The 144,179-nt window shown below is 36.5% G+C and overlaps 1 protein-coding gene across 1 annotated transcript; it reads right to left on the reverse strand.

The window, feature by feature from the left end:
- Positions 1 to 48,316: 48,316 nt before the first annotated feature.
- KCNK1 (potassium two pore domain channel subfamily K member 1) lies at positions 48,317 to 110,204 on the reverse strand. The gene is made up of 3 exons (XM_044673687.1): positions 109,850 to 110,204; positions 52,132 to 52,527; positions 48,317 to 48,586 (listed from the first exon to the last, which is right to left on the reverse strand). The coding sequence occupies exons 1-3, from the start codon at positions 110,202 to 110,204 to the stop codon at positions 48,327 to 48,329; spliced, it is 1,011 nt and encodes a 336-aa protein (XP_044529622.1). The 3' UTR covers positions 48,317 to 48,326.
- Positions 110,205 to 144,179: the final 33,975 nt, after the last annotated feature.

The following is a 144,179-nucleotide window of genomic DNA, read 5'->3' on the forward strand; positions in this document are numbered from 1 at the left end:
TGACCTCCTCAGAATACAATGCTCCTCCCAGGAATAGCTCATCTCTTCTGATATCATCAGTGTGTTGATAATTCAAGCCTAGATACCACTTCCCTCAGCCTCTTCTCATTCTGATTGAATGGCCAGAGGATAAAGTATCAAACTCTTTCCAAAGAATTTCTTTTTTTGTTGTTTAGTTGTTTTTGCTATTGAGTCCAGTTCTTTGGACCTCATCTGGGGTTTTCTTGACAAAGATACTGGAATATACTGGAGTATTGACTTTTCCTTCTCTAGCTCATTTTACAGAGGAGAAAACCAAGGCAAACAAAATTAAATGACTTGCCCAGGGTTGCGTTTTCTAAATGGAAAAAAAATTGACATATTGTGGACCACTCAGAGAAACACTTAAAATGTGATAAAAATCAATTTATCTTTGTCTAGAGATAAAATCCATTAAAAAGAAGAGGAAAGAAAGAAAACAAGTATTTACATAAAACTTACTATGTGCCAGACCCTATGCCAAGTGATTTTTTTGCTAATAGTAAATAACCCAGATTTAAAAGTAAGCAATGGGGGCTCCTAGGTAGCTCAGTGGATAGAGAGCCAGGTCTGGACTCAGGAGAACTTGGGTTCAAATCTGGCCTCAGACATTTCCTAGCTGTGATATCCTGGCAAATTACTTAACTTAACCCTAATTTCCCAGCCTCTACCTCTTTTCTGCCTTGGAACTAATTATTATTGATTTTTAGACAAAAGTTAGAAGTTTTAAAAAAATTAAACAGAAGATTTTATCTATAATCTTGAGACTTCAGAATTTACAGAATAGAAGACTGACTCCATGGCTCCTAGTTGGTGCCCTTTGGTGGTTAAACAGAGTAAGTGTTACTTCATGTGTCTGGCATTCTTGAAAATAGGTATCCTGTCTTTCAATACCAATTCTTCTTTTTCTCCAGGCTAAATCAGCTTTTTCAACCAATTCTTACATATTAAGACCTTGAAGGCTTTCTTAACAACATTCTTGAGCTCATCAATATCCTTCGTAAAATGTGGTATCCAGAGTAAGGACGACACTCAATATATAAATCTGGCCACAGAAATCTATAGTGGGACTATCACATCCCCAGAACTGGAAATTCTTTCTTAGTGAAGCATAAAATTCCATTAATTTGTTTGACTATCATAATGGACTTTTTTACTCATATTGAGTTTGTAACACATTAAAATGATTCTCTCTTCAACAAATGAACTATGGCCTGATTAAGCCATATCTTATCTTATCCCTGTGAGCCCCTTCCTTGGTTTCTGATTTGGGAAAAGTCCATCAAATGTAAGCTAGCCTAGACCCACATCACTGCTATTTCATCCCATTTCATGCTATAGTATGCTATCCAACAAATGGTTTCTTTTGCCCTGATTTTCATCTCTAGTTTTAAGTCTTTAATTCCATACTACCATTTCTAGATAGTACACATTAACTAATTGCCCTGTGATCTCACTTACCATCCCTTTGACATCCTTGGTTATAATGCCATTTCCTAGCTCCACCCCTGTTTGCATTATACTGTCCTATTAGAACGTAAGCCCATTGGGTACAGGTCCTGTCTTGGTTTTTGTTTGTATCTTCAGTCCTTATTATAATACCTAGCATCAAAACTAAAACACTGAGTTCATAGACTTTATTACCTTTTTCATTTAAAGAAAAAAATACTTACCTTTCTATTGTAGTCTCCTCCCCTTTTCCATGTTCTGTATCTTTCATTGATGGTGACTCTACAGTGATGTTTGTGGGTTCTTTCAGTAATCAAATGTAAAGCATCATTCAATCAAAACTCTGTTTTTGAGGATCTAACAGGATTATTCTACCTGCCTACTCTTGACTTTACTTTATTTGTTCTTACTGTCTTGAGAGATCATTGGCTTCTACTTGTCAAATTCTGGTCTTTAGAGACTGGTTTTCTGTTTAATCTTATGATTTTTCCTTTTAGTTTGGTCTATCCTATTTTCCAGCTGTTTAATTTTGTTTTCCAATTTGCTTACCATTTCATTAGATTTTGGGGCATCTTTCTCCAATTGGGAGTTTCTGTCTTTTAACCTGTTAATTTCCTTTTGAGCTATTTCCTATTTCTCTCACCAAATCTCTTCTATCTTTCTCATGATCTCAGATTTGAACTCTTCAAGAGCTTATGACCAATTTTCATTTTGGGGGGAAGGTTTGGATGTGATTACTTGTTTGTTCTCCTCTGCTGTTTGCTCTGTTGTCTGGATTTTTTCCGTGTAAAAGTTGTCAAGTGTTAAAGATTTCTTCTTGATCTTTCTCTTTTGAAGTTCTTGTGACTAGCTTGCCATTATTATTATTTCTTTCTCAGTCAGAAGTCTGGATGAGGCAGACAGGCTCTCTGCCTATCCTATCGAGCTAAGCTGTGGAGCAGCTTTCCTCTGAGTCACAGCGCTGTGCACCCTTTCAGCTTTATCCTCACACCCAGGGTTGGTCTGCACTCTTTAGGCTCCTGAGGTCTCAAGTCTAGTTGTTCTCAGGGTCAAGCCACCTGGTGGTCCCCCTTGCTTGCTCCTCTGTCTGAATCTCCTTTAACAGTCTCAGGGTGCTGCTTCCACAGTCATGCACCCCTCTGCACTGAGTCCCACCTAAGGTCTGCATCTGCACTCAGGGTCTGTGTCTGTGCCTGCATCCATGCCTGCACTCAAGGTCTGTGTTCAAAGTCCAGGTCTTTAGCCTCTTGGGGTCTTAAATCTTGCTGCTCTCAGGAGTAGGCCCTGGTGATCCCAGATAGCTGCCAAGAACTTAATGAATGTCCCAAATTTGCTCTAACTCTTGTGCACTGGCTTTGGCACTGTAGGTGGATTGGGGGGAGGGGGTTGCTCAGGTCGCATTTTAGTGAGAGTTATTTCACCCCCTTCTAGCATGGAAATACCCCAATCCCACATACCTTCAATGTTGTACCCTGTTGTGGGGTCCCTTTGTTCGTCTGGGTTTGTTTTTATGTCCTCTTGAGGGGTCCTATATGTGTGGATTAGAAGAGGTTAAGCAGCTGCTTTTACTCTGCTGCCATCTTAACCAGAAGTATTCTGCCTACTCTTGAGATTTTCTGAAGGTCAATAACTGACATTTTATTTCCTTTAGACTAAGAAGGCCATTTTAATACATGCTATAATTCTGTTCCAATTATTCGCCAAAAATGAACTGTGCTCTTTGCTATGTTTATGGAAAGTACCATTTCACAATCAAAAACAAGGAAATGATAACAGAATTTGACTTTTTTAAAGGAAAAGAAAGTCACACCCACACTGGTCCAACCATATGTAAAATTATTAAAAATTATTTAAAAGGGACAAACCTGGATACCACTATTCACCTAATAGAGGAAAACACATAAAAGGAAGTTTTAAAGGTGGGTTTGGGGGACACCAGGGATACTACACAGATATTAAAAAGGTACAAAATATCCCTATCCCCTCTTATCTAAAGATCAATCAATAATCAGCCATCTAATATTATTAGGTATTATGTGTCAAGCATTGTACACCCACTGCTAAGTAGATATCTCATGGACAATGATAAAAAGACTCTCCACATTCACTAAACTAACTATAGCAGTCATTTTTGTGTGCCCATTAATTAGGGAATTGCTAAATAAGCTGTTATACATCAGTGTAATAAAATATAGCAATATATAATGTAGTGCAGAGATTTTGCATGCAATATTACTCTATGACATTGACTATGCCTAGGTTAGTAATACACACATCCTTGTCCTTATTGCAGTTAGTCATTTCTGATCCTGAAGCCTTGATTCATAAGGACTTCAGAATTTCACCTTGCACTATGTATTTCTCCATTTGGTCTAGAGATGGAAACTGGCTGTACCTCTAACAAGCATGGTTCCAACATTGGCTGTCATGTTTCGTACCCTCAACTCTCCTTGTATTGCTGGACCATTTAGAGTTATAGAATGTCCTCTTGCTGTTCCTATCTCTCTAGTTGGGGTTGTTGTTAGTCCTTCCAAAGTCTATTTGTTGTTTAAACCTACATGACCGAACCATGTGACCTACACGACCACGAAGATAGCATTTTGGAGAAGAGATTTTGGGCTTGGTGACACTAGCAGGCTGCCTGGATTGACTATGTCCCCTTCTGGCCTAGAGGGCAAAGTTCTTTATTTCCTCGATTTCTTTTTCCTTCTTTACCTGCTTAAGTTGCCTTTTGAGGTCAGCTATAACAGAGTCCTTTTCTGAATCTGACTGTCTGGTTGTCCTGACTTCCTTTTGCTTGGAGTCATGGATATAGGACACATGCTGCCTTATGTCTTCAAGAGGCAAAGATTCCCACTGAGGACAGTTCTGCCAGAAATAGGTCTGAACTGGCAGTGAAGCACCCTTCATGAACTGCCTCCAGCATACAGAATTACTACAGAAATATGAGTGGAAGAAACAACAAAAACAAACCAATTAAAACTAAATCCTGTGAAATTATGACTGGAATCAAAGAAGATGTTCAAGAAGGCATCTCTCTCCCTTTGCAGAGGTATGGGATGTAGAACCCTTCATAATTTGTTAAATGTATTTGATGTATTGCTTAGTTTTTCTACATTAAAATTCCTCATTCCCCCATTTTTTACTCTTTATAATGAGGAATGGCTTTCTGAGAGGGAGGGAGAAGGATAAAGCTACCTCCCTGGTGCAGATTTAAAATAATACACTGTGTCTATGATAACCTGCTGGCCAATGCCCCTGCCTTGAGTCTCACTCTGCTCCAATCTGACCTTACTCTACTGCCAGAGTGACTTCATTAAAGTAAAGATCTGACCATGTCATACTGTATAATTAGAATCTGTTGCTCTAAAAAACTATAATCCCTAGCAAAACTATGATTCTCAGCATCCTACTCACTTCCTGTCATTATGTGCTGGTGTAGGCAGGATATAAATTGGGTGTAGCCCCATCTCTCAGTCTCCCTTTTCTTCCTGTCAAGGCTTTGGTGGAGCAGGAATTTTTGAGCAGTTAGAAAACTTAGTCATATGGTTCTATTTTGTCAGATAATAAACTTATAAAAATAATACTTGAAGTATTGGGCATTCATTTAAATCTTACAATACCTCTTTCCCAACTTGATCATCTTTAGCAAACCCTATTATCTCTAGGATCACTGCCTTTTTACTGAATGGTCCCCATGCCTGGAATATACCTGGTTTTCCCAGATTCCTTCAATTTCACATCAAATCCAACTTTCTTCAAGGGACCTCTCTCATGCCTCTCTTCTTCCTTCCTCTCTAACTGCTAGTATCTTTCCCCTGAGACTACCTTCTATTACTCTGCATATGTCACAAATGTTTAAAAGGACCATTTGTGTCTGACCTGTGGTAAAGCCTTCTGAGTTTTTATGGGGCAAATTAGCCAAAATCAAAGACCTTGATTTGCAACAACAATATGAATATATGTAGTTGTTTTCATGTATTCACCTCCCTTAGAATGTAAGCTCCTTGTGGGCAGAGAATATAATTGTATCCCTAGAATTTAGCACCACATTTTGACACAGAGTAAGTACTAAATAAGTCTTTTTCAATGGATTAGTTAAATATCTTGATTATATAAAAACAAAAGATATTAGCAAATATACATATATATTTAAATTCTTTTACATTATGTATGAATTTTTCCATTCCATTAACTACTATATTTTCCTTCTGATGGTAATTGTAAGGTCTGTGCTAAAATGTAGGAAAAAATAGGAGGGAGGAAATAATGAAATTATTTTGAGTCATAAAAAGATAAGGTGTTCTCTTTGAGAAAATCCCCATTAGATATGTCTCCCTTAGAATATACAAATATACCTTTTGTAAGATAATGTAAACCAAACTCCTGCCAGAGAGGAAATTTAGTAAAAAACTTTAATTTATAGCTTGAGTGCAGTTTGGTGTGTAGGTTGCCCAGTCAATTACTATGTACTCTGAAAGAGATCCTAGTGTATTCCTTCCTAAAGTATCTTTGCATTGAAGTAGGCTGATAATAGATTTTATAATAGCACTTGCTCCATTCAGCTCATACAATTCTCAGAAAAAAATCTATTCAGAAGCAATAGATTCATGGGTTAAATTTTCATTGGCTCCCTATTGCTAAGCAAATAAGCTACAATCCCTTTGACTTGCCCTTCCAGGTCCTCTACATTATAATTTCAACCTTCCTTTGCAACCCTATTTCACCTTTTTTTTCTCTTTAATGTAACATATTCAAGGCAAATTGGGATCTTCTTTATTCTTCTATCTTATCCAGACTTCTCCTATCTCCTGTGTCTTTGTGTTAATTATTCCTAATACCAGGAATGAATTTGACTACTAATGCCCTTCTCTTCTTTATAACCAAGTTCATTTGCTTCCCTCCCTCCCTTTCCCCCCCACCATGAAGTTTATGCCCCTTTGCTTGACTTCTCTTAAGCACTTAATCATTTAACTTAAATGACAGTTATTGGTGTGCAGACCATATTAGCCACTAAGACTATATTCTCCTTTTGGGCAGAATATATCCAGAACCCAGCATGATGCATCAAATATAGAACATAATTAATAAAAATTTGTTGTGTGAAACATAAGAATCTAGTTCAATATGAGGCTAATGTCTATTGTGCATGATGAAAGGAAAATAAGAGACACTCTATCAGTGATAGGTGGAAAAGTATGTCATTAAAAATAATTTATGTTTTCCTAGCACTTAACAATAATCAAGCATTTTAACACTTAATTTAACACTTAATTCTCCCTTATAATAAAATGAGAAGTCAAAGGAATGTGACAGATAGAGGAGTAAGGTCAGAATCAGAAAGATGGGGTCAAGAACCGTTTCTTACACATACTGGTTATGAGACCATACACATATCTGGGATGAAATCATAAATCTCAATAAATGAACAAAAACTACAACTCTATCAAATGTTTAGCGCATGTCATTGATCTTGGTTTTCAAATGAACAAACTAAAGTTTGTTAAATATATTGCCCAAGGAAGCATATGTTGGCTAAACTTGAACTCAGTATATTTTATGTCAAATCCAGTGTTTTTTTCTACTCTACAATACTAACTCACACACTGAAATACTTGAAGAAAAAAAAGCACAGTAATCTGCAAAACAAAACAAAACAAAACACAAGTTTATACTTTCAAATTCAGTTATTTATGCTAACATAGAGGAATAGGATGCTATTCAAGACAGAAGATTCTTAGAAGGGAAAACATGAAGAGGGGCATCTTTTTCTGTGGAATTTCAGCTAAGATGCAGAGGGAAAGTGGAGAGTAGCACTAGTAACTGGAGGGGACTCAAGATATATCTCACATATGACATGACACTTGAGCTCAGTCTTGAGAAAACTAGAGATTCTAAGAGGATAATAATGAGGGGAATATGGAATCCTCTATAAGGGGATTAACAAGTAAGTCTACAAGGGGATTATCAAGTAGGTCTTTTTGGTTAGAATGCAGAGTGTTTGGAGGCAAACATATTAATGTAGAATGTGCAATAAAATTGGAAATGTACCCTGGAGACAGAATGTAAAAAGTTTTCTATGCCAAACAGGAATTTGTTTTCTGTCCTAGGAGCAACTGGGAACCACCAGAGCTTCTTGAAGGAGGAAATAAGACAGTCAGACTTGTGCTTTAGGGATATTAATTTTGAAGCTGAAGTGAAGAATGTTTTAGAGAGGGAAGAGATGAGGCACAAGACTAACTAGTTCATTCTTGGTGAGAGATGATGATAGATAAGCAAGGTACTGAATTTGAGAACAAGTTACCTGAAAGGTCATTGACCTTGGACACCAAACTGGACTGAGATCATCCCAGAGTTGTTCTGGAAAGAGTCTCATTTCAAAATAGGGATGCAATATCTTTTGATCCAATAATATCACTACTTGCATGCTTTAGTAATGCCCATGTATCTTTCAAATTGGAACACAAAAGGCAGTGTGAAGATATTTAAGAACAAAGGCAAGGTGAGACTTGTAGACATTGATATAGAAGCCTGGCAATTGGAATATCCTGGGTTTTCTCTTCTTATTTCTTTGTTGTTTATATGCCTCTCTGATGCTCCTCACAGAGAAAAACACGCAAAAATGCACCCACATTAGGAAATGTCCTTCTCAACCCAAAGGAGTTCACCTTTATCAGTTTAACTTGGACCAAACCAAATTACCCAGAAAAGCAAACATGGACCAGCTGAAATCAATTTACAGGCTCTCATTTGGGTCCCAGTAACACTATCCCATAATTCAGTGAGTAAATACAATCCGGGGGCTCTACTAATATTATAACTCGCATTTATATAGCATTTAAGGCTTGCAGTGTTTTGCATACATTATATCATTTGATTCTAACATTTCTGAGATTTATAGGTGAAGTAACTGAGGCTTGGTTAGAGAGGTTATTTGGACACCTAGATAGTAAATGTTTCTGAGGCAGAATTCTCTCCAAGATCTTCCTCATGTTAGCTCAGAGCTCTATTCACTGCACCAGAGGTATCAAACATGCAGTCTGCCTCCATGCAATCCACAAAACTTTTAAGTAAGGCCCTAACCAGATTAAAATGTAGTTTTCATCTGATTTTGATGTGTTAATATAATAATACAAAATATGTGTATTTATGATTATAATTTAAAGTATTTTATATTATATTGTATATAGGAATATATACACGTATGGGGCTGCTAGATAGCACAATGGATAGAGTGCCAGACCTCAGTCAGGAAGACCATCTTCCTGAGTTCAAAGCCAGCCTCAGACACTTACTAGCTATGTGACCCTAGGCAGGTCACTTTATTCAGTTTGCCTCAGTTCCTCATCTGTAAAATGAACTGGAGAAGGAAATGGCAAATGACTATTATCTTTGCCAAGAAAATCCCAAGTAGGGTCACAAAGAGTTGGACATGACATAAATAACTGAACAACAAAATATATATACATATGCATATATATATATATATATTTGTGTGTGTGTTTCTAAGCATAAAGGATGTGGCTCATAGGGATCCTTATGCATAGTTTAGTCACCCCAATTTTTATCTGGGTTTGACATCACTACACTATATACATCACACTCCCTTTGACAAAGTTTGAATAACTATCTCTTGGAGATGATTAGATGGTGCATACCAGAAATGGAATTTAAGTGAGAATGAACTGTGCTTCTATTTCAGTCTATGAACTATGTGTCTGAATGTGCAAGATGAATTTACTCCCCCTGCACCTGATAAAGTATACCTGACTTCAGGCACCTCAGTCTAACAACAGTGATTTATAAATAATAAAGGTACTAAACTGTATCTACACTTTTATTTCTCCAAATCTTATTCTCTATGGTTATCATTTTAATACTAATTAGGTATTTTTTTAAAGAATGAATAGAAAAATGTATTGATCCCCCCGTCTCAATCTCTCCCCGTTCTTAAATTCATCTTTTTAAACTGTAAAAAGACACAACTATTCACTTATTGTCAGATTCCAGTAGTTGCAAGCAAACTACCAGAGAGAAACTAAGGAGACCACTGAATGCTAAAATCTATAAATTCAGGGACAAAAAAACATATCTAATACATGTTTAAGAATCCAGCCAATACATTTTAAAATGTCATCTTCACAAGTATATTGTTTCTATCTCACCTATCACATAAAGATAAAATTCAAGTCACAAGAACTGATGAAGTTCATTTCTTTTTTTATGGCCCCTTGGTGCAGATGATAAGTATTAAAGCAAGCCTCTACCAATCATTAATTTTTCATTACAAAAAAAATTCTATCTAAAAAAATAATTCCATAAGCAGAGAATGTATATTTAGGTTCAGCTATTAAGAATTAAGACCAGAGATTAGGGTGATTGTTCCCAATAAATAAGTCAGGGCCCAATAACAGACAATTCATGGTCAGCGACATGCCTTTCATGTGTCAGTGTTGCTTCCATAATGGTCCCCAGAAACTCCTATAAAAAAAAGTAGAAGTGATTAGTAGATACTTAACTCAATTGTTCCCTTTCTATTGGAAGATTTTTGCATTAGGGAGTCTAGAAGTGGGGACAGGAAATGTCTCTTGATCCCCTTTCTGACTTTGAATAAAAGACTTGGTCAGGGACAGCTATGTGTCTCAGTGGATAGAGAGCCAGGTTCCAAGGTTGGAGGTCCTGGGTTCAAATCCAGCTTCAGGCACTCCTATGTGACCCTGGGAAAGTCACTTAACTTTCATTGACTAGCCCTTACTTACTACTCTTCTCCCTTTGGACCAATACCCAGTATTGATTCTAAGACAGAAGGTAAGGGTTTAAAAAAAAAAAAAAAGACAAGACCTTTTTACCTGATATCTTAACCCACTATAGTTGCCAGCAATATTGCCTATGTCACCATAAAAATAGTGCAGGAAAATATTAGGATAGAAATTCAGTGGCAGCAGCAATTGCCTAGCCCAGAGAATATCTGGTTGTATGTACTGATTGCCTTGCCTCTGGACCAATTTGCTTTCAGCCATGATGGGAGCAGAGACAATTTTATTAATCTTAGACTTATAGACCTTCGTATCCATAGAATGTCACAGCTAGAAGAGATTTGATCCATTTTACCTCACTCATCGATCACTGTACTGTCCTGGTACGTGAAGTAAGGTACCCTGCATGGGGGAGAGGGGAGTGAACTCACTGGGAGGAATCAAACACAGTTCATAGGAAAAACTGACAACATAGCCATCTTGCCCTCCTTTCATATAAATCCTATGTCTGGACAGATTTCTACTTTCAGTCTCTTCCCCCCAAACAAGAGGCTGTTGAATTTTATCAGAGAACCTGAGTAACTTATTTTATGGTCATGGCAGATTGATGAAGCCTATGTGCCACTTCTCAGAATAATATTGGGAAATGTACAAAATAAAATGCATACGATTACAAAGGAAGCCAATTACATTGAAATGCATTTATTAAACTATTTTTAAAATTAAGTTCACAGAGGCCAAGCTGAGAACCTTTGCCCTGGAGGTTTGTCTAAAGTTATGCAGGAGAACCAAGCCTAGAACATAGGTGTCCCAATCTAGTGCCTTTTCCAGAACATCATACTGTTATGTATCTACCCCCTGCAAATTGAGAGCCAGATACAAAAGAAACATCTGCCTGCCTCAGAAGTCCAATCATCTCTTACATCTTGCACATTAGCTGCCCAGACAAAAGCAGTGAATAAAATGACGGTGTCTATTGAACCGTTGACTAACATGTGATGGAACAAAGAGAAGGAAAAGATGGGAGCAGATAGCATGGGAGACATTTGTCCAGGTGAATCTAAGGCTTTTTCAGAAAAGCCACTCTAATTTATGATAGGGTTAGTTTTGCTGACAGTGGAAGCTATCCTCAGAAGGTTTCGTGATTTGAATTCATCTGAACATAAAGGATGGTGACTCATACGGGTAGTCATTGATTACATTCCCTTTTATGCTATTATAAATTCTGAAAGGGATATTGAAATGGAAACCATTAAAGGCAATGGGAGAAAAAAAGATCTGTCATTCAGTTACATAGTCTTGAAAGGTTCACATTATCAAAAGTAGTTGAGGAGACCCTAAAGCAGAAAGACCGTTACAATGGATGGGATGATCTCTGTGGATAGGAGGTAGCCAAAAGATCTGAGAACCCTTATCTGTTTTCCACATGGATAGCAAGCCCATCTGCCTTTCCAGGTGTTCTATTCATGAAGCTAATCCATGTGGAGAGGACACATTACCTTTGCGGATAACAACAACCACAAAAAGACTGGTTTCTGCACATTCACTTGTCCTCTCTTGTTTATCAACCAAAGCTTCCAGTGGAAAATAAGGATGTGGGAGTTAGCCTAGGATCAAACATGCGACCTACATGAAGAAGTCTGGATGAATTTCCAGAATAGCAGGACACAAGAACTTTTTGCTCTGACTCATTCATCTACCACTCCAAGATAGTGGAATTATTTTCTAGGGGATTCCATCTTGTTCCTGACCAATCAGATTTGTTCTTAGGAAAGCAATTACTTTCAGACAGGACAGCATTTAGTTTTTAGGGCATATTATGTTTTAATCATGAGTGATTCCGTTGAGATAAAGACTTTGATATATTTTGTTGTTGTTATTGATCTTCTCGTTCCCCCCAGCATCCTCAATGAAAGTCAGTTCCTTCCCTTTGCACTCCATCCATTTTTACCCATTAAAGATCCTCCCTTCTTATGAATGTCTTTACTTTTAAAAAAGTTGGCTGGACAGCTAAGTAGCTCAATGGATAGAAAGCCAGACCTGGAGACAGAGGGTCCTGAGTTCAAATCAGATTGAATTGAAAAACTGATTCGAGCCTTGATTCAAATCTGACCTCTCCCCATACTTGAGTCAGTAGAACTTTACATGGGCCTCTCTCCATTACAAATATCACATTAATGATGATGAGTTTACTTATATTTACATAGTCCATTATATGAATTATTTCATTTTTATATATTATCTATTTATCTACATATATACAGGTATAATATGTATTTAATATATGTATAATACACTATTTAGAGAGTGTTTTATGGATCATGTGTGGGAAAGTTTTATAAGGACAGGTGTTCCTGGGGAAAGTTTTTGCATTAATTACCTCGGATAAGAATCTAGTATTACATGTTATACTTGACTGTATGTGAAAGAATATATGAGTAAACTCATATGTGGGATTTATGAAATGTTCTAGGAGGACTAGCACCTTTGTCTTACCACCTCTGGATTGATGGGTTGCTAAGCCCTTCTCAGGGCTTCTCATCTGCCTTTGGCATCCGTCTCTTACCTCTAACTCCAAGAAGCTGTAGCATGAACAACAACTGTAAAACCTTCATGGCAGATGCACTAAATCAGGTTTGAGGATAACCAACAGACCCTAAACCTCTCAGTGAGTTAAGGAGATGCCTACCCCAAGTATGTGAAGATTTCCTCCAGAGGAATGGGCAAATGAGAACAATTTGTTCCAACACGAAGGAAGGCAGCTGAAACACGGAGCTTGGTCAGACTTCAAAAACACCAAAGCCATCTATTACATTTGCCAATCATCCTGAATTTTGTTTTGCCACTGGACTTGGATGACTCTGGAAAGAGAGAGTGATGTTGATGACTTCAGACAACTCTGCTTAACTTAAATGGAATTTACTTGCAAGTCAAGACATCACCATGTGATGGTATTGGCCCTCTTCAAAAACCAAGAATGAACAATTATGCATATTGTTGTGAGGAAATTTACTGGTTTTCCCCATAAGAATATATAAAAAATGTATAATAATATACATATACATATGCATATACATACATATGATAATGTTTATATATTTCAAACTAACAAATATATAAGACCAAGAGTTATTCTCTAAAGGATAAGAGATCAGAGGCTACGAACAAAGAGTTCTCAAAAGAAGACTGTCAGTCTATTAACAATCATATGAAAAATTGCCCTCAATCACCTATAAATATAGAAATACAGATTTTTTTTAGATTATAAGATTTCACTTCACAGCCATAAAACTGGCAATGATGACAAAACTTGGCAATAGTTGGTGTTGAAAGAATGCTGGAAAGATAAGCACTTTAATACATAGCTAGTGAAATTTTAAGTTGCTGCAACCACTCTGGAAGCCAAAGTGAAATTACGCAAAGAAAATAATGAAAATGTTCACAACTCTTTGCCCAGAGACTCCACTGTTAGGCAAATAATGCAAGGAGGTTAAAGATACTAAGGATAATTTTTTGCTTTTCTTTTGTATTGCTGGTGCTTAGCCCGGTGCCTAGCACATAGCAGGTGTTTAATAATACTTGTTGACTTGATATGTACCCAAATATTTATGGTTACATTTTCTGAGGAGAAGGAAGAAAAAACAGGAAACTGAGTACATAAGTACATGACCACCGAATGGGGAATGATCTAACAAATTGTGGTTCATACTTGCAATGAAAAAATTATTGCCCTCTAAGAAACAATGAATATGAAGAACTCAGAGACACATAGGAAGGCATGAGTAACTGATGCAGAGTGGAATAGGAAACATAGATATAAATAGGAAAACAATGCCTAAACATTTTAAGTATTTTGACCAATCTTAGCACTGAGTAAAAGAGAAGACATATTTCTTGCCCAGCTTTGCAGAGGTAGTAGCCTAGCAGAGTGGAACATTGCATATATTGTCAGATTTAGTTTTGTTTTGGTTAGTTTGCTGAAATTTCTTTTCTGATTCGGCTATATTCTTTTATACAAGAAATAGTTCATTGGGGGGACAGGGAATAAATTGGTAAATAAAGGTGATATAAAAACAAACAAAATTTAAAGGACAGTTCTCCACTGGGAATATAGTTAAATGGTTATACCCACAGAATTCTGGTGTTGCCTTATTAAATTGCCAGGCTTTGCACTTGGCCATCTCTTATTCAATATTTTTAATAGTGACCCAGATAAAGATATTGACAGCAAGCTTCTCAGAATTGTAAAAGATACAAAGCTGGGAGGGCTAGCTAAATTGTGAGATGATGGAATGAGAACCCCCAAATATTGTCAAATTATAATATATGAGCTTGAGTTAAGAAGATGAAGTATAATATGGCTAATTGAATTTTACACTTATATAGGAAAATTAATTAAACAAATCTGGATTGGAGAGAAATCACTACAGGACTAAAAGTTTAGAATGAACTTAGAGAGTGATATAGTAGCCAAAAATCTGACAATTAGGCAGTATTAATAGAAAGCTGGCATCTGGAAAGAATGGCATTACAGTCCCACAATATTCTGCTTTGGTCTGACCACATTTGTAGCATGCCAGTAAAAGCCCCTACTATCTATCATCCATCCAAGAAATGGAATGACCTCAAAGGTCAGTAATTAGGTACAAGCTTGCATTGAGCCAGTGTACAAGGAATTGTTGATCAGAAGCCACTACCTATGGGCTTATTGTATTAGAGAATGCCTGCAAATGGGAACCAGCTGTTTGCAGAAGCTTTAGGGAACACAGCTGCTCACGATTGTCATTTATGCATCCTTGTGCCCTTCATGTTTCTGTTAATAATGATGCAGGAGAAATTCACTCCTGTGTGTGGAATTTGCATGATGAAAAAATGAGTCAAGATTCTATAGCAAGAGAAGTATTATTTAGAAAGGGAAATCCTACCAATCTGTCCTTGAGTTCATCACTTAACTTTCTTTAAAATATATCTTTTCTGAACAAGAAATTACTGAGTTGGGGGCAGCTGGGTGTCTCAGTGGATTGAGAGCCAGGCCTACAGACGGGAGGTCCTAGGTTCAAATCTGGCCTCAGACACTTCTTAGCTGTGTGACCCTGGGCAAGTCACTTGACCCCCATTGCCCAACCCTTAATTCTCTTCTGCCTTGGAGTCAATACACAGTATTGACTCCAAGACAAAAGGTAAGGGTTTAAAAAAAAAGAGAAAAGAAAAAGAAATCTCTGAGTTAAACTCACAAAAGAAGTCTCCTAAAGAAGATCCCCACTACTGACTAATTATGTTGGAGGTTCTATCATATCTATGTATCTATGGGATATCTTACAGATAACAGTAATTTAACCTTAAATCACTGATTATTCTCCAAGAGTTATCAAGGGAATGACCCACTACAGGACATTCTTCTAAATAAAAATATTCACCTCAACCTGGACTATTACAAAAGTATATGGTTTATTCTTAAATGTCAACTTTCACAAGTTCAGGAAGGCCACTATTTGTTCCTTCTTCATTTGAACCTGGCAAAGGAGGTGCTGGCAGATTATGATGACAGCAAAGCTGTTAAAGCTGGAGGCAGTGGTAGAATTGCCATTGTCATATGCACTGGACATTCTTGTCATGCCACAGATATTAGCATCCTCTGTAATCCTTGTAATTTCTATATTCAACCCAGCCTTGTATCAACTGGATCCATCTAGGGATTAGGAAGAGGGAAAGGGAAGAGGCAACATTCTGCTAGTGTTTCTGCAAATACTGAACTCTATCTGCATCCTGCAAAAAGTAGGAATTAACTCAGACTATCGATTGATTGGTTATATAGCTTAAATGCACAGATTCATCACAAGCATGTTTCAGGCAGAATAAATTAGGCTAAGAAAAGTCAGAGGGGTTAACCCTCCAGGCCTATGGAGTGACCTGTCTGACCTTGTCTAGGAAAGGATGTAACTGGCAGCTGAGACAGCGTGTCCTATAAGCAAGGGAGCAACTCATCCATTGATTATACTCTGCATAGCATAGGAGAGAAATTAGTGATGGGGATGTTGGTATCAATTTTGTTGAGTCCACTCTCCCAAGGGAATGAAGTGGTAAAGAGAAGACTGTATCCTGGCTCCAGAAGCAGATAATTGTATGTCAGACCTCGTTATGTCTTTTTGCTAGATATCTTTCCGTAAAAGGCAGTGGATATTATCAATGGATTAAACGATACTGGATAGTAATATTGGATAGTGATATTTGATAGTAAAGTAGATAATAACTGGTACTTACTATTAACATTAGGGGCAGAAATCACTTGTAATTGATATCAGAGAGAAAAGAGTAGAATGGGGACTCAAGCTGGTACCATTGGAGAGATCCCCTGAGGACAACTTCTAGATCCTGAGGAAGGAAGATAAATTCAGTTATGCTCTCCAAAGCTCTGCTAGTGCCTGTGTGCGTTAGGAGACTAATATAAGAGTTTTGATACCCATGGTATGTGTTTAGTAAATGCTAGTTGATTCATTGATTAGATTGGAAAAGGGGGCTTCCTAGCAGGGCACAGGAAAGAAGCAGTTTAATGCAGTGGAAAACCAATGGATTTGGAGTTTCATTTTGCTACCAATCATCTATGAGAACTTGGGAAATTAATTTAGTCTGTGTGGTCCTTAGTTTCTTCAACTTGTGACTCTAAAGTTACTTTGAGGGGGCAGCTGGGTAGCTCAGTGGATTGAGAGTCAGGCCTAGAGATGGGAGGTCCTAGGTTCAAATCTGGCCTCAGACATTTCCCAGCGGTGTGACCCTGGGCAAGTCACTTGACCCCCATTGCCCACCCTTACCACTCTTCCACCTAGGAGCCAATACACAGAAGTTAAGGGTTTAAAAAAATTTTTTTAAATTAAGTTACTTTGAGCTCTGTATCCCATGAGCCTATGAATGTAAATAGAAATCTATCTCATCAATGTGAATGTTCCCTCCCTCCAATGATGTGTTTCTCTACTATGCAATTCTTGATGTCTTAAAGATTTGAGTGAAGCACATGGACCCTTCAGCTGTTATCCTTGATTCTCACTGGTTGATCATCTCATTTTCTTTTTCTATCATATTTTGGGTTTATTTTATCCTTTACTCCTGTTATTCTTTGTGATTTTTATTTTTTAATTAATTAAATTTTTTATTATTTCAATTCTTTTCAACTTTTTTCCATGGTTGCATGATTCATGTTGTCTCCCTCCCCTTTTCCCTCCCCCCATCCCAGAGTTGACAAGCAATTCCATTGGGTTATTCATATATAATATCACTCAAAATCTAGTTCTATATTATTCAATTTTATAAGGGAATTATCTTTTAAAGCCAAAACCAACCCCAAATCATATGCCCATATAAATAAATCACATGTTTTCTTCTGGATTTTTACTCCCACAGTTCTTTCTCTTGATGTGGATAGCATTCTTTCTCATATGTCCCTCAGAATTGTCCTGGATCATTGCATTGCTATTAGGAGCAAAGTCAATGACATTTGATAATCCCACAATGTTTTTTGTAATTTTTTAGAAGTCATATGTTGTAGTCTGCTTATGCTTACCATCCATTACCCAAGAGACTTTTATTTTAATTCTTTAGCCATTGTAGGGATTCATTATTCATAGTCATACAAGACTAACAGAAGAATATTAGTATTAAAAGGATGGACCATTAGTAGCAATAGAAGATGTCCTCAGAAATCAGACAGCAGCATGAGAATCTGAGCCCCATGATCGACTGAACAGTGTGAGGGTTGGGTGGCTCTTCCCCTTAATTTCTTCCCCATAGGCTGTTATTTTGTTTGTGTGTGAGACCCACTTGCCAGAGGAGATGGCCCCTAACTGGCTCTTTGTGAATGTGTTAACAAATCACTTTTGAACACCATGTTAAAAAACACCTAAGCTTCATAGTTAAACCTTCCATGAAACATATGGTCCCTTCAAAAAAAAAAAAAAAAAAGAAGTTGACCATCCCTACATCCCTTCTCTTGTTGGCCATATTACTACCAAGGAGAACCTTCTCTCTTGGGGCCCTTATTGAACCCTTCCCTATAGACCAGGGGTCAGCAACCTTTTTGGCCATGAGAGCCATAAACGCCACATTTTTAAAAATGTAATTTCGTGAGAGCTGTACAGTGCTCACAGTGCCGCTCCTGTAACAGCGCCTGAAAAAAAATTGACTTTATGGCTCCTGCAGAAAGAGCCATATCTGGCCCTCAAAAGAGCCAGATATGGCTCGAGAGCCATACGTTGCCGACCCCTGCTCTAGACCATCATTTTATGAAGGTCCTTAGCTATGTTTCACCTAACTCAAGCCTGGACTCTTTCTCCTGACTTCTTTCTTGTTGCATTCTCTTCCTTCTTCCCCTCTTTTCTCCTTCCAGGCCCCCTTTATGAACAGAAGCTCCATGAACAAGGCACAAGAAATCATGCTTTGAGTCATCTGGGTAGCAAAGTCTATAAAGTGCTGGACTTGGAGAAAGGAAGACCTGAATTCAAATCCATCATCAGGAACTTATTAGATGTGTGACCATAAAGTCACAACCTCTGTCTGCTACAGTTTCAGGTGATATTATTATAATATTGCATCTATGAAATAAGAATCATATAATATTTTGTAAAGCACTTAGCACAGTGCTTAGCACATAGTTGGCATCTTAAAAAGTACTTGTTCGCTTCCTTTTCCTAATACTTGAGGAGATTTATTTCTGATATATTGAATTATTTCTATTTTGGGGTTTTGAATTGAGGCTGTTTTGTCCTTCAAACCTCTTTACTCATTCCTTTGTTCCTAGAATATTCAAGGAATGCTACTTACATTTCTCACCCTAGAAAATCTTCTATTATAGAGTAATTGAAAAATGAGATTATGGGCTCTATCCTATCTAGTAGATAAAAATGAGCTCTGGCCAGGTGTGTCTGCAAACAGTAGGAAAGAGTCAGTTTCACAATGGAGTGAATGGAAAGTGTTTCTCTTAACTGGATAGGACCTGATCATAGGATTGAGGCATGGGATTTTTCATCATCATTCAGGGAATTGGGAGGGACTGAGTGAATGATGGACTACCTCATTCCCAATTTACCAATTAGAGATTGGTGAGATAGGGGTGGGTTGAATAATGAGCTTTCAAAATTGTATTTAATGATACATAAGTCTGAATTTCTTGTCTTTGACCATTGAGAGAGATCACCAACTCATTAATTCATTGATTAGTGCCAGCTTGAAAAATAAATTGATTTTCTTACCTGGAACACAGTCTTTCGGAATTTTTAATCATCACACACCCCAATCCTGAAATCTACTCTCTAAATCTATGATTCTAGGATTCTGGAGGAGTATTGAGAATTCCTTTTCAAAAGTGCTTCTCTAATATCCCCTAACTTATGAGTTTAGAAATCTTGCCTTCTTTCAAATCAATGCGAGTTCCCTAATAGACCTAGCCTCTTGGAGAGATAAAAGAATTTAATGTCTGGCACCCAAAGCTGGTAAAAATAAACTCTATTCCAATTTTAATATGAATTACTCAGATGGTGTGGCCCTCAGGGAAGGGAGCCACCTTTTGAGCAGCACCAAGTACTTTCCCCTTCTTGGGGAGTCTAAATCTGCAGAATAATACCATAATACAAGATGCCTATATGGGATGAATTTGGGACTTGATAGATGCCAGGGTATTGTTTGTCTACTAATTCTGAGCTTATTTCTCTTCCAGTGGGAATCCAAGCCACAGGATGGTGCTATGAGTCTGGAGGACTTCATATATCTCAGTGGAAAATGGAACTTATTGGAATGTTGAAAAGTTGCCTTATGAGCAACCCCAACTTCATTTCTTGTTCTGAGAGGACTCAAAACTAGAATGTAGAGCTGTAAGTATGGAGGTCGTTAGAAACCTGTGCAAAGTGGGACTCAGTGGAGTGGGAGAACTATGCCTATTGTTTATGAACTACTATGAGTTCTTGTATATCTCTATATTGTTTATGGGCTATGTGAGTTTTGCTGTGTTTTGCATTTTCTATCTGGTGGAATAAAGGCTACATTGTACCTGATTCATGCATTTCTAAGTACTCCCCCACCCCCCCAAAAAAATCCTTACCTTCTGTCTTAGAATCAATACTGTGTTTTGGATTAAGGACAGAAGAATGGTAAGGACTAGGCAGTAGAGGTTAAATGACTTGCCCAGGGTCACACAGCTAGGAAGTATCTAAGGCTAGATTTGAACACAGGACTTCTTATCTCTAGGCCCAGCTCTCAATCCACTGAGCCACCTTGCTGCTCCCTATTTCTTGCATAATATATGGAAACTTTTACATACATATGTGGAGATCTAGACACAAGCTTTAGTATATTCTGAGATTTCTCAGAAAAAATAAAATTTTAGTTGGAGGCATAGGAACAAAAGAAAGAATGAACCCTTACTTTCCATCTTAGAATCAATACTGTGTATTGGTTCCAAGGCAGAAGAGTGGTAAGGGCTAGGCAATGGGGGTTAAGTGACTTGACCAGGGTCAAACAGCTAGGAAGTGTCTAAGGCCAGATTTGAAATCAGTACTTCCTGTCTCTGAGCCTAGCTCTCAATCCACTGAGCCACCCAGGTGCCCCATGCATATTTTTTATGGCTGAACAACTTTGGAGAATTCCAAGCCTTCGCCTATTCCCACCCTTACTGCCTCCAATTTGAGATTTACCAGAATTTTTAAAATGATATCCTTTAAAAAATATGGTATATTTTTATTAGTTTTCATTTCTCACTGACTCATTGGGGTCAGCATTAAAAATAGAACTAGTTACCCTTTGAGATCAACCTGAAGTTCTTACTAATGATGAAATTCAAAAAAGTTGAAACAAAATCTTCATAGTTCAGTTGTAAGGACTTGCTTCTTTATTAATATGCTCAGAGATTTAGGACTGTAAGAAACTTTAAAAAGTTTAACCCTTTATTTTACAGATTAAGAATCTGTGGACCAGAGAAGTTATTCTTTTTTTTTTTTTTTTTTTTGATGAAACATTCTTCTTGTTTATCCTTCTGCTTGTCTGACTATTCCTTCTCCGTTTCCTTTGCTCATTCATATCACGGGTTACCCAAAGCTACATTCTCTTTTTTTCCCAATCTTTTCTCACTTGGTAAACTCATCAGGTTCCAGAGTTTAATGATAATCTCTATGCAGACAATTTGCAGATGCGTATATCCAGCCCTAGTCTCCACCCTGAACTTCAGTCCTGCATTGCTGATTACTTGTTACACATTTCAAAGACAAAACCAGAAAACTTTCTGAAAAGAATGCTGTTCCAGATTTTATACTTATCTGACAAGGACGTAACTCTAGTGAAAATTATGAAGGACAAGCCAAGAAGCTGCTAGAATGATTGGAAGCAGGTAGCTGAATGCTACATTGGCATCTCAAATTCATCATGTCTAAAATAGAACTTGCCCCCTTTTCCATTAAACCTCAGCCTTTCTCAAACTTCTCTATTTCTTTCGATAATACACTGTTCTCCCAGTTTCTCGGATGTGTAACACTGGCACTATCCTTGACTCTTCGCTCTCTTTCATCTCCCAATATGTGAATATTCATAAAGAGGATATCTCACATACCTGATCAGTTGCCAAATTTTGCCATTTCTCTGTTTCATCAGCTCTCACATCTGCCCTTTCTCACTATTCACATAGTTTCAGGTCCCCGTCACTTCTCACCCAAACTAATCCCTGCCTCAAGTATTTCCTCATTCCAGCCCATCCTCTGCACAAAATGATTTTCCTTAAGCTCACATCTGACTATGTCACATCCTGTACTCGATAAGTTTCCCTGGCTCCCTGTTGCTTCTAGCATGACTTATAAATCCCTCTGGTTTTTAAAGGCATTCACAACTGGATCCCAATCTATGTTTCCAGCATAATATAATATATAAATGATACATGATATATAATAATAAATTATTTATCTCATCAATTCCCATGCTCTATGATCCAATTAAATGTCCTCTTTTCCTTGTACCTGGCCCTCCATATCCTTTCTCTATATTTTTGTTCTGGCTATCCCTCATTCCTGGAACAAACATCATCCTCAACTCAAAACTCAACACAACCTTCTATATGTATACTTTGCTGATTTGCCAAATGCCAGTACCATATTGTCCCGCTGGGGTTCTCTTGACAAAGATTTGTCATTTCCTTCTCCAGTAGATTAAGAAAAACAGATGCTAAGTGATTTACCCAGGGTCACACAGTCAGGACACATTTCAATTCAAGTTTTTCTGACTCCAGGCCCAGCACACCCACACACTGAGGCATCTCATTGCCTCTTGATGTATAATATGTACTTAATAAATATATAAATGTTTGTTTAATTGTATTATTCCACAGATAGTGTCTGAGGCAGGATTTGAACCTAGATCTTCTGGAATCTAAGAATAATGCTCTGCCTAATATTGCCTCTTATAGTTATTTGTCTAAAAGAGCAAAGCGGAGATAAGATCCTCAAAAAAAAAAAAAAAAAGCAATTCTCAGAGACTAAAGCCCAACCCATGTTGAAATTTTTGAGACATAATGGTGATTTCAGATTTCTACTCTGAACCTAATTTTTGCTGGGCAGGCCTAAATGTCACAAAATAGAGGTTGAAGTGAGGAGGGGAAACCACTAACAGGGTAGAAATATGATTCAGAATCAACTAAAAATCATTCCCACCCTTTTCTTAGAGTTCACAGGCTTGAGTTTACTTTTCTCCTTTACCTAGAGAGAATGATGTTGGCAATTTTTATTGGCATGTAGTTTTATTAGGAAAACTTCTTCAAGCAGAGAGCTCCTAAAGCTAGTACATCAAGAGAATGAATAGTCAAAACTCTCAGTGCCAGCATCTCTAGGATGGTGTATGGCTTGGCTCGTTAACAGAATCATAAGCAGAGGATGTGAAAGCTTCTTCTTGGACTGTCTAGGGTGGGGAGTCAATCACTTGTCTCACACATCTCTATTCCCCACTGCACTTTTCTTTTAAACATGAGATTTGTTCACATTTCACAGAATCCAAGGCTGAGTCAGAGGAAAATGTGTTTCTGAGGAAAAGAGAAAATACATGAATCCACCCACTTCTTCAAGGCATTCAGCATCTGAATTTGGAGATGACCAATTCTTGAAGTTCTGGGGTGCCACCAAGCTGTACTATCAAGTAAGTAGCATCAGAAATCCATACTAGGAAAAAAACAGAGTTCAAAAAGAAAAAAGAATGGTAGAAAGTTGGGATTTTAGCCCAAATTCAAGGGGAATCCCTTGCTGATTTTACTTTTGAGAAAGGAAGAGACTTGACTACACATCCTTGGTAACAAGAATAACCATGGTATCATCCTCTTCTTATCTTTGATTCAATTGGTCACACAAATTAGAAAACAAATAGATTGATTAATAAAGGATGTTTATTTCTAGTACTGAGATCCACTCTGCCTTGTATATGAGCATATGTGCTGCCTTCTTTTCTAATTCCCCATAATTAATTCTAGTTCTAGCCTTCATCTGGAGAATTTGCCTATTAATCCAGATTCCCCTCACACCACCCCTCCTTATTCAGCTTATTTGTTTCCCTAGAGGAAGCTCTTCATTAAAAACAAAACAAAACATTTCAACAGTCCTCCCTGGAGACCAGAGACTCAAAACTCTTTCAGACCTTTTGGTTTTCTCATCTAGAGATCCCACAAGGCAGCTCTCTCTCTAAAGGCTGAACCCCATCTCTCTATTATAGTTGCTTCTAAATTCTGCCCCTGCATCCATCAAACATTCCCCAAACAAAAGCTACCTGGATAAAACTGATGCTTTCCTCCTTTAAATAAGCCATCTCAGGAACCTGCAAATCACCACACACCAAAGATACCTAGAGAGATTCTAATGAATTAGATCTTCCAACTCGGGAACTGTGAGCTTTCTGACCCTCCACAGAAACTCTTTCCAAATGATGTCATTTGTTATATAATATTTTCCCCATGGAAATCTGACAGTCCCTAGAGCTCACTTTTGGTGCTCTTGCTTGGCAGCAGATAGAAACACACTCATCTGTATTAGAACCCTAGAAAGGGGATAGGAGAAAAGGAGGAAGGGCCTCTCCCAGAGCACTCTTTTAACACTGCACCAAGGAGAATAGACTTGTAGACAAGAGCTACCCTGGGTTTACTATCAGAGATTTCCTTAATCTTTCAGGATATGACTGACACATAGGAAGCAAATAATACATGTTTTTATCTATCTGGCTTAGATATTCTTAAGCTTTTTATGTCAAGGACTGCATTTATCAATTTGGTGAAGCCTGTAGACTCTTCACATAATAATATTTTATATGTATAAAGTAAAATTAGAATTACAAAGGAAACCACAGCCATTCATAACCCACCTCCCATCAACTTTTCAGGTTTCTTACACATAATATTCTACCATGTATTCTTTATTCCAATGGCACTAGCCCCTTGGCTGTTTTCTCAAGCAAGACACTTTCATTTCTTGACTCCAGGAATTTGCCTTTCCCTCCTAATTTTAGTGCCTTTCTTCTGTTATTTATTTCCCATTCATACTGAAAAAAAAAAGATTGTTTGAATCTAGTTATTTGCTTGTTGTCTACTCCATTAGATTATGAACAACTTGAGATCAGAAATTGCCCTTTATCTTTCTTTCATCTCTCATGCTTAGAAGAATGCCTGGCACATAGTAGACACTTAATAAATATTTAATGGTTGAAAATAGGTTAATGAAAATAAAGGTTTTTTCTGGACCCAAGTTCTCAGACCCTTTGAAATCTAATTGACCCTTTAAAGGGTCCACAAACCCAAGCTTAAAGTTCTCTAATTAGAAGAAGCAGAGCAAAAATATGTTGAAGGATGGTTTTGAACTTAAGCATCAGAGTAACTCTTTGCTCAGACTCTGGCAGAAAACCCAGAGCATTTAGTATAGAGACAGCCAAGGAAATTTGATTAAAAGGAGCTAAAATGACTTGTCACTTATAAAAACATTTCTATGTCCTTGCACACCTCGAGGCCAGATTCAGGGAGTTGATGAACTGCCAGCAGATGCTTCAGCAATATTTTTTGCCCAATAGGAAGCAGATGGCATTGACACTTCAACCAGAGAGCCAAGTTTTGGCAAGATCTACACTGATTTCATAGTCCTAAAGTACTCAAACTTTCCATGAATGCTGATGTTTGAGAAATGTAATCACATTTATAGGGAATTTTTATTTCAAGTTTTTATACTAAATCCCATTTATTGCCACAACATTCCTAAGGAAAAGAAAGGGGGAGATAATACTATTCCATTTGTATAGATCAGAAAACTACTGGTCACAACTGGTTTTGTTGGTAATATAGATTCTAATTATTTATGTGGGTTTATTGCCCATATTGATATTTTGCTAAAGTTAATCGTTTCAATTAGTTTTTTAGTTGGTTTTTTAGGATTCACTAAGTATACCATCATATCTGCAGAGTTTCATTTCCTTATTGCCTCTTTCTATCCCTTCAAATTATATTTCTTGTCTTATTGCTATAGCTAGCATTTTCTAGTACAATATTGAATAATTGTGGTGATAATGGACATCCTTTCTTCTTATGACCATTATAGATAATGCTTATTGATGTTTTTATGTATACATTATTTATCATTTTAAGTCAAGTACTATTTATTCCTAAATTTCCTTGTGTTTTTAATAGGAATTGGTGTTGCATTTTTTGAAAGCTTTTTCTGCATCTATTGATATGATCATATAATTTTTGTTATTGACATGATCAAATATGTTTATGGTTTTCCTAATATTGAACCAGACTACATTCCTGGCATAAATTTCCCCCAAACATAGCATATGACTTTGGTGCTATATCACCATAATCTACTGATAGTACTTTACTTAAGTTTTCGGCATCAATACTCATTAGGGAAATTGTCCCTGCTCTTGTCGATTTAGGAGTCAAAACCATATTTGTCATAAAAGGAATTTGGTAGGACTCATTTAATTATTTTTTCAAATACTTTATATAGTATTAGAATTAATTATTCCCTTGTGAACCCACTTGTGAACCCACAGGATTTCCTCTTTCCAAGTTCATTTATGGCTTGTTCAATTTCTTTGTCTAAAATAAGATGAAATATTCCACTTCCTATTCTTTTAATATAGGCAATTTATAGTTTTGTAAATATTCATTTGTTTTATTGGCATATAATTGGGCAGAATAGCTCCTAATACTTGCTTTCATTCCTTTTTCATTGGTGGTACATTCTCCTTTTTCATTTTTGATACTTGTAATTTGGTTTTCTTTTAAATTTTTTTGAAATCTAACTAACCAATGATTTCTATCTGTTTATTTGGGTTCCTGCTCCCCATAAAACCAGCTCTTCATTTTATTTATTAGCTCAATGCTTTTCTTATTTTCAACTTTATGAATTTCTCCTTTTATTTTCAGGATTTCTGTTTTGATATTTAATTGTTCTTGTTTAACTTGTATTTTTTCTATTTTTAGTTATATATTCAGTTTGTTGATCTGCTCTTTCTTTATTGATGAATGCATTTAGAGATATGAATTTCCCCCAAGTATTGCTTTGGTTGCATCCCACAAATTGTGGAATGCTATCTTATTATTGTAAATCTCTTCATTGAAATTATTAATTTTTAAATGATTTTCTTTGAGTCACTCATTCTTTGTTGTTGGTTTTTTCAGTTATTCTGTTGTGTCCAACTCTTTGGGCAATAGCATGCCAGGCCCTTCCAATTTCCACTATTTCCTAAAATCTTTCCAAGTTCATTTTCATTGCTTTTATGATATTATGGATGTTATCTTTTGCTGTCCTTTTCTCCTTTTGCCTTCAATCTTTCCCAGTAGTAGAGTCTTTTCTGAGTCTTGTTTTCTCAATATGTGGCCAAAATATTTAAGTTTCTGTATTTGTCCTTCCAATGAATAATCAAAGTTAATTTCAAATATTGATTCTTATTGTCCAAGACCTCTCAAAAGTTTTCTCTAGCATTACAATTCAAAAGTATCAGTTCTGAAGCCCTTTACTTTCCTTATTAATCCAAACCTCACAGTCATACATTATCACTGGAAAAAATCATCCTTTTGATCATATAAATCTTTGTTGACAAGATGATATTATCCTCTTTTTCAATATGCCATACAGATTTGCCATAGCTTTCCTTCCTAGAAACAAATGCCTCTTAATTTCATGCCTATAATCACTCTCTGCAGTGATTTTTGAGCCCAAATATATACAATCTCACACTGCTTCTATTCTTTTCTCTCTACTTGCCAGTAAATAATGGGACCAAATGCCATGATCTTAATTTTTTTTCTTTAATGTTAAGTTTCAAGCCAGCTTTTAGCCTCTCCTCTTTAACCTTCATCAAAATACTTAATACTTCCTCATTTTCACCCACCTAAATGGTATGATCTGCATATCTGAGAGAGTTGATATTTCTCCCAGTGACCTTAATTTTGGCTTTGGATTCATTTAGCCTATTATTTTGTGTGATGTATTCTATATGTAAGTTAAATAAGGTGAGAATATACAACCTTGTATGAATATGATTCTGAATATGACTCAAAGTCTAATGGATCTGTGTATGATCGTGTTTCCAATTACTCTGTGATATTCAGAATTGCCTTAATTTCTAGGTCTTGATAAGGAACAGTAGGCTTAACCTTATAAAATAATAATGCCTGCCCTGGAAGTAACCCTACAAATGTTTCTGCATAAGAACACTTCAGACCAACCCTGAAGAGTCCTTGAGTCCACATAGTTAACTCCAAGGCTGTCTTCTTTCATTGTTGTCAAAGTCATGTACTGGTCTACATTCCAAACTGCTGATGCATATCTCCTGTTGCTAGGCAGAAACTTCTAGCTTTCCAATCCTAGAGACCCTCTTCTCTTTTTCTTAGAATACTACCATGATGGAATATTATTGTGCTGAAAGGAATAATGAACTGGAGGAATTCGTGAACTGGAAAGACCTCCAAGAATTGATGCAGAGTGAAAGGATCAGAACCAGGAAAACATTGTACACAGAGACTGATACATTATGGCACAATCAAATGCAATAGGCTTTTCTATTAGCAGCAATGCAATGATCCAGGACAATCCAGAGGAATTTATGAGAAAGAGCGCTATCCATATCCAAAGAACTGTGGGAGTAGAAATGCAGAAGAAAAACATATGATTGATCACATAGTTCGATATGAATAGGATTAGGGTTTTGACGTTAAAAGATCATTCTACTGCAAATATGAATACTATGGAAATAGGTTTTGAACAATGATACATGTATAATCCAGTGGAACCACTTGTCAACTCTGGGAGGGGAGAAGAAACACCGGGGGGGGGGAGAGGGAGGGAATCATGAATTATGTAACCAAGGAAAAAATATTCTAAATTAAAAAAGGAAAAAAAAAGAATGCTACATACTCTTCCTTCCTGGACTTGGTTTTCTTCTACTCTTGGCAAATGTGTCTTTGTTTTCTGTCTCTTAAAGGAAGTAAAAAATTTTGCTGAGCATACTGTGGCTCTTTGGTTTGTAGGGGAACAGTTATTCTGTTTCTCTCTAGTTTTAAGGATTAACACTTATCATATTCCTTTCTCAAACTTGAACTCATCAGTTGATCCATGTTCAGCTGTAATTGTTACTTCTTTTTTTAAAAAGTACGTATTTATGTATATATACATGTATATACTCCTATAAAATATATATAAACTGTTGCTTCTTGAATCATATACCAAAAAAAATGAACCTTCTTGAGCAATGGCAATAACTAAATTTGGATCTGAGAAGACATGAGAAATCTCCTTTCCAGAGATTGGGAGATAAGGGTGTAGAATTGCAAATATTGTTGGACTTGGTTAGTTTTGCTGAACTCTTTCCTTTGCATTATTTGGTACAAGCAGTGGCCATCTGGATAGAAAATGAGGGATGAGGTATGTTGGCAAGTGGATATAATTTTTAAATCAATAAAAAGGTAAATAAAACCCTTAAAATAGGACTGATGGTTGGTAATGAGGGTCTGCTCTAAGGTGGTAGTAGTGAGTGTAAAGAGGAAGGATTTGATTAAGAAATATTATAGGAGTTGAATTAATAAGACTTTCTAACTGATTGGATATGAGGTGACAACATAGGAAGCTTAAATTTAACCTCAGAATTTATTTTTAATAAGGAAACAGTAAATAGTAGTGCTATAAAAAGAAACAAAGAAGGAGAAAGCTTAAAGAGTAAGAAAATCAGTTCTGTTTGAGATGTATTAAACTTCAAAATAGTAGTGATACAAAGATAAAGAGATGAGTCCTCAGGTCATTTAAATATATAGATTTGTTCTAGAGCTCTAAAGGGACGTCAAGACTATAGACTCTTATTGGTGAGTCATATTGTAAAGGTGGCAGTTGAAGTCATGGGAGTGATTGCAAAAGCCAAGCAAGGAAGGAAACAAGTATTTATTATCTACCATGCACCAGGCACTATGCTAAACACTTTACAAACATTACTTTACTGAAGCCTCACAAAACCCTGGGAGATGAGTGCTTTTATTATTCCCAGTTAAAATTGAGGAGACTAGGGCTAACAGAGGTTGTGATTTGCCTTGGGTACCACAAAGTTAGGAAGTTCCTGAGGCCAGATTAGTCAATCAATCAATCAGTCCAACATTTATTAAGAGTCTACTGCCAATGCCAGGCACTGTGCTAAGCTATCCATTGGGTCATCTAGAGGAAAGAGTGTAGAAAGAGAAGAGGGCCAAGTGGAGACCCAGGAAAGACAAAGAACCAGTGGAGATCAAGAAATTTCTGACCTAGCTGCACTACTCAGGGATTTCTCTGACTTCTCCACATGCTCCCAGGAAGTTCATTAAGGAAAATCTTATCATCTTGCAAGGTGCAGGTAGGTGGCATAGTGGACAGAACACCAGGCTAGGATTCAGGAAAAGCTGAGTTCAAATCCATCCATAGACACTTCTTAGTTTGTGACTCAGCCAAGTTACTTAACTCTATTTGCCTCAGTTTCCTCTTTGTAAAATCAGCTAGAAATGGAAATGGCAAACCACTTCAGAATCTTTGCCAAGAAAACATGAAATGAGGTCATGAAGAGTTGGATATAGCTGAAAAAATAACTAAAAAACAGCAAAAAAATAGAACCATTTCCACTTGTTTGAAATTCTTGGGCTCCTTGTAGTTTCAGATATATCCCTCAGGGTATAACTAAATTTCCTCAGAAAATCCAAACAGGATTCTTTACAACATCACTAGTTGATCAAAGACTTTTTCTAAACTTAGTGTAAAATCTTTGACTGATAAAAATTCTTACATCGTTAAAGTATTTCTTACTTGAAGTTAAATGGAATAATTTAGATCAATTGACTCAATGACTTCTTCCCCTTCCATGAGAAAGAATAGACACCCTGAAAAAAGTGTTTCTTTTTATGGATTTAGAGGTCATCTAGAGGAATACCTGCCTGAAGCAAGATGAATTAGATCAAATATGAGGTAAAAATTCATCTTTATATGTTTTATATGTTACAAAATAACTATTAAATATGTTCAAAATGTGGGTATTTCTTAAGCAGTGAAAGCATTTTGTACAGCCAGTTGCAGTTTCCAGTAGCTTGTTTTCTCATTTACAAAAAGAGGAAAACGTCTATTATCCATGGAATGATGTACCTACGATATTACTGGTGGCAAGATCCCCCGTCTAGGTATTCTACCTCTTCGTTAGGATGCATTTATTCCAGGGTTTGAATTCAGATTGCATTTTTAGGTTTTTAGAGCTGACAAAATTGTCGCTGAAGTCTCTTTCAACTTTGAAAATCTGTGATTCTCTGCTAGACAGGAGAACAAAGCTAGCCTTCTTCTACCTTATTCCCTTCCAAGCCTTGCCAATCCAGCTACAATGACCTATTTGCAGGTCCTGGTACATAACATTTCATATCCTATCTCTGAGTCTTTGCATTGATTGTCCCCCATGGCTGGTATGCTTTGTGCCCTTGGTCTCTGGTTCTTAGTCTCCTTCAACACAGCTGAATTCTCACCTTCCACAGAAAGCTCTATGGTGGGAGAAACTACTAAATTTCCCCCTTCCCTTCATGTGCTCTGTTGTTGCTGAATTGTTTCAGTCCCATTCAATTCTTCATGACTCCATTTGGGGCTTTATCTTGGAAAAGATACTAGAGTGATTTCCTGTTTCCTCATTTTACAGATGAGGAGCTGAAGCAAACAGGGTAAAGTGATTTACCTGAGGTCACAGAGCTAGTAAGTGTCTGAGGCCAGATTTGAACTCCCAAAGATGAGACTTCCTGATTCCATGCCCAGCACTCCATCCACTGCACCACCCAGCTGTCCCTTATTAAGTGCTCTCTATATGTCTCTTATATGTACTCAGATAGTTAATTCTCCCTTTCCTCCATGATATTTTCCTTGAGAATATGGTACTCACTTATGCATATCTCTAAGCCTTAGAACATTACCTGGGGGCAGCTGGGTGGCTCAGTGGATTGAGAGCCATGCCTAGAGACAGGAGGTCCTGGGTTCAAATCTGGCCTCAGACACTTCCCAGCTGTGTGACCCTGGGCAAGTCACTTGACCCCCATTGCCTAGCCTTACCATTTTTCTGCCTTGGAGCCAATACACAATATTGACTCCGAGACAGAAGGTAAGGATTTAAATTAAAAAAAAATGAACATTACCTAGCTGGCACATGGTAAATTTAATAAATATTTAGCAACTGACTGACTAAATAGGGAAGGTTCCTACCCAATGAACTTATAATATCAGTTTTAATAACAAAGTAGTAAAATAAATTTAGGGTCAGAAGAGAGAGTATGTGATGTGACAAAATTCTGAGGGAAAGGAAGGGGTACAAGAAAATATCTGATTGAAAAGCATTCATCAAGGGAACAGCATTGGAACAAAGGAAGAAATATCTAGAAATAAATGTTGTGCTAGTATGTAGCAGATGGCAGGGAGGTGGGGAGAGAGAAGAGAAAGAAAATTAGAAACAGAGGGGACAGAGCTCTCACTGGCACCCGAGCAGACACCAAAATGAAAACTGGCACTGGAACAAGATCAGGCTATTAGAATACCAGCTGATCACAAACAGGACAAAAAAAAACACCGAATGAGTGCCAATCTAGGCAGCAAATCTGAGAAGCAAAACAGGAAGCAAGTGAGTGTCACCTTGGCACCTTCAACAGTAGAAGGAATAAACATCTGATAGATGAAAATGTAGTCCAGAGTTGGACGTGTCATGGGGAAATAAATGCCCTAATATTCAGCCAAGCTCTATGGAGAATAAAGGACAAAGGGATCATGGGGCATAAGGAAGTAAAAAAATTCACCTTAATAAACATTTATTAGATATCTATTATGTAAAGATTACACCAAGCTAAGTATAGAATACCTGAAGACAAATGTGAAACAAACCCTCCCCACAAGAAGTTTACATTCTACTGGACACAAAAGATGGGGAATCTGTCTTTCTTCAAGATAGGTCCTCTGTTCATCTTTATTGCTGAGCTGTTATTTTTATTTTAATTTTATTCATTATATATTATTGTTTTATTTTATTGCTGAGGTTTTAATTTTTATCCAACTTCATGGCTGTTTTATTTTTATGAATTATCATTATTTTATTTTATTGCTGAGGTTTTATTTTATTCTGTCAATCTTTATTGCTGAGATTTATTCCTGTACAAAATAATTGTACTTTCTATTAAGATGAGCCTTTTTCTAGAAATCAGGCAGCAGTCTTTCAATGAGGGATTGGAATGATGGATTTCAGGTCATCTGGAATGTCTGGTGTCTGAAAAACATCTAAAGTGACACCAAATGCTAAATTAGGGTAACCTAAGGCTAATACCTAAGAATAAAGGCAACACAGAATAGTTGTTGTTTCAGTTGTGTCTGACTCTTTGTAATGCCATTTGGGTTTTCTTGACAGATACTGCCTTTCCTTCTCCAGTTTATTTTACAGATGAGGAAACTAAGACAGACAGAGTTAAATGATTTGCTCAGGATCTACACCTACTAGGTGTCTCAGGTCAAATTTGAACTCAGGTCTTCCTGACCCCAGTACCAAGTCTATCCACTATGCCATCTAGCTGCCTTACAGAGAATAGGGGGAAAAGCAATAGGTCTGGTTCTGATCTCAACTTTGATACTTACTCCCCGTATGACCTTGAGAAAATCACTCGATTTTCCTAGGCCTCAGTTTGCTTATTTGTAAAATGAAGAGTTTGGACTGTATGTTCTCTAATATATCTTCTAGTTCTAGATCTATGACCTCTGATCCTGCGATAATACCTTCCTTAGTAACATTATGAGCTAATCAGTTAATAAGCAGTTCCCTTCCCTTCCATCTTGGAGTCAGTACTTATCAGAACCTTAAAGTTGATAGGCATCTACAAATAGTGCTAACTTTAATAAATATTTCCTCCTCAAGAAGAATTAGCAGTATTGATTCCCTCCATTCCAACTCAATTTCAAGATATAGAAAATGTAGATGAAGATAGTCCATTTTTATTGCTGATGTTTTTGTTTCTTTTTCGCCCTTTTAATCTATCCCTTTTTTTAAGTTACATTTAGAAACAATTTTCCAACAATTGTTTTTTGACCTTTTGTTATATAAATTCTTTCCCTCCTCTCCCCTCCCCCCTACCTGAGACAGTAAATAATCTAAGTTATTCCAATACTGTCATGCAATACATATTTTCATATTCCTATTGTCATGGAAGAAGAAACATATTGCACATGAAAGAAAAAAATGGCAAAAATAAGGATGGCATTCAGACTCTGACAGTTCCTTCTGTGTCTGTGAATAGCATTTTTCATTCTAAGTCCTTTGAAGTTGTCTTGTATCCCTGCATTGCTGATAATAGTTTAGTCCTCCACCGCTGATAATGATACAATATTTCTGTCACTGTATAGAATGTTTTGCTCACTTCACTTTGTATCAGTTAATGAGTCTTTCCAAGTTTTTCTGAAATCATTCTATTTATTTTTTATTTTTGTACAATGTTTCTGTTTCTTTCTGAACAAAATAATACTGCTTTCAGTTAATATAAGATTTTTCTCTACAAGTCAGGCAGTTATCAAGACTTATTGCATGCACACTGTATACAGAGTCTGGTGGAACATTTTACAAGGTAGATGAGTCAACTATTCCTGCTCTTAAGGAACTTGAGACATACAAAGAAAAACTGAATAAAATGGGAAATATACATAAACACATGTATCAGAAATGATAAGAACAAAATGCCTATGTAATCAATCATAATTTTTATTTATTTTTATATTACTTAAATTTATTATAAATTTATTTTTACATACATTGGGTTATATACAACAAGAATATATGTAACAGAATATATGTTATATATTATAAATTACTATAAATGTATTATAAATTAATGTTTTGTTATTTATTGTTCTTATTTATCAATTATTAAGTACTGGTTTATCTGCTTACTAGGACTCTTAAGCTCTCAAAAATTTAATTCTTGCAAACCAAATAGTGACCATTTTTTTCAGATTTTTCACAAGCATTCTCCAAAGTCTGTGTCATTTCATCTGAAGCATCAAATTCGTAGAGACCAGTTGGAACAATTGAAAAAACAAAGCCATTTCTTCAATTTTAGCTAACTTGCTGTTCTCCCCAGCCAGGCTTTTTATAAAACACCCTAAATTACCAGCTAATCTAGCCTAAATAGAACAGGCTCATTTGCTTTCCAACCCCAAAGCTGGTCCAGTGGATGGTTTGAGCCAATTTCAACCTCCTCACAGAAATATAATAATAGTCTCCAGAGACATCAGGGCAACCATCTGTGTTGGACCAAAAAATTAATTGCATTGTTAATTTGCATGAGAGTCCATTCTTTTTCTGTTCTTGGCTAAATTGTATTGGGTCTCTACTGTTGGAAAGAGCTCTGGATTAAGTCCTGGATTTGGATTCCTGCTATGTCCCTGGCTACCTGCATGACCTTGGGCAAGTAATTTCACCTCTGTGAGCCTAAATTTCCTCCTTTTCTTTTTACACTTCTCTTTTTCCCCCTCCTCTTCCTCTTCTTCCTTATCTTCACTTCTTCCTCATCTTTAGAGATTTAGATTTCTTTTGTTGATTTTTTGACAATGATTAGAATGAAAATGGTAAATGCGTCCCCTGTTTTTTACCTTATAATTAAATCTGTAAATGAAATAGACTCAGTTCTTACTTTTAACTTGAGGTCCCACTCCTATTTGGGCTGTGATTTTGCTTTGGTTATGATCAAGATATCTTCATAATGCACTTCAAGTTACAGGATTATAGATTTAGAGCTAGAAAGGTCCTTGGAATCCATCTAGTCCAATCTCTTCATTTTAAAGTTAAGGAAATTGAGTTCCAGAGAGGTGTGACTTGCCCAAAGTCTATAGATGCATCTTTTGGAGATTCCCAAACTATGGCTTCTTTGCTATAAGAAACTTGGATAAGGAAACTCCCTTTAGTAAAGCAGATTGGCACTGGCTCTACAAATTATTGACTTAGATACTGTTGATGTAGAAAAGTGAAGTGACTTGTCCAGGATTACACAGCCCATATTGTCAGAATTAGGATTTGAACCCAAGTCTAACTAATCCACTATGTCCCACGGCCTCCCATATGCCGTTAGAAAAATATGATATTTTATTGCTTGCCTTCTCAATGGATGGGGCAGGACCTCAAGGGAATTTGGAAATCCAAATGTTTAAAAAAAGAATGATAAAAATAAATAAAAACAAAAAAAGAAATGTAATGTTTGCTGCCTACAACACAGCCATATCTAGATCAAGAAGCTGGGAACAATTTTCTCTATAATCAAATAAGATAATATATAATGAAAGTGCTTTGTAAATCTTAAAGCAATATAGTTATTGTTGATGATGATGATATATTTTGAAATTAAAAAAGATGATAAGAATGGGAATGATTAATGAGAATGAATTTCAGAAAAAGACTAGGGTAAACTGGACTGGAGAAAAATTTAGGTCTACCTATAGGCTTAGTCAAATTTGGGGTGACAGGTCATTCAAAGAAAGCCAGGGTATTTGAAAGATGGCACAGAGTGGTAATGAATTTAAAATTCTGATCTGAAGCCAGGAGACCAGTCTAGGTATGTGTGTTTGAGGGGTGGGGGAGTGGTGAAGGAAAAGAACAGATGAAACCAAGGAACTATTAGTGCAAGTCCAATGTAGTTTATTATCCGAAGTTAACTTTTTAAATATTTGTAGGGCAAGTGACTGACTGGTATCCTAATAAGGAGGTAATATTAGGGAAAAGAAGCAGTAGGCGTCAGGGACTGTCCAGCTGAAGACAATGTATTCTTATTTTTTAATGTTTTATTTTTGTTATTCAAAGCCTGACAAACACCAACAAGCTGAACATTTTCTTATACAGAGAACAGAAAGGGAACCTTACATATGAAACTATAAATCTCTTTAATACAGGTTTTTTGTTTTGATGAGGGAGTATACATACTAAATTCACTACATGTGTTCTAGAGCTGTCTCACTGAATCTTCTGTTCTGTGTATTTTCAAAAATGCTTCATTGAAATCCCTAACCTTTTTCAGTTGATTCTTATGTGGAAAAGGAATTAAACTTGCTCATTTTAGCCCCAAATGGCAGAACTCTGAATGATGGGTAAAACTTACTGGGAAAGAGATTAGGGCATAAATAGGTATCTTCTAATAATGGAGTTGTCCAAAAATGGAATGAGTTGCCTTTCCATCATTGGTCTTCAAGGAGACATTGGATGACTATTCATCAGGAATATTATACACAAGGATTCCTGCTTCAAGGTAGGGGTTTGATTATATGGTCTCTAAGGTCTCTTTCAATTTTAGGATTCTAAGATTCTATGATCCTAAATGCACTTTTGAAGTCAGTAAATGACAGGCTGCAGGCACTTTAACATTTGAGGAAATGAAACCCAGAATACTGTTAAAGAACTATAGATTGTTATAGCTGCAGGTTACCTTAGCCATCATTTAGTTCAATCAAATAATTTTTCAAGTGAGAAAACTGAAACTCACAAAGATGTCCAAAGCACCACTTGATCCCTGGAAGACTGTGTGCTTCATTTTCCATTCTAAATTAATATTTTATTGTTACTGTGCCTTCTCAATATATGGTAAGAGTCGTTCTAAACTCTAGAGAGCGGAAGGTCACATGAAGAAACTTTGAAGAAGTGAGGTACTAAATGGGATCCATCCATTTGTAAGAGAATTAATTTACAGAAGCATCATAAGAAATGATGAGTAGGTTAATTAAAAAAAAAAACCACAACAAAACAAAACATGGAAAGACCTCCATGAAGTTATAGTGAAACAAGCAGTACCAAGAGAACATTATATACATCAGAAATATTATTTGAAGAATGACTTGTGTATGTGCACTTCCAGAGAAAGAATTTATAAATAAAAAAATCAAGACATAGTTTTATGTCTACATATATCTTTTTGTCAAATGATGCCTTCTCTAATGCGGCAGGGGAAGGGAATTTCCTGGGTGTTTTAATGTAATAATAAACTAATTTAAATTAAAAAAAACAATATGTAACAGGAATGAATAGTAATAGAAGAAATTAGGACTAGTAAAATTACCAGAAGCTAGAAAAATTACTCAAATCTGTCTTTATTTTCTGCTCTGCACTTAATCCTTCAATTGCCATATTTCCTGAAGCCCACAAATTGAATAGTTTATACCTTCCTTATGACACAAGGATTTTCAGCACTCTAGTTATTTGACCTCTAGTCTTATCCTTTTACAATACAAACCCCTGAAGTTGAAGAATTATGCCTCAATGATCTTTTTGATGTCCCCTTGACCTGGCATGCAAGTCTTTGTCTTTAACATATAGATCTGCAGATTCACAGCTTTGTAGATCTGAAAGGGACCTCAGAGATCATATAGTCCAAACCCTTTCCTTTGAGAAGATTACTAATATTGAATTATTTCTATTTCTGAGTTTTGAATGGAGGTTCAGGTTTTTCCCTCAAACCTCTTTACTCATTCATTTGTTCCTAGCAAATTCAAGGCATACTTTCACCCTAGAACAGCTTGGCATACATATAGAACCTGCAGGGGCTAGGTTGTATGGGGTGAACAGGGAAGAAACTGCTCCATTCTCCCTCTTCCCAGCACTGGAGGACTTTTTTTGCATGCCCCACCCCTCTGTCGAGTGGCCCAAAGTGATCACTTCCTCCCTCTGCTCTCTGGGGTAATGCAGACTGGGAGTGGGGGGTGGGGGGTGGGGGAGGGTTAAAAGGCAGCTTGAAGTTGCAGTTTGGACATGTGAACTTGAAAATATTCACCAACACTGTCTTCCATTGTAGGGTGATTTAAAAAAAGTGAGATTATGGGTTCTATCTTGCACACTAAATAAAAACTAGCATAGACCAATTGTGTCTGCAAATAGCAGGAAAAAGTTCTTGAGTCTCACATTGGAATGATTGGAGAATGTCACTACTAACCAGATAGGACCTGATCATAGGACCAGGACATTTGATTCTCCATTATCAACCAAGGAATGGAGAATGGATTGAGAATGATGGATCATCTCCTTATTGACTCTTCCCCAATTAGAGATATCATTAGTAAAGAAAAAATAAATTAATTAGTAAATAAAGTGATAATTAGTAAAGATAAATAAATAAAATAAAGTAAAAATAAAATAAAGCTTTTTTCCTGTCCTCAGAGAATTTATAATCTAGTTGGGGGACTAGGAGTGGTTGGACTAGATAGCCTCTAAAGTCTATCTAAAGTTTAACTCTGATTTTGTAAGACATAAAAGAATGGTTATAATACAAATTAATACTTAATAAGTGTAAGATATAAGAAGGAAATGAGCATTTATTAAGTTGACCAATTATGTGCCAGACATTGATTTAACAAGTTTCTGATTAATATCCCAATTTGAGATCCATACAGCTGCTTGGGAATGTAGGTGCTTTTGTTTTCCCCATTTTACAGTTGAAGAAACTGAGACAGACAAATGTTAAGTGACTTATCAAGGGTCACCCAGCCAGTAAGTTGTCTGAGACTGGATTTGATCTCAAGTCTTCCTAACTGCAAGCTCTATGGTTGCCATCTACCTGCTAGTAATAAAGATGAATACCAAGCACTATTAAACGCCCGAGAGAAGGCAATTGCTGACTGAAGTTGGAAGATCATTCCTTAGGAGAAATCTAAAGTCTTCTACTTCTCTCAGATTTTACTGTGAGGTAATCACTGTAATACTTTGATGTGATTTATACTGAAGGCCCAAGTCTCCATCCAGAGCTGCAGAGATCTTTGGAAAAAAAGAAGGCATGACCAGAATAATCCTCCTTCCCCTCTTAAATGAATGAACAAATAGCCAGTAGAAAACCTCGATCAAAGAAAAAGGGCCTGAGGCCAGAGGGCCATTTTAGCTAATAATCATAATAGCTAACATTTATATCAGGCTTACAGTTTATAGATGACAAAAGATTGGCAACATTGAGTTGGCAGTGAGGAGTTGAGGTCACTGAGGTGGAGAAATAGCAAAATATGTAAGAGGAGTTTTGATGAAAATGTAATTTTTTTAATATAGTAGGTTTGAAATACTAATGGGGCATCTAATTAAAAATGTTCAAAAAGCAACTGGACTTTAATACTGCAAGGTCTATATCTCAAAGAAAAGAAAGATAGGGGAAAAGAACCTACCTGTACAAAAATATTTATAGTAGCTCTTTTTGTGGTGTTAAAGAACTCGAAGGGATGTCCATCAGTTCCAGGATGGTTGAACTATATGCTTATAATGGAATATTTTTTCATAAGAAATACAAAATGAGATGATCATCAAAAAATCCTGGAAAGACTTACATGAAGTGATGCAAAGTGAAGTGAGCAGAACAAGGTGACCATTATACACAGTAATAACAATAATGTATGATGATCAGCTGTGAATGACTTAAGGATCATCCATAAGGCAAGGATCCAAGACAACTCCGAAAGATTCATGGCAAAAAAGAAATATCCACTGCTATAGAAAGAACATGTGGAATCCAAATGCAAATTGAAACCTACCATTATTCCCTCAATGAACTTTTTTCAAGGGTAAGCAATATGTATCTTATTTCACAACATGAAAGACAAGGAAATATGTATGATATGATAATATATGCGCATGCTATGTCATATTACTTGGTGCTTCTTGGGGAGTTGGGAGAATTGAAAGGAAAAGAAAACATGAATTACAAAATTCAGAAAATGAATAATAAAAAATTATATTGACATGTAATCTGGAAAAAATAAAAATTTATTTTAATAAAACATAGGCAATTGGATTTGCAGATGGAGATCTTTGGAGAGTTGGTAAGCATATATAAATCCTGGAGTCAACTTCATAGAGTTGGTAACTGAGCCTAGAAGAACCAATGAAGTTATCAAGTAAAATAATTTGGAAAAGGCCCTTGAGGGAAAGGAGGTAGAGGGAAGGGGAATATAATATAGATGGTAAAAATCAAAGGAATCTGGGGAGTAATCAGACAGGTAAGAAGGGAACTCAGAGTACAAAGTTACGAAAGTATTCAGGAGAAGGTGGTCAATAGAGGAAAATGACGCAGAAAGGTCTAGATTGAGGGTTGAAGTCAAGAGAGAGGAGAAGTCATTACACTTGGCAATTATGAGATGACATTTAACTTCAGAGAAAGTAATTTTAGTTAAATTATGGGTCAAGAGCCAGATGTCAGGGGTTTAGAAGATACTGAGAAGAGAGGAAACAGTATAGATTTTGTTTGTCAAGGGAGAAGAGATAGAGAACAAGACTTAGCAGGACAGTAGAAGGTGATAAGGAATTTTTATGGATGAGGAAAAAAACATTGGCATGACTATAGGCAGCAAAAATGAACTAGACCACAGATTGCTCAAAAGTCAATCAATAAACATTTTAAACCCTGTACAAATCATTTGAGATTGAAGGGAGGAGAGTAAGGCCAGTGCAGGGGTGATGAGTTTGACAGGTACTGATGAGTGCCATATCTGGTCCTACCTGCTTACTTTCTTTGAGTAGAAGGTAAACTGAACCAGCATGACCTTGATTTCAATATAATATACCACACTTCCTAGCAGCCCTGCTAATTTTTAAGATGACTGAATCAGCTATTACCAAAGCCAGAAACATAGGTTTTTGAGAAGCAAGTAAATAATGGATAATGTGACTGGAGAGAGAAGGTGTTTATCTGTGTTTAAGAGGATAAAATCCTCTTCATCCAAAACTGGACTGTCTTTTCAACTAAAATCGCTGTTTATTAAATAAAACATATTGAAAAGAACATAGGGCAAATTCAGGCAGCCACTTCCTCTTTCTTCTAGGAAGCTAGCTATCTTTTATTTTTTAATTCAATTGGGAATATTTAGGAAAGCAAATGTTTTCTGGTGGCTACAGTCAGACTTGTAATCCTCTTGGGTACTGGCTTCAGTGATACCCATAGCTCTCTTCTCTTCCCCTCTCCCTTTGTCACACTCTTGATCCAGAATTTCTAGACCTGACATCTGGCATTGAGATTTTAGGGAGAGACAATTTAGTATAAGCCTTCAGTGTGAATGCATTTGTCTTATATCTTGAATGCCAAAAATTATATTTACCATCTATATGTAATTCTTTATAGAGTGCTAGTTTTGTTCCCCCTCTCTTTGCCCACTTCTGGGTGGGCTGGTGTGAATGAAGGGGGAAAAAACCCGTTCCTGTCTGAAGGAATGTATAATGTTGGATGTAGCTACTTACAGAGACTAAAGAAGAAAAAAATTAAAGAGAGAAGGGTAGGTTGGCAAAAGAGGAGGCAAAGAACAATGGAGGTTTTACCTTCAGCTTGCATAGAGGAATTGGTATTAAAAGATAATAGAACTTGAGACAGCCCATTTTTCCTGAGAAACTGATGTATCAGGTTGCCATGGTATAATAACAAGGGAGTACCACATGGAATGAGGGCTAGAGAAAAAAGAAATGCAATCTTGCTTCCCACTTCAACCAGCATGGCACAATGGGCCAAGACAAAGTTGGCTAAGGAAAGTGCTTCTATAAAGGCAGGAGTGGAGTCTGTTTATAATGTCTTAACATCTCAAATTGAGGTTGGCTAGGGTAATATTTAACAGGACAAATGTATATTTGGAGGGTCACAGAAACATCTGAGAGGATGTAGACGGACATACATTATAAATATAGAAAAATCTCTTTCTATATAGCTTTAACTATAAGTGTCCTTGCCATGGATAACTGATTTTATACATCCAGCAATGCCATCTATTTGCTCAGAGAGGTAACGATTGACAGTTGTATTTGTCATGTCAGAACACTTATTTTGAGTCATTGCTTCTTATAAATCTCCTTAAAATTTGTGTTTCCAAGCAAACTCAAGGTTTCATGTACATGAGATAGACCAAATTAGAATTATTAAACCTGCTCTCTAAAAACATTTTAGGTATATAACTTACTCAGTCTGCTCACTGATCCTTACCCCTAATGCTTTTTTTATCTCCCAACTTCCACACTGTTTTCCACAAATCATTTCCAAGAATGTAATTTTCACAATTAACTTTTATCAATAGAATTGGTTTTCGGTTATTGAAATTTGGGGCACTTACATCTATAATGTTATACTCAGGCACTGAGGCAAGGGATGTAAGAATAATTTTATTATATTGCACCTTATATAATAAAGTACTTTATAATCAGTTCAACACACAATTATTTCATACAACACCCTTTATAAAGTAGTTCTCACCTATTGCCTTCCTTATATGCTGGTGATGGGATTTAGGTAATTAGACTTTTATCTAGTCATATAGGTTATAAATTGGTGGGGCAGGGATGCCAACTAAGAGTTCCCTGACTCTCCCTTACTTTATGCTTATTGTCCTGGGTCATTTGATCTTTCTTGAGGTTGGGGGAGTCATTCTCCAATAATTCATCATTTTAAATATGCTTAATGGCATCATCAAGGCTATGACCTTGGTTTGTTCTACATGTATCAATAAATCTAAACTAAGCTAGACATCCTTCTTTTACTTATCCCACTGTCAAACTGAAGGAGACAACAAAGTAGGTTTTTTTGTCCTAATGACTTTGTAGTTACCTCAGTTTTCTGCTTTTGTTTAGTCATGGAAACGTGGTAGAAGGATATTTAAAATAGCCTGAGCAATCTTCTCAGCTTTCCAATTTCTGGAGGGAAAAGGTGCATAAATTTATTGCATAGCAGAATTAATTAAAGCATGCCATTCTGAAAGCCCACAATGAGTTGTTTTCTTCTTTATCAATATCCTGGTTTAGAATAACCAAGAGGACCAGGGATTTACGCAGTGCACTCAAGAGGCAACTGCAAAGACCTTTAAAGTTGACCATGGTTACTGCTGAATCTGTAATAATAATAGGCATGGTTCCAGTTTTAAGGTCACAGTGTTCTAAATTTTGATGCATAACACAATGTACCTGGTTATTGACAACAGCAAAAGGGAACTTTAGATTTCATGACACAGGTAGGCACATCAAAGACAGGTATCCCAAGCTAATTTAAGTACTTGAAACAAAGGTGTTTTGACATCTCTCTATGGAGAGGTGATTAATGAAACAATGTAAAAATTCTGGGCCAAATGTGCTGATGTCTTGGACCATGACGACTTCCCGGTTAAGGTCTAAATTTTTCTGTTGCCCAATAGATTTGCTATGTTATTAGTACTTAAGAGAAAAAATTTTAATTGTATTGATACCATGGTAAAAACACTTTCCATGTCATGCTTTTTTTTTAGAGAATCAGAGATAGAAGTGACCTCTGAAGAACATCTAATTCATTCAACTGCAATATAAATCATTCCAGTTTACTTATTAAAAAGTTATTAAGCATAGCATCATCTTCAAGGACAGCATGTTAAGGCTGAAATAACTTACTATCTGATATCATTGGGGAATAAGTGGTTCCATATAATTAGGTTCTCCAGATAATCTGTCCCTGTTAAATGCCCAAACTTCCCCTCAATTTGAAAAATTTTTGATGGAAATCATTACCTATTTGCTTTATTAAAAAGAATTTAAACTTTCCTTGATGACTAAGACTCATCACTATGAGCATTAATGCTGAATTATATTAAATAGTGATGGATGCCTTCAATAGTTAAAGAGTGATTTATACAAACAGTAAAAGGTCCTGGACCTAGACTATTGATTTCTATGTTCTTATGCCTGTTATTTTTATCTTTTAATTGGTTTTCCGTGTCTTTTCTTGCTCTCAGTAGGCACTTCTTCTTGCCTCTCCCTTTTTAAAATCTGCTCCAGGAAGGGTAATCAGATAATCAAACTTGTCAGTAATATGCCTAGGATAAGAATGAATAGCTATAACTGAATGACCAATGGACTTTTACATGAGTAAGGAATATAAAGTTCATGCATGGACTATGTAACATTTATTTTGGTTGTTCAGAATTTTGTTCTGTTTGCTTCCTCCTGGGGTCTTGGCTGAGTTTCTGAAAGCCGCAGTTGCCAGAAAAGAAGAAAAGTTCTCCTAGACTAGACATTTCAAAAATAAGTAATAAACACCAAAATAACATTTTTTACTAGCAAGTATACAATTTCATGTTTTTTTTCCTCAAATGAAAGAGGTGTGTGTGTCCAATTTTGATTAAAAAAAAAGCCCTTGTGAAATATGAACAAATCTCTGCAAGAGAAGACAAAATATATCACATGGCAGTTTAGTTTCACTAAATATACAGTAGGCATCTAAGGTCAATGACAATGCTTTTATTATCTCAGTTTTTAAAATATAACCAAATTTTTTTTACTAAATTATAAACACATTTCCTAATGTGAAGTCCAAAGTAATTATTTCACTTATTTCACTTAAAGGTAGAAATCAACATTTACCAAATCTCTTCTTAGCATGAATGCTCTACAGAAAAGAGTAAATTTATAGCACGCGCTGAATATACCACACAATCAGGAAAGAATGTTCACAGAATTCTAACTTATGAACAATTAACTGCTACTGGCTCCTTAATGTTCATTTCTACTAATATAAGTGTTTTGGGTGACCTGGATGACTAAAGGATAAAAAAAAAATGGTGATTGACATTTGCTGGTTTTTTTCCTTTACCTCAGGGTCTTGAAAGTCCAAAATATTTTTGGTGTGGTCTCAATCATTTTCACAAAAGGCACATGAGGGTGATATATGGAAAAATGGCCATGTTTGTTTTAGAGGGGAGAATGCACTGCTCTTCATCTTAGTTGTCCATCCAAAACATCTTTCTATTGAGCCATATCATCTCCAGGACAACTACCCAGTCTAGAACTATCTCCTTCCTCCTCTCCTTTCCTCAGAGAATGTCTTAATACAGCTATGGCATTATTCAGAGATGTCCATACTTACACTCAAAAAGACACTTTCTATTATCCTCAGAGCATTTTCTATAAGGTTCTGTCCTCTCTCTTTATAAGAGGTTCATCAGTTACAACACATTAGCCAACTTTCCAAATCATCTTTTTTCCCCATAGTTTCTCCCTTCTTTTCTAAGGATAGCCATCTCTGCTGTTCTGTTTAAGTGAAAATGTCTGGCATCTCAAAGAAATCTTTGAGCAGAATATCCATCTTTTCTTCTAGAATGCCTTTCTGTAGAGTCCACACCATCCTGAAGGTCATTAAACATTTTATACTTTTGTTTCCCATACGAAAGGGCTTCAAATGTCAATCAACGGGCACAATTCCATGTTTTTATCCTCCAGCACACTATCAAAACCTCTAATTCAGTTTCATTCCTACACAATGAGATAGGCAGCAGAATGGATGCATTTTCCAGCATCCCAACCCACTCCACTTATATAAAGACAATTAGAACTTTATTGATGACTGATAAAGTAGATGATTATAAAAGAAATCTTTCCCTTAAATTCCCATATATTAAAAAAAGAGTGACTTTCTTGCTTTTTTCCCTCACTTTCCACATGTGTAAAGAAAGAAATCAGACCATAATTGTTAGAGAATTATTGAATGTGTTGAAAAAAAAAAGGAACAAGAAATACTCTATTAATGCCATTTTGATTCACAGTAACCTTTGCAAGCTCTTTTCCTCCCTCTACTCCTCCTCCTCTTTCATCATATTTATAAACTCCTTTTTCTCTTGTATTAAAGCCAGACAGCTGTGGCTAATAAAAGCCATTTGCTGCATCTAATAAAATGTCAGTACACTACCCAAGTGTCACTTATCATTACTTTGATGTATACTCTCCATCACCACCAGCCTTCCTTTTGTGCCAGTCAATGATGGACTGTCAACTATCCCATCCCCTTCATATCCAAAACGTGTTTCTCCACTTTTTCCATTTTTCACTTAGCCAATAACTTCCCCTGCATGGGGTCATTTCTCCTCTGCAAAGGCAAGGTGACTATGTAATGGAACACCAGGAAATGTAATAAGCCTGTGAGGGCAATGGGATTCGGTTTCAAGGAGATCTGGCAAAAGTCTTTGGGTTTGAGCCTTGAACAAGAAATTCTGCTGATAAAACATAGTCCCCCAAGAAAGGAACTGGCTACTGGAATTCTACCAGACTCAGCAGAATACCTTTGAGTGGATTTTATATCTATTTGACAAAAATGTGTTTTTTTTTATGAGTAACAAAGGTGCTATGGGAACAAGAAGACCCCATTTTCAGAGACTGCCATACGTGATCAAACAAGAATTGGGTTGCCTTATTGTTGCAGGTAACATAATATTGATTTTTTAAAAAGTGTTAGCCCTTTCATAAAGAGGCCAAATTGTAACAATTAGCTTGAAGTGAATAACCTAAAGTGCTACCTTTTTCCAACAGTCAAACCCATGATCATTCTAATATCAGCATCCTAATATGACATAACATACAAAAAAGATAAGAATTGCTTACCCTGTTACTGAGCATTACTTAGCCCACACAGTTCTGCTCAGTTTTCCTACTTGAAACTTTTAATATTTTCCTGTAGGCATCATTGAAAAAGGCTAGTTTTATGGTTCCTACAAAGGAGTGAACAGAGTCCCTACAGATACTGTTAAAAGTTTCCCCTGACATAAAGAACACTAAGAGTAGCCAAAGGCCATACACTTTTGCTTATTCTGTCTTATGAATTTTAAATACTCTATTGAATTAGTTTAATTGGACCTTTTTTAAAAATATTTTCTTAATTAAAAGTTCTTTGCTTTAAAAAAAAATACATGGCTGCAAATCACGAAAACCTTACGAAACTATCTTTAGCTCTCTTGACTTCTGTACAAATGACATTCTTTACTCCTTGGTCAGAAAAAAAAGAAACTCTTACAAATGTTTCAAACATTTCACAAAATACCGCTGTGTGACAAACGTTTTTCTTGCTGCCCTACACTCTCTCTAGTCAGTCCTAAACATAATTCTATTATATTAACTTATCAAATGCAGCACTTTTGAGAGTTACTTCTTTTATAAAGAGAGAAAATAAAATCTATCTACAATTCTGGTCTAAGAAGTTCACTGAATTCCAGGGACCCACCAAACATATATATATACACACATATATGTATTTATATATAAACAGGATAGAAACATATTTATACTTCATATGTACACATGTTATTAGTTAAACATTCATTATAAATAGTAGGTCTTAACTTAGATTCTACAAAAATAATCACTTTGGATGGGTACATGCAAAAAAAAAAACAAACAAGCAAACAGGAACTTAATTATAAAACACTTTGCTAAGTTTCTCTCTTAAATATAAAGTTTTGCTATACAGCTGCTAAATGATTTAAAGACAAATCAAAAATTTCTCATTTAAAAGTAGAAAACCTGCTTCTTGCCAAACATTGCTAACCTGTCCACAGTAGCATTATTTCCAACATTTCTTGCCTATCTGCAAAGCCCACGCTCATTTGTTAGATATTGTCTTACAGATAAAAGTTCCCTCTACTCAGATACTACATTTTCCAACTGAGCCCATGTTTGCTGTTTTCTTTGTTTTTAATACCTCAAATAATGGATATTTGTTTGGGTGGCATCATCAACTTTGCTTTTATATTTCTGTAAAAATAAACAAAGGCTTTTTCTATTTCTGACTTGCAATAAGTGTGCTAGGACAACAGAACTGAGGGATCCTACTTTTTAATTGTTTGCTGAGCCATCAGTGTATGTTGATGACTGAGCTGTCACAAAAGGTTCATTTTGCTTCTGATCCTCTTTCAGGCCAGCAGCTTGATCTGTGATGGAAGAGAACGAGAGCTGGTCATGTTCCATGATGTGGACTTGGTCTTCATCCTTATCCTTCTTCACGTAGAACATTTTTCTAAACTTTTTGAGCTCATGGAGTTCACAGAAGGTTTCCAGAACTACTAGCATGGCAATGAGGCCCAACAACAGGTAACCTAGGAGAGAAAAAGAGATTCTCTAAGGCCATCCACTATGGTTTTAGAAAATACCCAGGCCATAACAATGCTCAAAAACTACATCTTGAGGAGTTAAACATACAGAGAGTATTTTCATTCTTATAAAAAAAAAAACCTTCATTACAGTTTTGGAAATCATAATGACTAAGCATATCACTGAAGAATAGAGAAAAGAATTCCCTTTCATGTCCTCTTTGCAGAGGTGGGGGATTCTTTGTGTAGAACACTGCATATACAGTCAGGACCAGCTGACATGTTGGCTGGTCTTGCTGAAATACTTTCTTTTTTATTTTCCGTTACAAGGGATGATTCTCTGTATAGGTGATTAGAGAAAGGACATTTATAGAAAAGAAGTTGATGTAAAAACAAAAGATAACAATAACTAAAATTTTCTTTAAAGTTTCAAGTTCTAAAGCTAAAAGAAGTACTCTTTTGAAAAGATTTTTTAAAAAATGGCTTGATGTATTGTTGCTCAGCCACAGTTTCTGGTTTTACTAGTATCAGCTTACTCCAGTATTTGTTGGACTATATGACATCTAATAGAATAAAAACTCCTTGAGGGGAAGGTTTATTTTTCCTTTTTCCTTGTAACCTCAACACTTAACAACATGCCTGGTATGTAGTAAATATTTAATAAATGCATTATTTATATAAGAATTACCCATCATAGGGCTCTTCATCTCTGATATAAAAAGAGAAACACTTTTTTTTCAAACCCTTACCTTCTGTCTTAGAATCAATACTGTGTATTTGCTCCAAGGCAGAAGAGTGGTAAGGGCTAGGGAATGGGGAGTTAAATAACTTGCCCAGGGTCACACAGCTGGGAAGTGTCTGAGGCCAGCTTTGAAAACAGGACCTCCTGTCTCTAGGCCTGGCTCTCAATCCACTCAACTGCCCCCCAAATGAGAAACATTTTAAAAGAAATTTAATGAAGCACATTAAACCTCTCTAATCCTTCACCTAGTTATTTTAAGACAATTAGATGTTCTATGGAATCCTTGATCCATATTTTCCCCATGGAATAGAGGTTCAATAATAGAAATTATAGTTTAAGCCAATGGAAAATTTCTTTAACAGTGATGCTAGAAATGAAGCTGGCTTCCTTGCAGCTGTTTATATTTCCACATAGTCCACCACCAGCAGGCCTAATTTTTTTCATTATTCTTCAGTAATACATTTGGCATGGCATTGTTCAATTTGGCAACAGAATGATTCATGCTACTCATTATACTTAAACTATAGGGCAAAGAAAATCTTTAAAGGGCACAAGCATTGCTCCAAAAAACTATTTTTTGGAAGGCTGAGGGAAGGACATTTATCTTCAAAGGCTAAAATAAAATTTCATTTTCAATAAAAAATTCATTACTAAAATTAGAAATGAGAAGGAAATAAAAATCTGCCCTCCCTCCTTTTGACTTCTCCCCTTAAAATTCTAAGACTTGAGAAAAATATTTTCAGACAGGCCCTGAAGTCGATGAGTTAGCCTTTGGACTAAATAGGCACTCAACACAAAGAGAGCAAGAATGTTGATTTTGCTTTTATCAAGTAGCTTTTCCCCTAAAGACTTCCAAGAGATGCAGAGAATTTCATGACTTCCTCTTCTGATGACATAGTTTGGCTCTCTCAACCAAAATCTTAGCTGCAAATTCTGTACATGAAGCACAAGAACTTTGTGGGGACTCTTCCAAAATAGCAGTGATGTGCACGTACAATCACAGAGCAAATGGCATCTGTTAGACTGTTCACAGAAAATGCTATGTAAAACACATCCACCTAACCACAGTATAGTCAAGTACCAACACAGACATCCTTCTCCTTTATTTTTCCCTTTCTACTTCATGCTCCACGTGCAAACAAGCTCTGACCCTGAGGACGATAAAAATATGCTTCAGTCTCTAATCTGTTCTCAACCTTCCCAGTACACATTTACTTCACATGAATGAAACTCAGAGCATAATGTTTCTTTTGAGTGCTGAAATGTATGCCCAAGTCTAAACACTAAATATCTAACTAACATTTATAGCACTTAATAGTGTCAGACATTGTGCTAAGCACTTGACAAATATTATTTCATTTGATCCTCACAACAACCCTAAGAATTAGTGCTATTATTATCCCCATTTTATAATTGAGGAAATCAAAGGTTCAGTGATTTGTCCAGGGTCACATAGCTAGCAAGTGTCTGAGACTGGATTTGAATTTAGGTCTTCCTGATTCTAGGCCTGGCAAACTATACACTGTACCTTTTAGCTGCCTTATTTCCTATTTCAGAATTAAATACAAAACTGAAGCTATTTGAATAAGACAAAAAATCCTACCCAATAATAAAAGAGAAAAATCTCCCAATTTAAATAAAAGGATTGACATCTATGACTAACTGAAGCTGTTTTAAATTATAAATTTCTGGTCATTGAAATTTCAGTTCCCAAGAGGCAATTCTTTGCCACGGACTTTTTGTGTAGTTTTTCAGTCTTTAGGAGTTTCTGCATCAGCAAAGCAAGCATTATGATATTTATTCATTTTCTTGTTCACAAAGAGTTGCGTCTAGATAAATCAGATATATATGTGAGTTAAGGTATCCTAGGTATATTAAAATACATGAACCAGCATTTACAGGTTCCAATATGAATTTTATGAATTTAAGATTATTTTATATAGTATTTCATATAAATAGTTCGGTTTTTGTTCTTGTGTTTAAATATACATTCTTTCACTAAATAAATAAATAATGTGTAGTACTGGTAAATTGTAAGTCTATTTGTAATGTCTAGAACACTTATCCATCAGCCTGGATGTATCCTATTGGGACAGAGGGAAGGCCTTGGAATCAGGAAAATTTGGATTCAAATCTTGACTCTGCTACTTATTATCTTTGTATGAGCTTACTACCTCCTCTGAGTCTCTGCTTCCCATTTGCACTAGATGGCTTTCCTTCCAGGTTCAAATCTATGATTCTGCCTCTGATAAATACTGACCATGATGACCTCTCAAACAAATACATAAAACAAACAAACAAACAAATAAATGTATGTTGATGACCTCTCAAATGGTCTAATGGGAACCTTAACTTTCAGTAAGAATGACAATTTCTTTTGGCTTAATGAGTTTGCCAGATATGGTGGTAAATTGAAAAAATAATGGAAAGAAATAGAATTGTAGGTATTGAACAACTCTGAAAGTGATCAAGGGCAGCTAGGGAGCAATGAATAGAGTACCAGACCTGGAGTCAGGAGGACCTGCATTCAAATCTAGCCTCACACTCCCTAGCTCTATGACCCTGGGAAATTCACTTAACTTCAATCACCTAGCCCTTACCACTCTTCTGTCTTACAACTGATGCTAAGACAGAAGGTAAGGGTTAAAATAAAAGTGACCAAATCTTTTAAAACTAGTCAATCATCAATAGATGGGGTAGAATTTGGGGTACAAGGATAAGGAAAGGGGGGGTAGAATCAGGTCAGTATTCAAGAAACATTTGAGTTATACACCCTTTGCTTGCTTTTATGAATTTTTGAGATACTTACATGTGATACCAATCTTATATAACTCCCTGAATTTCTGATTGTAGCCTTCTCCAGGAACATAATCCCCTAGGCCAATGGTGCTCAAGGAAATGAAACAAAAATAAAAGGATTCCAAAAAGTTCCAGTCGTCTTCCAAGATAGAAAACACTGCTGCCGGAATGAAGAAGAAACAGGACACAGTCACAAACCCAAGCAAAACTGCGTGGATGATGGCAACCACCTGTTTGGAGAATCCCCAGCGTATGTGGAAGTAGAGCACAGGCCTCCGAGTGACGTGAACGGTGATACGCTGGACCACTGCAGTCAGGAACAGGAGGGTGAAGGGGATGCCAATGACGGAATAGATGATGCAGAAGGCCTTACCTCCATCTGATAAAGGTACTGTGTGTCCATAACCTGAAAGAATAAAAATCAAACTAAGATAAGAAGAATAAGAAAGAACATAAACACATCTAGGACAGGGGTGAGATCACTCTGCAGGGTGGTGGGGGAGGATCATGTTGCTGAATACCTGAAGCTCCAAAGCAAAATTAAGGAAAGATGTCCCAGGTCTTGGAAAGTTCACTGCTTCCTCTGTAGACCTACTAATCACTTCAGCCTTTCCAGGTATAATTTGGTTTTGAAATCAAAGGTAGTTTGAGATGAAAGTTCTGTTTGTTTCAGCAAATATGCTCATTTATTAACATATAATGCTAATAGGTCTCCCGACTGGGTAAGAAAACCTACCTTGGGATAGTCTACCTGGGCTGTCTGCCCCACTGGAGACACTTGCTCCAAAAAAGGGAAGTCATATCAATTTGTATACAATACCACTATAGGAAGTTTTCTCCACTAGGGATGACCTGCACATCTACTTCACTTATAACACAGCTTTTACATAATGCACCTTAAGCACTTTGTGATCATTACTTTATTTCAACCTTATACAAATCCTGTGAGGTAGGTACAAATATTAGTCTTGTTATGTACACTAGGAAACTAAGGCACAAGATGACTAAAAGACTCTCCAGAAGTTAGGTAATAAATGTTGGAAGCAACATTACAATTTAATCTTCACCTAATTTCAAGACCAACATTTTTTTCCATCTATACCATGTCACCCAATTCCATATGATATCCAGTTCTCCAAAGCCAGGTCTTTCAATATTAAGGTAGAAAATACTTAGCAACTTATTGATATATTGTTCTTATACTTCAAAAGTTCCAGGACTTCATTAGCCAGGGTGGTTTTCCCTCCACTAACTGCCTCCCCCACCCAAAAAAATTACCTTATAACTAAACCAACATTCTTTCCACTGATAAGACATTCTAGACTTAGCAAGAGTGGTTCCTGGTTGTCAGCTCCATATTAACTGATCTTTTTAGCTCTAATTAGGATGACATTCCACTAGAAAAACCTTCAAGAACTCATAATATCATATTCACAATGTGTGAATGGAATTAGCTTGCCCTCATTCATTTGTGTAGACTCTAGCCACCAGAAATAATGTCACCCCACCAAACTTAGAATTAAGGAGGGGGGGGCAACTGTGTAGCTCAGTGGATTGAGAGTCAGGCCTAGATACAGGAGGTCCTAGGTTCAAATCCGGCCAGCTGTGTGACCCTGGGCAAGTCACTTGACCCCCATTGCCCACCCTTACCACTCTTCCACCTATAAGCCAATACATAGAAGTTAAGGGTTTAAAAAAAAAAAAGAAAAAAAGAATTAAGTGGGGAGGGGGAGGTCTATCCTACCTGGTTGTGGCCTCTGGTCTGGTCCAGAGTTTCTCTCTCTCAATTTCCCTACCTTCAACCTTCCTAATTGTAAATAAACCACCATAAAAGTCATCCTGACTTGGGTCTATTTTATTTTGAAATCGAGTTAATTGATTTCTGGCAACCATATCTTAAATATCTAGTCTCCCCTCTTACAACACAAGTGTAATATATAAGAAAAGGACTTTATTGAAGGAATGAAAAGTATCACCACCACCACCACCACCACCACCATCATTTTGATTTCAAATCCTACCTCAAACAATTATTAGCCATGTGACCCTGGGCAAAACCCTTAATCTCTTGTCTCAATTTCCTCATCTATAAAAAGGAGATAATAATAGTACCTACTTCCCAGGGTTATTGTGAGGGTCAAATGAGATACTGCTTGCCACTCTCCCCTCCTGGGAAATGTAATCCTCTCATATCTAGAATTCTTTCTCTGGGGACGGTGCCATCCTAATATGTAAGTATGTCCCATAGCTCATTCTATCTAGTCAGCCCCAGCAATGCTTCATATTTCACTCCTTTCAGGTTACCCACCATCTAGTTTGTATGTATCCTATGTTACTTAAGTCATCTATATGTTGTCTTCACAAATAGAGTGCAAGCTCTTTGAGGGCAGGGACTGTTTTTGCCTTTCTTGTATTTTCAGCACTTAACACATTGCCTGGCACCAAAGAAGCACTTAATAAATGCTTATTGATTGCCTGGCCCCAACTATTTATTTTCTTGCCTTCTACTATAAGGTAAATAGTACAAATATAATTATTTCCATATTGCACTGAAGGAAACTGAGGAGAATGAAAATAAAAGGATGTGACCAATATTGTCCTGGGACTTGAACCTAGACCTTCTGACTCCAAGTCCAGTGCAATTTCTACTTCTCCACACTGCCTCCATTCACTGAGCAAGTTTTTATGACCTCAAATGCTGGCAAATTATGATTACTATATTTTGTTTTGTTTGTTTTTTTACCACATTTTATTTGATCAATATTGGTTAATATTCAAGTAAATTGAAATCAAATTTCAAAAAATAAGTAGTCTATTAAGCATACATTTATGTTTTACAAGACTACAGAACTGTGACTTTTTTCTCAGCAATAATACATTTCTGAATGAAGGAAAGTATTAAGCCCTTACTATGTGCCATCACCATTAGTATATAAAATAGTGTTTTCCACCAACAGATTAAAAAAGCAATAATCTGCAGATCTTAAGAAAAGCCATTTGTTTCTCCTGGGGTCTCTATAAACAATTTTAGTTAATGGAAAACAAAATGCAAAATCTACATCTCATTTGAATTTGCTGCAAATTTAAAGCGCAGCATATTGGAAGAATTATCTTATGCAATGAATCTACAGCAATTTCTTCATATTAGACAACTTAATGCATCAGATGGAAACCTCCAGGCTTGCTTGAATTTTAATGAAGTAATGAATAATTTATCCAAGTTCAATCAATTGAACCCCTAGATAAATCATGCTACAGAGTTCTTTTCTCTCTTTTTTAAAATTTATAATCCTGTTGGAAGTAATTACCAAGCATGAAGACTTTTAAATAACACAATAAAATGTTATTTGGTGACCTTTACCTTTGGTCACACTGTTCACATAATTTTTGGCCCAACAAGTTGGCGAGGAAGAAATAAAAGCCTTGTAAATTGATTAAACAAATATCTATATAACCCAGCCCATGACTATACTAGATTCTCAGTTGAAAGGGACTTCAAAGATCACCTAATTCAGGAGTTCTTAAAATTTTGGAACGTGTCATAACTCCCTCTGATAGAATAGTGAAGTCTATGGATACTTCTCAAAATAATATTTTATTTATGACATCCATAATTGAGAGAAATATTACAATTTTAGAGATTAGAAAAAATAGAGGTTTAAAATAATTTTTAATCATTTAAGACCCTTTGAAATTCCTAAAATCTATGGACACCAGTGTAAGAATTCCTGATTTAATCTAATCTAAATAAACAGAAATTCATTCCCTTTGTAACATCCTGAAATAATTGGTCTCTTAGCCATTGTTTGAAGTTTTTAATGAAGAGGTGCTCACAGCTACCTTTGGCATTTCATTCTACTTTTCGACAATTCTAAGGAATAAGAAATTTTTCTTTGCATACAGTCAAAATCTTCCTTTTTACAACTTGAGTCTATTGTTCTTTCTGTCAGGAGGACTTCTTTTGTCCTCTTCTCCAAGATTTTGTTGTTCAGTGCTTTTTCAGTTGTGTCTGACTCTTTAGAGCCCCATTTGGGGTTCTCTTGGCAAGTGATTTGCCATTTTCTTCTCTAGTTCATTTTACAGATAAGGAAACTAAGTCAAAAAAGGTTAAGTGAATTTCCCAGGGTCACACAGCTAGTAAGTGTCTAGGGCCAAATTTGAACTTAGGAAATTTGAATCTTCCCAGTTTTAGGCCCTATATTTCTATATTCTGTATCACTTAGCTTCCCTCTCAGATTACCTTCCATTTATACTTTACTCTCTATGTTTGTAATTACTTTCATGTTGTCTCCTACATTCAAATACAACCTCTCTGTAAGCAGGGAACATATTTTTGTCCTTCTTTGTACTCTAGCACTTACTAGCATTTAGTTATGCTTGCTGACTTCCTCATCTTATTTCTGCCCTTTGGATCAAGCAAAATAAATCTAATCTTCTTCCACCTAGGAATTTGTAGGCTGCAGAAGAAAAGGCTTCAGGGAGAGTGGCTGAGGTGGAGGGGTTATAAGGCATAAGAGCAGTCTTCAAGTATTTTCAGGCCTGTCTTGTGGCAAAAGGGTAAAACTTCCTTTTGTCCCCTGAGGATAGAATCAGGATAAGCAGATAATAATTTCCAAGAAGCAATCTAGGTTTGATTTTAGGAAAAAACTTTCAATTATTAGAGCTGTTCAAGAAAGTAATAAGGTAAGCCAAGATGGGAGCTTAGTGGCAGTGAAAGATGAAATGTGAAAAGTAGGCAGAGATAGTTGATTTTCATAGGATAAGAAGGAACCAGAAGCAAAACTGCACACAGAGGAGTTCTGGCTGGCCATTCCCCACCCCTACCTATTGTGCCAGGGCCTGAGTCTGGACATAGGCCAGATTCAAGATCCCAGGACCCTAGCTATACCAACAACAGTATACAGTATACAACAACCCTACATTCCAGATCTACCCCCCTTAAATTCCTAGGCCCTGGCATCACCCCACAGTGAGGGCCAGAAGTCCATAGTGTTTAGCCCTTTCAAGCCTGTACTGTGATGAAGACCCATCCTAGGGCAAAATAGTTCACAGTGCTGAATCCTGTTAATCATCAGGAGAGGAGACAATCATCACCTTTCAGAATTCCCAGTCCACAGGCAAAAAAAAAAGGCTGGGAAAATGAGCAAACAGCAAAAGAAACACGTAACCTTTGAAAATTTTTATGGAGACAAAGAGCAAAGCATAGAGTCAATAAAGGATGGTGCAATCCAAGCAACCACATGCAAAACTTCAAAGAAAAAGGGAAACTGGTCTCAAGCCCTGGAAGAACTCAAACAGGAATTTAAAACTTAAATAATACAAGGCAAAGAAAAATGGGAAAAAGAAATTAAGGTAATGCAAAAAAATAACAGCTTACAAAGCAAAATTAGTCAACTTGAAAAAGAGGCACAAAAATGCAATGATGAAAGAAGAGTTTCATGAAAAGTAGAATGAACCAAATGGAAAAGGATGCTAAAAAAGTAATGGAAGAAATTCAGTTCTTATAAATTAGAACTGGGCAAACAAAAGCTAATGACTTGATGAGAAATCAAGAAACAATAAAACAAAATCAAAAGAATGAAAGAAAAACAAAAGAAAATATTAAATATCTTATTGAAAAAAAACAAGTGACCTGGAAAATAAATTGAGGAGAAACATTTTAAGAATTATTGTACTACATGAAAGCCATGATAAGAAAAGAGACCTAGACATCATATTACAAGAACTTATCTAAGAAAACTACCCTGATATTCTTGAACAAGAGGGTAAAACAGAAATTGAAAGAATTCACTGATCACTTCCTTCAATAAATTCCCAAATTACAATTCCCAGGAATGATATAGCCAAGTTCAAAAGCTCCCAAGCCAAGGAGAAAATACTACAAGCAGCTAGAAAAGAAACAATTTAAATGTTATGGAGCCCCAGTCAGGATTACACAGAATGTGATAGCTTCCATATTGAAAGAATGGAAGGCTTGAAATATGATATTCTGGAAGGGAAGTAAACTGGATTTACAACCAAAAATCACCTACCCACCAAAACTGACTATATTCTTTCAGAGGAAAGTATGGTTATTTAACAAAATAAGTTTTCCAAGCAATCCTGAAGATTAAACTTAAATAGAAAAGCTGATGTTCAAATACAAAATTCAAGAGAAGCACAAAAAGGTAAATAAGAAAGATAAAAAATTTAAGGGCTTCAATAAGGTCAAATTGTTTATATTCCTATATGGAAAGATGATATCTATAACTTAAAATTGTTATCATTAACATACTAGTTAAAAGATGTATACACAGACAGAGGATGTGGTAGTAAGCTGTTTAGGATGGTATGTAAAAAAAATTTAATAAGCTACCATAAGAGTTAGTGAGTTTCTCCTCTTTGAAGATGTTCAATGTCACATTGGTCAGATTGAGGACTACATGCTGAATAAATTATAGTAGGGAATCCTTTAAGTTTTAGATTGGTCTAAACAGTAGTTGGTCTATTCTAACTCATACTCTACGATTCTGAAGACAACTATGTTCAAAGGTCCTGTTTTCTCCTCTTCATTCTCCTTCCCTCCCCACCTACTTAAACAAAAAACAAACAAAAAAAACCTTCTTTTCTTTAGGATAAATATTACTTCAATCATTCTTCCTATGGTATCCTTTCACCATCCAAGGGATACAGCTTATCAGCTGCCTGTCAAATCTGCTAAAAGGCTGAAATGAAAAAATACTCCAGGGGCAGCTAGGTAGCCCAGTGAATATAGATGCAGATCTTAGATGGAAGGGTTTGGGTTCAAATCTTACATCAGATTCCTAGATGTGTGACCCTGGGCAAGTTACTTAACCTCTACTACCTAGCCTTTACCACTTTTCTGCCATAGAACCAGTATAAAGTATGGATTCTATGACAGAAGATAAAGGTTTAAAAAAAAAAAGAATAGTCTGTTGAGTACTGTTCAATCAATTAACAAGCATTTAATAAGTCTTTATTTTGTGCCAGGTACTAAGCAAAAAATTGAGTTGGCCCACTCAATAGAACTGAACAAAAAACATGCAACAGATAATCCTGAACAGTTGAAGGTGTGAGCTTGATTCAGAGGTGTAGTGTTTCCCTTAGTTATTAAGCTTTCTTCCCTCCTCAAAATATTTTGTATTTAATTATAAAATTACATGTTGTATTATCTAATCATAATGCAAATTACTTGATGGTAAAATTTATTTTGTTTTTGCCTTTATATCTCTAGCACCTACCACAGTGTTTTGCATGTAGCAAGTGATACAACTATTAAATCTTATGGTAAAATTCTGTACAAAGGTCAGGGAGACTTTCTTTGGACTATAAGGAATTCTCATACCATTGTGGCTTTTTTCTTCCCTATATAACTTGGGGGGGGGTTGGGAATGAGTTTTGTTACATATAGAAAAACTTTAGGCTCCTTATAAAATCCTTTCCTTTTTTCATTCTATATTAAATGCAACAATGTATATACACATATTCATTTTACTTATTTGATTTGTATACCAAACACATGTCTTTGGAATCTCATTCCAGCTAGAGGAAAAAAATGCTTTCTTTCTCTTCTGTAACCCAGACTGGAAAATCGTAGTCCAAAGTTTAATTAAAATTTCCTAATCCACCTCTTTATCTCAAAATCAAGGGCAACAGTAATTAACTAACGCTAGGCAAAGAGTCTGTATGAGGTAAGATTGGAATAGGCTTCATACTTGAGATCGCATTGTCTTACAGGCAAAAGGAATTCATTTCTCTTCTGTTCAATGTATGATTCCACTTTAAGCACAAACTGCCAGTTAATATATACTCTGTCCTATTCAAGTTTACTTGAAAGTATAAATACTCAAATCTAAATACTTTGCTAAATTCAATTTCTTGTTCCTGACATTCCCATCTCACTGGGAGGAAATATATAGCCTTGGCAACTTCTGCCAGTCAAAGGAGTTGTTTATTGAGAGAAGGCTCCAGCTACAATTAGAATAATTTGAGGAAGGCAGGAGTGAGCAAATTTACTCAAAAGGTGGCTTAAAAAGGGGAGAGGAGAAAATGAGAGCCATAATGTCAATTTTTCTCTTTGCATTTCACTGTTCTATTTATCTAATGATATCTCAAAGATAAATATTATATCCCTTTTGCTTTCACAGATTTTGCTAATATCTAGAACAGAAGGCAGACAAGATTTTTTCTTTTGTCAATTCACAATAAGATAATCTCTAAGAATTCTGCTTCTTAAAACAGGGGGAAAAAACTTAGGGCACAGAGTGATCTTTAAACAACTCTGAAGAGGTTAAAAGAATTAACTCTGATTTATGAACAGTTGGCTTTCAGAAATTTGAACACAAGAGTCACACTTAGGCAGTGTCACTGAGCATTAACTGTAGAGGGGGATGATACTGAAGGACATGTAAGAAGAAAGAAGTTACAGCATGTAAAGGAAAGAGGATTGAGACTTGGGCTAATAAAAAGGTTGTTGGGAGTTAAGATTAAGAAATGGCTTCTTAAGATGCAGTAAAAATAAAGGTAAAAGGATATGGCCATGGATAAGGTCCATCTGGAACACAAAGGACAATGAGATGAATTAAAATGCGCTCCAGGTCCCTAGTGTTTCTTATTTGGGAAATCCTAGTGAAAACATTGGTACTGCTCATTTTGATGTAAAAGTCAGGCAGAAGAAGATCATTGAAAGATGATTTATTCTCTTTGCCATGTTTAGACTAAACTAAAGACAAGGGTTTCATTTGAGATGGTATATCCCTGGACTGAACGGGAATGAATGGGTCCCCAGGATACACAGAAGGATATGTGTCATCTACACAAAAAAAGATATTAAGCCCTAAGAAAGGAACTAGGATTAAAGCCCAATAGGGAACTGTTTGAAAAAGGATTTTTGTAGCATTTATTGCATCAGTGAGGGGAATTGGACAAAGACCAGGTGACAGTTAAGAAAACAAGAATAGAGAAGGTGTTGAAAAATTACTAGTGAAACCGCCATCTCAATAGAAAGTGTAAATAGGATAAAAATACTTTTTATAATGAAGATGCAAATGACTCTGGGAAGTGAAGCTTCTAGGTCAATCACTGGTATAAGTAAAATGGTGTATTTGTAAGGCTCAGAAAAGAAAAAGGACTTTGCAGAATATCTGAAGTGTTAAATGGCTCCAATAGTAGAATATTTGTCATACTGCCATTCCTTTTCCTTTTCCACTTCCACAGAGATGTACTGGGACCTTCATGAAAGTTTGCTTAAATGCTTCATTTTGACATGAAGATGAAGCAACATTCTAAAGTAGTCAAAGTAATCAAGTTAAAGTAATCAAAATCTAGGAGAATGAATTAGGTAAATTATAAAGATACTTTTCAGTCACCAAATGGTGAAAAGAAAAAAATTTCAGTTCAATAGTATAAGTAACTAAGACTTTCAGCATTAAAGAGGATTGGTGATTTCACTGTTATCTAAAAATTGAAAAAGAACATCCAGACTTGCAAATTATATTAGCTCCTCCTGTAGCTGCTGGTGGGCACATGTAAAAGTCAGTGTTTGGTGCAAATCTGAATAGGCAAGTACCTTCCCCAGATCTAGATTGCTGACCTACAATTCTAGTTCCCATGACTTTAGCCAGCAATCCACTGTGGTACAAAGTCCAAATAGATGTGGTACCCACCATCATGGTTCCCTCTAGCAGCATAGATGATAATGTCTCTACCTTAGACAATTATTTTAAGAAGTTGTGGGGAAAAAATCTTGCAGCTAACCTAGTAATGAGTTGTAAAGAACTTTGCTGGGCTGATTTCTCAGTAACAGATCTTTTTTACTAGGTCCACAGTAGAAACCTTTTCATATCCCTAGGCTAGAGGCTAGTACTCTGTTGGCACTGTCTTCAGGATCCCAGGGTCACCTCCACAGTCACAAAGAAGTATCAGGGGACTTTAAATGATAAAAATAGAAACTATAAAACCAAACAACAGCTTCTATAAATGTAACAATCAATTTGGCTGGTCAGCAAGAGCCCTCCCCTAAAACCTTACATACACAGTACCTTATTCAGGAAGTTTTGAATTTTACTTTACTTATAATTGGCATGAAATTTTCTAACTGGCTTTTATTTACTTAATCACTAGCATTTTTCCATCATATATTTTCCTTTTTTTTTCCTTAGTAGGCACCTTTCTCCCTGATCCATAGAATGTTATTCACAAAAAATGTGAATGGTCTTTTGTCTTCTTGTTTTATTAAAAGACTAAGTTTTACAATTTCTTCTGTTTGGCTTATTTGGGGCAAAAGCAAAACCCATTTTCCTCTATTTCTGATTGAGGAAGAAGCATCATAGAGTGTGTGAAGGAGGTGGAGGGAGGGGGGTGAATGCTCTGGATAGCTAGTTGGCACAAAGAGTATATTGTTGGTCTTGGAGTCAGGAGGACCTGAATTTGAATCCTGCCCCAAATTCTTATTAGCTGGCTAGCTATGTGATCCTAGACTAGTTACTGAAACTTCTTTGATTCTCAGTTTTCTCATCTATGAATTAGGAATAGTAAGAGCAACTGCTCATAGGGTTTTTATAGCATATATGAAGCGCTTTGTAAACCTTAAAGTGCTATGTAAATGCTAGGTATATTATTATTATTACTAAAAAGGTGATCGGGATATTAAAAACTACTCATTTTTATGCCTACTTTCCTAGTTGAATAAAATATAGGAGGCTGGGTAGAATCAATGGATAGACTAAGCTGGAAGCCAGGATTATCTAGGTTAAAGTCCTACCCTTGAAATATATTAGCTGTATAAACCCAAGCAAGTAATTTTAACTCTTAATAATTTACATTCTAAGACTATATATTGCAAGGAAAATGTCAATTTATATTGTTAGAGGGAATTTCCTTAGGTGGGAATTCTCTATACTATAGAAACCTTAAGTATAGCTTTTATCCCTATAAAATATAAGAAGCATAGATTTTAAAGATATTATTGATGTGCCAGTACATGAAAAGGGAATATGGGGGCAGCTGGGTGGCTCAGTGGATTGAGAGCCAGGCTGGGAGATGGGTTCAAATCTGGCCTCAGACATTTCCTACCAGTGTGACCCTGGGCAAGTCACTTGGCGCCCATTGCCTAGCCCTTATCATTCTTCTGCCTTCTAACCAATACAGGGTATTGATTCTAAGATGGAAGGTAAGGGTAAAAAAAAAAGAAGAGAATAGGTAGGTTTTATCTCACCATAATATTTTTATATCCACAAACTGACTTAAAGAATACAGGAAATACAAGATGTTTACCATTCATTGACTTTAGATAACCTGATCCAGTACAGCAAAATATTACCTTAAAGGCTTCCCTCAAGGAAATATTTTCCCACACAGGTATATAAAAATGATTCAAGATTCCTTTAAGATTTAAAAACAATGATCTGATTTTGCTCTTGGTTAATATCCAACAAACTATAAGATAGGGAGTCATATGCTGAAAAGGTATTTGCTACTACCAAAGATGTATGGTGAAGAACCAAATTGAAAAATTAATTTCCTGTAGATGGTAAAATAATCCAGATTCCCCTACCTACAGATAGCACTGTAGTTTGATAATTTCAAGTCTTAGAATATCACATTGTTTCCTAAATAAGGTCCATAATTACTCAAGAATTTTGTCTAACTATCCAAATGAGAAAAACCAGATGAAGAATGTCTATGGTCTACATACAGTATGATGTATGATTAGAAGGACAACCTCTATAGCTAGTCCATGAGTATAGATATCATAGACAAACACGATGGTGGAAAATGGCCTGGAACCTAGCATTGGGTAGGTATTCTTTGGAGGATTTAATGGAGAACATGAGAATAACATGGGATGGATTATGATTTATATATCATTGGCGGGCATACTCATAAAGATGTGATCTTGTACCAAAGTAATGAAAAAAGTACAGGGAAAACAACATGGACCTGGAATAATATCATCTAGTCTAATCCTCACCATCCACAATTGAAGCATTTCAGGCCCAAAGTGAAGTGATTTGCCAAAGACGATGCTGAGGATAATCTGAAAAGCCAGGATTAGAATCCAATTATCTGGTTCATATGTTTAATATATATTTCTCACAGAGATATATAATTTCCCTGTCACTTTCCTTACTATTTCATATCTTTTTTTATTAGACATGATTTCATCAGTGTAGGGAGAACTTAGTAAGGAATTCCCTTTACTGATGTAGACTGGCACCTCCTATATTATTTATAGTCTAAGAGAGCTGTCTGAGATAATGAGAGTCAAAAGACTTGCCCATGTTTCACAGCCAGTGTCAAGGTGGGACTTCAACTGAGATCTTCCTGAAAGCTGTCCACTTCTCCACAAGCAAAACTCTTTTTTCTCATAAGTACACATATAGGGGGCAGCTGAGTGGCTCAGTGGATTGAGAGCCAGGCCCAGAGATGGGAAGTCCTGGATTCAAATCTGGCCTCAGATACTTTCTAGCTGTGTGACCCTGGGCAAGTCACTTGACCCCCATTGCCTAGCCCTTACCACTCTTCTGCCTTAGAACCAATTCACAGTATTAATTCCAAGATGGAAGGTAAGAGTTTAAAAAAAAACAGTAAGTACACATATATTAGAGGATTGTGCATATGTGAACACTGTATGTATATCTCTACATGTAGGTTTATAAATGTACATACATTTCTGGGTTGTATGCTATCTGTATGAACAGTGCATGTGTACATGCATAAACAGACATACCATATATGTACATGCATATCCACATGAATATACATACAGATGTTGCTCATATATACAATCAACTACTTATATCTTTGTATCTATGTGCACAAACATATACACACATGGGTATAAGGGGTATAAATGTATGTACTTATGTATAAAGTACAAATATATGTGTACATACAGAGAAATATAATAAACTTATATGCACACATATACATATATACATGTTTATCAAAATGAAATAAAATTTTAGTTTTTGATGAATTCTAGAGGCTATTAATATTTTCAAAGGATAATATTTAAATCTGGAAGGGACCATGCAGATAATCCACTGCAACCTCTTCATTTTACAGCTAAGAAAAGTGAAGCCAATAAAAGCTTCACTGACTTATCCAAAGTTATACAGGTCTTAAGTAATAGACTTGGGATTAGAACCTCTCTACCACACTATATTTTCTCCTTATAGCAAAGGGTTCCTACAATACAGTGTGATTTCCTAAATACACTGTATCATAAGATACTCTGACATTTAATTTGCCAAGTACTTTACCTTTTTGTGTCCTCCTGCCTTGGGGGCAAACAAAAGACAGATGCTACCTGTCTCTTTCATTTTGTTCCTTCTTCTCAGACCATTGAAGGCCAAGCTGGCATGCCAGCAAGAATTGTTGTTGCCAAGTGCTCTAGGCTACAAAAAATGAGGGGACCATTTATAGGAAAACAACATTAGCTACAACTTCATTAAATCTGAACACAGTATGAGGCAGTTCATGGTGGGCATCCTTTCCAAAGACATATCTTCTATCCATTCTCTATAACGACAATTACATTGATAGGACTTTTATCGTGAACAAAAAAAGGTTTTGTCCAGGTATAAAATCTACTGAACATGACCCCTTTCACTCCTGAAAGCTGTAAAAGTGATTAAAAGTCCTGGGAAACGGTCAATACCCAGGACAAATGGCTAAGCATTTTTATTGTTTTCTTAGAATTCTAAGTACTCGTATAATTATAAAAATATTAATATCTCTCTTGAAGCCCTGTAATTATGTCATAATCCCCTTATATATTGCTATTGCCAAAGGCAGAGTAAGGAGGGAAATTTTAAAAAAATAGCTAAAATGAGAAATGTTGACTTAATTTCTTTTCATCAGAGCTGAACTAAATTCATTAGTTGCAAAACCTGCCTATTCAGCTTCAGCAATCTAAATGCACACAAATAGGTGACTTAAACAATCACATTCTCAGTTAGAGTTCCAATTTTATAGACCTAATATTTTGCCGGATTTCTGTGGCATGTTATTTAATGGGGAAAAGAGGCTGGCAATCAATATATTAAAAAAAATCACAGAAAAAGGAAATAACAAAAGACCTAAAATGTTACATTTCCCAATGCTACTTGTATTGCTCTATTGTGAATTTGGTTATGTATCAGGAAAATGCTATTAACTCATCATCTGTAATTTCGTTCTTTTTTGTTATTGTTTCCAAAACTATAACTTTAAAACCTTCCCTATGGGCTTTAACTCACTAGAATGCTATGAATTATGACTTATTAGGCTGAAAGAATATAAATGTCTCCTGGGAAATAGTTTAGAGAAACAGGTCAGATATTATTATCAGGAAGAGTTGACGCAATAGGTCAGAGATTAGTATGATACCCAAAAACATGACAACATGCATAAATATCAACTCTGACTCAGACAAATGTTTGAATTTGGGGCATTTTTTCCTTCATACAACAATCAAAACTGAATATATAAACATATTTTTTGGGGGGGATAGATATTCACATTACAAAAGAAATGATGGAAGGATCTCTTTAAATAGTATGCTCATCAAAATGAACTCCCAACTTTTGGCCAGTAGATCTACTGTATAAAAGAAGATACAGGTCCATATATTCTATCAAAAGCCAAGAATTAAAAGGAATCATTTTCTCCACTAGTAAAATACTAAATAACTCAGTCCATTGTACTTAGAGCACAGAGGGAGGGAAACGAGCACATTTTAAATGATTTCTCTTCAAATTTAATCAGTAAAAATCCATTACATTTACTAATTAAGCTACCTTGGAGCCTTGAAAGAATAAGAGCCTCTTATTTTGGTAACAGGGAAAAATACATTACTGTATGTTGCAAACACAACAAAAAAGGAATCTATTTGAAAAGTTCAGCCGGTTTTTGTTTAAGTATTGAAAAAAGAAGGGATGCCTATATAAATAATGCCTTAACAATGAATGTAGTAAATAAGTAAATAGATGAACTCCACTGTAGGAAACAATGAGGGATCTCAGAATGTAATAACTAAAAAGAAATAAGAATTTTGATTTTTTTAGTTTTCTCTATAATGCAACTTGAAAAATCACATAAAGACAAAATCTGGGGCCAGAGAAAATAACATTCATTTGAATACTTGCATTAAAAAAATTTTTTTTAGAAGGCAAAAATCAAAGAGATCAGTATCTGTCCTTACCTTCTCTCTCATTCCCTACTTGAGTCATGTTATCTCCTTAAATATTTGTGTTATCTTGGTTATTTTTAAACATTATTATATCATTATATTATTATTTTAATCACCATATTACTATATCATTAATAATATAACATCAATAATAATGTCACATTTATATGCCATGTTAGGTTTATAAGTATTTTTCTCATAACATTGTGAGTGAAGTAGTACACACACACACACACACACACACACACACACACACATATATAGAGAGAGAGAGTCCATTTTACAGATGAATACATTAAGACTTAGAGAGAAAGCAATTTACCCATAGTCACACGGGTAGTGTCAAGAGTCAAGATCTGAACTCAGATTTCCTTGACTCAGATTTAAGATAGGATCTAGAATGCTATATATACAAGCTGCCTAACTAGTGCTGGGTACATAGCTATTGTTGTTAAGTAATTTTCGGTTATGTCCAGCTCTTTGTGGCTGCATTTGAGGTTTTGTTGGCAAAGATACTTGAGTGGTTCGCTCTTTCCTTCTCCAGTTCATTTTACAGATGAAAAAATGGAAGCAAACTGGGTTAAGTGACTTGCCCAGGTTAACACTGTTAGTAAGTGTCAGAGGCCAAATTTAACTCACAAAGATGTCTTCCTAACTCTAGGCATAGCACTCTGTCCACTGTGCCACCTAGTATCTTTAAATGCTTATTGATTATCCATTAAAAAATATTTAAAGTTGTAACAGGTTGTAGTCAAACTCATTCATTGGACTAATTATTTCACACTAGTTATTCTCTTTCAAGGCTTCTTCACATTTCTGCTCTGATCACTATGGGCTTGTGCCCTGACATCTGTTTGCCTACCATGCACTGCTGTAAAATATACTTGTTTATATTCTTCTATGGCCCTGACCGTTGGTCATTATATGGCTATGAATCTATGCCTAGACCACTGGTTTCCTTGCTATAGCATTCTAGATCCTATCTTAAATCTGATACTAAACTGAAAAGTGTCTAAAAATTTCCTCCTTCTCTAATTCTATGACTACCTGTTGCTGACATAGACAGGAATAATATTTTAAAACAAAGTTCATTCAATGAAGTTAACCAATAGAGGTAACTAGATGGTGCAATATATAGCACATACTTGGAGGCAGGAAGATGTGAGTCTGAATCCTTTCTTTGACATTTACTAGCTATATAACCCTGGAAAAGTCATTTAAGCTCTGCCTCAGTTTCTTCATCTGTAAAATGGAGATTAATAATAGCAACTATTGCCTAGGGTTGTTGTGAGGAACAAGTGGAAACCTTGTATAAAAAGAGTTTTACAAACCTAAAGTAGCATATAAATGCTAGCTATATTATATTGAATACCAATAATAACAATTTGTGTGGCTACTACTATAATAAATACAAAATACTCTATACATACAATCTCATTTGCCACATAATAACCCTGTGTTATATACATAGACATTATAATTTCTATTATCATCCTTTTACCAATGAGCGTGGAAAGTTTGTAAGAGAAGAATCTGCCTACCAAACTGAAGGTCTTCATAGTTGTTGAGCTAACCTCATATGTAGTACACTTGTGAAACCTGGACAGAACAGCAGCTCTGTGTCAAGAAAGTGAATTGCTTCCATTTAAATTATCTTAGGAAGATTCTAATCACCTGAAAAGATAAAGTATTGAATACTAAGGTCATTTCTTGAGCTGAACTGCAAAGTATATGCAAAAGAGATACAAAGCAACTTTTTTTTTTTATTTTAAACCCTTAACTTCTGTGTATTGACTTATAGGTGGAAGAGTGGTAAGGGTAGGCAATGGGGGTCAAGTGACTTGCCCAGGGTCACACAGCTGGGAAGTGTCTGAGGCCGGATTTGAACCTAGGACCTCCCGTCTCTAGGCCTGGCTCTCACTCCACTGAGCTACCCAGCTGCCCCACAAAGCAACTTTTAAGGAAGAATGAACTAGTAGCTGGGTGTGGCTATATAAGTAAAAATGGGACAGATATAGAGATATAGTGGAAGTAGAACTGACAGGATTTAATAACTAATTGAAAAATGTGGTAAGAATCAAGAGTCTAGGATGACACTAAGGTGAACTTTGATGGTTTCTTCAATAATAATATGAAAGTTTAGAAAAGAGTGGATTTAGGGGAGAGGGGCAAAGATAATAAAATCTGTTCTGAATATGTTGAGCCTAAGCCTAAGGGACACTTTGTTTAAATATTTATTGTATTTATATAGCACTTTAAGTTTGCAAAATGTTTTACAAATATCAGTTCATTTGATTCTCACAACAAAATGTGTTGTTTTTAACCCTGCCTTAGAGATGAGGAAACAGGCAAAAATAAGATTGTCACTTGCCCAAGGTTGCAGCTTTTAAATATCTGAACCAGGATTTGAACTAAGGTCTTTTTTGACTCCCAAGTTCAGTATTTTGTCCACCATACCACCTAGTTCATTAGGTAGTTGATGATATGGGATGGGAGTTCTGGAGAAAGACAAAAGCATACTATACAGATCTGCAACAGAGGTAACAACTGAATCCATAGGAGGTGAAGAAGTCACCACATGATAGAAAATAGAAGGAAAAGAGAAAAGGGCTTAGGACAAAGCCTTTCAGTACATCCACAATTGGGGTTATGATAATTGCATGTGTCTTGTTTATACATAATTGTTTGCAAGTTGCTTCCCCTGGTAGACTAAGAGCTTCTTGAGAATAGAGATGGGGGTGTTTTATCTTTTTTTTTCCTATCCCGGATGCTCTCAGTACAGTACAGGACATAGTGAATACTTAATATTTGTTGACTTGACTTGATCTGAATGATGATTCATGATTTATTTACATGAAAAGTCATGTAAATAAAGGAGAACTGAAAGAGGGCAATGTTATGAAAACCCAGAGAGGAAGGGCAGCTCCAGGAGGAGAGTGCTCAATAATGTCAAATGCTAAGGAGACCAAGAAGCATGATGATTCAGAAGAGACCATTTACCATAGGCAAAAATGGCTATTTTATAACAAAAGTCATCAACAGGCACAATGCTTACTGTTTCCTCTTCTTGAAAGCTAGTTATCTGTTCATATTTCTATCTCCTAGTACCCCAGAGGGAACAAGCATACTATGTCAAAAAATTGCTGACCTAGAAAAAAGCTACATTCTCCATCCCAGTGCCCAACAAGCCTACAGCATCTTAAAGAAGTAGCCATCACCTGAGGCTGAATTATGCATTGGATTTCTAGATGTTAATGCTGACCTGTGTCTTGCACATTTCAACATGCAATGTAATTGAGGGAAGGCAGGCCACAGTGTCAGGAAGTACCACCCCAGTGGAACAGCAGATCCTGTCTTCAAGTTTCAGAGTCTTTACATGGCACCGCTTCCACCTTTGACTTCCCTTAGGGGCTGCTTTGGGTCTGACATCATCATCTGGCAGACACTGTCACAGAGGGTTTAAAGTTGTTATATTTTAAAGGCTTCCTAATAATGTCCTTTAAAAAAAGGGTTTAAATTCATGCTGTTGGCATTTTACCCCAGGCTTGAATGCTGTGCAGACAACAGAGTACTTAAATTGTCGTTCCCCAGGGATAGCCTGGAACAGTGCCCATGGAAAAGATTGCCATAGTGTGCAAGGATGATGACAAGCAGCAGTTACTCTCTTTACAAGAAATCTTCCTCCTATAGGTCAATCCAATTCCACCTCAGCCTGGAGATGTAGCACTGGGCAGAGGGAGCTGGACAAGTGCTAAAACCCTGAGGTAAAGAGGCCTGAAGGTTCTGATTTAAACCAACTCCCCAGCCCACCTCAAAGTGGACCACAAATCAATAATATAAAATCATAACTGTTCCAGGGTCTGCTACTCACTTTGGGCAGGAACTAGTACTTACTGTAGAGCCAAGAAAAGGCATAGCAAGGTAAACTTGAAATCATTTTCCTGATCAAGATTCTAATGCAGAAACATGAGGTAGGTCACAAAAATCATAGAATTTAAGAACTGGAAAGGGTCTTTGCAGTCCAAACTATACATGAAAGGAATCCTCCCTAGGTCATAACACAAGGCAGCCCACGCCTCTACTTTACAATAATAATTGTTAGGAAATTTTTCTTGATATTAAACTTCAATTGGACTCTTTGTAACTTCTAACCAGTGCTAGTAGACTCTTCACTCTGATATCTGGGCTCAAATAGAAGAAGTAATCTCTCATATGACAGTTCTTCAAATATCTGACAATAGCTATTATGAGTCATCTCTCCTCTGAATTAAATATTTTCATTTCCTTCACTCTATTCTATAAAAAGTCAGGGACTCAAGACCTTTCACCATCTTTGTTGCTCTTCTCTGGATACTCTTCTAGTTTATTAATGTCCTTAAACTGTGGTACTTAGAAATTAAAAAAACAAAAAAAAAACCCACTTCAGTTGCAATCTGATTTGGGCAGAGTACAGGGGGGCAATCGCCTCCCTATTCCTAAAAGCTAAGCGCCTCTGTCGACTTTGAATCTAGAAGACCCCAAACTTGTAGCCTAGAAAGATTTGATGAACCCCAGTTTACTTAGCTTGAAGGTGAAAGATTTGACCTTGTAAAGTGATGGTTCTTCCCAGAGGAAAATCCAACTTCACTAGTCTCAGACTAACAAAGTACCTTAAAGGAGTTTAGATGTGGAGGTGTATCCCAGCAGATATTAAGTATCTCTTTTGTCCCAGTGGTTTCTTCCCTTAGGTCAAAGTCCTCTACTAAGGTGGCCCAATCTTTGGCCAGGTATTTCCCTTCTGTGTCCCTGGTAAAGCATCAGCCCCTCCTCATTTTCCTTTGTTACCATTGTAATGTCAATCAACTATCCCTGGCATCCTTAGCCCCTTTGTTCCCCTAGAAAGTTATTTAAGCTTCCCAAATTCAATGGCTCCTTGGAATTGTCCAACCTAGCATGCTTGGCTTTCCCAGGGGTCAGGGACCAGATCATCCAGAGTTCAATCCTTGGACTGTGCGTAGGCATGTGGTGTGCAGCTCTGTGTAGAGGCCTAACTCAGCCCTGTACCCCTTTCCTTAATTAAAGAGTGGCTTTTCTGACTATTAATAGTTCTGTGTTTTTGCCCAGTCAACACCTCTCATAACACCTTTTATCATCTACTGTTTTAGTGATCCTTACCAGCTTTATGCCCTCTCCTTTATTCAAGACACTAATAAAAAGGTTGAACAGAACAGGTTCATGCAACAAATCCTAGAGATCCCTGGGTCCCTCTCCTGGAGACCTCTTGCCACACCAACATAGAACCATTTTATTACTCACAAGAAGGAAATATGTAATATTACAGATATATTTGTCCATGAAAAGAATTGATTGGATTATGTAGAAATTTCATAAATTTATAGATTCTCAGAACTGGAAAAGATCCAAATAGTAATTTATTTTCCTTTGTCACCTAGAGACTCTTGTAGAGTCCCTTCTGCCTTATCCCTTACATAATCATCCAAGTACTATTTGAATATTTGTAGAATTGGTAAACTCAAAAAATCTGAATTTTTAAAGTGTTGTCTGTGTGTGAGTGGGAATGGAGATAGAACTGGAAAAAGCTTTCAGTACTTCTCTGCCACCATTGGAAGTCTTTTCTCCATACTGTAGTCCTAAAACTGACATGGGCATTGTGCAGAGATGGCAGGGACCCTGTACCCCTTAATTCTGGTAGGCTGTGAACAGGGAAATTCCTTCCCCCTTCCTGTCTCAGTGACTCCAGGAGTCCCATTATCCTTGGACTGTCCTTTAGGTTGAGATAGACAAAGAGCAGGCAACACCTTGATAGCCTAAGGCCTGATGATCTCAGGCAGACCCCCCACCCACTGAATGCCTGAGTGCAAGAAGCCAAGTCCACACTACTCTAAAGAATATAAAAATCCCTGAACTGGGGGACTCAGGGAGTGTTGTGAGGAAGATTAATTTAGTATTAGTGTTGGACCTAGCAGGAAGGGCTGGAGGATTCCAAGATGGAATGAAGGAGCAAGAAGTGGGGCTTGGACTCTGAGAGAGACACCATAAGTGATTGGGGGACATAACTGTTGCTAACCCTGGGAGATCTCAGAATTAGGGAAAAACTGCATCCAGATTCCCTGGGGTCCTGAGAGGTGGAGGCCAACAGACCTGCAGAGCAGCACCAAGTGGGGAAGTGGTTTGTGATCTGGTGGACAGCATTTCAAACTCACTCTCCCTACCTGGGTACCTTGGATCACCTGTCCTGGTGGAGTTGGCTCCTGGCATCCTGTGACCATCCTTGGATTTCCCGTGAGACCCCAATTGAAAGCCATCCTCAGGCCCTTTAGCTGAGCTGACCAAACCTGGCTGGAACCAGGTTGGGAGGAGCTTTCCCTGTGACTTCAGTACAGCTTCCTATGGGCCCTGCCTGGCTTAGGTCAGTAGAATAGTGTAGTCAAGTCCTTCCCCTGCCCCTGTGGTTTGCCCTTAGGTTGTAAGTATAGAATCCCTTATTCCCATCCTTTTTTATTGTTTCCCTCAATTAAACTGTTATAAACTCTTACCTTTTGCCTGCTGGTTCCATAGACCCAGCCTAAGAGAGCTGAGTGACTGTTGGGCCTAACTGCCATTCCTGTGACAGTTAACAGCTTGGCAGTGAACCTTGGTCTCCCTATCCTGGTTGGTCCTGTCTCTCCTTCAACCCGGTGTGAACCCACAAACCATTTAGATTACATTTTAATAATAATAGGTAACATCCCTGGTGCCCTACCATTACAGGAGCAACCCTGATAGTTGCTCCACTCATGCTGTCTTGCTGGCCATTAATCCCATCTTACTAATAAATCTTTCTTTTTACTTTTAAGCTAAGTTTTGAGTCTTCTCATTCATGAGAAAGGTTTCCTTCCCAAACCCAGGGGTTCACCATTTGCACCCCTATAACAAAACTAAAAATTATCAAGGAGGTAATCTCTGAGAAAATAAAGTAATTTATGCAATTTAAAGGATAGCCTTATTTATCCTAGAACAGTTAGTCACCATTTGTGGTCAATCTACATATTTTGGTATTAGAATAGTTTGGATGGAAGTGTTTAGATTAGATCCAGTCTGCTTAAGCTTCAATGACAATACTGCTCTAATCAATACATACTCTTTTTTTTTTTTACCTTCAACAGGGAATAGGAAAATTATATAGCTTCTCCTCCCATTGGAGCCAAAATAATAGCTCCCAATGAACCAAGCACTTAACTACAGGATAAGCTGATTATGAAAACAATTACGTATTCAAAAGTTTCTCCCAGTATAATATAACCTTATGGCATAGACTGATTATCTTTAGTATTCACAGAAGCTAACACATATCATATACAAAGCAGGTACCTAATAATTATTGGTTCAAATGAATTTGTTGAATGGCCAAGATATTGACAAATCTCCTCTTTAGTTATTATGGGTAATACCAAACTTTTATAATGGTGGGGGGAAGGACTCTAGTTCTTTTGATTTCAATAATGTTTAGAACTGATGATGAAGACTCAATGCAGTCAGCTCTGTAATTTAGAGTTTTCCCTGGAGAAATTAAGAATTTAAGTGACTTGCTCAGTTTATACAGTTAGTATGTGTTAGAGGCTGGGTTCAAGTCTGTCTTTCTGAAGTTTACACTCTACCTTCTTTCAGCCCCCAGTACTTAGACTAAGTTTTGACTTGGAACATGAAAGTACAAGTCTTCTCTAAGTCTTCACAGTAAAGGTCCTTAATCTGGAATATTTGATGGCTGTTTATTTGTTAGGATAATCATATATCTGTATAATTAGTTTCCTTTGTAACCCCATGCACTTTATTTCATGCTTTTAAAAATATTATTCTGAGAAGAAGCTTGTAGGCTTCACCAGACTGCCAAAGGAGTTCAATAATCCTTGCAAAGGATGGCCATGGCAGGCAGTAGAAAACAAAGGGGAACTGATGAGGAAAAAAAACCACATGAAATGAGTCATGTAAACATGGGAAAATATTTTTAAAAAAAATTTTAAATGAAAACAATTCTAATGGCTTTAAAAATAAAATAAAATAGATCTGTTAATAATTGGCTGTACATTGGATGTGTATTTACATGTGTGTATAATATTTTGTTAAAACAAAATAAATTATTAAATGATTTTTAAATAGCCTCACTGTTCATAGAATCATTGACTTAAAAAAAAACACTCCTTATTATCTATCTTAAAATAGATACAAACTATCAATTCTAAGGCAGAAAAATGGTAAGAGTAGGCAATTGAGGTTAAGTGACTTGCCCAAGGTCACCCAACTGGGAAGTGTTTGGGGTGAAATTTGAATCTAAGCCCTCCTGACTCTAGGCCTGGCACTCTATTCTCGCAGCCTTCAAAATCAGTGAATTTTAAAAGGAAAAATCAACTACTTAATAATTCATATTAACTAGTTATATTCATAGACCAAGTAAGTTTCAGAGCTAAAGTTTGAATCCAAATTTCTCTGGCTCTAAGCCTAGTTTTCCTTCTACAGAAGAATAGTGTGGTTGATAGCACGTTAGATTTGAAATCATGAAGACACGGGCTCAAATCCTATCTCAGACATTATGTGACATTTGACAAGTCAGTTAACCTCTTTGGGTTAAAAAGAACCTCAAAATAAAATAGTTTAAAACAAAATCTTTTCATTACCCCAGTTAATAAGTACTTATTTGTTAAGTACTTGCTAAATAAAGAGTATTTTATAAGAGATGACCACAAAAGCTGTTTTTAAAAGGGAAAATCTTGTGTTTTAGAAAGGAAATTATTTTTTTAATTATTTCTAAAATTATGTCTAGATTCTAATTAATGCTTCAAGTCTTTAAAAACAAGAGACTTGTTTGGGCAAAGACCTCAAAAGGATGAGTCAAACTAGGAAGTAGGAATCATAAGATTAAAAAATGCATATGACATAGAAGGGTTTACAGTAAATATACTCCAAAAGGATTTTTTTTGTGGTGAGATCATGATACCTTCTGACATGTCACCTGGAAGAAGTAAACCTAACATGTAATCAATGAAAAGTCATCTGTAACTTTGAAACTATGATTTGGAAGTAAAATGGGTTGACATGACAAAGATGCACTGTATCATATGCAAACACAAGGATGCCAGCCATCATGCAATAAAGAAAAATAGAGCGACAAACAAAAGAATATACCAGTTTAACTGATACTAAATATCAAAGGAGAAAGATACACTATCTTTGGCTGACCCCCCAAAAAAGGTATTCTTATATATTAGAGTAAGGTAGTTCTTTAGTATCCACTACAAGGTAGATGAAACTGTGACTCCAATCTATTTTCATCAAGCAGCCTTCTATTTATGGTTTCTTGGGTACTTCAGAACTGAGAAGATAAGTTTCCTGAATAGCAAAGATGATTATTCCAATCTTTATAAAGTATTATTCATAAGAATTAAAATTAATAAATTGACATTTTGAATATAAATTAGTCTATCATAAATTTTGTTAACATGAATCATTTTTCCATAGCCTTAGCATGACTGGGGAAAGTAATAAAATCAAGTTTCTGAATCGCAAAGTAAAAGACAAAGCCATGCATGAGTCCCCCATGAATTGGAGCACAGCCTATGAGCCTAGACAACCAGGTAGCCATACCTTTCTTTATTATATAGAATCTTTATACTATATAAAAGAATCAGCAATCATTAACAAAAAATTTTAGGTGCCTATTATTTGTCAGGAACTGTAATAAGTGCTATTTTTGTACCCCTAGTGAGTGGCATATAGTAGGCCCTTAGATAAATGCTTTTTGATTGACTGAGAAAGAAACAAAATTTTATTGGCTAGGAATCGATTAAAGTGAGCCATAAAGAAGGCAACAATGCCCAGTAGTCTTTGGCTCTGGAGTCAGAGGACCTGGATTCAAATTCCATCTCTGACATCTAACTATCTCTGTGACCTTTAAAAATCTAGCCAACCATCCTGATCTTTCATATGTAAAATGAGAAGGATCTTACTAGGTACATTCTGAGGTACTTTGTAGCTTTAGAGCAATGGTACTAATTTTAAAAATCATTTTCTGGATTTTTTTCCTTTTTGTCTCCACCCTCAATAAGACAATTCTAGAATAAAGAAAAAACAACTACTGAACTTCTAAAAGGCAAATACGGAAATAACAAGCAGGGAAGAGACTTCAATATTATCAAATTTTAAAAACGAGGATTCTCCCCTTCCCCCATTAGGAATCCCCCTTTGTACCTCTAGAACCCAGTGGTAGGCACTGCTGTCCCTACTTCTCAGAAAGTTTGAAGCAGCTCATTGTCTTCTCTCCCTGGCTACACTGATTATAAAGGGGTAGTCACAATCATTAGGGCGCTCAGGACCTTATTAAAGCTTAGAAGGGTGAGTCTAGAAGGTATAAGATTATGAAATCAATTGGTGGAAACCTAATAAGAAGGCACTATTATTCACATCAAGCTTTGCCTTTAAAAACACTGTTAAAAGTTTTAAAACTATGCAGAAGAAACACTTATGGTAAATTTAATTTCTTTAGGCAAAAGGAAGAAGCTCAACATTAAAAAAAATGCTCTTTGGGTTGAGATCACTAGGTTTTACATAGAATAATAAAGAGAGCAAAGAATTTGGGATCAGAAGACTTGAATTTAAATCTTGACTTTGTAATTTACTACCTAAGTGACCTTCAGTAGGTCAATTAACTTCTTTTTTTTTTATTTTAAACCCCTTACCTTTTACCTTAGAATCGATACTAAATATCAGTTCCACAGCAGAAGAGCATCAAGGGCAAGGCAAATAGAGTTAAGTAACTTGCCCAGGGTCACAAGAACTGGAAAATATCTGAGGCCAAGTTTGAACCCAAGATCACTCATCCCCAGACCTGGCTCTCTATTCACTCAGCCATCTAACTCTTGCTTCTGCTCAATTAACTTCTTAGGGCATCTTTTCCAGATGATCTTTAAGCCTCTCTCAAAGTCTAAATTTTATGAATATGTGTTCTCAAACAAAATGACATTACTCAGAAATCTTTAGTAGTTTTGTCAGTGAAAAGTAGAATAATTTCATTTTTTAAAAAATAATTAATGATAGTTTTGAGGAAATCCAGACATTCAATTAGAGGGTGATGCCAAGGAGTTCCTTGGGTTTGTCAGTGTTCAGTTATTTGTCATGTGCTTTGTATGTCTGCAGTTCAACTAAGAACAATGGGCTGAATAAAAAAAAAACACTTTCCAAACCAAATAGGTAATGTCATCTGATGTACTTCTTAAAATCATCTATAGTGTACCTTGTATCTTAGACTTTAGGTACATCATTAAACAAGATAATATAAGGATACAGCTAAAGAACAAACAGGCTTAAAGAAGTCACTAGGTCTCATGCCAAAAGAATGTTCTACTACTTATGACCGAAGCTCACTTAGTTGGTAAAAATGTGGACACTAAACTAATTAAGGCCCAAATCTTTCCACCCAAGAAAAATAGCAGACCAAGATAATGTTTACCTCACCATCCATTTATGACTATATTCACTTCACTTGAGACAAACAGATAATTATCCTGTGGGAAAGTGATGCACTCTGGCCAAAGATATCCTGCATACACAAAAATATTTATACTGTTGATTTTTGTGGGCAAAACTATGGAAATAAAGTAGATTCTCATAGACAGGAGAATGGCTAAACAAATGAGGTCAATGAATGTAATGGGAATGAATATCTGGAAAGCAATGTGGAACTATGCCCAAAGGCTCTAAAATCTGTGCACACCTTTGATCCAGCACTACCACTATTAGATATGTATCCCAAAGATATAAAAAGGGGGACACCTATTTGTACAAAATATTTATTGCAGCTCTTTTTGTGGTAGCAAAGAATTGGAAGTTGAGAGGGCATTCATCAATTGGAGAATAGCAGAACAAGTTGTGGCATATGATTGTGATGGAATACCAATGATGCAAACCACTTTACATCAGTTCATGTAAGTTTCTGATGAAATGCTATTGTACTATTCAGAAATGATGTTCAGGAAGATTTTGGAAAAATCTGGAAAGACTTACATGAACTGAAGTGAACAGAAGCAGAATGACACCGTACATAGTGACAGCAATATTTTTTGAAGAACAACTCTGAGAGACCTAGTTATTTTTAACAATGCAGTGATCCAAGACAATCCCAGACTCATGATGAAAAATGCCATCTGCCCTCTGAGAAAGAATTAATAGAGTATGAATGCAGACCAAAACATACTGTACTTCACTTCTTTTTTTATTATCTGTTTCACAAAATTACTAATTTGGAAAAACGTTTTACAGGATTGTCCATGTAAAATCAGTATGAAAGTGCTTACCATCTCAGGGAGAGGGAAGGGGTGGAAGTGAGGGAAGCTAGAAAGGGGGAACAGAATTTAGAATTCAAAACTTAAAAAAACAACAACCAAAAGATAAAATGTTTTTATCTGTAACTTGGGAAAAAAGTATTTTTTAAAATGATGAATATGAAGTTAGAGAAACTTAGAAATACTCAGATGAACTGATAAAATGAGGGCAAGAATTATTTCATTTTTATTCTTATATGCCTAGTTCCTAGAATAGTCCCTGGAACATACTAGGTACTTAGTATACCTTGTTCATTAACTGAAGAAAGCAGAGCCCAACAATTTGCATAATGCCATAGTTGCTCAAAGGAAAGAGACACCAAAAGATTTTTGAATCCTTATTATTGTCATGATTAATCTTGACTTCAGGCAAAATGGTGAAACTTGACTCCTGCTATTCTGTTTCAGAGATTTGTAGCATGTGGCCGATATTGTCAGACAAGGTCATAGATTGATTTGTTTAGCTTAATTGCACATCTTTGTTACAAAAGAGACTTCTTCTAGATCAGGGCTCGGCAATGTATGGCTCTTTCTGTAGGAGCCATAAAGTCAACCTCGGCACAGTAACTAACAGTTTACGCATGACATCATGCATCACGTGATACATCACGTGATCCTTTCGGTACCGCAAGAAGAATTCTGGTCTTTAGTTCAGCTTGGTAGGTGTGCTGTGTGTTCCTTCTTCTGCCCTCCTTTTACTCTTTCCACACCTGTTACTGACATCTTGGGGTTCTGTATAGTGATTGATCACTTTTGTCTACATTCTCTACCCCTCTGCCTCTGATTTACATGGCTTTATCTCAGTGCACATATACATTTACAATCCTGTCTCACATTTTTTGTTACCTATTCTGCTGCTATATTTATTTTTCAGTGAGGACATTGCCTTGTTTGTTACCCCTCTGCCTCTGATTTACATGGCTTTATCTCAGTGTATTTATACATTTACAATCCATCCCTGGAACTGTCTCACTTGTTTTACCTATTCTGCTGCTATATTGATTTTTCAGTGAGGAGACTGCCTTGTTTGTTACCTCTATTCATGGGGTCTGCACTCCCTATTTGTGGGATTGTTATTGTTTTTAACTTTTCTACCTGCTCTTAAAGGGGAACTATAGTCAGATTACATCTTTACATATGCTTCATTAGTGAGAAGCATTTCTCCCCAGTAGTTGTTGCATTTGATACAGAATGATTGAGTAGACAGCACTGATAAACACCTGTACCAGGAAATGTGTGTGATGTGTCCTGGCCAGTTTTCCATGAAAAGGTACCCTCCTCTCCCACTACTTACTAATGCTTGCACACAAGTCATGTTATTTTCTGTAGTCTCCTGATCTCCTACTTAATTTATGTGGCCAAATGGCTTAACCAACAGGCCGGCAGCTTTTTCTCCTCCTGTTGCCTGACTTGAGAGAGGGAGAGGAAAAAGTATTCTTCCCTGAATTTTTCTCTCTTTATTTCAGCAATTTTCTCAGTGTAAAGGAGTTTTATATGTATGTGTGCAGTTATATCAGTACTATAGTGCCCCATTAAGTCTTGTTTTTTGATTAATAATCAAAATAATTTTGATTAATAATCAGCAAAACCATGCAGCACCAGAAGTCACATTAATGTACTTTATTCATCATTGGTTAGCACATAATAATGTTATTAAAAATAGTCCAGAAACTTATTGTACTTTAAAAGTGTTGTTCTTACATAAAATGCACATATTTACTTGTATTCAGTGTTAAACATATTGTACGGCTCTCATGAAATTACATTTTAAAAAATGTGGCATTTATGGCTTTCACAGTCAAAAGGTTGCAGACCCCTGTTCTAGATGTTAGGAAGAAAAGTTTCTGTGAAGTGAGAGCAATCTAAAAATAATTTTCAAGTAATTGTTCTCTCTCTGTGATCAGAAAATTTCCCATTAGACATATTTAAATGTTTTCTAAATAATATCTAAATTAAAATGTTATTAATTAGAAATCATTTATACCCACAAATTATGAATATGTAAAGGAAGAATAACATAGGAATCTCTCAGAGTTTCGGTTACCTTAGTTATAAAAGGGTTGACTAGGTGACCTCAGATATACCATCCAGCTATGTAATTCTATGACTAACTCACCCAAATTAAAGCACAATGGAACCCTAAGTTTGTATATATTGGGCTAGGTACACAGCCACAATTGACTCTATACCTATGAATATGATTTGAACTAAATGCTTACTATATAAAAGACTACCCACTATAAAGTAGCTTTGAGGAATTTTTCAGCTCAACTCTCAATTTTTTTTCTAACAATGAGAACAGAACTGGTTTAATTTCTGATTACTTCCTGGTTCCCAACTGTATTCCAGACAGTTGGCCAAACTTGTGACTTTGGGGTACAGTGAGGGATCACTATATATGAAATTAGATATTAGATTATCAATTGCCATCAGGCAAGTGAGTAGCTAGACAGCACTTCCCTAGATGCTTGAAGGTTTTTTTTTTACCTCAAATACCTCATATGTTTTTTCACAATTCAGACTTACCCTTTAGAAATACATCTCAAATATCCCTACATAAAAGTTTCAAATGGAAATGTATAAAATACCTGTACCAGATTTCCATCACCAGGAAAGTCCTTGCCATTTTTCCCTGGACAAAAATGTCACTTCCTGACACCTCTTCCAGTTTTCTAAAGTTATTTTTTCTCACCCTTAGCTTCACCTTTCAATAGATATCAAGAGCCAGGATGAGTCAGCTGAATTCAAGCTAAGCACCAGGAAGACAAGGTCAAGTTTCCTAAGGGTTGCTTTGAGAACTGAGCAGTGAGAACTTCAAGTGCTTCCTTCTTCACCTGCCTGTTAGGCAGCATATGAAATCCATCTTTATTAGAGTTAAACCTTTACTGCTGTAATATACCCCTGCTACTATGCTCAAAAGTAATAATTTGAACATGATGAGAATTACAAATGAGGTGGAAGAGGGGCAGAGGAAGAGCAGGCTGGGGCAGGGGGAATTAGAAGTCAATTTTATTAGAGGGTCATTATTTCTACTTGACCCAAACATCTCTGAAGAATATTTTCCTTCCTAAATTATAGCATCTGCATATTTCCTCCTATATCACTAGTTCTCTCTTCTTCCTGGCTTGGGCATGTTACCCCACACTTCTAAAATCAGAATCTCCCTATTCCAGAGAGATCTTGTCACTGTAGTTCAGGGAATCAGAATGTTATCTCAAAAATTCATTATATAATCAATGTTGAAGTCCTGTTTTCTAGATTAGGTTAGTCACATATTCTTTGAGACTCAATTTCCTTAAGGACAAAAAGGGAATACCACTAGTTATACACTATATACTAGCTATGCCTCCTTCCCCATCAAAAGGCAACCAATTCACTTAGACAAATAGTTGCAGGGAAGCTGCCATTCTGCATCAGTGGAAGAAATTTCCATACTAGGAATTTCCAGTTTATAAAAAATTGGAATACATACACTACAACTTATTCTAGTTATCTAAGTGCATTAAGATAACTGGATCTAAGTGCTTACAGTAGAGATTAACCTGTTTCTTTTTTTTTATCATGGACCCCTTTGGCAGTTTGATGAAGTCTATGCTCACATCTCAAATCTGAGCTGTGTGATCCTGGACAAGTTATTTAAACCCAGTTGCCTAGCCATCACTTCTTTTCTGCCTTGGAAAGTATGCTGAGCATTCATTCTAAGTCAGAAGGTAAGGGTTAAAAAAAAAAAGTCATTATGGGGCAGTTAGGTGGTTCAAGGGGATAAAGAGCCAAGCCTAGGGACAGGAGATCCTGGGTTTAAAACTGGACTCAGATACTTCCTAGCTGTATGACTCTGGGCAAGTCACTTACTCCAATTGCTTAGACCTTACCATTCTTCTGCCTTAGAGCCAATACTAAGTATCAATTTTTTTAAACCCTTAACTTCTGTGTATTGGTTCCTTGGTGGAAGAGTGGTAAGGGTGGGCAACGGGGGTCAAATGACTTGCCCAGGGTCACACAGCTGGGAAGTGTCTGAGGGCAGATTTGAACCTAGGACCTCCTGTCTCTAGGCCTGACTCTCAATCCACTGAGCTACCCAGCTGCCCCCTAAGTATCAATTCTAGGACAAATGGAGAAGAGGAGGAGGAGAAGGAAAAAAAGGAGAAGATAGAGGAGGAAACAGAAGCAGCAGCAGCAGTAGCAGCAATGGGGATTGTCTAGGTGAGAGATAATAAGGGCCTAAAATAGAATGGTGGCAGTAGGCGTGGAAAATCTTTTGCAGCTAATTCTATCTTTCTACATTTAAGAAAATAACATTGATATAGGATTTCAAAGTTTACAAAGCACTTTATATTATATATATATATATGTATACATATATATCTTGTTTGAATCTCCCAATAAACTAGTGAATAGGTATCAGAAATTGTTATCTCCATATTACTGATGAAGAAACAAAACAAAAAAATTAAGTGACTTAAATTAATATATGTGTTTAAACTATAAACACTAGTATAGATACTATCCCATATAGACTATAAGTATAGGAGGTAAGATTTTAATATCTAACTTCTTGATTTCTTGCCCATCACCTTTTCTATCATGGCATACTGCTCTTCAAGACAAAATATAATAAATTGCTATATTTTCAAGGAAGAAAATATTTGAAAATGAAAAACATGATCAACTTGACAGAAGCTAATTAATCACTTTTTATTGGAAAGGCAGAAAAAAATCAGTATATGATGAATTATTCCTTAAAAATAAACTTCTAATTGTTTTTGGTAAAAATTAAGTCATGAGCCAGATTCTTTTGGTTTTGAGTATCATCAATTTACTCCTGGTATCATTACCCAGGTGCCTACATTTATCCATTCTGGGAAGCCAAAAGTTGTAGAGACCAAGCTGTTTAGCTGGATCATGTGAATTCTTCCCTTTCTAAAAATATTTTCTGCCTTGGAACGCTTTCCTGATTGTATCTCAATTTAGTCATCTACCCCCATTGGAAGAGCTATAGTACATTTCTCCTACCCTACTGCAGTCACCTGCTGGTACCCCCAAGTCCAGCACCTGTGTAATAAGGAAACTCAGACTGAAAGGGAGCAAGTCAGGTGCTCTTCCTCAAGAGCAGGCAGCCAACAAGAAAGAGCTAAAGATCTGCTGCCATACTATTTCTAGATCTTAAATGTGTTCTGCAGTGCAGGAGCCTGAGGCAGAGTTTACTGCAGTGCTTCATCCTACTCTTGTTTTAGACAGGGATGTTTTTTCCTTTTTGCTAAGAAATTCTCTTGTTTTGTTTTGCTTCTAAGCAACTAGAAAACTTATCAAACAACAAAACAGATGAACATAGTAATATCTTCCTTGCCCCAAAAACCTCAAACACAATTCAATATGAAACCACAAAGAATTAATAAGTGAGGTCACTAAATGAGACCATGGGTACTAGTAGCAAGAGAAAAGGAGGCATGCAACTTTTTTTTTCCTTCTGAGTTTCAATTCAGGGACATTAATCATTGAACATGAGTCATGAGGAATCTTAAAGATCAGGTAACCTAACCTTCTGAAATTTCAGATGAATAAACTGAGGTTAAGTGAGATTGAATATGATCAGAGATTTTAGAAAGAATATTAAACAGGGGCATCCAAAGCCAGCTTGGACCTGAGCTGATTGTTAAAATAGTCAGTGAATTTGTTGTTGGTCATTCATCTCTGACTCTTTGTGACCCCATTTGGGGTTTCCTTGGCAAAGATACCATTTCTTTCTCCAGCTCATTTTATAGTTGAAGAAACCAAGGCAAACAGATTTAAGTGTATAAAGATGGGGGATGGGACAAAAAGAGCCAGAAGAAGGCCGTTGGTGACGGTGACAGTTAAGATGAGGGGGGATTCTGGGTAATTCTCCAGAGGAAGGAAGGGAAGAAGGACTTCTGGCAGAGGACTGGAGAGAGGGAGGAGGTGGACATCTCAGCTTGAATCCAGTCCTGAAGACTTCCTGAGGATCCTTCTTTGGACATTGATACCCTGATTCTCTGGTCAAGGGCATCCCATCACTTCTCATCCAGCAAGACTGTGTCAGCTAAGTTTCTGGACTCCTTTTTGGGAGTGATCTCTTGGGCTCCTTCCCCCATTACACAACCTTGCTGAGAGACCATTTCCAGTTTAACTTACAATTATAGAAAAGTATAGAAATAGAAACAGAAGAAGGGACAAGACGGGAGATGCTTGGGAGCAGGAACCCCAAAGAATGCCACCCGAGTGATAGACCCCATAGAAATAAAGAACAAGGCACTCCAAATCCCTCTGCCCTTCACCCCTTTCCCCATCCCTGAATTATGATTAATAAAAGCCATTCATTAGTCAGATAGCGTTCCAGAGTGCCTGAGAGACCACAGCTTGGTCTGGCTGCCCTCATCTTGGAGCCAGACCCCCTGCTGTAAAGTTGACTGATCTCAAGGGAGGCTTGCGTGAACCCTGCCCTCATTCAGAATTGGATTGGGGTCTCCCATACCTCCTCTTATAGGGAAGCCTCGCCCCTAACTCCTGTGGAGCAGCAAGACCATCCAGGTCACCCAGTTTAGGGGTGACACCCTTTCGAAGTCTTCTGGTGCATATTTGGCAGGAGGGGAGAGCTAGAAGAGAGTCTCACATCATAGACTTTTCTCTCTCCCCTCTATCATAACATTGGTTATCTGACTCTGTTTATCATTATAAGTGACCAGTCCAGGGTCACATAGCTAGTAAATTTGTCCTAGACCAGATATGAACTCAGATCTTCCTGACTCCAGATCCAGGGCTCTATCCACTGTTCCACCTAGCTGCCAATCAGTAAATTGGCAAACATGAAAAATCTAGAAGACTTTTTTTTTGGGTCTGGATTTAAGAAAATGAAGGAACAATTCAATAGTGCAGATTCAGATTATTTAAAATAAGTCGTGTGTTTTGGGAGAGCATATACCTGGCCTTCATTATACAGAGGAGAAAACTAAGGTTAAGAAAAAATGACTTACATAATGTCAAACAAATGGTAAGAAGCAAATCCAAGATTCAAAACCAGCTATCTCTCCTCCAGATCAATGGTTCTTTCTACTATATCCCATACTTTTTCCCTCAACTTTCCCTAAAAGTCCTATCCTTAATAGCTATAGCTAGGACCAGAAATCCAGTCTCCAGAGAAAATGAATCGAGTGGTTTTTCCATCATACTGACTATTTTTAAAAGCCATTGAAGGTCTTAAAATGAACAAACTGGATGTCTAAAAGCCTTTGAAAACTGGTTACTGTTACCTTAAAATCCTATACTTATAAATAGATTTACTTACTTATAAAATAGGTTTTTTTTAAAACAGATTAATAATACTTTAACCTCAAAAGTAAATCATAGCGATTCCAGACAGTCTACTTATATAAAATTTCCACTTGCTATGAAGCCCCTTGCTCTACTTTGGAGGGACAATCCACTCAGATTAGAAGATTGGGTTTTTGCCTTAAGAGAAGCTTAGTACAAAAGGTACCTTGGCTTTGCAGCGGATCAAAGTTCAAAGACAACCACCTGTGTCACTTACTATATGTGTGACCTTGGACAAGTTACTTATCTGTAAAATGAGGGGGACTGACTGACCCAAAGGGTATCAATAAACATTTATTAAGCATCTATTATATGCCAGGCCCAGATCATTGTATTTGAACTTTAAAGCAGCCCAAGGGAAGGTTCATCAAGTATCCATAGAGCTGAAAAATGCTATCTTTAGAAAAAAATTAACCACTCAGATTTTCTGAAGAAGCCAGAAAATCTGGCTTGAAAGGAATGAGGAAAAAGATGATGGAGAGGAAAATTGTAACCCTAAAGGTAAATAAAATAATATGCAAAAAGAATTTTTAAAATAATTCTTTCATTTTATCTTAACATACTCATCATTTTACTTAAACATTTCAAACCAACAGTCTAAACTACTGGTATCATTCACATTTTATATTAACCTGACTCATAGGCTATTTGCCCATAACCCTGTTGCACAAAGTTGATCAACTGAACAATTAATACTGACTTCTTATTGTTACACACAAGTTGGGCTTTTTTGGATAGGTATATAAACAGATCTCTATTTCTATATCTATTTAAACAGATAAATGACCAAGATGCTTTACTATCCCCAGGGCCATATTTTATTTTTGTATTGAATATGTCAGCTTGGAAAAACACAATCACTATAGCCACCTAGCATTAAATACCACACAGAATCAACTCTAGGGCTCTGGAGACAGTGTCTCTGAGGGAATCACTGCCAAAGATGATTCTCCAAAGAATAATAGAACTTGGGGAATTACATACCTTTTGGGGAATTAAGTAAGGCAAACATATGTTGCAAGCAGGCTTGGGAAAGACACTGACTGTAGTCAGAGGCTGGGATATCCGTGAATGGTCTACTTACTACAATGGATACAAAAAAGGATGGTTCCTACACAGATGTTGGTCTTCTTGGGAATGGATCTCTGATACAATGGGGGAAACTTCTAAGACAAAAAGGGTGAGTAAGGATTTGAGCATTTCTATCACTCCTATTCAGGACACTTAATGAACACTTGATGGTCCCTTGTCTAGTCTAAGACAAAGTCAGTTTGGGACTTCAACTAAAGGCAAGTTCTCAAGGGATAGGGGCAAACTTGGGGTTTCCAGAATTCAAATTGACAAATACAAGGTACATGAAAAAAGACACGTATAAAAAAGACCTCTGTTCTATATGCCACAAATAAAATCCTATCTCACTGCTTTAGAGTTATTCATTGTGCTTTTTGCCTTTGTACAATGTTAAGGGGGTAGAGGATGGAATACAGATTTAGCACACAACAATCCCAATCCCAATGCCTTCTCATCTGTAGAAATTTCTTCCCCAGGCCTGGAATCAATTCACTCAAGACTCATTTCCTGATCCTCTTCACCTTGTGCCCTTCCCCTCATCATTTCCAGGTTGACTTTAAGTGCTGTCTTCTTCCATTAGAATATAAAGTCCTTTAGAGTGGGGACATCCTTGCTAGCTTAGTATACTGCCTAGCATATTACATTCTTGTTTTTGAATCACATTTGACTCTTTGTGACCACATCTGGGGTTTTCCTGGCAAACATACTGGAGTTGTTGGCCGTTTCCTTCTCCAGCTCATTTGACAGATGAAGAACCTGAGGCAAACAGGGTTAAGTGACTTGCCTAGGGTCAAATAGATAGCAAATGTCTAAGGTTAGCTTGGAACTTTGAACAAGTCCAGCACTATATCCATTGTGACACCTAGCTCCCCATCATATGTGCCAATCTGACTGTCTGAAAGAATGCTTACTAGCTAGGGAGAAGAAAGAAAGAAGGAAGGAAGGAAGGAGGGAGGGAGGGAAGGCAGGAAGAAGGAAGGAAGGAAGGAGAAAAAGGGGGAAGGAAGTTAGAAAGAAAGGAAGAAAAAGATTTTTTTTAAATGAGACTTGTACTCCCACAAATTAAAACTCCTTGTTAATAGAATGTTGGTGTGGTCATTTAAAAGGAGTAAAAGACTGTTAACTAAGTAAAATAGCTATGGCTATTTTTTCTCTTCAGTCTTTTCTCAGTCATGTTTGACTCTTCATTACTCCATTTGGGATATATTTGGCAAAGATATTGGTATAGTCCAATTCATTTTACAGATAAGGAAATTGAAGTAAATAGTTAAAGTGATTTGCCCAGGGTCACACAACTAGTAAGTTTTTGAGGCCACATTTGAACTCACATCTCCCTCAGTCTAAGCCCAACTCACTATCCATTGCACCAGACCTGGATCACTTCTTCTACAAAAAGAGTTAATCTTTTTTTGTGAGATAGACTCCTTTTGTCAGTATAATGAATGAAGCCCATAGGCTTCTCCAAATAACAGTCCATAGACCTCATATCAGATTAATGTTTTTAAATGTATAAAATAAAATACAGAGTAGTAACACAGAAAACAAGCTTAAAAATGTAATTATATGTACATAGGTATGTAAAGAATATATTGGAATATATAATATATAAATTTATAATAATTATTATATATAATACATATATGTGTACACATATACACACATATTCATGCAGTCACAAATCCAAAGACCCCCTAGATGAAAAAATCATGCTCTAAAGGAATCACCTACCTAAGGAATATGCAGGACCAATGCTTTATCTGCATTCATTCACTAGTTTCTCCCTTTTCCGTGGAACTGGGCCAGATGGCAGAAGCCTGGAGCACAGTCAATGTTGCAATAGATCATTTTAACTTAAGAAAAATCAGTCATTTCTTTGATAAACTGATTCATTTGGACAAAATGATAAACTCTTCCAAGTCTTACCCATTTATAATAGCGTGGGCCAGATAATATGACATGCTGAAAAACATAATCAGGTCTAATTTCAGGAGTTCCTCCAAATTTGACCTTCAGCTTTTCACTGTTAATTCCTGTAAGGAAGTTTGAGAGCCAGGGATCCCCATCTATCAACAGTGGAAGGGTTGGTGTTGGCTATATTAACAGCAATCAGGTATATCAGGCTTTCTCTTAACCCAATTCTTTCCAAAAAAAGAAACTCAGGCTGTTAATAAGTGAAGCCTAGAGAAATGCAAATTAAAACAGTGGTGAAGAACCACCTCACACCTAGCAGACTGGCCAATATGGCAGCAAAGGAAAGTGATAAATTTTGGAGGGATTTGGCAAAATTGGGACACTAATACACTGCTGGTGGAGTTGTGAATTGGTCCAAACATTCTGGAGGGCAATTTGGAACTATACATAAAGGGCTTTAAAAGAATGTACCTTTTGACCCAGCCATACCATTGCTGGGTTTGTACCCCAAAGAGATAATAAGGAAAAAGACTTGTGCAAAAATATTTATAACTGCACTCTTCGTGGTGGCAAAAAATTAGAAAATGAGAGAATGTCCTTTGATTAGGGAATGGCTGAACAAATTGTGGTATCTGTTGGTGATAGAATACTATTGTGCTGAAAGGAACAATAAACTGGAGGAATTCCATGTGAACTGGAATGACCTCCAGGAATTGATGCAGGGTGAAAGGAGCAGAACTAGGAGAACATTGTACACATAGACTGATACACTGTGATAAAATCGAATGTAATGGACTTCTATACTAGCAGCAAAGCAATGACCCAGGACAATCCAGAGGAACACTATCCACATCCAGAGAAAGAACTATGGGAATAGAAACACAGAAGAAAAACATGATCTATCATGTAATTCGATAGAGATATGATAAGGGTTTTGATGTTAAAAGATCACTCTATTGCAAATATGAATAACATGGATGATAATATAACAATACAATGATATAGGTATAACCCAATAGAATTGCTTGTCAGTTCCAGGAGGGGGGAGGGAATAAAGAAGGGGGAGGAATCATGAATCATGTAACCATGGAAAAATATTCTAAAAATAAAAAATAAATAAGTGAAGCCTTAATAGTTTGTGGTTGAAATAGTAATGCAAAACCACACTAGCCATGTTTCCAGTCCATTAATTCATACTACCTCTCTCAGGGGAATGTGAGTCTGACAGAGTCCTTACATTGTACCTGTGCCAGTCCCTCAACCTCTTTGCTCCCAAATTTCCTTTAATACTAATACCTCTAGCAAAAGATGGAAAAATCAGATCCTGAGTTTTGTCAAATAATTTAACATTATTTACCAAGTCATTTCCTATAATGGCTTGTCTACTTGGTCACAGAAAATAAAGGGAAAGGAATAACAAAGTATAAGAAAACTTGCTCAAATCTTGACCAGAAAACACAACAAAAATGCACTTCTGATGTCATTTCTTTTTTAAAAAGCCCTGTGGCTCTTTATTTTCTCCTGAATCAAATGCAAACTATGTTCTACAACTAAAACCTTCCTTACTCTGGTTCCCTCCCTTCTCTTTCTGGACATTTTTCCCCCTACCCACATTGAATCCTTTCATTCAACTCTGGAGTATAGTCAAAGACGGATATTTCTAGTTCCCCTTACACTGGACTACTTAACCCCTCAAATTTTGTTTGTACAGTCAATTTTATGTGGTCTCCCCTGTAGTAGGGGCTTAATAAAAATTTGTCATTCTTCAGTCATTTTTCAGTCATGTGACCTTAAGTCAGGTTTTCCTGATAAAAATACTGAAATGGTTTGCCATGCCCTTCTCTAATTCATTTTACAGATGAGGAAACTGAGGAAAAAAGGGTTAATGAAAATGGGTTAGCCCAGGGTCACATAGCTAGTAAGTGTCTGAGGCTAGATTTGAACTCAGGAAGATAAGTGTTTCTGATACCAAACCTGGTACTCAGTCTACTGTGCTCCTATCTGACTTTCAGTAAACAAAAGATGACTGACTTAAAATAAAGCTATTCAAGTACTACTAATAATAGAACATTTACATAGTAGTTTTTTTTTTAAATTTTGCAAAAACCTTTACAAATTTTATCTTCACATCAATGGTGGGAGGTAGGTGCTACAACCTCCATTTTATAGGTGAGGAAACAGAAGCAGATAGTTTAAATGACTCATGCAGAGCCACATACAGCTAGTATGAGGTATAAGCTGGCATAAGAGCTGAATTAAAATCTTCCTGATTCCTGGTCCCCGTGTTCTGTCCATTCACTGTGCCATCCAGTTGTATATTGAATGGACCCTACCTTAAGAAAGAACAAATCAAAGAATTCTAACCAATACTATCTTAAATAATAGTGTCTTATTCAGGATTTCCATTGTAAATTTGTACTTCTAAAAATTTGATTGGATATTCACTAACTAAAAATTTTCTTTCTTGGCATATAATATTTAAAGAAATTAAATTTTATTGATTATTAGTTATATAGAACTGAAATCTATAGGCATTTAACATTATTTTTAAGAATATGGTTTTATTTGTATCTTGAATTAAAATTAATTTGGTAATCATTTTGGTAGAATACTTGATTATTGCTATCAGATTAAACTCTTTTTTAGCCTAGCCATTAAGACCAACTAACTGAGAAGTAACATGTTAAGTAAAAGTAAAATGTCATTTTAAACCTGTTTTCAAGTAAGCAAACATTTTTAAAAGGGTTCTATAGGCAGAGTATGGAGAGAATATATAGAACTCCTGATTAAGCTAAAATCCCTGACCTCTTAACCCTCCACTTTAGTAAACTATAGTATTCAGATTTTTCTTTGCCTAAATTGATTAATTTTGCCTTACAAATGGTTTTCAGAAACCTAGAGGATATGAGGCAACTACATCCAGCTAAAAGTGAGAAAATATTGTAGAATGCATTAGGGCAAAGACATTAGATCCAGCAGTAGACTTCAGGAAAGTGAAATGGTATTCTACCACAGAGTTGAGTACACATAGTCCTTATTCAACAATAAAATGCAATCATGCCAAAATGCTACACCCCATATCAGCCTGACTTCAGGGAAAGAAGTTTGTTTTTTACCTTTTTTATTTCTGTGGTAGAGAGAAGGAGAAAAAGCTAGCAAAATACCTACTCATAATTGGGGGCATTTATGGTAACAAGTCATCCAAAGCACTAACACCTGAGGAGTACGGCTTTCAAAGACCCTGTTATTGAGCTTGTTGTTCCCTTAAAATGTTAAGGGCCAAAATCCTTCTCTTGGGATTTTGTATGCAGATTGCCTGGTGAACCAAACCTCACTAAGTGAACACACACTTTCATTCAAGGAAAAGAGAGAATAAAGATTATAAGCTATATGGACTATCAGGAAAAGTTCCTAAGTTCAAATATGCACATTTATCAAAAATGTCTCCTACAAAATGCAGAAAAAAAATTCTTTTTTGATCTCTCATAGATACGGTGCTTTCCATTAAAGAAACACCTTCTACCAATGCAGATCTGCAACTTATATTCTTAGAACCCACTCTTCTGAACTTCTCTTTCTCAAGTGTTAACTAGAAATGCATGTTTTAGTCTCATATTTCTAGGTATCCAGATTCGCAACATATATATCATTCTTGATGCTTCAACTCCCACTCACTCCAATGTACCTATTTTGATGCCCAAAAAGTGGTGATCATTTCTGCCACTATAGCATCTCTCAAATATATTTCCTGGGGCAGCTGGGTAGCTCAGTGGATTGAGAGAGCTAGAGACAGGAGGTCCTACGCTCAAATCCGGCCTCAGACACTTCCCAGTTGTGTGTCTAGTCACTTGACCCCCATTGCCCACCCTTACCACTCTTCCACCAAGGAGCCAATACACAGAAGTTAAGGGTTTAAAAAAAAAAGAATAAAATATATTTCCTTTTTTCCACTCAGGCTCTTATATACTTCTCATCTGAATTACTACAATAGTCTCTCAAGTCTTTCCCTACTCGAAGCCATCCTCCTAGACATAAAGGAAGATATTACAAATAAATTAGAAGAACATGGAACATATTACTTATATCAAATTTATGGATAGAAGAATTTATGACAACAAATGGAGAACATCATGAAATATAAAATGGATGATTTTTATTACATTAAATTTATAAAGGTATTGTATAAATAAAATCAATGTAGCCATCTCCAAACTAAATTCATACTAATTATTTGTGCCTAACCTGTGGTAGAAACTTTTAAGCGCATATGATGTTTTCTAGAAGTTTCTCAGATGAAGGTCTCATATCTCAAATTTATAAGAATCTGAGTCATTCCTCAGTTAATAAATGCTCAAAGGGTATCTATCAAAGGATATGGAAGAAGAAATCAAAACTCTAGCCATATGAAAAAAATGCTCTAAATCATTGTGATCAGAAAAATGCAAATTAAAACAACTTTGATATACCATATCACACCTAGCAGACTGGCTAAAATGAAAGAAAAGGAAAATGACAAATGTTGAAAAGAGATGTGGAAAAATTGAGACACTAACACACTGTTGGTGAAACTGTGAACTAATCCAATCACTTTGAAGAACAATATGGAATAATGGCCAAAGAGATATAAAATTATATCTCCTTTGACCCAGCAGTACCACTATTAGGTCTCTTTCCAAAGGTGTTCAGGAAAAAGAAAAGACCTATGTCTTTCACAATTTTTATAGCAGCTCTCTGTGGTAGTGGTGAAGAACTTGAAATTGAGAAGATGTTCTTCAATTACAGAATGGATGAATTAATAGTGATATATGGTTATTATAGAATACTACTCTCTATAAGAAATGATGAGCAGGTTCATTTTAGAAAAACAACTGGAGAGTCTTACATGAAATAATGAAGAGTGAAAGGAGTAGAACCAAGAAAATATAAGCAGCAATAGCAATATTCTTTGAAAAGTAACTATGAAAAAATGAGCTATTTTGAGTAATATGTTTATTCAACTGGACTATTTTAAAGGACCTATCAAGGAAGTCATTATCTACCTAAACAGAGATAACTGATATAGAGAAATATGTATTATATCATTTCTCATATATATCTATGTTGAATGTTGACCTCTAGTGCAGAGTTGGGAGAGGGATAAAGTTCAAAACCAAAAATATCTCGAAAAAAATAAATACCAGTTGTTGAGGCTAGGCTGAGAAGTAGGGGGGTGGTTGATGAATATAGGAATGGTAATGCATGACCACCCAAAAATACAATAATTTCAAAACCGAAATGACAGGGAGAAAGTAATAGAAGTAGTATCTTTCCATGAAGTGAGAGGTACATCTGTTTAATTTTGTCTGTGGGTGAGATGCTATTTTTCTGAAATGGCTACTGTCAGAACATAGGGTGGTGGGTGTGGAATGATGTGGGCTTCATTTTCTTGCCTAGCATTTTAACAAAACAATGGAAATGTTATCATCCACCCCAAATGAAAATGACTCAGTTTGAAATGTAGGCAGCTGTAGAACAGTCTCTCAAAGTTCCATAATTAAGGTAATCCACTTAAACATAGTTCTTAAATAGAATGCCTTGGTAACTAAACAGTTGAATTCTAGTTGTTAAAATGTTTTAACCTTTATAATTTTCAGCTGGTAGTATAGATATAGGTTTTATGAAAAAGCACTGACTCAAATCAGGGAACCTAGATTCAAATGACATCTCATACTGTCCGTATTGACCTTGAACAAGCATCTTTAACTTCCTTGAGCTTCAGTTTCTTTATCTGTAAAATGATGAGTTTAAGGGGCCACTAGGTGGCTCAGTGAATAGAGAGCAAGACATGGAGATGAGAGGTGCTGGGTTCAAATTTGACCTCAGATACTTCCTAGCTATGTGATCATGGGAAGTCATTTAATGCCTAACTTTTACTGCTCTTCTGCCTTGGAACCAATACATAGTATCTTTTTAACACGAAAGGTAAGAGTTTTTTTAAAAATGAGAGGTTTATACCAATGATCTGGCTTACAACTTCATAACTCAACTATAACTACTCCCTCCAAAGTTATCAATGATCTCTTAATCCCCAAATCTAAAGGCTTTTTCTCAGTCTTCCTCCTTTCTCATCTCTCTCTCTTCAGCCTCACTGTCATATCAAACTCTTCTTATTTTCTTCCTATCTGTCTGCCCACTCTTTCTCAAGCTCCTTTTCTGGGTCTTCATCTAACACTTACTCACTAACTGTGAATGTGTCTTATTTAAGAAACATCCAAGAGACCAGTGTTACTGGATCAAAAAGTACATGTTGGAGAGTAAGGTAGGTTATGAAGGACTTTAAATGCCAAATGGCAGTTTGTATTTCCTCCTAGAAGCAATAGGAAGTCATTGGAGTATATTGAATATTTTTCTGAAAGACTGTGCTTTAGGAAAATCACTTTAATGGCTGAGTAAAAAATGATTGGTGGGGAGAGCAGGCAGACCCACCAGCATTGTATTGCAGTAAGTGAGGCTTGAGATGAGGGAGGACCTTCCCTAGAACTGTAGCAGTTTCATAGAAGAGAAGGGGCCTTTCAGGAGAGGTTACAAAGGTGTAATCATCTGGCCTTAGAAACAACTTGGATTTTGAGAGGAGGTAAGAAATCCAGGAAGACTCATAAATTATAAGACTGGGAGAATGGTGTTCTCTACAGTAATAGGGAAGATGTGTTTATGGTAATGAATTTAGAGGAAAAGATAATGAGTTTTGTTTTGCAAATATTGAGCTTAACATATCTACTGGCCATTCAGTTTAAGATGCCTGAAAGGCAGCTGGAGATGCAAGAATGGAGATCAGAAAGGAGAATGGGACAGAAAAGGTAGATAGGAGAATCATTCATCAGCATAAAGATGACAAATAAATCCACAAGAATTTATATTATCAAAAGAAGTAGTATAGAAGGAGAGGAGAAGAGGACCAGAAAGAACCCTGAGCAATGCCCCACTGTTAGAGGGAGGGATCTGGAGGAGGATCCAGCAAAAGGAGACAGAGAAGGAGCAGTCAGATAAATAGGAGAACCAAGAGAGAGTTGTATCTCAAAAAACTTGAAAGAAAAGAATATCAAGGAGTAATCAACAGTATGTAAGTCTGCAAAGAGATCAAGGAGAATAAGGATTGAGAAAAGGCCTTTGGATATGGCAACTAAAAACATTAGTAAGTTTGGAGAGAACAGTTTCAGTGGAAGGAAGCCTCAGTTCAGTAGCTTTGCAATCCTGAACAACAAAATTAGTGTCTCAGTTTCCTGATTTGTAAAATGAAAATAATAATAAGCATCTACTTACCTCTCAGGGAGATTATTAGGATAAAATGAAACTTAATTAATGTTTGAGTTTCCATCCTTTCTCCCTCCACAGTGACAGCCATTATTGTTATATTAGACCTTGTTAAAATTTAACAAAATAAGAAGAAATCTATCTAAGAAACCATTAGTAATTTGTTCTTAAATATATTATTTCCACTTCAAACATTAGATCAGTAGATTAGAAAATCTGGAAGAACTCAAATTGCTTTTTCCCCTCTAAAAGTGATGGTAATCTTTAAAATTTTAAGGAAACAGAATACTGCTCAAATGTTCAGACCTCCAGGGCAGAAAATGTGTGTCAGTCTTACTTTGCTCTCTAAATATGGAAATCTTCTATATCTATTCCTTGGTAACAGGGGAAACATTGAATATTATGATGGCAATTTTAACACTGCCATTTTTAATTTTAAAAATTTCAGTTGATCTTTTTATCCAAATGGATTTTTAAGGATAAATAGTTGCATTAAATTCAAGTCAAGTCAAGAAGCATTTATTAAGCTTACATATGCCAAGTATATTGTCATATATATGCCAAGAATTGTGTTGTTAAAGAATATATGTGGAACTAACATTTGGATCTCACAAACTCCTGCTTATAATATACAGTACTTTTGTTTAATTACATTTAGTAAGATAAAAACAAAAATAATTTTATTAAGGATCATAGGTTTTAAAGCCAAAAGAAACCCTAGAGCCTATCTAATTCAATTCCCTCATTTTATAAATCAGGGGCCTGAAGCCCAGATAGGTTCATTGATTGCCCAAGATCTTAGAGCTAATAAATGGAAGGGATAAAATAAGTCCAAGGTCATCTGATTCCCAGTGAAATTCTATTTTCAAATTTGCAGTTCAAAAACTTCACATACTTTATGATTTTTATTGCTTCTTCTCCTCTGACTCCATCTCCTCCTAATAATGATCATATAATTCTGCATCACCTAGATCTTCCTCTTTACCAATAAAATCTTCAATGGATGACAAACAGGTCTGCCTGTATAGTCTACATGTTGAAGACCATTCCCTTGAGGGATATATGAGGCCTTTGTCATTCAGACTATTACTTGAATTTGGATAGATGATATTGAAACCTCTTAACAGGGTCAAATGTTTCCATGATTGGTTCTTAGCCCAATGAGTTTTGTCCCCATGACAGAACATCCCCAAGGTGAATACTTACAAATTGCTTCATCTGTATTTCTTGCATAAATCATACTTTTCCTTTTTTTAATTGAAGATTACCAGTAGAAGTCATTTCCTAGCTTTCAAATGGAAGCAATCTTTTGAAGAGTAGAGATTACCCATAAAATAATTGGAAAAAAAAAAGAAATATTGTCACTTCCAAATCATTTCTTTATAAAACTATCTTAGGCAAGTGAAAAAAGAAATTGGAAGGGAAAATGGCATTTCTCCTATAATGGAAAATATGCCTCTTACTAAACTAAAGCCCTTATTTTCTTCAAAGAAGTCAAGATGAGTTACAGTAGTCAACACAAAATAGTCAGAATCTGATCTGTGATCAAGTAGATATTAGCAAATTAGAAAATAAAGCCTATGACTAAAAATCATATTAATCTCTTCATTATGTAATCAATTCACTTTTGAACAAATTAAGGAAGCATGAATATAGACAAGAATCATCATTCAGTTGCCCATATAGGAATATAGCACAATGCTTGGTTCACAGTAAATGCTTAATAAATGATTTTTCATAAATTCATCCATTCACTAAGGAAGAACAGTTTTTTCTTCCTTTATGCATTCTCTTTTTATTCTTCCATGTCCTCCATTGTCCCTTCATATGAGTTAAGTAGCATGCAATAAACATTTATCAGTCAGTCAAAAAATATTTATTAAACACCTTCTATGTACCAGGCACTGTGCCAAGTGACAGGGATATAAAAAAAGGTAAAAGACAATCCCTGGCCTCAAGAAGATAAAATTCTAATGAGGAAGATAACATGCGAGCAAATATGTATAAACAAGCAATATCCAAGATGAACTGGAAATAATACAGAAAAATTAATAATAATAGTAGTAGTATTTACATGGCACTTATTATATACCATGCACTTCACTAAATACTTTAAAAATACTGCATAATTTGATCATCAAAACATCCTTGCAAGGTAATTATTATTCCATTTTACATTTGAGGAAACTGAGACAGAGAAGATAAATGACTTGCCTAGGGTCACACATCTAATAAGTATCTAAGGCTAGATTTGAGCTCATAGCTTCTTGAAAGCAGGCACAGTGCTCTAACTACTGGGCAACTTTGCTGCCTCATTAGAAAGGAATCAAGAAAGAATTCCATTAGACAGAAGTATCAAATAGAGGAGCCCTCAATATTCCTGAAGGCTGCCTAAACTAAATCAAAACGTAATTGGGAATCAAGCCATTCCCCAATTGATAAATGGGCAAGAGACATGAATAGGCAGTTTTCAGGTAAAGAAATCAAAAGTATCAATAAGTACATGAGAAAGTGTTCTAAATCTCTAATTAGAGAAATGCAAATCAAAACAACTCTGAGGTATCACCTCACACCTAGCAGATTGGCTTAAAGGAAAGAAGGGGAGAGTAATGAATGCTGGAGGGGATGTGGCAAAATTGGGACATTAATGCATTGCTGGTGGAGTTGTGAACTGATCCAACCATTCTGGCTGGCAATTTGGAACTATGCTCAAAGGGCTATAAAAGAATGCCCGCCCTTTGATCCAGCCATACCATTGTTGGGTTTGTATCCGAAAGAGATCATAAATAAACAGACTTGTACAAAAATATTTATAGCTGCGCTTTTTGTGGTGGCAAAAAACTGGAAAAGGAGGGTATGTCCTTCAATTGGGGAATGGCTGAACAAACTGTGGTATATGCGGGTGATGGAATACTATTGTGCTCAAAGGAATAATGAACTGGAGGAGTTCCATGTGAACTGGAAAGACCTCCAGGAACTGATGCAAAGCAAAAGGAGCAGAGCCAGAAGAACACTGTACACAGAGACTGATACACTGTGGTAAAATCAAATGTAATGGATTTCTGTACCAGCAGCAATGCAATGACACAGGACAGTTCTGAGGGATTTATGGTAAAGAACGCTACCCACATTCAGAGGAAGGACTGCAGGAGAGGAACATATAAGAAAAACAACTGCTTGAACACATGGGTTGAGGAGGACATAATTGGGGATGCAGACTGGAAACTACCACACCAATGCAACTAACAACAATTTGGAAATAGGTCTTGATCAAGGACACATGATAAAACCAATGGAAATGTGCATCGGCCATGGGTGGGGGGAATGTGGGGGGGTGAAGGGAGCATGAATCATGTAACCATGTTAAAAATGAATATTAATAAATGTTTAAAAAACGTAATTGGGAAATAACGAAATAAAAATGTAATAAAAAAATAGATCATATTACATTTAAAATTGTCAATATTTGGACTAAAGGGTTTCTATTTGAATTTGACACCACTCATAGCAAATTAAATTTTTGCTGGGACTAAAAGAAAGCCAAGGAGGTTAGTAAGTGGAAATTAAGAGGGAGAGCATTCCAGGAATGGGGGGACAATGAGAGAAAAAAAGGGCTCCCTATATGGGAGGCACTGTGTTAACTAAGGTCTGGCCCATAATAAGGAGCTTACAAGCTGTGAGTTTAAATCAAATAGGCTGAGGTGTGGTAAGAGCTCTGAAGATAAAGAACATTTACAATGGAAAGAATACTAACTTCAAAGCCAGAAAATCTGAGTTAAAATTGTGCCTCTATTTACAACTTTTGTTCCTGAGCAACTTTTCAAGTCAGTATGTTTCCTGAAAACATGACGTCAGTATTTTCTCAATAGAAATAAGGAAATCACATATGATTGCTTTTCTTGTTATCTCAAACCAGGCTTACATCATATTTCTACTGTGTTTGCCTACTGTATTACTGTAGACTTTCAGACTGCAAAACAGACTGTATTTTCTCATAAAATTAGTGTCAGCTTTGGGATTTTCATTTACAATAGGCTCATAGCCAAGGTGAATATCAGGGTTTTGTCCTATTTTTTTTTCTTTTTCTGTATTTCTTTTTTGGTGATCTCATCAGTTCTTATGGGCTTATTTATCAGGTAATGGAAAAAGGACTAGACTTAGAGTCAGGAAGAACTAAATTCAAATCTGATCTAAAACAATTACTAGTTGTATAACGCTGAACAAATCACTTAACTTCTTTTTGCCTTGGTTTCTCTCATCTTTAAAACAATTCCTCAGTATTATAGTGGATAAAGTGAGGAAATATTTGTGCAGTGCTCTGCAAACTTTGAAGTTCCATATAAATGTTAACTATTATTAAGTCATAAAAGCAAAGATAAAACAATTATAAGCACTTAAATTTGTAAATGGTAAAAGTGTCCACCAAGTCCTACAAAATAAGGATAAATGTGGAGTGAAATTATGACTATTTGAAACTTTTAGGAATGAAACATTTTGGTTAGTATAGATTTTCCAGACAAAGTGAGATTTGTTCTTTAAGCAACAATTTACAAATATTTTTGTTGGTGTTGCTGTTTTTCAGTCATGTCCAATGCTTCATGAACTCATTTGGGGTTTTCTTGGCAGAGAAACTAAAATAATTTGCCATTTCCTTCTCCAGCTCATTTCGCAGATGAGAAAACTAAGGTAAATGAGGCTAATGTCACACACAGCTAGTTAGTGTCTGAGGCCAAACTTGAAATTAAGATGAGTATGACCCCAGGTCTAGTACTCTATCCAGTAGGCCACCTCACTACCCTAAAAATATTTAAACATTTGAAAAGATGCAATGTCTTTTCTATAATGCATTGTAAATTTTCCTGGATGCTTAAGCTAAATATGATGATTCAAGGTCATTATTAGGAACATCAGTTAATATACTACCCGGAAATACTATGGTACCCTCAGGGCTTGCTGAGTTATACAGAATCACAGGATCACAGACTATTAAAAGTGGAAGTACTATTGTAGTTGATCTAATCCAGTCCCATCATCTCCAAATAAGGAAAGAAGACTCAGAGAAGCAATTTGGTCAAGATTATAAAGATAATGTGCCCATCGGTAGCAACCTCATCTCTTTCTCACTACCTTATTTGCCATTTTAAAATCTATGAACAGGAAAGCAGATAATATAGCCTGTTATAATTACATCTTATATATAAAAGTACTTAAGACCATGAATGGGAATTTGCAGGGTCTTCTGTGAGTAAAAGGCTTCAGTGGTTATGTAGAGGATTTTTTTTTTGCTTTTTTGGGGGGATACTTAGCCAAAAGAATATAACCTCTCCTTGATACTAACCATGTGGAACTGTCCCTTCCCCAACTCTAAGATTACCTTCACTTTACACTGCACATTTCTTATACATAACTATTTACATGTCAATGCCCCAGTTAGAACATGAATTCCTTGAGGACACAGACCATTTTGTTTTTCTCCTTTCTTTGTATCCCTACTATATAGCACAGTTCATGGCTCCTAGGAAATACTTAAATATTCATGGACAAAGACTTTATAGTTGAAGATAGACTTACTATTGTCATAGGGGTGCAAATTGGTGAACCCCTGGGTTCGGGATGGAAACCATTCTCAAGAATGAGAGGACTCCAAACTTAGCTTAACAGTAAAAAAGAAAGATTTATTAGTAAGATAGGATTAATGGCCAGCAAGACAGCATGAGTGGAGCAGCCATGGGAGGCTCCCCCCGAATCCCTCAATCCTGGGGATTATATACTTTTACAATTGTGGGGACGTGATGCTGTGTCATGATGAGGATGTGATTCTAGAGTGGTAAACACTCAGGTATTCGGTGGGGGGGGGTGTTGGTTATCTGATCAGAGTCTGCCTGGAGACATAGGGGGTGACCCTCATAGTTCAGGGGACAGATGGATGTCTGAGATATACAACTTGATGTTATCGAGGAGGTGTATTTCTTTATCTATCTCAACTTAAAGGAATTCCAAGGATGATGGTCTTTGCCTCTGGAGTCACTAGGGCAGGAAGGGGGAAGGGAATTCCCCTGTTCACAGCCTGTCTGAGTTAAGGGGTATAGGGTCCCTGCCATCTCTGTACAATGCCCATGTCACTATCAGACCAAATAAAGACTATCAGAAAACTAGTGGTGTTAAGTCATTTTACTTAATGTTTTGTTGATAACTATCAGTGCTCCTCACAGGAAAAGCAGAAAAATATTTAGCAGGTCATTACCTGGACTTTAAGTAATTCACAGAACACTAAGATGTGTATATAAAGTATTTTGATAATATCCATTATTGACTTCTGGTGGAAAACAAGAATGATAAAATGAGATAAGCTGAAGTTACACCGCATTTGTCTAGTAGGTACTTAATATGTTGAATTGAATTGACTGGAAAGGAGTAGGTACATAAGGGCTTTAGAGATCTTTATTTTACAGAGAAAAGAGAGGGTGAAATAGCTAATCCTGTTCACACACAGTAAGTAACAAGAGTCAGGATTTGAACACAGGTCCTCTTTATCCCCCAGTGTATTTCTCTTTCCTCTTTATTACATTAATTAATTGTAGGAGATGACTAGAACAATAGCAAGGAATTTGCCTGTATTTGGACTTTGGATATACATTTAATTATAATGATTCATTCATGCACAGAAAGTTGACTCTGCTTTGGAAAGTTAATGAAAGCATCAAATCTACTATAAAATTATTTCAGTCTCTATTTGGGGCTAAAAAAGAGACAGATTGCTTAAAGATTTACAATGCCGTGAAAGTATAATTTGGAAAGGGGGTGGTAGTGTAGTAATTTTCTTCTCGTATGTTACCCTCAGCATGATCTCCTTGTTTTCTGAGAAATCCCTGTGTAAAAGATATGTGGGAAACACTAATTCAGTGATGGGCAAACTACGGTCCACAGGCCAGATGTTGCCCCCTGAAATGTTCTATACAGCACAGTACATTATTACTTTACTAATTACTAATTACATTCCTAATCTGACGAATACAATGAGTAGGATACAATACAATGAAACTTTGAAAGAGTTGCCTTAGAAACAGAGTTAAAGATGAGCATTTCCTTTTCTTTGGCCCCCTCTTTAAAAAATTTGCCCATCACTGTTCTAATTTGTAAAATCACCTACCATTTATATAACATCTCTCTTTTTAAAAAAAATTCTTACCTTCCATCTTAGACTCAATATTGTGTGTTGGTTCTAAAGCAGAAGAGTGCTAAGGGATAGGCAATGGGGGTTAAGTGTCGTGCCCAAGGTCACACAGCTAGGAAGTGTTTGAGGTCAAATTTGCACCCAGGACCTCCCATCTCTAGGCCTGGCTCTCAATCCACTAAGTCACCCAGTAGCCCCCTATATAACATCGCTTTCAAAAGCACCAAGTAGTTTTGCCCTGTTCTCCTTCATACAGCTCCTTATTTTGGAGGCCAAATGTTATTCTTGTGCTTCTAAATTGAAATCCAGAGTTCTTTTCCTTCAGAACAGCATCCTATAAAAACTAGAATTATATCCTTGAACCATCAATGAAGAGCTTGCTCCAAGGAAACCACAGGGTCTTTCAGGTTCCATCCTGAAATGCAGCCTTGTTTTTTTAAAGGTAGGAACACATTGTGATAAATATGTTTATGGTTTGGTCTTGAAAATGATAAATGCCAACAATACTATCTTTTTAATTACTATATAATTACTATTTGGAATGACTTAGGAACTAATTATAAAAATGAATCTACCTAAATCATCCAAGATAGATTGAACTAAAGTGATAAATCCTAAACATCTTAAAGAGTTGATCTTTTTTGGGAAAGGGTTATGAAAGACAGTGTGAAGCTTCTTATGTTCCATCCCCTACCCTGCCCCCAAATATTCCCAAATCATTTTGGATTTTTTTTCTCATATTCTTCAGAAATATAATGCCAACTTACACAGAATTTCCTCAAAGAATAAACTGATTCCTTTGTCACAAAATGCTTGCTTAGTTAGCACATCAAGTATTCAATGATGCTAATAGAATTCAAATGAAAAAAAGTATTCTTGTAGGTACCATGGTTTAGGACAAATAGAATTGGATTGGGATTTGGAAGACCATTCAGTAATTTGCTTTGTCTTTCAGTAATTATATATCCTTGGGCAAATCAATTAACTTCCAATATTTTTATCTAAACCCATCTTCAATATTTTTATCTATACCTAGCTCAAATGTTAATTTCTCCATAAAGGCTTCCTTGATTTCTCTGTTGGTAACATCTCCAAATTCTAGATTTCATTTTCACTTTGTTTTAAACCTTTCTAAATTCACTATTACTTCATATCATAGTTATCTGTGTATGTATGAAGGCATGAAAAAGTATCTATTACAGCTGGGAATACAAATAGAAAAAACAAAATTGTCCCTCCCTTAAAGGAGCTCACATTCTAAGAGGAAGTGATGAAATGCAATCGCTTCAGAACAGTAAGTGTTATACACACACACATCTACTTAGACCATAAGTATACTCTTGTAAGAAGAGAAACTCTTCACTGCCTCACTCTACCACCTAAAAGAGTGTTCTGGACCCACAGGGTACTTAACAATGTTTGATGAATTGGATTCCTTAAGGTCCTTTCCACTGATAAATATTTTATGATTCTATGGTAGTTACATACATAAAAGAAGAATTAATTGCCCAAAGGCTCAGTGTGAATAAATTTAAATTGTTATTGTTAGCTACTAGTGAGGGCAATATTAAATTTAAATTTTAACAAAAGTCATACCCATTATCTAAAGCAAGGGTTCTTAATCTTGGGTTAATAGATGCCCCCTTAACCAGGATTTCATGGATAAATTTTGGTGGGGAAATCTTGAATTCGAATAGAAAAAAAATTTTAAACATTATTCTGAGAAGGGATTGTTAGGCTTCATCAGACTGCTAAAGGGTCTATTAAAAACAACAAAAAAAATTGAAAGGGAAAAAAGTTAAGAGCCCTTGAATTAAAGGTTTACAGCCAAACAATAAAAAAATACCCCAAATTTCATTAACAAAGTTTCCCTCCTAATGAAACTCAAAATGTGCCTAAGTACTTAAGAGTTAATATGTGCCACCTAGAAATGTTCCCTTGGACAAACCTTTATATTATAATTAACATCAACTATTCTGACTTCTAACATTTAGGGAAACAAAAGACAAAGAAATTTCTAATCTATATGGAATTATTACTCATTTAGTCATAAACAAAGTGCCCTATTTTTCTAGGTTGGAGATTTCAGAATGTTAAGATTTCTGAAGTGGAAAAAGCTCTGGTGTTATATTCTGAGCCCAGCAGAGACCCTGGGGAAGAGATGTGATTAAAATATGGTAGTTGCCCTCCATGATGCTGGCCTAAGAAGTTAGGGAAATAGCCCAACTATCCCTAAAATCCCCGTTAATCATGTTAGTCATCTATCATGTAATAATTTACCTAAATTATTCTTAAAATTCTAGGAAAATATTCCCCAGAATATTTAAGGGCAGTTTCAAGGGCAGAGTGGCTGATATGAATCACAAGATACAGTTTGTTTACACACACATACATATGTGTATGTGTGTGTGTGTGTGTATATATATATATATATATATATATATATATATATATAGAGAGAGAGAGAGAGAGAGAGAGAGAGAGAGAGAGAGAGAGAGAGAAATATATAACTATAACTCCTAGGCATATTTTAACATTCCTTTCATTATTCATGATATACTTTGAAAGACACTCTGTGACAGGGGTGCTTAACTGTGTGGATCCGTGAACTTTTAAAAAATACTATTTTGAATAACTGTTCAATATAATTGCTTTCCTTTGTAATCCTGTGTTTTGTTTTATGCATTATTTAAAACATTACTCTGAGAAGGGCTTACAGGCTTAATCAGTTGTCAGAGGTCCATAACACAATAAATAAAAAGTTAAGAATTCTTTCTCTAGGATACTCTCTTCTGACTAAAAAATAATAAATATTTTTTATTTTCATTACTCAAGAAATTTCTGTTAGTCTGATTCCTCCAGCTAAACTCTATGACCTTCCTTTCTTTTTACTATGAAGGTTTTGGGAAAGTTATACGTTAAAGTTTGTATTTCAATGATCAAAAATATCAAAACCAGCAACTATGTATGGATGACAGTTTTGTTTTATGATGGTGTAGTTTCAATTTAACATTTTAAAAAATCTTCTAAATGTCTGTGAAACAACTTTTTAAAAATGTGCCCTTATTTTAAACTTGTATTGGTAATGCCACTATTATAAGAAACAATTACTCTAGTTAAGTTTATCTTTAAGTGCTCCCTATAACTATTTCTGAAATATTTTTTACACTGGAAAATTCAATTAATCCATTCTGAGCCCTTACAAAATTAGCTACTTTTACTCAGTATTTCCAAGTTCAGGAAAAGTATCTCCAAGTTTTAGAAAAAAACTACTCTATTAAAATCTTTAAAGTGTAATTTTTTTGAGTATCTAATTAGGTGTAGAAAATTGTGTCAAATCCATGGAAGTAGTATATCAGTCATATAAAATCTCACATTTAAGAAGAGAAACTGCAAACAGACCAAACTAGCTCCTTCCAAAGGAAGGCAGGAAGAGAGATGTTTACATACTATAAACCTGAAATCCTTTTTTTTTTTCATTAGTCAAATTTGAAATGCTAATGGTACTATCAAAATGCTGGAAGTAATAATTACCAGCACTGTTTCTTTATAAACTAGGACTGAAACATTATAGTTCATTTGTAGGCATCCAGAAGGCCCACTGAAACAAACATTTCCACAAGGAAGCTTTTCATTGATAATTTGTAATGAATGTATCCAAATGGAAAAGGATGCTATTTCTCAAGGGGGCAAGGGAGTAAGGTCAGATAAGGATAACGACAACAGACCTAAATGAAAGGGATGGGAGAAGAAAGGAATTCAATTCCTTAGATACCAAGCCTTCTCCCTTTGATTAGATGTAACAGTTTTTTAAGTTTTTATATAAAAATTTTGCCTCCACTTCCTGCAGGATGACTGGTAAAGTCACACTAGAGTTCTCATATCACTTCTTCATATTATAAAAATTATTCATTAGCACATCTAAAATTAACCAAGACTTGTGTTCTTCTCTAAAAACAGTTTATACTTGAGGAAAAGAAAAATCCTCAAATCTCTTCAAAATGTCAAGGTTTGGGTTGGACTAGGTGACCTCTGACACCTCTGCTAATCCTAAAACTATGATTCTCTTTTAAGTTCAAAGCTTCTGAGGACAGAAATTTGAGGAAGGGGGAGGCAGGTGTTAAAGAAGATAGAAATATTAAATGAGCTGTCAAGTACTGGACTGAAGTTTCAACATTAAGTTGGGATTTAAAGTTCTGATGCTGACTAGGCCATTAACTTGCTTTGTGACCTTGGGGCAAGTCACATTCCCTCTTTCCTACTGTTACCTTATCTCAAAAGAAGAGATTAAATTAGATGCTCTCTAAAGTCCCTAGCAGCTCTGACGTTCTGATTCCGTACTTGGATAAACACATTTTAGTAAACTGTGGCTCTGAGTAATTGCAGCATTCTTCATTCATTCAACAACAGTCCAGCCCAACAGTTCTAGGGTCATGTCCATTTTTCACCTAATGAAGCATCTCCACTTATGAGCCACTGGCCTAGTTGTGCAGTGCAGAGGATGGTTCAGAGTTTAAGAATAACCCAGAATATCCATTGCTAAAAATTGCTGAATCAGTTATGTGCCCTCATTTCGACAGATCATGAGCAATTAGATAATTCCTCTCCTACACCTAACTTTTAAAAGAAACCCGTCTCTGTGAACCCCATCTCTGGTCAACTGTAAAGGCAATCTCCAGGGCAAAGCCTGTGTCAGTCAAGAAAACTCTCACCCACAAGATAATAATAATATATTCTAGACTTTATGCAACATCAAAACGTTGTTTTTATAGCATCATTAAGGATCGTCAAATACTGTCCCCTCCCACCCCCATAATGGGCGTTTTGGCTTTCTGTGTTGGGATAGAAAAGATGAGATCACTCCCACTTTCCAAATTTCAGTGAGTCTATGGTTCTGATTCTCTGTCTTTCCTGGGTTCAGGAAGCTGTAGTTTTTTACCCAACCGTCTGGCGTATGCAACCCTAAAAGAATGCAGCAAGCAGAAAGAAGCCCCAACAACCACCACCCAGTCAAAACATTTGTCTCCTTTACCCCACAGTCAAGAAGCAGCAGCACCAAACTCCAGCTAATAAAGCTCTTGGACAGAGCCGTCAGATACCAAGCTTTCCTATGGTTTTTCGTGGTCACTCAAGAGTCACCAAAGCCGAGATCCGAGCACCGCCAAGAAGCCAGAATATGGGGGAGGGAGGATGCGGGGAAAGAGTGGAGAGCATCGGACAGAAGGAGTTGGGGGGGGGGGGCGGTTGGAGGTAAGGGAGGAGGAGTGGTGTGGATAAGGAGGGATGCCCACAAAGTGGGAGGGGATCAGAGGAGACTGGGGAGTGGGTAGAGGAGGGTTTATGTGTGAAGAGGCCCCAAGGCCTCCTACAAAGGGACCATTGCTTGAGGCTCACCCGCTGGGAAGGCGGTAGGTGGCCCAGGCCTCCCTACCTGTGGTGGAGAGCACAGTGCTGGCGAAGAAGAGGGCGGAGGTGAAGTCCCAGTTCCAATTACCCGAAGCGTTGCTGAGTACCGAAACGCCGTAGTTGCTGGCCTCCAGCACCCGCACCAGGAACTGCTCCAGCTGCTGCTCCGATAGACACTTGTGCTCCTCCAGGAAGCGCTGCTTCAGCTTGCGCAGCTCTTGGCGCAGCAGGTCCTCGTAGGGCAACTCTACCGAGGAGAAGACCACGGCGCCGAAAACCAGGTAGAGCAGGTAGCCCAGCACCAGGAATGCGAAGCACCAGGCAGAGCGGTGCCTCTCCACCAGCCGCACACAGGAGCTGCCGGCCAGGGACTGCAGCATCTTCCCCCGCGCGCCGCCGCCGCCGCCGCCGCTGCCGCCACCGCCGCCGCCGCAGACCCCAGGAGAGCGCGAGCCGGCCGTTTGGGAGCCCAGCACACAACCCGACACACAAACAAACACACACACACGCCCGCGCGCGTACACACACTTACAAGCACACTCCCTCTCTCACGCGAGCACAGCTACAGACACTCAGGCACGCGGGCCGAGAGGAACTGTAGTGGGAGGGGGCGAATCCCTCAATGAACTCCGAGGCAGCCGCGGAGCCCGCCCCGGACGCTCGCAGTCTCCTCTAGGGCGGCCCCTCTCCACTGCCACCCACACGGCCGGGCTCCTACAGCCCCCGCCTCCCGTTTGCAAAGACAGCGCCCAAAGTTTGAGAGGCTTAAATGAAGGTCCCCTCTCCCTCTCTCCTAGCTCCCCTTTCTTCGTCCTCCCCCTTCCACTCCCCGCTCTTGCTCCCTTTGTGCACTTGGGTTCTCCTTGTGATTGGCTGGCTAGTGTTTCTTTTTTTCTCACTCGCTCGGTCTCTCGCTAGCTCTCCTTTTCCTGTTTCCTTTCAGTATAAAAAACCCGAAATGATGTGGCGCTGACGTGGTTCCCCGGCTCAGGTAACCAGCAAGTCGAATGAGTCTGTAGGTCTGGAATTGAACTTCGCCAAAGCTATAGCTCAAGCTGTTCCCTGGAAAGAGAAAGTACAAGCCCTCTCCGTCCTCCTTTCCTCCGCCCTGTTAAGTGCTCACATACCAAGTCCCTGCCAGAAAGGTATTTTTGTTTGCCAGCTTACCTTTTCTGGTTCTCCACCCTGTCTGTGGGACAAATAAAAAAACTCTCTATTTGATAAACAGTAGGAAAGGAGGGGACTTTGCCAAAGCAATAGTGTCACACTTCAAGGGAAACGCTCTACCTTTGACAGAGCACCCTGTGGTCTGCAACCTACTCTTTGTTTCCAAAGTAATTTCCCCAAAAATATTGATTGACCTAAACGTAGAAATTGTTTCTGCTTCTTGCGGGGTTTGGGGAAGATGGGTGGAGGAGAAGGATATCTGTATCTGTGTCATTTTAACCTATGTATATTAGAGCTGGAAAAGACCTTAGAGATCCTTTACAGATGAGGAGGAAATTTAGTATAAAAGGAAAGGTTTTGAAAGTTCACCTTTCTTAATTCTAACACTTTAAAAAACCCTTTGCATTCAGTTGAAATATGAGCTCCTTGGGAGCAGGGACTGGTTTTTTGTTTTTGTTTTCTTTTGGACATCCTGCTCCACATCAGGGGTGATTGATATGTGTTGAAAGCCTGGCCTCAAAGAAGAGCTATGAGAAAACACCTCCCTTAACTCCTAAGTAGAGTTGGGAGAACCACAGGTATGGAACATTACATGTATTTTCAGATTTTTTTCAGTGTATTAATGGATTATTTCCCCCCTGTTCTTCCTCTTTTTCTCTTAAAAATGTTATCTAATGTGGCTCTTTAGAAGGAGGAAGGGAGATTTAGGTCATGCAAAACCAAAAGATCTGTCAATGTGGAATCGAGAGACCCCAAACTTGTGGCCTAGTGGGATCTAATGAACCCCAAGTTTTAGGAATAGCTTGTAAGTTGGAGACTCCCAAAGCTTGTATCTGTTCCCAGTTTCCTGGAGAATCCACTCTGAGGCTAGCAGTTGCAGACTGAACATGGACCCTAGGGTAAATGCTAAATATCCTTTTGCCTTAGGTAGTCTTCCCCATTGTATCAGAGACACACCTGGACAGGGACCATCCTTCAGTATCCATTATAAGCAACCCCTTCCCTTACACCCTAAGCATCTGGCTATGATTCCTTTCCCAAGCTTGATTGTATCCTGTCAGTATAATAATATCAATCATCTTTCCCTGGATCTTCCCAAATGATATGTAAGTTCCCCAATTTCTTTTGTTCCTAGGAGTGGTCATCTAGCTTGGTGGCACTCCCAGGGTGTCAGGGGCCAGAGGGAGCAGAATTCAATCCTCGGACTCTGCATAGGGCCTGTGGTGTGCAGCTCTGAGTGGAGGCCTAATCAGCCCTGTTCCCCCTTTTCCTTAATTAAAGAGTGGCTTTTCTGACTATTTAATAGTTCTGTTTTTCAAAGTTAAGAGATCAATTAAATTATATTTTAAAAATTAATGAATGACTTACTAAAAAATACAGGTTTATGTTAAATGAAAATTGTAGTGTTTGGAGGGGACAAAAGTTTCAAACTTGAAAGCAACTTGTAAACATTTCATTTATCTCAACAATATATGAAATACTAACCTTTCAGTGCTTCAGAGAGCATGTGAAGACTTAATTGAAGATGTGACAGTTATGGTATTTTTTTTATGTTTATATTGAGCACTCTCATGAAAGGGTATAATGTAGTTTTCTATTATCTTTCATCCTATTCTGTCAAGACACATTGCCAGCTGTTATGCACAGAAATAGCCATAAGAGAACTAAAAGGAAAAAATTTCAACAAAAAATGAGAAAGGGGAAAAAAAACATTGAAAGATCTGCACTGCACTGAAGTTTCATGATTACCTAGGTTAAGTGGTCTATTATCTCCCTGTGTTTTACTTTTTCTTCCAGCTTAAAAGAATTATCCTTACAAAAGAAACCAAGGTTTTGTTCCATTAAGCACCTAAAGCAAAAGGAACATGAAGTAAGGGGAAATTATATGACCTTAATTAGCTGAGAAGTCAGTTTGTCTACATATACTATAGACAAACACTTACTGAATTGTAGTTATTTTTACTACAAGACCTATAGCAATGTGTTTAAAATCTAGAGAATGCAAATCTCTCCAATGCTGCTGCCTTTCCTTCCAATGTGTTTCACCTCAAAGAGAGAAGCCTTACAGTAGTATTCCATTGATGGTTCTCTGTACAGATATAAGTACCATCCATGAAGCTAGAGGTCTACCTATTTTCCCAGTCCTCAAAGGCTAAATTAGTCATTTAAAGATTTTTTTATAGGGGCCCAGAATTTCTACAAATACCAATTGACTCCCAGATTTTGCCTGAACCAATAAAACTATAATTAAGTTGTCTCTGCTTCTCTTAGTTTCCTCAGTTCTCCAGAGGTCTGACTTTGGGGATCTTGGAACCAGTATCACTGTAGATTTTTATGCCTGGTGATAAAAACTTCCGTTGTCTACTTTCCTCCTATGTCTTACTAAATCCCGACCCTTCATTGTCTATACTGTCTCATGTAAAGATATCCTTCAAAGTGTCTTCTGGTAAGACTGGATCTGGTTCTTATTCTTGAGCTCTATCAATCCCATAGCACTAATTAAAAAAAGGAAAGGGGAAGAGAAGAAAACCAGGAATGTTTGGAGATATACAAGTTAAAAACTTTAGAGAAATAAACTATGTATGAGTTGACCCCTCAACATGGAAGATGAAGGGATAATTAGCTTCCAACCCCACCTTAATCTTTACAATAATATAATAGGTCATGGACAAGCTGTCCCTTTCTGATTCTGTCTGGCTGTGTGTGTTTGCTCAGTGCCTAGGCACTTTAGGGATAATAAACTCCTTAGCTGCTTCTGGTTGGTAACTCAGTGCTAAAGGGAATTTTGGGTATGAAGCAGCCCCTAGAAGGGTGATGGCAAACCTATATGACACATGTGTCAGCACTGACATGTGTAGCCATTTTCGATGACATGCGGCTGCATGCAGCTGCATACAGAGAAGTATAGAGGCACATGCCAAGGATGAAACATTTATTGTAGTGTAGTGTAGACACTCTGTGCACTATAGTTGACAATTCTACCTATATTAATTTACCTATTTTGGTTTATTAAATACAGTTAGATATTACAATTATACATTTTTGTTATTTAAACTATAAATATTGCAAAATTATGTTTTTTTTTCTCCAAATGACACACCAACTGAGTTATGCTTGGTTTTATGGTAAATTTTGACACACCAAGCTCAAAAAGTTGCCCATCACTGCCCTAGAACCACCAGTCCTCATCCAGGTGTAACAAATAAAATTAATATAGAAGGATATATTTAGAAATATTAGGGTTTTATTGTAATCTATATTGTAATTAAGCCAAACCATGTGCCTACTAAGATCTATTTCAAATGCCCCGCCATGCTTTTCCCCCCTGGCTGCTTCTTAGGAAGGAGAGAGTCCCAATCAAGTTCTGAGTCTTTATACCTCTGTCTAAGTAATCACACTTCCTGTCACCTGCATTACATAAGAGGAATCATGGGAAATGTAGTTTTCAAGTCCCCTAAATGTCCACAGGAAGTTTATATCATGGATTGCAATATTAAGACCCCCAAATTTCCAATATCACATAGGTAAGACAAAAGTCAGGAACTTTGAGATAGACAGTGCCAAGTTAAGATGAAATGCAACAATTAACTATTAACAGTCCCACAATCTACTTTATCTTCTAACAAGGTTTAAGTAGAAATCTCCTTTATGAAGTACAATAGCTATATTGTTACTGCATCCTATTATGTCTTTCTATATTTTAAGTATTTTCTATTTAGCATTCTTTTTGTATGTATAGTAAATAAGTACCTGTCCCATTTCTAATTCATACTGTACATTGAATACTTAGCTACTCTTGATTTGGAGAGAGAATCTAGACCAAGTCAAAACAAAAGATTTAAGTAAAGTATTCCCAGATCACTTACATGGTGATAAAATAAGTCAAAATCTGTGATAAAGAAACTGAGATAGAGATGTTAGGTGACTTGCTCACAGCTGAACAACTAATAATAGTTAAGAGTTTTTCTCCAATTCCAGTCAAGCTTTCTTTCCATCATAACACCACCTCCCATGACTCAAATGTCCTTTCAATTGAAAAATGTACTCCCTAAGGCATAGATTTGGACCTTTACTTAGGGTAGGGGAATTCCATCGTATTTTGTTGTTGAAGTTGAGCCAATTAATTTTTTTTTAAAACAAAGCAAAATTATAAAGATGTCACTGGGAATTTACTCAATAGAAAGCTGGTAGGCAAAGACAAAATAACTAATAATGACCATCTCCCTTCATCAAAGAAAGGAGCTGAGATCTGTAAATCCCCTTTTCTTGTTCCTTAACCCCTTTCCAAGCATAGCCAAATGAAGAGAATAAAGTGATATTTCTAACTGTGTGTCTCCCTTCCTCAAAAATTCACCAGTAAGAAATAGATTTGACTCAATAAGTAAATATCACTAGGAAAGTTAAGGGGAAGCTATCAGTCATTCCCATCATGGTAGAAATTAGATTAATGGACTTGCTTTCCTAACATCTACCTAAAAGTGCAAAGAAAGAGGAATTTTGATGGTCGGGAGGAAAGGGAGCATTAAAAAGTCATGTTGGCGCATGAGATGTAGGTAAGAAGGTCAGACCTACGAGGGAAGGATAAAGTAGAAAGACTGAGGGAGGCAGGATAAAAGCTTTGAATGTCCATGGGTCACAGGAAAGGAATCAGGAAAGGGATTCAGAAATATATATGACATATTTAGAGAGAAATATAGATATGGATATATAAGAGATAGGAGCACAGAGAGGGGAGTAGGAATTGGGCAAAGGTCAGCACTGAGAAATACCAATATGAGATTGTGCTTGATAAACAGGTGTGCCCAGAGGCATCCTAGGATGTGCAGTTAAACAAAGTGAAAATTGTGCTCTTCTCACAATTCATTGCTAGATTCCCAAAAGTTGCCTTGTAGACTGACTTTGGGCATACACATGCTAGATAATCTGAGTTGTGGTGAGGAGGAATTAGACAGCTGGGGCTCATCTTTACTTCTGCTGCCTTTTATTATTTTTTGATATCATGTTGTTCATGTTAGAGGCTTGGAAAGAATTACTGAGAATCTCCAGGAAAGAAGCCAGGATAATTACCATGATGTCAAGCCATTCATTTAATTCAATTCAACAACATTTATTATGTGATATGGTAGTAGTAATATCTACTACCGTTTCTACCACATAGGTTATGCTAGGTTTTTTGTTTTTGTTTTTTTTTTTCCTAAAAGACAAATGATACTTGATTGGCCCAGGGGCATAAGACTATTGAGGCAGCTTCCCAGTGATCTAAGATTTTAACATAGGACAGCTCAATGTAAATCCCTCCGATTTGGTGGATGGCTCACTACCTTGGGAGACACCATCTCACACTGACCAGACATTTTTTCTATATTGAGTAAAAGGGCCTGGGTCCATCTGAGCCAATGCTATATCTTTACTGAATGTCATTTCCAAGATACAGCAACTAAATCTTTTTGTTAAATAGTCTATGAGTATCTCATTTCATTCCAGGCTCAAATCTAAATTGTCAAGTCAGCCTAAATGAGGCCAGGCCTACAATAAATACTTATGGTGTGCAGAGCACTGCTAGTGAGGTCATTATGTTCAGTCTCATTTTATTAGTGAAGAAATGCACATAGAGGTTAAGGGACTTGTTAAGAGTTATACAGCTAGTGTCTAAGACAGGATTTGAACCTTCCTTCTTGGTTCCAAGTTTAGTGCTCTATCTACTACATGCCACATATCTTATAGTAGTATAGTAAGTTGGGGAAGAGATGGAAGGAAAGGATTTAAGGAGAGGTAAAACACAAATATGGTTAACTATAATATATTACATTTATATATAATATATACTGTAATGGGGATAATTTGAGGAAAGGTGTGTGGTACAAGGGAATTTTGAAAGGAGGTTGTCAGGGACTTGCTAGGTGGGTAATCTAGGTTACAGGTAGGCTGGTATAAGGAAATTCAGGATATAATAGGGCTGAAGTCAGGAGTATAACACTGAAAGGAACAAGATCTTCAGGGAGAGGGAGAATTAATCTAAACAAGCAAAGACAGCAGGGCTTATAGACTAGGACTTAGACTTAAACAAAAACTGAGGGAACTAGACAACTGAAATTAACTACAGGCTTTAGTTAATTTCACAGGAAGGGACTTGTTTTGTTTTTTTGTTTTTTTTGTTTTTAAACCCTTAACTTCTGTGTATTGACTTATAGATGAAAGAGTGGTAAGGGTAGGCAATGGGGATCAAGTGACTTGCCCAGGGTCACACAGCTGGGAAGTGTCTGAGGCCGGATTTGAACCTAGGACCTCTAGGCCTGGATCTCAATCCACTGAGCTACCCAGCTGCCCCCCTGAAGGGACTTGTTTTGAAGTTACACCTTCCTTCAAGATGCATATCTGGCTTCCCTTTAAACCCAGAGTATGTTGTTTCTTTCCCTCTTCTTCCCTCTCTTAATAACTAGCTGACAAATTAACTAATAGGTCTGTTGAAACACAAAAGGGTTTATTATCTTTAAGGATCATTTGTCAGGAAAGTGGATTGAGGAAGCCCTAACAGTTGTTCACAGGAACCTCAGGTGGGGGAAGGGAGGCAGAGATGGAGTCTGAGCAAGGTCCTGCCTTAGCTCAACTTTCAAGGTGCTCTTGATGTCTAAAGGGAATAAAATGATGACTAACCAATTTCTTTAGATAAGATACTGTCAAATTATAGTTAAACCCCTCACAGATTTGAACTACTCTCTAATTTACTCTCCTTATTCACTCCACAGACATATAAGGTAAGGGAAGGAAGGTAGGAAATTATATAGGGAATGAAGATACAAAGGGTTTATCTAAACTAACAATTCTTAAATAAATATTTCAAAGCTAGTCTAAATTTCAATTCTATAGATAGGCAAGGAAGCAGCTCAGCTGGTCAGAAACTCTCTCCACGAGATTCCCCAAAACCAACTGACTCCTCTCCCTCAATATTCCAAACCCCTAACTGATTTCAGAACTCAGCCAAAGCTTGAAAAAACTATCATGACCCCCTCTCTCTGTACTATAATACTTATTAGATGTATTAAAGTATAAAACAAAGTACCATATGATATCCGAAGGGAAAGATCAGTAGTGAGTTAGAAAATCAAGGAAGACTTTGAGGAATTCAGAGTGTTTGAGATACCATATTAAGAATAAGAAAGAATTCAATAGGTAAGGAAGTGAGGAGGTACAACCATAGAAGAATTAATGTCACTATTGACCCATGTTGTACCAGCTCTACCTATTCAAATATGGGGAAAGGACAGACTTTAGAGGCACTCATGCATTGACTTTTTCAGCTTCATCCATCCATATAGAAAACCACCCTTTTGGGGACAGGCTATTTGTGTACAAAGCACAATATTTCATAAATGAGTATGTATATTATACACATCAGCAGAAAAGGCAATAAAATGCAGTGTCATGCTTATGATTTTTGCTGCAGTTCACTGAATTCAGTTGAAATTACAACTCCTGCTTTACGCAGGTCCATGCTTTTGCCCCTCAGTAAAGCAGGTTAATTGTCCAAGTGGTACTGATTTCTTGTCTACTAATGTAGGAGCACTGAGATTTACCCCAAGTTAAGTTGAGTTGAATGGATGAGGCAGGACTTCAATTATAGTCTAACAAATGTCCTTCAGTTATCAATATTTTGCTCATTTTATCATTCCCAGACTGAATGACACTTTAATCCCATTTCTTTCAGTTTCCTCAATCTGTAACACAACCTCAAGAAGGAAATGCCAAGAAAACATCAAAAGTGTTCATGAAGAATAAGACATGACTGAAAAATAAATAACAACATTATTATTTTCTCATGTGTACATATCTTGTTTCCTAAACTAGATTGCAAGCACATGGAAGGCAGGTAACATGTCTTAGCTCTGTATCTCTCATGGCTCGGCATAGTACTTTAATAAAGAAGATAATTACTTGTTCATTGCTTAATTAATTAAGAAGCAGTCAGTGTTGTAGCCAAGATGGTGGATTTCAGTCAGCAATCCAGCTGAAATTCTCCTAACATTCTTCTCCAAACAACTTTAAAATAATTCCTCAAATTGAGTTTCAGAGTAGCAGAGCTAACAAAATGTCACAGTGAGATATTTTTCCTGTCCAAGTCAACTTCAGAGGTTTTTAGGAGAGATCTGTGACACTGAAATAGGAGATCTAGCCAGAGAAGAAATGGCAGTAGCATTAGTAGTTTTTGGAGTTCTCAACCCAGATATAGTAAGGGGATGAGATAACTGTCTAGAAAGAGATTATGGAGGATCCTTTGCTAGAAATGAGTGCACCTGGAGATAATGGGCAACTCTTATCCATTCTCCATTTTGGGTCATAGTTCCATAGACAGTTATACTGATCACTATCCTAGCCAGGGGAACTCAGGTTTAGGAAGATATCTAACAGTGGACTCTTTACTTGGGGTAGAAGAAGACAACAGGAAGTTAAACCGTTTGATGTGATAAATTAAGGAAAGGAGATGAGGGAGAGAGGGACAAACTACACTTAACACCTTTGGATAAACTCAGGGTTAGACGTCTGGGAAATCCTTTCACTAACACTATGGCAGGCAGCCAGCCAAGACACAAGGGAAGAATGGGTCCTTGATCTATTTCTCAGATGTATCAGCTGGTCCAAAATCACAGGTAAACTGCATAGTAAATCCACAGGGAAGACAGGGAGAAAGATGTATCTTATTTGTCCACCAAATAAGACAGCTAATTCAGCCTGCTCTTCTTGCACTTGATAGATGGAAATTATGCTTTGCAAATGTTTACCAAGGCACAGTGATAAACCAAAAATCCACAGGCTCTCTGGTCAGTGAAGGCTAAACTCCAACAAACTCCACCAAACCCCCAACTGCCATATAGAGAGAGTCCTCTGTATCCAGTCCCTTGTTGCATTCTAAGTTGGAATTTTTAGCTCCTGCCAGCCTGCCTGGCTAAATCTGCTTTCCTACTCTTAAAACCTATTTTCCTATTACATCAGCCAGAATTAAACTCTATCCAGAAGATAGGAAAGGAAAGCCAGCTATCCACTCACCCAAGTTCCCTCCCAGAGTCAGGTCAAGAAGATGACTCAAACTGAAGGTGGCTCCTGAGGCCAACTTTCTTCTTTGAGCCAATATTCTTCTTGAAGCTTACATCCTTCTTGAAGTCCAACTCCTTCTTGAAGCTGACTTTCTTCTTGAAGTCAACTTCATTTCAGTTCCCCTCTTCACAAGGGTCAATCAAAGCTTCCAGATTGCCCAGCATTGCCCAGGGGTGAAGTGTCTGTGGGATCCACTTCTCACCTTCTGGAGGTGTGAATTCTCATCAAAAGGGTTCACAGTTTCCTGATTGACTGGGTTTCTGAGGGTGTGAATTCTCTAAGTGAGCTCCTCCACCCAGTTCAAGCTTTTATTGATTTAATCAAAAGGTAGACAAATGAGAGTTAATCCTGTCTTCACAATCTGGTGAGGTACTAAGTAGGGGTACTTAAGTTATTGTTAACCAAATGTTAACTCAAAATAGACAAAGGAATAAAGGATTCTCTTTCACAAGTATAAACTCAGAATAGACAAAAGAGAACAAAGAATTCCCTTTAGCAGTGCCCACAGAGAGGTCTCTGCATGCCATAGGTTTACCATCGCAGTCCTAGATCATTACATTGCTGAGAATAGTCAAGTTTTCTTTATTTGAAAATGTTTATTTAATGAATTAATTTAGAATATTTTTCCATGCTTACATGATTCGTGTTCTTTCCCTCCCTTCCTCCCACCCCCATCCCATAGCCAACAAGCAATGCCACCAAATTTTACATGTGTCATTGATCAAGACCTATTCCCATATCATTAATATTTGCATTAGGTTGATCATCTACCTCTAGAGTCTACATCCCCAATCATATCCCCATTGAACCATGTAATCAAGCAATCGTTTTTCTTCTGTGTTTTTACTTCCACAGTTCTTTCTTGCACAGATTTTGAGCCAAGATACAGATAATACAACATTTAAAAATAGTAAGTTAATTAAATATGTGGATGATTTGCTCCTGGCTTCACCAGATGCTAAAACATGCCAAAAAGATAGTAAACATCTTCTTTTAGAATTACATAAAAGAGGCCATAAGATTTCAAAAGGAAAAGTTCAGTGGTGTCTCCCCAGAGTAGAATATTTGGGGTTCATCTTAACAGCTGGTGGCTATTATATTTCTCCTAAGTGCATTGAAAATATTCAAAAATTGAGCGATCCTACCACTAAAAAACACTAAAGAGCAATCTTAGGAGCAACAGGTTTTTGCAGACAGTGGATCCCTTGCTATGGGGAAATTACTAAACCCCTTATAGCACTAACAAAAGATTCAGTCCCTGGGGCAGCTGGGTAGCTTAGTGGAGTGAGAGTCAGGCCTAGAGACAGGAGGTCCTAGGTTCAAACCCGGCCTCAGCCACTTCCCAGCTGTGTGACCCTGGGCAAGTCACTTGATCCCCATTGCCCACCCTTACCAATCTTCCACCTATGAGATAATACACCGAAGTACAAGGGTTAAAAAAAAAAAGATTCAGTCCCTGAACCACTTAAATTAGAGCCAGAACACAAGTTAGCTCTATCGAATTTAAAACAAGCTATCCTGTCTGCTCCTGCTCTAGGCATCCCAGATTATGACAAACCATTTACTTTATATGTACATGAGCAAAGAGGAGTAGCTTCAGGTGTTTTAACCCAAACTTTGGGACCTTACCAGCATCCAATTGCTTATTATTCAGCTCAGCTGTACCCAATAGCTGCAGATGCACCACCATGTCTTAGAGGCATAGGTACCACAGCTCTGTTAGTGACAAAAACCGTTGATCTAGTATTGGGATGCCCATTAACAATTATGTGCCCACATGAAGTGGAAGCATTACTGCTAAGACATAGAACACAGGCATTTTCTGATCAGAGAATTACAAGATATGAAATAACCTTACTAAATAATGAAAATATTACTTTACAACACTGTACAACTCTTAATCCTGCCACCTTGCTTCCTGATTTACCAGTTTCAGAAGAACCTTTACATAATTGTGAAACACTAGTGTCCATGGCTGAAAAGCCTCAAGACAATCTCCTGGACACTCCTTTAGAAAATCCTGATCTAGTTTTATTTACTGATGGTTCTTCTTTTATGAGGGATGGCATACGCTACACTGGAGCTGCTGTAGTCACAGAGTTTGACACTGTATGGTCAGCTTCACTGCCCTCAAATCTAAGTGCTCAAGCCGCGGAACTCATAGCCCTAAAACATGCATGTATAATTGCCAAAGATAAAAGAGCAACAATTTATATGGATTCTAGATATGCATTTGGAATTTGTCATGCAGTGGGTATGTTATGGCTCCAGAGAGGATTTTTAACCTCAGCTGGAAAATCTATAGCTAATGCAAAAATTATTAATGAACTTCTTTTTGCTCTCCAACTACTCAAAGCCCTAGCTGTAGTTCATTGCTCTGCTCATACAGGTGGCACTGACCCTGTCTCTAGGGGAAATGACCGGGCAGATACTGCTGCAAAGCTAGCAGCTATAGAAGGGCCTGAATTAATTTTAACATTAACAACCACTGATGACTTAAATTTATCACTTTGCTATGATGAGAAGGAAGTAACAAAATGGAAGCAGAAATTTAAAGCTAAACAGATAAATGGAGTATGGGTGTCCTCTGAAGGAAAACCCCTGCTCCCTAGAAACGTTTATTGCCAAATTTGCCAATCTATTCATAAAAATGGTCATTTTGGTACCCAGAGCATCGTGGACTCTGTTAAAAGGGTATGGATAGCTCCTGGAATAACCACTATAGCCTCTAAAGTGTGTGCAGCTTGCCCTACCTGCCAAGCATATAACCAACACGCCTTTTGGGTGTTACAATTAAAAATGATAAAGACTGATATAATAATAGAAATTAGTATTTTAATTAAAGCTGATAGGGATAAAATCATTAGACCATGCGCCTGTAAGAATTCACATTGCCTCAGCCATTTTTACCTTATGTATCTTCCCATGCCTGGTAGCTAAGAGGGCGACTTCCTCCTCACCCAGGAGACTCATCCCCTCTCTTACATCATCATACTTCCTGTTTGCCATGAGGAATCTTGGGAAATGTAGTTTCAAAGTCCCCACATGTCCATAGGAAATACATAACATACTTTTAAATGGCATCTTCCCAATTCCAAATATACACGGGGCAAGGCTTTTGGTGGGCGTCCATTGGCTTACACACCTTTTGAGCACCTGCAAATTGATTTCATAACAATGCCAAAGGCTGGACAATATAAATTCTGTCTAGTCATAGTGGATCAACTGACCAGGTGGCCAGAAGCATTTCCTACTGCCTGAGCCACATTGGCTTTTGTTGCCAAGGTGCTTTTAAAGGAAATCATTCCTCGTTTTGGCCTGCCTGCACGTATTGACTCAGACGGGGGAGTCACTTTACTGATTCAGTTTTTTTTTGTTTTGTTTTTTGTTTTTTTTAACCCTTGTACCTCGGTGTATTGTCTCATAGGTGGAAGAGTGGTAAGGGTGGGCAATAGGGGTCAAGTGACTTGCCCAGGGTCACACAGCTGGGAAGTGGCTGAGGCCGGGTTTGAACCTAGGACCTCCTGTCTCTAGGCCTGACTCTCACTCCACTGAGCTACCCAGCTGCCCCTACTGATTCAGTTTTATCTGAAATATATTCCTGTTTGGGGATAACTCCAAAATGCCAATGTACCATATCACCCCCAGAGCTCAGGCCAAGTTGAATGGATGAACAGAGAACTTAAAACTATGACTGGCAAATTATGCACTGAGACACATCTAAAATGGCCTGAAATTCTCCCTCTAGCTCTATTTTACCTTAGAAGCAGGCCCAAGGGGAGATCTACACATCTCAGCATATGAGATGCTTTTTGGACATCCCCCTATACAGGCTAAGCCTTTTTCTTCTGCATATACATCACTCTTAGGAGGAGATACTTCTATTGCTTCCTATATACAGGAATTGCAACACAAACTGCGTGAACTCCATGAATCTGGAACTGCAGTACAAGCAGGACCAATAGACTTTTCACTTCATGACCTGAACCCAGGAGACAAGGTGTATATAAAGAACTTCCAGTGCACTGGGTAGCCTTCATGGGATGGCCCATTTGAAATTTTATTAACTACCTCCACAGCTATAAAAATTGGAGTAAAGGACTCTTGGATTCATTGCTCACAGGTAAAGAGGGCATCTTCTATTGATACTGATTGACTGTTTACTGTTACCTGCATTGGTGATAACAGTTCATAGACTAATGGATGCTAATTTTGGAATCACATTGCATTTTTTTTTGTTGTTGTTCTTGACTCTTTCCCTGAATTTATTTTTAATTTTCTTATTGCTTTTCCTATCATCTTTTAATAGAATAATTGATTTCCCCTCCCCTTTTTCTCATTTCTTGTACTTAAGTACATATAATCACTTAATTTTTTTATTATTTCTTGCAATGCTATAATTTATATATATATATATATTTGCTGTAATATTACTGCTTACTCACAAGGCTTTAGACTTTGGGAACCTGCCATATATTGTTAAATGTTATGGGACTGTGATTAATGCTTCTGTCTGATTCCAGGAGAAGGGAACACAAGAGCTGTTAATAGTGCTAAGAAAACACAAGGTCATGGAGACCTACTGACCAATCTCAATGGGATTGATGAGAAAAGGAGCACAAGGTCAAAAAGATCATACAAATACAGGTGGAATTGAGGTACTCCCATGCCAATACTAAGGACTTGAACTCAGTGTAAGAATTGAAGTTGCAACACTTAACATATGTTAAGATGTAGGACTCTTCAAACTACACTGTCAGTCAGATACCGCAGGTTGGCCATCATCTGGCTCACCCATATGTTCCTGAGAATGAAGGGAATGACAGGCACTTCCCTTGCATATAAATCTGGTCCTTTTTTCTCTCTTATAGAATGGCAACTTCCTGTAGTCTTGGCTGCAATTGGGTAAGTGCAGTATTACTGCATTGTGTCCTACAGACTAGTAAGATGGAGATTAGATTAATTGGACCCTAATACAAGGGCCTGTTATGAATTTATTTTTATTCAGAAATTTTATATACATAGCTTTTGATATTTTGATTCTGATTTTAATGTTTTTTTCCCAAAGTTTCAATTTTTCTTCTATTTAATTTTTCTTTATACTTTTGTTTCTTGCTTTTGAATTGACTCATACAACCCCATAACTCAACCATGTATCATGAGCTGATCTGGGTATTTCTTTTTAAATACCCATGTCAGGGGGGATTGTATTTTTATAAAATCCAAGATTTAATTGTATTTTTATTAAATCCAAGATTTATTTTTTTGATTTTGTTCAAGAAAATTTCTCAGGGAAAAAACTTGCTGAGTCCTTAATCCAGAGAATGAATTGTTTGCAGAGAGATGCCTGAAGAATCTACATTTAATCAAGAGATCCAGAATGGACTTTGGGGTATAACTGATTGGACTGATGGGGTTTGAACAGCTACTTTAAATGTACATGTTATACCAATAGGGTAATGCCACCAATTGGTTTCTTGTCAATGCGCTTAGCAAACATTGGTTTGCCTTCTCTCTCTTCCATTTCCCCTCTTATCTCTAACTATTGTAGTTAGAAGACCCTTGTGGGTATAAGATGATTATGTAAAATGATCACTTGGGGTAACTAGGCACCCAATATGATCATCAGGGGTGTGTAAATGGAATTAGCTCTAGACCATTCATAGTCAAAACTCTACTATCAGAGATGATGTCATCCCCACCTCCCTTAGAGGGGAGGGGAGATGAGTTGCCCACAGGTGACAATAAGTAACAAATCAAGAACAAGGGCCTGCCCTTTGGGCAGTCCAAATCAGTGTAGAGGCTGCCATTTGTCCACTTGAATTAGAGGTGGACCCACAGGAAGTGACGAGAGACATTATCTCTTCAAGTATGTTGGTTACTTCCTGTGAGGCAGTTCCCACTTTCAACTTGGTGCTGAAGGATCTCGGCTGAGTCCTCAGGCTGCTTCCACTCTGAATTGTCACGTGAGTAAGTTAGGCTGACTTCTTGGCCTTCCTTGGCATTTTCCAGACTCTCTACCTTAAGTAGGCTTCTTGCCTCTCTGATTACCTAGGCCTTGTGGCATGTAATCTAATTAATTAGCCTTTTAACCCTCTCTCTCCATCCAGGCCTCTGCAGGCCCGGACTAGCCTCTCCCTCTCTCTATTTCCCTTGCCTTCTACCCTTCCTAATTGTAAATAAACTACCTTAAACCTGATCCTGACTTGGGTCTATTTTAATTATGGAATCAATCTGAATTATTGATTCCTGGTGGCCACACATTAAATATATATCTATATAATATCTAAAAATCTCCCTCTTACAGATGTGAATAGTGTTCTTTCTCATAAGTCCCTCAGAATTCTCTTGGATCAATGCATTGCTGCTAGTAAAGAAGTCACATTCGATTGTGCCACAGTGTATCTATCTCTGTGTATAAAGTTCTCCTGGTTCTGCTCCTTTCACTCTGCATCAATTCCTGGAGGGTGTTCCAGTTCACATGGAATTCCTCCAGTTCATTATTGCTTTTAGCACAATAGTATTCCATCACCAACAGATACCATAATTTGTTCAGCCATTTCCCAATTGAAGGGCATCCCCTCATTTTCCAATTTTTTGCCACCACAAAAAGCATGGCTATAAATATTCTTGTGCAAGTATTTTTCCTTATCTTTTGGTGGTATAAACCCAGCAGTGGTATGGCAGGCAGTCTTTTAAAGCCCTTTGAGCATAGTTCCAAATTGCCATCCAGAAAGGTTGGATCAATTCACAAATCTAAATGCACCGGCAATGCATTAATGTCCCTATTTTGCCACATCCCCTCCAACATTTTATAATTTTCTTTGTTGTCATTTTAGCCAATCTGTTAGGTGTGAGGTGGTATCTCAGAATTGTTTTGATTTTCATTTCTCTAATAAGGGATTTATAACCCTTTTCATGTGCTTATTGATAAGTTTTGATTTCTATTTTCTGAAAATTGCCTTTTCATATCCCTTGCCCATTTATCAATTGGGGAATGGACTAGCCAAGTTTTCACAGATAATCACATGACAATGTTGTTACTGTATACTATGTTCTCCCAGTTATGCTCAGCATCAGTTCCTACTGATCTTTCCAGCTTTTTCTAAAATCATCTTGCTTATTATTTCTTATATAGCACAATAGTATTCTATCACCAATATGTATCACAATTTGTTCAGCCATTCCCCAATTGATGGACATCCCCTTAATTTCCAATTCTTTGCCACTACAAAAAGAGGTGCAAAAACATTTATATTTTTTACAAGTAGGACCTTTCCTCTTTTTATTATCTCTTTGAGATAATGACCCAGTAATATTATAGGATCAAAGAGTATGCACAGTTTTATAGCCCTTTAGACATAGTTCCAAATTGCTCTCCAGAATGGTTGGATCAATTCACAACTCCACCAACAATGCATTAGTGTCCCGATTTTGCCACATTCCCTCCAACATTTACCACTTTCCTTTACTGCAATGTTAGTCAATCTGATAGGTGTGATATGGTACCTCAGTGTTATATTAATTTACATTTCTCTAATCAAGAGAGCTTTAGAACCTTTTTTTCATACAATTATTGATGGCTTTGATTCCTTCATCTGAAAATTACTTGTTCATATCTTTTGACCATTTGTCAAATGGGGAGTGGCTTGTATTCTTATAAATTTGACTTATTTCTAAATTTGAGAAATTAGACCTTTATTAGAGAAATTTCTCAGGAATATTATAACCAACTGCTGGAGATCCCAGATCAAGAAGAAAATAAGCAAATAATCAGAAAGAAATAATTCAATATCTTGGAACCATAACCAGAATCACACAGGATCTACCAGCTTCCACATTGAAAGATCAGAGGACTTAGAATATGATATCCTAGAAGCCAAAAAAGCACTAGGGATTACAACAAAGAAACATTTACCTAGCAAATCGTGTAATCATGCAAGAATAAAATTAGATATTTACCAAAATAGAGGATTTTCAAGCATTCTTGATAATAGAAGATCTGACACTCAAATGTGACTCAAGAGAAGCATCAAAAGGGTTACTAGAATGGTAGTTCAGGTGAGACAATTAAGGAAAAGTTGATGGAGTTGGGAAGCTTTCTGTATTTCCCTACATTCTTTCAGCATAGTCTCATTAGCTGGTAAAAATCTCTCTGTCTTTCTCTCTTTCTCTCTCTATGTATAGGCATTGTGTATGTAGTTTTCCAGCTAATTTTTTCACTTGCACTTTTAATATCCTGTACAGGAGCCTGAAGGTGCCAAGTATAGAACCTTCAAGAACTAGCACCCCTAACCCCACCACTAGGATTTCCTGGATTTTGGACTAAGTCACCTCTTCATCTATTTGATTCCATGATTATAGCAACCCCACTTTTCTTACTTCATCTTTTTTTCCAAGTTGTTTCTTTTCTCTTTTATATCCTCACTTAATACTTCTGGAGACAAGCTTTTATCCCATAGGCATGAGGCCTTACAGACCCTTTCTATCCCCACAAAATGTTCTCAGTAGGAATCTGACTTTTTTTTTTAGCCCTTATCTTCCATCTTAGAATCAATATTGTATGTTGGTTCCAAGGCAGAAGAGTGGAAAGGGCTAGTCAATGGGGGTTAAGTGACTTGCCCAGGGTCCCAGAGCTAGGACATATCTGAGGCCAGATTTGGACCTAGGACCTCTCATATCTAGGCCTGACTCTCAATTCGCTGAGCCACCCAACTGCCCCAAGGATTAGGCTTTTTGCTGAAAAGCTTCCATTAAGTGCAGATACGCTCCCTAATCATATATAAGCATTTGAAAGTTTATTATGTAGAAGTGGAATTAAAGTTGTCTTTTTTGCCCCTATATGAAATACTTAGAAGAAAAAGGTAAAAGAAATATGTAGGTTTAAGCTCAATGTGGGAAATTGTTGCTCATTTGGTTTAGTCATGTCTGACTCTTTGTAATGTCATTTAGGGCTTTCTTGCCAAAGATCCTAGAATGACTTGCCATTTCTTTCTCCAACTCATTTTACACATTCAGAGAAAGAACTGTGGGAGTAGAAATGCAGGAGAAAAACATATGATTAATCACATGGTTTGATGGGGATATGATTGGGATATTGGCATTAAGAGAGCACTCTATTGCAAATATGAATAATATGTAAATGGGTTTTGAACAATGAAATATGTATAACCCAGTAGAATTGCTTGTCAGCTCTGGAAGGGGTGGGGGAAGATGGGTAGGAAAAATCATAAATCATGTAACCATTGAAAAATATTCTAAATAAATAATTTTAAAAAATTAAAACCTAACATATTGAATGGTCGAGGCATCCTTAAATTACATACTAATACCAAGAAGAGGCACTCAGGGTCATGCCTCTAGGGACGGAAGGCACAGCAGAAACCATTTAGCCCCACCTCTTTATTTTATAGAAAACAAAACTGAGACTCAGGAAGCTTCAGCAACCTGCCCATTAAGAGCATTAAGACATTAAGTTTCAGAGGTGAAATGTGAAACCAGAACCAGTACTCTCTCTACCATGCTTCTTCCCTGAGACAGAAGACTGTAATGGAGCCATTGGTCTCAAGTAAATATAATTTAATAAATTTAAGACAGCAAGTACATCACACTTGGAAAAAAAATTACATTATTCTATAGAGTAGAGACCTCTAAGCAAATGGATCCTTGGCTGAAGTTTCCATATACTTCTTCACATATGGAGGCTAGTCTCATTAAAAAGGAAATGAAATTCAATTCAATTAATACTTATTAAGTTCCTACCATGTACACAGCAATGTCTCAGGCTGCTGCCAATACAATGACAACATCAGAACAATCCTAGCCCCCAAGGAACTTATGTTATGTGGACTATCTTTTCCCCTAAGTGGGAATAACCCCTACATTCCCTTTGTGAAGATGGAGGACTGAAGATTTTGTTTTCTTAGATAAAAATGGTCAGCAGTCAGGCATTGAAGCATGATGGAATGGGTTTTCCCTAAATACATGACAGCAGGAATCTAGGGAAGAAGTCAGTCCCTGGATGAAGCTGGTACTAGATCCTCTACATATCCTGATTCAGCAATGGTGGAGAGCAGAGTAAGTGATGGGGCAAGGACATGGTGACAACCATTTTGCAATTCACAAAGAATTTGGCAACAAGGATTGGAATAGTCCCATATTTAATATGTAAGTAGATGTCTATATCCCATGCTTATCTCTGAATATGATATCTCACATTTATTTTTATAGGCATTTATTTTCCAGACAAACCTGTAAGACATGTAGAGTGAAGATTATTATCCTTACTTTATAGGCTCAGAGAGGTTAAGGGAGTTGCCCAAACTGGCATGACTAGTATCAGAATCTAAGGCTCAAAGAGGTTAAGGGACTTGCCCAAACTTGCATGGCTGGTATCAGAATCTAAACTGGAACCCATTTTCAAGACTCTCAATCCAATGGTCTTTCTCCTATATAAGGTTGTCTCACTTTGATCAAGAGCTGGGAGCCCCAGTAAGAACAATTAAATAAAGAAATATAGGTTAAGAACAGAATACAATCAATTCCTGAAGTCCACACACACACACAAAAATCAAACCTGAATCAGTAAAGAATACTGGCTAAGATCAATGTACTCTCATACATGTTAAAGTAATATTATCCATTTGTGTGGTCATGGCTTTATCTTATAAGATTTAGTGATAACTTGGAATAAAAATGTCCTCTATAAATAAATATTTAATTCAGGCTGATGCTTTAATTGTACCTTTGGCTTTTTCTATGTAATTTGTATCTTTGTGCATATTTAATTCTGCCTTCATAATGTACTACTCTAATCATGGAGGTAGAAATGGAGCAATAAAAGGGCTTAAAGGTCACCAAGTCTCCGTCAATGGATCATGTAAGTCACTTAAATTCTCTGAACCTCTAATCGACAAAGCTTATTGGCACCTTCTCTGCAACTTAGAATATTGGAGAATTGTCTGGGGCATGAGAGCAGCTGAAGTGATTTTTCTAGAGCCATATCAGCCAGGGTGGGACTTGAACTCAGGTCTTCCAGACTCCAAAGACAATTCTATTCATTTTTTACAGACGATCTCTAAGGTCTCTTCCAACTCTAAATCTATGATCCTCTGAGCCTAACTTCTGACAATGAACAGCCAACAATTTAATAACAGAAGAAGCCAGTTGACCTGGGAAATTATGTTTAGACATTTTTCAGTCTCATACAACTCTGATCCCATTTTTTTGGTGGGGGTGGCAAAGAGACTGAAGTGATTTGTCATTTTTTTTTTCTCCAGTTAATTTTGTAGACAAGGAACTTAAGTAAATAGGATTAAGTGACTTGCCCAGGGTCACATAGCTTTTAAGTGTCAAAGGCTAGATTTGTACTCAGATCTTTCTGATTCTGGCTCCAGTGCTCTATCCACTGTGCTACCTAGCTTCCCTCTAAGATTACAAGCTATTTTTACTTTATATGGAATGACCATAAAGGGCTATTATGTGGAATAAAGATTATCTTCTGGTTAGGACAGAAAGAGGAAATAGTAAGTGGGAGGTATAAGGAGGCAAAGGGATTAAGAGGGGGAAAAATATACAGCTAAAGTGATTAGTGAATTTAAATCAATAAGCACTTTTAAAGTTATTATAATAATAGCTATATGGGTTAAGTGGTTGGTTTCTGAAAGACAGGAAGCTTTTGAATAGGTGCCAGACATGGCAAACAAACTTTCTTCTTATCTTGCCTGGAATCAGTTCTCCTTGCTACTTCCTGGCCACCTCCACTCCATGGTTCTGGGGCTGCCCGTCTCCTTCCAGCTCCCATTTCTATATTGTCTTTCCCAATAAAACATAGGCTTTTTGGGGACAGGGGAAGACTTGCTTATTTGTATTTGAACCTGTAGCACCTGAAAAATATGCCTCATCTGTGAACAATACTACTATCTAAATTTTGTTTTGTAAAAAAAAAAAATTCCTTTAATTCATTATGTTTGCTTGACTGAGGAAAAAGAGACTGCCTAATAGACCATGAAGTCTGCAAATATCCTCCATATGTACTATAAGCCAGGTTTGAGATCCTTAAGTTAGAAGTTAATTGAATTGATCTAATTGATCTAATTGAGGTGACAAGACCATAGACAAGTGTAGTAGTTGTGGTATGCCAAAGAATAGCCTAACCAATGTTTGCTGAATTGAATTAACAAAACAGGAATTGGGATTATTTTGCCTTTCTTTTAGAGACTTCTTTTTGATGAAAAGGGCCCAGATAACCTTTTGGAACCTATTTCTTTTAAGTTTTCATTTTCTGCACCCAGATACCCTTGCCTAGAATGAGCACTTGCTCAAGGATAGCCACCAAATCATCTTTCAAGCATTGGGCACAAGGCTTACACTATAATAAAAGTTTTATTTGCTACTTAGTGGACATAGAAGAGACTCATATCTGAGACCCTAAAGAGTTAGGACTTCCCTAGACAGACAGACACACAGACAGACACAGACAGACACACACACATATTTCATAGGGAATCACTTTCCCCGGAAACCTGTGTTATTTTCAGTATTGCTATGGGTGTGTCAGAAGAAGCTGTAAGTGACTCCTACACACCCATGCTTCCTTCAATGTCCCTTTTGTCTGTATTTCATTACTTCCTTCTTGGCAACTCTTACCAAGAGACACCATTACTATTATCTGCCACATCCTACTTACTATATTACTCTCCTCTCAGCATGAAACAAGTGGTACCCACTTATTTTTGACTTAATTTCTTGTCCATTAGAGCTCTGCCTATGAAGCTCAAGTCATTTCCTAACCTCAACTGTGATGCCCTTTTCCCTAGCAACTGTTCTATATGGAAAAATCACATTCTAGAACTTCTGCATTTTTTAGTTCAATCATCTTTCTTTTTTTATTAGTATCTCAGTTCCTCCCTCCCCTCTCCACACCATAGAAGACATAATCCAGCAAACGGATATGTATATATATACATATATATATATATTATGTTTTTCATATTTTCATTTTTCAGTTCATTTTCTGGAAGTGAACATTTACATACTATTCTTCAAATCTGTAGCTGTATATAATGTTCTTTTGATTCTATTAATTTCACTCTTCATTGTCCTATGTAGTTTCCCCAAGTTTTTCTTTAATTATTCTGCTCATTATTTCTTATGGCACACTAGTATTCATTTCAGTAATGTACCACTATTTGTTTAGCCATTCCCCAGTTGATGTATATCCCTTTGATTTCTAGTTCTTTGCTACCACAAAGAGAGGTGCTATAAATATTTTGGAACATATAGGTTCTTTTCCTTTTCCCCTGATCTTGGGAGAAAGACCAAGCAATAGTATTGCTGTGTCTAAGGGTATACACATTTTTATACTTCTCTGGGCATAATTCCAAACTGCTATCCAAAATGATTGGATCAATTCACAATTGCATCAATAGTGTATTAGTGGCTCCACTTTTCCACATCATCTTCAAAATTTATCATTTTTCCCTTTTGTCATTTTAGCCAGTCTTATGGGTGTGAGATGATACCTTAGAATTGTTTTGGTTTGCATTTCTCTAATCAGTTGTTCTTTGAATATTTGAGAGAATTCATTTGTGAATCCATCTAGTCCTGGAGATTTTTTCTTAGGAGTTCTTTGATGGCTTGTTCAATTTCTTTTTCTAATATGGGATTATTTAAATATTCTATTTCTTCTTATGTTAATCTGGACAATTAATATTTTTGTAAATATTCATCCATATCACCTAGATTGCTGTACTTATTGCCACATAATTGGACAACATAGTTTTTAATGATTGCCTTAATTTTCTCTTCATTAAAAGTGAGGTCTCCCTTTTCATCTTTGATACTATTAATTTGATTTTCTTCTTTCCTTTTTTAATTAGATTAACCAAAACTTTATTTTTTCAAAGTACCAGCTTCTAGTCTTATTTATTAAATTCAATAGTTCATTCACTTTCACTTTTATTAATTTCTCCTTTAATTTTTAGGATTTCTAATTTCATTTTTGTCTGGGGATTTTTAATTTGTTCTTTTTCTAGTTTTTTAATTTGCATGCCCAATTCATTGACCTTTACTAGTCTACCTAGTTTGTTAATATATACACTCAAGGATAAAAATTTCCCTCTGAGTGCTGCTTTGGCTGCATCCCATAGATTTTTGATATGATGTCTCATCATTGTCATTCTCTTCAATAAAATTATTAATTGTTTCTATGATTTGTTTTTTAAATAACCAATTTTAGAGAATCATATTATTTAATTTCCAATTAGTTTTTGGTTTACCTATTTATGTACCCTTGCTAATTATTATTTTTATTGCATTATGATCTGAAAAGGTTGCATTTATTATTTCTGCTTTTTTTTGCAGGCATTTCTCTAATCAGGAGTGATTTAGAGCACTTTTTCATATACCTCTATATGGCCTTGATTTCTTCATCTGAAAAGTACCTATTTATTGCCCATTTATTAGAGAACAGCCCTTATTCACAAAAATTTGACAAAGTTCTCTATGTATTTTAGGTATAAAACCTCTACCTGAGAAATAATCTATGAACATTTTTCCCCCAATTTTTTGCCTTCTAACTTTTGGCAAAATTTGTATGAAACCTTTTCAACTTAATGTAATCAGAATTATCCATTTTACATCTCACGACATTCTCCATCTCTTGTTTACTCATAAATTCTTCAATTATCCATAAATTTCATTAGTATTACATTCCCTGTTCTAATTTTCTTATATCTCCTTTTATATCTAGATCATGTACCCATTTTTATCTTGGTGAATGGTGTAAGATATTCGTCTATACCTAGTTTCTGCCAAACTACTATCAGTTGTCCCAGTAATTTTTACCAAATAGTGAATTCTTATCCCAATAGCCTACATCTATACTTTTGTCAAATACAAGGTTACCATAATCTCTTACTATTATTTGTTGTATGTCTTTTCTGTTCCACTCATCTGCCTTTCTATTGTTTAGCCAGTACCAGATAGTTTTGATAATTTCTGTTTTGTAATAAAGTTTAAAATCTGGTATTGATAAACCTCCTTCTTTACTTTTTCATTAATTATTTTGATATTTTTTTATCTTTTTTTCTTCCAAATGAATTTTTCCCCTAGTTCAATAAGATAATTTTTTGGTAACTTTGATTGGGATGGCATTGAACAAGTGGATTAGTTTAGGTTTGTATTGTAATTTTAATTATATTAGCTCTGACCATCCATGAATAGTTAATATTTCCCTAATTATTTAGACCCGACTTAATTTGTGTAAAGAAAATTTTATAATTATGTTTGTGTGGTTCCTGGGTTTGTATTCCCATGTATTTTATTCTACCTATGGTGATTTTAAATGGAGTATCTCTATTTCTTCTTTTAGGAACATATTAAATGCTGATGATGTGGGTAGGTTCATTTTATATCCTACTATTTATTAAAATTAGTAATAGGTTCAACTAACTTTTTTTTTTTAATTTTAAACCCTTAACTTCTGTGTCTTGACTTATAGGTGGAAGAGTGGTAAGGGTAGGCAATGGGGGGTCAAGTGACTTGCCCAGGGTCACACAGCTGGGAAGTGTCTGAGGCCGGATTTGAACCTAGGACCTCCTGTCTCTAGGCCTGGGTCTCAATCCACTGAGCTACCCAGCTGCCCCTTCAACTAACTTTTTAACTGTAGGATTTTCCACATATAACATATTGTCTACAAAAAGAGAGTTTCATGATCTCTCTCCATTCTGATTCCATCAATTTCTTTTTCTTCTCTTATTGCTATCATTAGCATTTCTAATACTTTGTTAAATAATATTGGTGATAATGGACATCCTTGTTTAATTCCTAATCTTATTGGAAAGTCTTCTAGCTTATCCCCATTGCAAATAATATGTGCTAATGATTTTAGGTAGATACTTCATATCATTTTAAGCAGAACTCCATTTATACCTATGTTTTCCAGCATTTTTAATAGGAATAAGTATTATATATTATCAAATGCTTTTTCTGCATCTATTTATATAATCATATACTTTTTATTACTTTTGTTATTAACATAATGAGTTATATTGATTGTTTTCCTTATATTAAACTATCCCTGCATTCCCATTATAAATCCTGTTTGGTCACAGTGTATAATCTTGTGATAGTCTCCTAGCTAGTATTTTATTTAGAATTTTTGAATTCATATTCATTAAGGAAATTGGCCTATACATTCTTTTCTCTGTTTTTGCTCTTCCTGGTTTAGGTGTCAGCAGCACATTTTTTTCATAAAAAGGGTTTGGTAAAATCTCTTCATTATTTAAAATAATTTATTTAATAATGGAATTAGTTCATCTTTAAATGTTTGGTAGGCTTTACTTGTGAATTCATCTGGTGCTTATGCTTCTTTAAAAGGAGTTCATTTATGCTCTGTTCTAATTTTTTTTTAAATAGGTTTATTTATATATCCTATTTCCCCCTCTATTAGTCCAGGCAACTTATATTTTTGTATTCTTCCATTTTACATACACTATTAATTTTATTAGCATATAAAAATACTTAGCAAAAATAACTCCTAATTATTGCTTTAATTTCATCTTCATTAGTGGTACATTTGCCCTTTTCTCATCTCTAATGATGGTGATTTAGTTTTTTTTCTCTCTTTCAAAAATCATATTAACCAATGGCTTATCTATTTTGTTGAATTTTCATAAAATTATCATCTAAATTTATTTATTACTTCAATGGTTTTCTAATATTCAATTTTATTGCTCTCATTTTTAATTTTTTAGATTCCTAATTTGGTATTTAGTTGGGGATTCTTAATTTGTTCTTCTAGATTTTTTAAAAATTGCATTCATTTTGATATATACATTTTCCTCTAATGATTGCCTTTGCTGTACCCTACAGGTTATGATATGTTATCTCATTATTTTCATTCTCGGTAATGAAATTAATTATTGTTTTCTATAACTTGTTATTTAACCCATTCATTCTTTAAGAGTAACTTATTTAGTCTCCAATTGATTTTTACTTTGTGTTTCTATGGTTTCAGTATGTAAAATTTTATTGCGTTATGATCTGAAGACTATGTATTTAATAATTCTGCTTTTCTACATTTAACTATAATGTTTTATGCTATGATATGTGTTTAATTTTTGTAAAGCTACCATATTCCACTAAGAAGGTATATTCCCTTCTATTCGCATTCAGTTTTCTCCAGATATCTAATATGTTTAATTTAGCTAAGATTCTATTCATCTTTTTGACTTCTTTCTTATATATTCTTTGGTTAGATTTATCTAGTCTTGAAAGGGGAAAATCGAAGTTCATGACTATTGTTGTTTTCTTATTTTTCCATCTGTAATTCATTTAGCTTTTCCTTAAAAAATTTAGATACTATAACTTTTGGTACATATAGGTTTAATACAAACACTGTTTCATTGTCTATGATACCTTTAACATAATATAATTTGCCTGTTTATCCCTTTTGGTTTTATCTATTTTAGCTTTAACTTGTTGATCATGATTGCTACACCGGGTTTTTTGTATCAGTTGAGGCATAGTATATTCTGCTCCAGGCCCTTTTCTTTAGTCTCTATGCCTTTCATTTTTAAGTGAGTTTCTTTAAAACAACATATTGTTAGGTTTTGGTTTTTTTAATCCATTCTGTTATCCATTTTCATTTTATGGGTGAATTTATCCCATTCCCATTGAAAGTTATAATTACTAGTATATTTCTCTCCATTTTATGTTTCTTCGCTGTTTGTCCTTTTCTTCTTCTCCTTTTGCTATATCCCTCCTCAGACATCCAATTTCTTCTGCCCACTACCTTTCTGATTTGTGCCTATTCTTAGAATGACTCCCTTGTCCCCCCTTATTTCCTAGTTCTTATTCTATCCTCCTTTTTAAAAGTACCTTCCAGATCTCTAACCTTGCCTTTTTATTTCTTGATATGAATTCCCTTCTAAATACCCTTCTTATCTTGTCCCAAGAGATAATCCTTTATTCTCTTTCCTTGCCCTCCTATTTCTTGATTTGTACTCCCTTCTAGGAATCCCCTTTTTCTTATCCCCTTGCTCTCTTTTCTATTATCTACACTACCTTCTGTTAGTTCCTTAGTCCCTTGAGGGGACACTTAGTCCCTCCCTTATCCTATCCCCTTACCCTACCTATTTACTTTTACCCTTCTAGTTATGTATACTGTTTCTGCTTAAACCCAGATCTGTTGAGAATTGAATTCTAGTACTTCCAACCCTCTTCCCCTTCTTCCCCTTCTCTGTGACAATTCTTCCACACATGCCTCTTTCATATAAAATAATTGTTCCATTTTACATCTTCCTACCCCTTTTTATTTTTATTTTTATCTCATTCCATTACATTCAATTTAGACTCAAGTTTTATATCTATACATGTTCTTTCAAACTACCCAAGAAATTATGTCATTCTTAAGGATTTTAGATAACATTTTCTCATATAAGAAGTAAACAATTTGACCATATAATGTTCCTCATAATTGTTCTTTCATATTTAACTTCTTATGATCTTTATAGATCATATTTTCTCCTGACTTCTGGGTTTTTCTCCAAGAATAGTTTGAAACTTCTTTAGTTCATTACATTTCCAGTTTTTCCTTGTGTAATTATGCTCAGCTTTCCTGGATATGTCATTCTTAGTGGGAAACCCAGCACTTTGCTTGAACTTCTGCATTTTTCAAGTGTGTTTATAGTTCAAAACATACCTTTGGACCAGAATACCTCTGTTTTTTAGAAACTCTTTTTGGAACACAAAAAAATATCTCTCAGGCGGATTATAGAATGTTCTTTCTCTCTCTCTTTTTTAAACCTTTACCTTCTGTCTTGGAGCCAATACTATGTGACTTGCCTAGGGTTACACAGCTATGAAGTGTCTGAGGCCAGATTTGAACCTAGAACCTCCCATATCTAGGCCTGGCTCTCAATCCACTGAACCACCCAGCTGTCCCCAGAATGTTCTCTTTTTGTACTGCTCAAAAAAAATTATTTTCAGTGCCATGTTGAAATATGGTAAATCAGTCCAATTTGCCTTTTCTTTCTTAGTGTCCAAGTCTCCTTGTATATATCTTTCATATATCCGTACCATGCTTTGAGCCACTGGATTTCGAGGGGCGCCATCAATTTCTTCCCAACTTTCCTTCTCTTTCTATTCCTTTTCATATTCCATGGCAGCTGGAAGTGATTATTTACATTATTCCCAAGCTGTTTGTGAATGAGATCCAAAACATAGCAAAGTGGGATGGGAAGACCTGACTATGGAAAATGCCTGTGCTGAGGAAGATGAAGTTTTTATGATCCCTGCTTTACTTTAATATAAGGTATAAGAGAGTAGAAGCAGTTAAAGTTGAATCAAGTTCAATCTACCCTGGATTGAGAAAATGATAGTGCCATAGACAAAAAAGGAAATTAGGAAAGGGAGTTATTTGCCAGGATTTAGAGGGATGACTGAGAAGAGAGAAACTGAAAATGAATTTGTTTTTAGACATGTGGTATTGGCTACTTTAGAAAACATTCTTACAACAATGTTGAGTCTAAGAAAGACAAAAAAAAAGCTTATTTATATACTTAAAAGATAAATCTAGGGTGAAATAGAGATTTGTAAGGGGCATACCAGTGAATTCAATGGTACAACTGCAGTAGGAAATAGTGCTCTTTTCTAGTGCTTCTGGACAGAAGTTTGAAATTTGATAATTCCACATCTGATACCATTTCTAAGAAAGTTCATATATAAAGGAATGCACAGGATAAGAAGATAATAGTGTAATATCCTGAAGTCATACTGTTCATGCCTTTTCTTGGTCAGATTCTTGATTATATTATATATTTCTGTTATTAGTTAAAGATAACCTTGAAGAAATTAGTAACTTCAAAAACAAAGGATCTTAACTTGACCTTTTTTTTTTAAATTTTGGGCTGGCTTTATGGGCAATGAATGAGAATGACAAGTAATCTCTGTATGTTCTCCTTTTTCCATTCAGAAACATGTGATTGTGCTTCCCAGATGAAGAGGTAAAGGATCTCCTACTATTGAGTCAGAAGGAATGGTTGGGAAATCAATCAAGAGCCAATGCTTGAAAGAAACCCACTGACAAGACATGCAAAGGCTATGAGTTTCATCGTCCCAGATGATTTATTGACTTGCATGCTCACTTCACAGTTTATTATTAAAGGTATCTGAATTGGCCTAGCATTGATTTAAGATCTACTGCCATACTAGAATCAGACACAGAATTATAAAAATCTCTGAATATTGGAAGTTGAAGAGTTGGAAGAGACCTTAACAGTACTGTAGTCTGATCTGTACACAAAAATAATCCCCATATCCAACAAGTGGTCATCCAGCCTCTTTTTGGAAACCTCAGATGAAGGGAAATACACGATTACTTAGAGGTGATCAATTGTTCTTTTGGGCAATTCTAATTGTTAAGAAATTTTTTCCTCATTTCAATCCCAGATTTGCCCCATTTTGATTTTTCTTCATTATTCCTGGCTCTTCTCTTTGAGAAAAATGGAATAAGTCCAATCTCTGTTCTGCCATGACATTCTTCAACTACTTGAAGACAGTTATCATGTCCCTCTTGAGTATTCTCCAAGCTAAGTGGAATTCCCTCAACCATGGTAATATGGATTCAAGCCCTTCACCATTCTGGTTGCCTTCCTCTGGATTCTTTCCAGCTTATCAGTATTCTCCTGTGATGCCAAGAACGGAACACTACATGCTGATTGTTAAGAGGAGAATGACTGAGATTATTACTATCACCTCCTAATTCCTGGAAGATATTTTAATGCAGTCCAATGTCCTATTTGATATCTGATTTGATATCCTATTTGATATTACATCCTTGCCTCTTGGCTTATACCTATGTGAGCACAACTTCTTTGGACCTTATTTTTCTCTATACATTATATTTAGCTCTACTCAGATTCATTTTCTTAGCTTCAGCCCAGAGTTCTGAAATGTCCAAACTTTTTTGAATTTTGTGGCAGGTGAAAGATGAAATGACTCATCAAACAAAGGTTTGATCTTCTGCGCATATCTATTTATTAAGCAGTACATGACAATTGCCTAACAAATCAGTATCATGCCCCTTACTAAGCTTAAGGATGAACCTCAAATAAAAGGGGAATGAGATATTTTTACACTAAAAACAATTAATAAAATAAAGCCAATTAGCTAAAAAGAAACAGTACAACATTAAGTTAATCTGATTTCTAATTTGATGAAAGATTAGGGACATTACAAGTTAGGAAGGGGAGAAAAAACAGGTGCAATTCTCTGAATTTAGAAAAAGAGGTATCAAACTCCTTTCACATATCCACAAACAATCAAAGAACATAGAAACAATAACTGATTGACCAGTTTTCAGATAAGAAATATGGGTTGCTTGAGATGCACAATTGTGAGGAAACTCCTTGCCTCAGTATTTGGATAGGTCTAGGCTTCTGGTAAGCATAATTTAGTTTCTTAGTTAAGGGTTGCTAAGCTCCAAGATAGGAGTGGTCCAGCTTCCCAGTCATAGAAGACTAGGTTCAAACAATGCAATAAAATTTTCTTTCAATCCCCACAACTGAACAAATTTTCTCACAGGACAAAATTTGGACTAGATATATAATTGAGTTAGAAATGGCACTAAGCTAGGTCCAGAACTGAGTCACAAGATGGAATCAATGTGGTTCACTCAGTTCCTACAATTAACTACTGGCTCTGCCAAACCCTATGTCATTCAGTTTGTTAGCTATCTCTTCCAGTTTTGATGAGTGTACTATCTCTTATTATTCAAGTCATTAATAAAAAATGTTATAAAGTCCAGAGCCAAGCCCAGATTCATGGGGCACTCCAATGAAAACCTTTTAAGGTGATGTCAGACTGTCATCTGACTGATTACTCTCTGGGGCCAGTCACTCAACCACTTTGGAATCCATCTAATAGTATTTTGGTCTAGCCCACATATTTTCCATAAAAACAGCTTGACATACTTTAGGAAATACTTAACTAAAATAATTTTGTTTCTTAAAATCCAAATAAAGAAAGGCCACTTTGGTGAAGATCCAGTGTTAAATACTTCACTCTTTGATAATAAATACATTTTACAGGCTCTGATAATATCATTCACTCTTGCCTTCTCACTCAAAACTTGCCTATTTGTACTGAAAATCTTTATAATGTATGAGCAAAATAGTACAAATTGCTGTTATTTGTCAAGGAACAAAACAATTCTTTTCAACTAAGTATCCAAAAGCTTCCAACTATGTTTGAAGTGAAGTACATTTTTAAAAAGTAAATTCATAAGGTAAATGGCTGGGGCTAATAAAATTCTGTTTTCTATGTATTACAAGAGAAAGCATGGTATAATAGAAAACATGCTAATTTCTTAGAGAGCCAGAAGTTGAATCTTAACCCTCCTATTTATTACCCATGTTATCGTTTAATCTGTCTGGGCCTCAATATTTTTCTCCCATATAATTAGGGTGTTGTACTAAATAAGCTCTGAGGTGCCTTGTACCTCTAAACCTTTGGTCCAAAAGAACAGATAGTATCTTTCATATGGATGGGTATCTGTGACCATCCTTTCTAGAACCAGTTATAATCTCTCTCAGGTTGCTTGACACAGAGTGTTAAGTCAAGAACAGATACCAGGATACTAGCTAGATCAGAAGAAAAGTGGCAGGGCAAACCATGCCAAGAGGAAAAGGATGGAAGCCACTAATCAAGAAATTAGAAGCTGGAAAGAATACAAGTTACTTGTAGCAGCAGTTACTTCTGTGTGGCTTCTTTTTGCTGGAAGGAAGGAAATATGCTGACCATTCTCCATCACTACTCTCTATCTTAAAGGGAAACCCCAATAATAATCAGCAATCAGATAGCATTTTCTCTTTCTATTCTATTTCCCTGTTGCTATCCTTTCTTCAACCTGACAGTAGCTAGAAAGAAACCACATCTTTATTGAGCTGTTTTGAACTGATTCTATTGGCTTAAGTACATAGTTCAAGCTGAGGAAGAATTAATTCCTTATGGAAGGTGATATTCTCCAGACGATTGTGAATGATACCATTTTTATTGTTTCAAGTCCTGGAATACTGCAGAACCTCCTAGAAGCATAATCACTGAAGAAGAGTTTGGCCTGAGCATCCACACAAGAAAAACTAAGCAGATGAAGAATTGAACCCAGATTTTGACTTGTCCATCCATATGTAAAAATGAAACAAGGAGGCAATGAATTAGGCCCAGGATTACATAAGAGGAGGAGATAGGGCTAGATTGCCTTTACAAAGTTGTAAAACTCCTTTAATAAAATTCCTCCTAGGAAAAAAAAATTCTTGACACAATTGGTTGGAAGGGAGAGTCACCATTTTCTTTGTTCCCCATTGTCATTTTTCAATCTTCCATATGTCACCATCAATCAACAACTTCTTTGAAGTTTTATCTGTCCAGATATATCACTCAATCCATATCTGGATGGCAGACATATACCTGGGACAAGACATTCTCCCCCATCTTTTAGGAATTCAATACCTGGCTCAGAGTCTTTCTTAACAACCGAATATCTACTTTTAATCTAGGGGCTTTCATATGGATGCTTTCTTAGCAGTCATCATACTCATCTCCCATGACCCACTTGTTTATTCAACCATATAGATGGTTACCCTTCATCTCATCATCATCTACAAATGTTCCACTTCCATGAACAAGAATTTTTATATTTTAACTAAATCACACTCTGCTCTCCCCTCTCCTCAATAATTCAAGCAATTCCTTATGTTCTCTAGGATCAAATATAAAATCTTTCAGTCATTCATAATGTAGACTCCCCTTATTTAGACACTAACTTCCTTGATGTTCCTTGAACAGTACACTTCATCTCTTGACTGAACATTTTTACCATCTATTCCCCTGCCTTATATTCTCTCCTTTCTCATCTTTACCCTTGACTTCCCTCCCTCTCTTCAAGTCTCAGCTACAGTTCCACCTTCTGTAAGAAGTTTTTCCTAGTTCTTGTTAATGCTAGTGACTTCCTTCCAAGATTCACTCTCATTTATATTGTAAATAACTTATTTGTACATGGTCATTAGCATGTTATCTTCCTTCACAGATTGTAT

The sequence above is a fragment of the Gracilinanus agilis genome, chromosome 4, assembly GCF_016433145.1.
Source record: "Gracilinanus agilis isolate LMUSP501 chromosome 4, AgileGrace, whole genome shotgun sequence".
NCBI classification, from domain to species: domain Eukaryota; kingdom Metazoa; phylum Chordata; class Mammalia; order Didelphimorphia; family Didelphidae; genus Gracilinanus; species Gracilinanus agilis.

Bases quoted from the DNA above. Each gene is read 5' to 3' on its own strand.
- KCNK1 (XM_044673687.1), bottom strand. From the start codon at position 110,204: ATGCTGCAGTCCCTGGCCGGCAGCTCCTGTGTGCGGCTGGTGGAGAGG. The intron at 52,528-109,849 runs GTAGGGAGGCCT...TTATTCTTTCAG, and splicing joins CACTGTGCTCTCCACCACAG to GTTATGGACACACAGTACCT. The intron at 48,587-52,131 runs GTAAGTATCTCA...TTTCTCTCCTAG, and splicing joins ATATAAGATTGGTATCACAT to GTTACCTGTTGTTGGGCCTC.